Source organism: Petromyzon marinus, chromosome 12 (assembly GCF_048934315.1).
Source record: "Petromyzon marinus isolate PM22_M1 ecotype Great Lakes invasive population chromosome 12, UKy_Petmar_22M1.pri1.0, whole genome shotgun sequence".
Taxonomy (NCBI): domain Eukaryota; kingdom Metazoa; phylum Chordata; class Hyperoartia; order Petromyzontiformes; family Petromyzontidae; genus Petromyzon; species Petromyzon marinus.
In genome coordinates this window covers 3,932,768-4,076,946 of record NC_133678.1, presented here as the reverse complement: position 1 = coordinate 4,076,946, position 144,179 = coordinate 3,932,768, and positions in this window count along the sequence as shown.

Genomic DNA, 144,179 nt, shown 5'->3' with positions numbered 1-144,179 from the left:
TCCAACTAGTGCGGTTGTCTGTGCACGGTGCGAAAGAAGTTCAACGTACACACGCACGTAACGAATGGCGTGCGTGCTGGAGGCAACACCACCAGCAGCAGCCCCGGCTCAGAGACGACGCTGTCCAACACCTGTCAGACAAGTGGCTGCGCCTGCCTCTGCAGGATCGGTCTCAACAGCCACTCGAGAGACCTCCACTGACCTTCAGCAACGTGACACACTTTGTCATCGTCGTTGATGGCGGACTACCATGAGCAAGACGAAGCAGTGGAACGGTGCATCAGTTTGTGGAATACGATTGAGTCTTACAGTGATAATACTAAGTAACACAATTTTGGTTCCTGGGTAGGAAGTGTTATTTCCTAATTGCTTATGTCTAATAAGTATAAAAAATGTCTATTATTCCCCACAAACTTTGCTTTTGTTACCAGGACTTTATATGAAAGAATGACACAAATGCACACCACGTTTTCTCATTGAACATAGGTACATTTCAAAATATCATTGTCCTGCTCACAAAAGTAAAGTTTGTGGGGAATAATAATAACAATAATAGCCATTTTCCGTACTTTTGAGACATAAGCAATTTGAAAACAACACTTACTACCCAGGGACAAAATAAAAAAAAAATTGTTTCACAGTGTTATTAATGGCGTGGATTATTAACTTTGCTTTTGTGTCCTGGTCACAAAAGCAAAGTTTGTGGGGAGTAATAGCTATTGTCTGTACTTTTGAGGTGTAAGAAAATAGGAAATAACACTTAATACCCAGGAAAAATTTAGTTGTTGTTACACAGTGTAATATGTGCATCAAATTGCGTTTGCGATCATTGTGTTTAGATTTGAATGTGTTGCATGTAGTTAGTTTAACGTCAATCATCACGTAGCCACTAGAGGCAGTATGATTTACGGAAAATGAACAAAAAATTCGAAAGGTGTCCGGATGGGTCAGAGTGCTGAGCTACGACTGCTCATAGCCGAAGTTTGAATCAAGGCAGCCGCCTGTGATGAGACTGAGTTTTCAAGTAGATTGAGTCCAGCACTAATCTTGACTGAATTCCAGCTTAGATAATGAAAATGTTGGTTTTAATTTCACGCGACAAAAAAAAATCCATACCCTCATATGCTGAGCGGGTGGGAAAGTGGTGCCCTCTCTACCGTGTTAACCAGTGGTCGCTTGAAAGGGTCTCTCTCATAGCCGCTCCCGTGGGTCATTCTCTAAGACGAAGAGTTGCGTTGCTCTGAGAGAGTTCCAAATGGATTCTTTATCTCGTGACATAAATGTTGAGAGAGTGCGATCACGGTAACTTTGAAGGGAAAAGACAAATAACCCGAATAAAAGCCAATATTTATTCTTGAAATGAATTGTGATCCTGAATCACAAGATTTTATCAATTCACAGGGGAAATAGGACTGAGTCCTGTCTGTGTTTACCTGTGGACGTTCCATTGTAGGAGATCCGCAGAAATTTCTTCAACCTCATTTCCAAACACACAAAGTTTTTTTTATTTTTTGCTCAAAATAAAATAACTTACTTCATTTTGATTTACAGCTTTCGTGACTGCAGGGATTCATATTCTTGGTTCTTTCGGTAAAGTCACGTAGAAGGGAAACAATAAAATAATAAAATAATAAAACACTAAAATTCTCACTACGTTTCGACTGCAATACAAGCAATCACACCTAATGATGCCTGCTTGTGTTGCAGTCGAAACGTCGTGAGAATTTTATTGTTTTATATTTTTATTGTTTCCCTTTCTACGTGGCTTTACCGAAAGAACCAAGAATATGAATCCCTGCAGTCACGAAAGTTTTAAATAAAAAAATAATAATAATATTCATTATTTATACTGCTGGGCTGGGGATTTAAGACACTTGCCCATTAGCCGGTTGGTAGTGGTGGCGCACGTGTGCAATCCATCACTGTGGAGGCAGCGAGGGTTGTTGGATCGCCGCACAAATGTTGTGAAAGTCCCTTCCCGTGGGTGTCAAGGATGTGCCATTTCCAGGATTGCCAGTACAAGGCAGTGCAGCGAATGTGGATCCTCACTTGTTCCGTCTGTATGGGATGGAGTGTTGCCCCCTAACAAACGTGGGTTTTCTCCGGATGCTCTGTGTATGCATGTATGTTGAAATTCTTTCGCACCGTACAAAGCCAATCATTATTACCGGAGGTGCTCTGGTTACCTCCTTTATGTAAACACTCATTAATTAACCAGACCGTGTGACTGCTGCCACCCGAGCCAGACAATTGACCGTATTGCGAACAAGTGCATCAAACCCCCGCTCTCCGGCCGACCGAGCGGTATTGTGGTCGCGATACTCCCGAAGCTGTCGCATGCATCACCGATTTAAACTTGGACGTGTAAGATTTGCACGTACTTGCCATACGCGAAAAGAAGATTAATTGGCCGATATCACCTTCATGTATAGAAGGCAGCAGAGCTTCAGCAATGTTTGGTGCTGGCTCACTGCATGGCTGTCTGCCCACGTGTCCGTGGTTCCTCGAGCCTCTGAGTCGCTCTCTCTCTCTCTCTCTCCGAGAGTGAGTAAATATTGCGCCCGGTGCGAGTAAACAAAATATTAGTTTCTACTGCTGTACCGGAAAAATTTAGCAAATTGGCTACCTCTAAATTACCCTGTGCGGTAACCATTGCAACATGTCAGCAGGTAACACATTCAAACAGTTAATTGATTCATTAGTTTGCAGAGATGATGCTTATTAATAATGCACCAGTGATGAGCTCTCACGCACGAGACCCAATTCTCCCGAGAAGCGACATGGATTTTGCTTTCCCGAATCATTTACCCCTGTCCACAGATGAGGCACGGCATTGCCTGCCTTGTTTTGGCTCACCGTCACAGAATCTGAAGACAAACTTCTCACTGCAACGCTAAACCTCACCGGACTCACTTATAAAACACCTCGCAGCAAAGTGTGGGTGTTGCTTGACAAATTCACTGATAACATGTTTTCTACAACTACGAGCCGCACATTTGTCTTTCACTACCCTATGATTTCTTGCAAGTGGTGGGAATATATTTTTGTATTTAACGTTTTCTTTCATCGGCAATACATTTTATGAGGAATGGACATTTCACAGCAAGTTTTCTTTTATGAGCAGCATGCAGTCATGGCTTTAGATAGACCTGAGTGAACTATTGTGCAATCAGTGGCAGCTGTAAACAAAAGCAGAGCTATGTAAAAGGCTGAGGGCCCCAAGCAGCTCAAGCAGTTGCGAAATCGTGAGAAATAAAAAAAATAGTCCTATGAAATGCAAAAGGCTCACATGAAAACATCCCCAAAAAATCTGACAACTTTATCCTCCATGCATTTTTCTTCTCTCGTCTCATCACATCTATATCGTAGTCTACATTTCTAGAACCTCTTACTACGTCTCCATATCTTGTATCTATCGCTTATTTTTTGTTTTCGGAATTGCAACTCAACGCGAGCCCGGTACAATACGCCGATGACAAAACTGGTGCTAACAGAAACTCCGCGAACGGCAACCCGATATTCAATGCGACAGGGCCGTATGAAGGGGGGGTTGGGGTCAAATTGGGCTCACTGCCAGACCCAAGTGGAGGCCACGTACGTGGGGCATGGATATGTTTATGGGGGGGGGGGAGTGGACGAGAAGGTTACTAACGTACTGGAGGAAGAAAAGGGACAGCCTCCAATGGCCTCACGCCACCGCTGACTGCATTGCGAATGCTCCGGGGCCGACAGTCTCGCACGTCGCGTAGGCCCAGAGGTGGCACCGAAGGTGCCTGACCCCACCGCCTGCCCAGGTTTGTCGCTTCCGATGCGGCAAACTGCGCGGGAGGGCGCCGCTTGCTCGCATCCGACGCACGGCAGTGGCTCTTGCCATGACCGCTCTCCAGCAGTCCGCTCACAATGGGCATGGAATTAAATGTGCTTTCATCAAAACTTAATGCGGCGGCCTGGGTTTACCGATAAGTAGAAGATACAGGAAACCCGTGGCGCGCGTGTGCATCATTATCGACGCTCTGCATGTTTGCCGGAAAGAAAACCACGAGGCAGCGAGCCGAGGGGGCTGCACTTTGTCCATCAGGTCAATGGTCCAATCCCCAGGCCCAACTTACACCCAATCATGAAAAAAGATTTTATCCACGTTCCAACTCTGATAAACAATTATATTTTACGTGAATTTAACATTCATGGGGCCATATCATATAAAGTTGAGATGGCAGGGCGTACTCTGATGTGTTCATTTTTTATTCCCTTACCTTAAAGGTTTGTATAAATTCGGACTACCAGGGTGGAAGTGATTTGTGTTCGGCATTCGCCAGACTGACTTACTGACTCATCGCGTATCAGAACCAGGGTATTTGCGGTCCAATATCGCTCTAGATCTACTGCATGTGTTCTTGAAATGAAATCCATTTATTGATGGCAAAACACATCTGTGATCGCTTTTCTTAATTAACAAGAGCCGCACATAATGGAGCAGAGACATATTCGACAGCTATGAAGCTCAATAATGCAGTGGCAAAGCCATATTCATGTGGGATTGTTGACAGAATGAATATCAACAAGGCATGAATATAGAGCAGCTGCAAAGTATTCCGAATTGATAAATAATTGTATGTTCTTATTGCCATTCCACACACAAACTCATAAAACCAAGGTGCTTGTTGCACATTGAGGGACCCTAAAATATGGTAAGATTAAGAAGACCATAAGTTAGATGAGTGGATCAGGGGTCAGAGCACTGAGCAAGCACAACTGAGATCAGGGTGTTTTGAATTTGGGAGACGACTCCGATTAAACTGGGGTTTCAAGTGTCGAGAGTTGAAGGTCTCAGCCTGGTCACAAATGAACGCACAAAAAAACACTCGTCACATTTCATTCGGTTGTTTTACTTTAATGGGATAAATTCCTGCTACACGGCTTCAACATTATGGTTGTATTGGACGTGCGATTAAACATATTGTCAAGGCACTGAAGGGTGTTTCTATTTTTGTGGATAGAGGTCAATTGAAATTAGTTCAAACATAATTCCGTGACGTCATCTTTAAATTGCCATTCTATTGACACGAGGTGATGCACTGCTATTTGCAGAGTTGCACTGATTGGAAACGTCCTTATCTCATGTGCCACGATGGCTAAAACAAAAGCACAATGTAAGCGGTGTGGGCGGAAACATTGCTATGCTGAATAATTACCTGTAAATTAATCAATTGGAATTAGACATAGCAACATCGCCCCCTACTGCAAAACTAAAAAAAAATGTCTTGAGACTCAGAAAGGCTTTCCTGGATTAACACAGACAATGGAAGTAACAATGTAGGAGTCATGCTATCTATTTACTACTATAATGAGCTAAGAATGTCTGTGTGTCCCGTGCGTGACGTCACTCCACGTCGGCCAGCCCCCCTCATTAATACTCATGAACAGGTGACGTCCTCCACATCGAACAGCCCCCCACATTAATAATCATGAAGAGGTGACGTCTTCCAAATGAACACCCACCCCCTATATTATTCATTAGCGGGTGACGTTACTCCACATGGGGGGGGGGGGGGGGGCGAGGAGCCTCCTCCCCCCTCCTCAGCGTCAACTGACAACCCTCACTACAAAGGCAGAACCCTCACGTCACGTGATCTCCGTAACGCTATTGAGACATCGAAGTAAAAATGATGTCATGATGAATAAGGGATTATAACCTTTAAATGAAATAAGTCTGTGTCACCGCGGCCTTACAAATTGCACACGAATGGATGCAATGAATATGAAGTCGCGGTCTGCTTTTCGCTTGCAAGTTTCAGATTTACTGCAAAACACCCGTCCTTGGACGGGCAAAAGGCTAGTTACATATGAGCCCCCTTGGATCTTAGAACATAAGAACTTGGGGACCCTATACAATGTACAGCCTTTTCAGATTTCTTTTGTGAAAACGTTCACAGCTAAAGCACTGGCAGTTTTACTTTAATATCTCCTTGCGATTAGAAGTAATTTTAAATAATTACACCTCTTCACAAGTACTTCGAAAAACGAATGCCACAACCGTCAATTATGTCCGATGTAATTTGGAGTTGATTTACTTGAAATCTAAAAAATCCATACGAGAATTGTTCTTGCCTGAGCTGCACATTTCGACAACAAAGATTACGCCCAATTCACGAAGCAGGGTTTTTTTGGCTTGATTCTCTATATGCTAAATAGGTAGCGCCCCCAAAAAGCACCCTGCAGCCAATCACTAGCTGAGTGGGGGGGGGGAGAATAGAGGGCATAGGGTGCTGACATCAGTATGATCGCCCAGCTGATGGATCGGTTTGACCAATCATATCACATCGTGACATGGGTATTGGTGAAATTATCTTTTGTGCAGAATCGGCAAAACATATAAAAAATATATTTTTCATGTCATGCAACAATTGTAGCTTAACTTCGTTTTTCCATGAAATGCTTATTTTCATGCAAGACTGTAAACTAATTGACGTTGCATCTCATCTATATCAAATTTCCCATCTCCATTTTTGTCCCCATTCTTCTTTTTCCTTGCGCATCTTTCACACTTGCACGCTGCTCATGGCAATGAGACTGAAGATTGCTCCTGCATCTTTTCTGTACTCTCTTTCATACTAACCCTAACCCATAACCTTGTCAGAAATTCTAGGTCATTTCATGTACATTGTGAGCACAAAATACAATGCTGGACGCATCACATTTTATCAGAACATTCTGAACTGCTGCCAACACAGTCCTTGTTATATTTGTTTGTACATTACATGCTAAGTTGTTTTACTTTTGGGCTTAAAATATGTTTTCAACACTATTGGAGCATTCGCTAATTCTTAATTTGTGATATGTCACTCAATGTGGTCCTACCTGCCTCCAAAATTTACTTAAATAAAAAAAAACACGAGCAAAAATCAACTGTGTCTACCAGATGGACACACATATTTTAGACCATCGTAAAAAAAAATATATATAATGATTTTCTTGGAATAGTTTTTTGTGTATAATGGGTCCCATATTTTATATGTAGTGCTCTTACCAATAACAGCTATGATGAGACTCATATCGAAACCTGTCCAGAGTTTACTCACTTAAACAAATGCTTTTGGATAACATTGGTCAGAAAATCCTAATAGGCCGATGGTCTAAAACGTGTTTCATCTATACGTTAAGATGGGACGAAGTTGCGCTTATATATTTGCTTTCATCCATAATGCTCCATGTCAAAGCATGATGAGTGAATGTTAGAACTAGGATGTATAACATTCAAGTATTGCTCATTTCTCTCTCTCTCTGTTTAACCCCTTTAGTATGAAACACAGTCCATTTGAGCCTGAAGAGTTGAGAGCCCTTCAGACATGACCTGAAACATCTCCATTAAGTTTCCTTAAGTGGTTTGGTTAGGCAATTGCGAGAGTAAATGCTTTTCAACGGCACACGTATAGAGGGTTTAGGTTAATCGCCTGCGTCTAGTATATCTCTCATAAACAGCAATTAAATTAGATGGCCCTTTTTGTCCTCCTCTCCCCAAATTCACCTCGGCTGTTCCCCTGTTTAACAACATGAATCATTTGTATTGGCAGAATTGAAGCCCTGAGCAAAAAGCTCATATAAATCTTCACCACGGACCCCGAGTGCATGATACCCAAGCCACGCCACTGTGGACAATCTGCAGTGAAATGGGCTGTCTTTATACATTTTATGGCCTATTGGTGCGGAGAAGGTCACCACGGTGTTTCAGCCATTAGTTCAGCTGTCACTGGGGCTCGATCATTCCACTCTCATTAGTAACCCCCTTTACCTGCCACAGGCTGAGCACAAGGGTCCTCAAATTAAACTGCCACAAGGCGGCTTTGTTTTACACGTTTCAGCGTATTCTGCAGCAACGCTTGTAACCTTCTGCTGCCATATAATAGGCTTTGAACCTTGGACGCTACAAGGTAATGAATTGGACGCGCAATGTTTCTATGCAATTTTTAACAACATTGTGCAAAAGAAACAAGTTTCATTACACTGTTATTTGGTGAATGATGATTAAATATGTTCATGTTGTATTTGGGGGGGGGGAGGGGGGGGGTAGATATGATCTGCTGGAATTGTTAGCACACTGGAATTGCAACCCAGAGGTCGTCAGTTAAATTCGATTACTCGGTGCGGCAGTTGAAACAATGGGAAGTCTCCTTAAATCCCCCCCCCCCCCGCATCCACTCGCCCAGAATTATAAATGGGTACACCAAAATTAGTTGATTGGCATGTTGTATATGGTGGGGTAAAGTGTGGGTACTCCCACCTCTACCAATATGTTTTCCCCCTTCCACCAGCAGTGGCATGAACAAGGCAATTTTAGGACATCGCCTTCATCTATTGCTGGGTGTGTATTTGATAAGAGGGTTGAGCTAGAAGGAAACATGACATGGTTCTCCTTACTGCCATGCTCAGCCCTGCCACTGTCCGCAGGCAGGCGTCCTCCAAATGTCAGAAACACCACATACAATTTATTTTTTTAGCTTATCTGTTCATTTAAAGTGGCAGTTTGTAACCAAAAAAAATCGTTCCGCTATTTTTTTTCTGAATTTCTGTCTTGCATTAACCGAATGGCTCACAGGGCTATACCATATAATAAATAAATACATAATTGGAACGTTACATTTAAAAAAAAACGTCTGTAATCATTGGCATTACAAATGCCAGTCGCATGACATCAACAGGTTTTCACGTGAGAGTCGTTGCTTGGTGTAAAGCTTCCGGCGCATTGTGTTTGCGCCAGAGGTGAGGAATCAAGGTAAGGTCCCCACGTGTTGTTGCATCGTTCCATACGATTTCTCACCACACAAGGGAAACATGAATCCTCACCGGAAGAAAACAGCGAGGACGCACACCTTGTCGAGACGATTGGTGAAATAAAGAATCGCAGTTTAACACGTAGGAGGCTTTCCCGACCAATATAATCCATAAGAGGTTTTTTGGGGGTTAGATCACGTAAAAATATAAATATGTTGTTATACCCGCATGCGCATAGTGCACGTTGACTCAAGAGCGCAGAAGCTTGGTCACCACATCTACGCCTCAATATAAGGAACAAAACAGGTGGACTTATCCACTAATCTGGCTGTCGCCTGATGAAGTTAGTTGCAATAACGAAACGTCGTACTCAGATTGCAAATGCTGTGGCTTGGCTCACCAACACACCCGTGTGCTGTACTAGTACACTACACTATACACTACACTATACACTACACTACTATACACTAAACTACTACACACTAGTGCTGTACTAGTGACAAATTGCCACGTTCTGTTTACGTGACAACCCTTACTAGTTGGCTGTGTCGGGTGGTGGCGGGTTTAACGACGCAACATTTATATATTTACGCGATCGAACCCCAAAAAAACCTCGACTAAAAAAATTCAGTGTGGATATCAAGGCACCTCAGGCAAGAATTTGCAGTCCTTGTTTTTTTTGTAGGTCTAAAAAAACAACAACAAATGTTATTTTTTAAAAGTTCAACCTGAGATGCCAAGGTCCCGCAGATGGTGTTTCTTTTTAGTGTCTCCAAGCTAAGAGTAAATAAATAAATAAAAACCTAAAACGCTTACACCTCACCCCAGGGTGGAGCAGTAGCGATAGAGCACTACGCCAATTCCTGAGCATGGCTAACATCAGTGGCGAGGGACATCTGGAACCGGTTTAGAGAAATGGCGGGAGAGGATCCGGGCAAATGCGCTGCCAAAGTTTGTGCATTGCCATTCGAATCTAGGCCACGTGCATAACCACTCTGCGTTTTCAGCCGACGATGTGCGGTGTCGAGCTGCCTTTATATCGTACGCAGAAGAAACAGAAACAGGGAGACTTAGAAGAATCGCTGCCCTCAGGGCTGCCAAGGGTATTAAATTCAGGCCTGGCACTCAAACCTTACCAGAAGGATTTGAAGCAATAATACATATATATAAGTCAAAAATCACACTCGCTGATATGATTGGCACAAGCCAGTTTTACTTATCACTATGAGGTTAAATAAAACACAATTTTAACTGATCTTTTCCACACACCTTCACACCCACGTGTGCCTGCCCCACAACACTCGCCAAAGCATCACCCCTCCACCGCGTGTCTCTCCCACTGACAACGTCCACCCCCGTGTGTGGTGAGAGCCCGAAGTGGCACGGTGGTGTTCCTCCATGATGCTGTACCCCTCGCGTTCACTGACCCAACCCTTTCTAACCGTACGCTGTAACGTCCCGTCGTTTTTTTTTTATCCAATAACCCCCCCCCCCCCCCCACACATTTTCAATAGCAATACTTCTGTTGAAAAGTAATACAAGATATTTACCCAGTGGATGCTGCTGCGGTGTAATGGATCGCCCATTTGAGACTCGCAATCTAGAGGTCGCGAGTTAGATTTTTACCTCCCTGTGAGGCAATTGGAGGAATGTCCAACTCGGCAGCATAAATGGGTACTCCATGGTTTGTCGTTCTGCAGGGTTGCGTGTCGGGAGGTAAGGGGTGGGTACACCCACCTCTGGTCACAATAGAAGAGTAGGCCAAATGCAGCTGAGGAGCTATGTAGAGCGCCCTATTGTGGTGGGCCCTTCTGCCAGCAGTGGCGTGAGAAAGCAATTGCAAATCCTGGAACTTCTTCACCTTTATGGCGGTAGAACAACAGTCACGACGGGGTTGCGATGCAGGACAACCTGTTCCAAGGGCTGTGGATTTTGGCTGAGAAGTTGTGTTGGGCAGGATGACAGCGTGCGTCGCAAAGTGTAAATGGAAGAGAGCAAACGTGAGAGGAAGAAACTGAATGTGACCACAAAAAGCGGTGATTGCAGCAGCAGCAAGATTATAATTGGACCTCCAAGCAGCGTTCTTTATTTTTTTCCCACGCATTTTGGACGTGAATGCTACCATCAGAGCATGGTCGTGGGCTGGGAGCAGAATTCGCCATATGGTCTTTGAGCCTTGTTAATATCCCACGCTGCCGTTCGAGTTTTCACTCAATAACTTCCGAGCATTTAAACGCGCGAGGCGATGCTATGGCCGATCCTGGGCACACGTTAAGCTTGGCGGTGACTCTGGCATACAATGACCTTTCTTGTCCTGCACACTGTGGGCGGGAAGCGAACGCCGTCGAGAGTGTGTGGTGCGTCGGGGTTACCATTCGCCATGAGAGAACAGAATTTCCGAGTGTTGCTGTACATATGCACGCGTGCACGTACGTTGAACTTCTTACGCACCGCACGCAGCCCAAGCCGTACGCTCATCGGAGGTACGGGGGAAGGACAACAAACGAACACACAACAAGCAGTTGCTGCATCTTGAGAACAGCACTCTGGCGAGGAGATTCATTTTAATGGGCACCCATTGGTGTCAGTGACTGCTGGACTAACCACTGCCAAAATGACCACCCTATTAAATTCCAAGTGGACACTGCAATATGTTTAGGCGGCGAACACTGCATTGTGTAATGTGTTGGTTATTCATATGGACGCTTTGCTCTAATTAAGCACGCAGGCCTGCTGGTGTCTCCAAATAGAAAGGTAAACTTGACCATAATGTAGTTAACCTGTGAAGTTGCAACAAACAGTTGCTCATTTGAGTCGTAATAACCTGTCACTCACTGTGTGCATTCTTGAAAACGACCGGACAGGCTTAATTAAGGCATCCCTTAACAGCTGGCAAGTAGATCACCGTATGCCTGGATGAATGCAGAGATCACAAATGAGTGGTAAAATAAAGTTTACAAGCACGGTGTTATGGGGATTTAGTTATTGAGGTTTTCAAAGTCAAGCATTCAATGACGTGGGTATATAAATACGAGATTAAAAAAAACGTGCACACACACGTAAACATGGCAAACGTGTGAATGACGTGAGTGAAAATGGATTCTTTGAGGTCACAAAGCATTCTCAAAACACCAGGACATTGGTGCTGGAATCAGAATATGTATATATACTGAAGAAATCCCAAAAACTATGAAGCTCTTTTTTCACAGATGTCCACTACAAGAGAAATGCAGTGACTACATTTGTGCTGATACGCACATAGCTCGCAAGTCAAACGTTCAACGTGATTTCTTACTCAAATGAGCCGAACCCCCTGGGTGAGATCCGCACTCAAAACGTTCTATTTGCAAGACTTGTGCTAAATCCTGTTGTCACCTGGTCAGATTCACGAAACTAGACTTTAGTTTAGTTGCTGTTTCAGTGATCCTGTAAATAAAATAATCGAAACAAAGGCTTGTTATATATTACCACTGAGAGGAAAGGATGATTTTAACATTGTAACCAAATGGCCTTATGAATTAAATCCTGTACTGAGATTTTACGTGACACATAACGACTCTCCCATCTCCTTCTGTTAACCTGAAGTGTGGTCAGATTGTTATGGCACGGGCCTGGATTTGTAGGCCGACATCATTGGCATTAACAATTCACATTCTCCATGGAGAGGCGGCCTGACTCACACAACATCCATCCCTCTGAAAGTGTGCCTTATGCTCCGTTGTATTTAAGTGGCAAGCGAAGAGCGGAGTGTGCGCCTCACTCTACTGCACTCTACAGGGTCCCATGCAGGTGTGAGGTATAGTGAGGGAAAAAAAAGCATTTGATCCCCTGCTGATTTTGTACGTTTGCCCACTGACAAAGAAATGATCAGTCTATAATTTTAAAGGTAGGTTTATTTGAACAGTGAGAGACAGAATAACAACAACAACAAAATCCAGAAAAACGCATGTCAAAAATGTTATAAATTGATTTGCATTTTAATGAGAGAAATAAGTATTTAAACCCTCTCAATCAGAAAGATTTCTGGCTCCCAGGTGTATTTTATACAGGTAACGAGCTGAGATTAGGAGCACACTCTTAAAGGGAGTGCTCCTAATCTCAGCTTGTTACCTGTATAAACGACACCTGTCCACAGAAGCAATCATTCAATCAGATTCCAAACTCTCCACCATGGCCAGAACCAAAGAGATCTCCAAGGATGTCAGGGACAAAATTGTAGACCTACACAAGGCTGGAATGGGCTACAAGACCATTGCCAAGCAGCTTGGTGAGAAGGTGACAACAGTTGGTGCAATTATTCGCAAATGGAAGAAACACAAAAGAATTGTCAATCTCCCTCGGCCTGGGGCTCCATGCAAGATCTTACCTCGTGGAGTTGCAATGATCATGATAACGGTGAGGAATCAGCCCAGAACTACACGGGAGGATCTTGTCAATGATCTCAAGGCAGCTGGGACCATAGTCACCAAGAAAACTATTGGTAACACACTACGTCGTGAAGGACTGAAATCCTGCAGCGCCCGCAAGGTCCCCCTGCTCAAGAAAGCACATATACATGCCCGTCTGAAGTTTGCCAATGAACATCTGAATGATTCAGAGGACAACTGGGTGAAAGTGTTGTGGTCAGATGAGACCAAATGGAGCTCTTTGGCATCAACTCAACTCGCCGTGTTTGGAGGAGGAGGAATGCTGCCTATGACCCCAAGAACACCATCCCCACCGTCAAACATTGAGGTGGAAGCATTATGCTTTGGGGGTGTTTTTCTGCTAAGGGGACAGGACAACTTCACCGCATCAAAGAAGCGATGGATGGGGCCATGTACCGTTAAATTGTGGGTGAGAACCTCCTTCCCTCAGCCAGGGCATTGAAAATGGGTCGTGGATGGGTATTCCAGCATGACAATGACCCAAAACACACGGCCAAGGCAACAAAGGAGTGGCTCAAGAAGAAGCTCATGAAGGTCCTGGAGTGGCCTAGCCAGTCTCCAGACATTAATCCCATAGAAAATCTGTGGAGGGAGCTGAAGGTTCGAGTTTGCCAAACGTCAGCCTCGAAACCCTAATGACTTGGAGAAGATCTGCAGAGGAGTGGGACAAAATCCCTCCTGAGATGTGTGCAAACCTGGTGGCCAACTACAAGAAACGTCTGACCTCTGTGATTGCCAACAAGGGTTTTGCCACCAAGTACTAAGTCATGTTTTGCAGAGGGGTCAAATACTTATTTCCCTCATTAAAATGCAAATCAATTTATAACATTTTTGACATGCGTTTTTCTGGATTTTTGTTGTTGTTATTGTCTCTCACTGTTCAAATAAACCTACCATTAAAATTATAGACTGATCATTTCTTGGTCAGTGGGCAAACGTACAAAATCAGTAGGGGATCAAATACTTTTTTCCCTCACTGTATGAGGTTAATCTTCGTGAACCCTTCCAACTTTCTGCAACTAACCCCCCCCCCCCCGCCAGCAATACTTATATACGTGTATATATATATTACACCGACACGTATATACATATATATGTATACATAATTCAAAAATAATATTAGCAAAGTAATCTTTTTATTCCTGACTAATCTATATTTTCACGATCTAGATATGGGCAAATAAATGATTGACTTATTCTGAAAGAGAAACGAGAAAATAAAATACCGTGATGAATACTTCCTTCGGGAAATATTTATGCTCTGACTATTATATCGGTCTACATTGAAACACTGTTATCCTACCCAAACCGAATACATTTTTCCTGCTAGTACCTAGATAGAATGGGTGTAGACATGGGAATATGCTTCAAGAGGGATTTTAGATGTGCGCGCACGTACGCGCTCACGTGCGCGCACCTTTTGCCGCTCCATCATCGCCAGGCCGTTAGTGATTCTGTCATCAGATCTATCAAGCATTTGCTTTTCAATGCACCGCGCTATTATATTTCATAGCGCGATACATCTGCATAAATCAAAGCTATGCGAAAATGGCATTTGTGACTTCATGCATAATTCAGCATCGGAAAGTTGCTCGCGTGTTAATGTATTATACACTACAAGAGGGCCGCGAGTGTGCGTTCCTCCGGCTTCGCTGCAATATTTAAAGGATAGCTGTAAGCGCACTGCATTTTCATTAGTAAGACTGTTGTGACGTGGTGTCTTTACTGCAGCTGCGCAAAAAATAAATAAAAAAAAACACGAATCATCCAATATCATGCGAACTGCATTGCATCCGTATACTGGGCCAACTTGTATTTCTCATGATTTTCATTATAATTATCGTGACCTTTTGAGTAGCCGCTAGCAACGAGATCATAAAGCAACGGGTTTGTTTACGCGCATTTGCATGCACGTTCGTTTGGGTATATATATGTGTGTGTGTGGAGGAAGACACAAGGTGTGCGGGAGGGAAGGAGTCAACATATTCATTGTGTTAGGGCTTAAGAGATGTGAGATTCCTTACGATTCGGTTAAAAAAAACAGCCCGAGGACAGCCAAAGCAAGGGCATCCTAACGAAACAGAATTCCAAAATGCACATGGTTCACAAACCAAATTCGTAGATAGCTTACCAGACTTTGCATCGGAATAGAGCGTAAACTTCTCACCCACGTTCCTTTCACGTAGATGGAAATGTGCTTCGTGCACGTGTCCATACACACGGGGAATGTAACAATGCATACATGCATGGAGTAAAATCGACTCTTGGGCGCATGATGCATGCATAGAAATAGATTCGTGCGTGTGGGAATAGTATATGTGTGATTCACGCAGCTTGTGTGGAATTCGGTTCACGTCAAATCGTGGCGTGAACGTTGACCGTGCAACGATGCCTCAATTAACAGTGATGCTAATGCATAGGGACTCGTGTGCAACAAATGATTGTTTATAATTTATTGCACGATATGCCAATGTTACATTTTGGCTAATGAAGCAAAACAAAAGTGCAATTGGGACAGAGAGAATGAGAACTTAAAACAATGAAGATGGTAAAACGAGACAATAAACGTAGGAATATTGAGTCGAATACTTAAACAATTTGAGGATTTAATTGTTCTAAGGCTAATATGTACGTACATAATCACGTCTCCTAAATGCCTAAGGATGCGTCAAATCGCACATTAATGTTAATTCTTAAGCTCACTATGCCTGGCTTCGAATCACATGTGCAAGTGTCAATGTTTTTCGATTCATGGACGCCGTACGTAATGGGCTTATGTCACCTCTGCTGCCACTGGAGAATCTATATAATTCACCACAATATTAAAACATTAATTCATTTCTGAACTGCGACCCTGATTCATGGCAATTCATCCAATCGCCGGGGGATATTCATTACTACAACCCCTAATGTACCTATTCTCCTGAAACCAAACTTTGCTTAAGCAGGGGCCTGATAAGACGATAATTTATGTGGGTCCCGCCTTGCATAGTGGTTATGCATAGAGGTAGCAGTCTTCTGGGGATAAAACTGCCTTCATGCTATATAGGGAGTGGAAGGGAAATGGCCTAAATGATGGAACACGTGCACCAGGTAGGCCCTCCCTATCCAAGTAAGGCTCACGATTCCTTCACACTCGTAAAAAAATTAGATTCAGCACACTCCAATTTATAGAATACCATCCCATTGCGGTACCTCCACACCCTATAGCATGACAGCGGTTTTAATGAGCTCCCCACTTTTCTTGCCAGAGGGTGACACCATCAGCTACAGCATTAGGCGGCTTCGATGCCTCAAGCAGCTGAACCGAGGCCAACACACATTCGGTGTCAGCACTGTGGGACACACTTGTTACCGACAGTTCAACTTTCTTCAAAACTCTGCTTTTTCTGCCACTGCAACCACATTTTTCGCACAAATTATTAATTGCGGCAACGCATTTGTCAATACTGCAATGCAATATGAATACATGCGCTTCGAGGTCAGACGCCATGCGTGCCTATTTAATTAGTGTCTGTGTACACGGGGGCGTTAAGGCCACTGTGTTTGAAATAAAATGACCGTATGTCAAAGTTTAACAACCGATGTGTCTTTATTACTGGCTATAAAGTCAAGGCATGGAATACGCCTGAGAGGGTATCCATCGCGTAGATTGAGCTATGAAATCAGCTCGCCTGAGGATGCTGAGTGGATTGTTGAATGTCAGAATCGTGAACGATGGTGATGACGTGGAGAGGCCTCATAAGTTATCCAACACCAATTGGATGGATCATAGATGATGTTTATGATGATGATGATAATATGACGATGACGACGATGATGATATATCTTATTTGGTTCTTTCGGTAAAGTCACGTAGAATGATAATAAAAATAATAAATTGATAAAATAAAATAACACAATACAATTCTCACGACGTTTCGGCCACAACACAAGCGACCTTCATCAGGTGAAGGGACGAGACTGTCTGGAGGACAAAGCCACGCTCAGATCGCGATCTGAGCGTGGCTTTGTTCGCTCCAGCGCTGTCCTCCAGACAGTCTCGTCCCTTCGCCTGATGAAGGCCGCTTGTGTTGTGGCCGAAACGTCGTGAGAATTTTATTGTGTTATTTTATTCTATCAATTTATTATTTTATTCTCATTCTACGTGATTTTACCGAAAGAACCAAAGAAGATGAATCCTTGCAGTCACGAAAGCTTTAAATCGAGATGATGATATACTTTCGTGTTGAAAATTTTGAAGGGATTAGGCCAAGTTGGCCAAGTTGGCCTTGCCCATTGCTATCCGTTATTCCGACGCGTGCCATAATTCTGTGGCCTGAATGTTCCGTACAAAGAAATGAATGGTCTGTTAGCTATTGGCTTCATTATTCTTGAATGATGGTGGGAGCGAGGTCACGTGACGGGTCACCTTTATCGGTAGAGAGCTCGCATGTTTGTGTCGTTTTCTCTGCATTCATGCAGCAGTGGGTTGATTACGTTGAATGATACTCATGATGACTGGCTATAAAAGTGTATACATGAAAAAAGTATATGTTTAAATAGAAAAACACAGTTTATGCATGTGAAAATAATTTAATGGATGGCTGAGAGTTTAACTTGCATAAGTTCTCCAACAGGAATTCTCGGAGTCAAAGGTGTAAAGTGTGGCCCGTGGAGGGAGGAATGAGTGTCTAGGCTAAGTTGCTCATGCATACGAGTACTCGTCTGGCATAGGATTCACATATTATCGTTTCATTCGGCATCTTTTCAACTCTGGGAGGCACACTGAGCAACAGCAAGGGCAGTGCAGGGGGCATCGCTAGGTCGTACAGCATCTTAACTCGGGTGAGGCTTACCGAAGAATGGCACACTCTATTTGGCTGAGGTTCACAACTGCAACACGTGCTTCCGTCTGTCGAGCTCCTGCGCATCAGCTCGTTTCATCGCTCCATCTCCCCAGTGCACGACGTTTATCTGATTGCCGCGCCATCGTTTTTCTGGACCACCTACCATCATCGCTTCTAGTGATGTGCCCTGCACAAGCCCAAACTAAAATAGGAGACTATAAACTCGATATTACTGCGACGGCTGAATACAAAGTTTTTAATCATTGCAAGCGACCAGATATGACGAATGGATCACAGACACAAACAGCGACGACAAAAATGTAACAAAAGCAAAAAAAAATGTGCCAAGCAGCATGGCACTGCACGCTGGGAATCAATCTGAGAGGTAAACACAAAATGGTGGATAAAGGAATAAAGGTACTTAGAAAAACCATAGTGACTGCTAAGGAACTGTGTCTTTGGAGGGATATATCGCGAGAACCGATGGACATTGGTCAAGAGTGGTGATGGAATGACAGCTAAAGGAGAAAATGCGCCTGAGTGTACGACGACCAGAGACATGGAGCAAAATGAGATCAGCTCATGTGCTGGAGTGAGATGGATCGTGACATAGCCAAGACTTCAATCAGCAGTGGAGAACCAATGGCTGCAACTGCCGCTAATGATGCTGGCAATGATGATGTTGTGAGGGGCTGATTTACAATCTTGAGCCATGTCCCTGTGGTGCTGACGAGTCTTACAATAGGAAAATCACATTTAACTTCCCACCGGGTTTTGCTCATCAGTAACCAGGTGGTGGTATTTTTCTAAACCCAAAGGGTTTATGGGGCTGAGTCAACCCTAGAAGGGATACTAACTCATAATCACACAATGAGCCCACATCCATACAAAGTGGGCCATATCCTAGCCATGCAAATCAAACATTAGCCACGTATGCTGCTTCCAAATAACATTTTATCTACATATCTGTTACATGTTGGAGGCAGGAACACGCCATTTCGTTCAATGCTGCTTTGGCTACCAGCTAACAATGGGACGACGATCCCCTAGGGGGAAGACAAAGTCTGTTCCAGATCAAACAGTGTCACTGTTTAAACCCGAACTGCCACATCACTCACTGCGTTATTGACGCACACACAGACACTGTTTTTAAATTAAGTCAGCACCGATGAGGCGCTGTATTACTTTGTTAAAAGCACTGCGTGTGTGTGTGACCAGATTTGTATAACTTAATTGTCACTGGTCACAAAGTCTTATTTTTTGCAGCATCACATTATCTAGAGTAGAGTATATAGTTTACTTGTCTACATTTAACAATAACAAGACAATGATGCGCTTTATATATTTAGGAAAATCAATTGACCCTCAATCATATATTTTTTCAGGAGGGTACTGCGTTGGGATGTTTGACCAATTCCATGAATGAGTTTACGAGTAAACCTTCCACGACCACAAGTGTGTAATATCGGAAGCACCACACAGATGGTTTTCGACTCTGTGTCTCTACTAACATTGCCTCGCCACCACACAGTGCATGCATGCATATTTAAATCCTCTACATTTGAGCATAATGAGCATGTCATAGGTTATCCCTATGCCTTTCATTCGTCAGCAATATTTTTTTGAAAAATAGTTTCTATTGTTTTCTGTAACACCCTTCGTGTGAGTGTATCTCATTTTCGGACTCCTCTTGTGCTTTGTATTTTGTTAAATGATCAGTGTAGCTGGGTTCCATAATTTCAATATTGCGAATTTTTTTTTATGATTGAGGCATAATTTTATGAATGAGGTATTTCACTTTTGTTTAAACATCTTGTAAACAGATCCACAAAATTCCAATCCAACAACTGGTCTCCACTTCTTTTAGAATGTGCATGGTTATTTCATCTGGTCTGGGAGGTTCCCTTTTTAACATCAGCTGCGGTTGGCAAAGAAGTTCAGGGTACTGGGTTCATAGCAGAGCATGCTAATTGCTCAGCCACCATTCTCTCAGGAAATACTATTGTTGGATATTCAACATCAATATTTGACATTATTACACTGTAAAACAAAAACATTATTTTTGTTCCTGGGTAGTAAGTCTTATTTTCTATTTGCTTATTCCTCAAAAGTACACAAAATGGCTATTATTCCCTACAAACTTTAGTTTTGTAACCAGGACATTGATATTTTGAAATGTACCTATTTTCATAATAGCCATTTTCTATATTTTTTAGGCATATTCTTGGGTCTTTCGGTAAAGTCACGTAGATAGTTCAAAGAAAATAACAAAAAATAACATAAGCAATTAGAAAATAACACGTACTACCCAGGAACAAAAATCGTGTTCCATAGTGTTATCATTGTTAACATTTCAATTCTAAACGTACGGGCTAACATTGTTTATTCAATAAAAATAAGGTCCATATCTAGTATAGGAGCCACCTTAGTGGGAGACATTTCAACTAATTGTTTGGTTACTAATGTTCAATTAAACCTAGTGATTACCCTCACATGCCATTAGCAGTGATTTTCTGCTGTTACCTTTGGGCTTGAGGTGATTGATTTTTTTCTAAATTGAAATAGGTCAGGCAGAGAAGCGGTAATTTCTGTTCCAATATTTTTTTCATAAAGTTATAATCAAAAATCAAATTGGCGCAGAACATTACATTTCCACCCCCGTTTGTCATACTGTCAGAATCCCTTTACAATACCACAATTGATTGTAGTTTAGCAATGAATATTTTGAATTTCCACAGCTCTGGAATGAAATGAATGAACAGCCATTGACCAAGGAGGAGACACGTAGTTGCCTGCTCGTGCCACTGCCGGAGGAAGGGCCACCACTAAAGGGAGCTGTAGATTGCCCCCTTTCAGATGGTGTTTTAGCCTCTTCTTCCATGCTGGCAAGACGTCTTAGAAGAAGTAAGAGCACTCATACGTTACCACGACCACACCACAAGCAACCTGTCAGTCGACAAGAGGAAGCGCGGAGGGGGGGGGGATTGAAGAAACCTGCCCATTGTGTCAGCAGATTGAATCGAACTGGAGACCTCTGGATTTCGAGTCCAGTGTGCTAAACATGACAGCAATTGGAACAACATTGTGACATAAATAATCACCATCATCATCATCATTTCCTGCATGCGGTAAGAGCGACCCTCTCGTTTGATACGCAGTTGTTATTCTTTGAATCTCGCAAATGATGCAACCGCACGACCGTAAATTATTTCCCTTTTAAATGACACTCCCATGGGACTGTCAAAGTCATCGCATCAAGTGCAATACTCAGATTACTTACAAGAACACGTCCATAAAAACACACAGAATGTAATAAGAAATCCATTACATGGAGCACTGCGAGAAAATTAATAATGGATGCTTTCGTTTACAAATGAATAATTTAATAAATCACACAACAATGTTGCAATACACCTTGCTCACATAGGCGTGTTAGTGTAAAGGAAGTACGTCGTATATTACACCACTGATACTACGCTTTGGTTCCCTTTACACTTATGGCTATATTTTTTTTTCAGGATTACAACAATTACACGATGGCAAGAAATTGAAAATGTTAATAGATTCTACATCCTTCCAGCTGAGATTAGATTTGTCCTAGGGCTGGCGTCTGAGATTGACAGGCCTAAAATCCCTCCACAAAGTGGGGACCCTGAGGACATTATGCCCTGAACCTTGCTAAAACAAATTATCTGCAGCGAAATACTGAATAGACTCCTACAGATGTAGCTACTAACTTTAAAGTACACATGTTCAAATTCCCTAAATTCTAGGAAACCTCTATAAACAAAAACTTGATTTTTTGTATTAAAATCCTAATCTCTTAAGAGTAAAAAAAACAACCTTCAAGAAGATTAAAATAATAAAGTGAAACATTTAATTTTGTGTCCTTCACGTATAATACCAAGGGTTGCAAAATTGCTAAAAAGGTAACCTCTTTCAGAAATAGAAAATTGTTAAAAGTCAATAAGGTCACGCCACACATTAGGGCTCTCCACACAATTGCAGAGATGTTGATACATGTGAGTTGCTGCAGAAACGGGACGTGTATTGCACAGAAATGGGGCAATCGGCAGAGCCAATACATTCCATCATTGGTATATATAAAAAAAACAATGAGCGCTGATATTTATATGTATATATTTATATGTTTATATGTATATATAAATATCTATCTGGTTAAACATAATCTTCATAAATACCAAAAATAGTTGATATTTGGAATGTTATTTTGACTACATTTCAATGAAAAGTTATTTAAAACCTGCAAAATGACTTATGAATATATATTATTTGGCAAAAATGGTCATATTCACTCCATTAGCTTAAATGCAACATTAACAAATAATTATAATAAGCTCAACACATTTGTTAACCACCAAGTATTTTTTGGTGGGGCACCGCGGTGGTGAGATGTAAGCTCTCTCGCCAGGTACGCAGGAGGTCTTGGGTTCGATTACAACCCTGACGCCCGTATAGTTTTCCTGTTCTGCCCGTGTTTGCGTGGATTATTTTCCGGGTCCTAAGGCTTTTCCCCTCCACATTTACTGTCTAAAACATTCGTTTGCAGTATTTAGCTGCGATACATTTCCATACGATAAGCCACTTCGTTGAGCTGTCATTTTTGGCCAGGTCACCTCTGAAAAGAGCTACATAGCTCAGCGGGCCTTACCTGGTAATATAAAAATAGTAAAGTTGTATTTAAATTAATTTATTTAATTATCATCATCATCATCATCGTAATTTTGATTCCATTGTTAATCCACTGCCGAATGAAAGCCTCCCAATGCCATGTTAGCCCGGGGTTGTGTGACCATACTTCACTACGCTGCTCAATGCATGTTTGCAGGCCAATACCAGTGATGATTATCTGAATCGGTCCTGGGTCTCCCCGAGGTCATCTCGGCCTCGAATAAATACCTGGTGCGATGTATAAACATCGTCTCTGGGGAGACAAAGGCAGCCAGGCGTGTTGATGACCACCCACCTCCTCGTGTGCCTTGCTGGGGGGAGGCGGGGGGTAGGGGTGCCCATGAATGGTTCGGATCTCAATCACCACGAATGTTAGCCAAGCCTGGGAATCGAACCCAGGTCACAGTGTTCATCGTGCATTGTGCTAATTGTTTTCCAATGTATTTAAGCTAGCAGACGGATGCCGACGCTGAGGTAACAAGTATCATTTAGAACAGACATAGCAATTCCAGCAACATTCTTGTAACAGTATTTTATAGTATCTGGAGAAGAACATACATTTCTGGAAATCGAATAAACTCTATTCTGACTTTCTGAATCTTGTCCTGTTGATGCTTGATGCAGTTCCAAGCAAAATGTCGCATATCGAATTGGTACATTTTGTTAGCTCACCGGTGGAGCTGAAACGTTAATAAATTACGATAATGAAGCCGAAAGACCCAAAGAAAATGAATTCCTGCAGTCACGAAAGCTTTAAGTCAAGTGTTTGGTGCTGTCACATTGTGGAAGTTTACACGACACAAATTTGCCTAGATCATTACGTGGTCCAAACGAAAAATCGATTTTGAATCGTAATATTGGTTGAACAAGTCTAGGTACAGTGAGGGAAAAAGTATTTGATCCCCTGCTGATTTTGTACGTTTGCCCACTGACAAAAAAATGATCAGTCTATATTTTTAATGGTAGGTTTATTTGAACAGTGAGAGACAGAATAACAACAAAAAAATCCAGAAAAACGCATGTTAAAATGTTATAAATTGATTTGCATTTTAATGAGGGAAATAAGTATTTGACCCCTCTGCAAAACATGACTTAGTACTTGGTGGCAAAACCCTTGTTGGCAATCACAGAGGTCAGACATTTCTTGTAGTTGGCCACCAGGTTTGCACACATCTCAGGAGGGATTTTGTCCCCACTCCTCTTTGCAGATATTCTCCAAGTCATTAAGGTTTCGAGGCTGACGTTTGGCAACTCAAACCTTCAGCTCCCTCCACAGATTTTCTATGTGATTAAGGTCTGGAGACTGGCTAGGCCAATCTAGGACCTTAATGTGCTTCTTCTTGAGCCACTCCTTTGTTGCCTTGGCCGTGTGTTTTGGATCATTGTCATGCTGGAATACCCATCCACGACCCATTTTCAATGCCCTGGCTGAGGGAAGGAGGTTCTCACACAAGATTTGACGGTACATGGCCGCGTCCATCGTCCCTTTGATGCGGTGAAGTTGTCCTGTCCCCTTAGCAGAAAAACACCCCCAAAGCATAATGTTTCCACCTCCATGTTTGACGGTGGGGATGGTGTTCTTGGGGTCATAGGCAGCATTCCTCCTCTTCCAAACACAGCGAGTTGAGTTGATGCCAAAGAGCTCCATTTTGGTCTCATCTGACCACAACACTTTCACCCAGTTGTACTCTGAATCATTCAGATGTTCATTGGCAAACTTCAGACGAGCATATATATGTGCTTTCTTGAGCAGGGGGACCTTGCGGGCGCTGCTGGATTTCAGTCCTTCACGGCGTAGTGTGTTACAAATTGTTTTCTTGGTGACTATGGTCCCAGCTGCCTTGAGATCATTGACAAGATCCTCCCGTGTAGTTCTGGGCTGATTCCTCACCGTTCACATGATCATTGCAACTCCACGAGGTGAGATCTTGCATGGAGCGCCAGGCCGAGGGAGATTGACAGTTCTTTTGTGTTTCTTCCATTTGCGAATAATTGCACCAACTGTTGTCACCTTCTCACCAAGCTGCTTGGCAATGGTCTTGTAGCCCATTCCAGCCTTGTGTAGGTCTACAATCTTGTCCCTGACATCCTTGGAGAGCTCTTTGGTCTTGGCCATGGTGGAGAGTTTGGAATCTGATTGATTGATTGCTTCTTTGGACAGGTGTCTTTTATACAGGTAACAAGCTGAGATTACGAGCACTACCTTTAAGAGTGTGCTCCTAATCTCAGCTCGTTACCTGTATAAAAGACATCTGGGAGCCAAAAATCTTTCTGATTGAGAGGGGGTCAAATACTTATTTCCCTCATTAAAATGCAAATCAATTTATAACATTTTTGACATGCGTTTTTCTGGAATTTTTTGTTGTTATTCTGTCTCTCACTGTTCAAATAAACCTACCATTAAAATTATAGACTGATAATTTCTTTGTCAGTGGGCAAACGTACAAAATCAGCAGGGGATCAATACTTTTTTTCCCTCACTGTAGATGTTGAGTTACTTGAAGAAGTTTATGATTAATTTTCTTTTCGTGTAAGAAAATGTAGATTTTGTGAGCAGGATAGGCTGCAAATATTTCCCAACTCCTTTGTAAAGTGAGATTTTGTTTGTATTATATTAGCATAAATGAGGTTAATATGGGATTAATCTCTGTTAGACATTCTAATTTCCTGACTTTTAAAGATGATTTATTTTATTTGCAAAATTGATGGAAATGCAATGAATAACCTTGACCATTGTTACGGAGCTATTTTACGACAAAGTACAGCATACAATCCAGGCAAGTTGGTAGACTCCATTACCTTACTTAATAAATAATTCAAATCATGCTTTGAATGGTTCCAACACACTGGAATATTAGGTACATCACCAGATATCCAGCTGTGTATATATATATATAGTACTGGCATATCATGACTAATTTAAGCTATTGAAAAATTCTATATCATATTCTTGGTTCTTTCGGTAAAGTCACGTTGAAGGGAAACAATAAAATAATAAAATATATATAACAATAAAATTCTCACGACGTTTCGACTGCAACACAAGCAGTCATCATCAGGTGTGAAAACCAACGGCAAGAACATTTGAAAGAAGTGGCGGTCCGTATTTATTTATTTATTTATTTTGAAACGCTAGCGCCACGGATAGCGATTTCACAGTTTGTTTAGATGGACGAGTCCATCTATGTTCGGAAAAGAGGAGGGGGGAGACAAAAAATTAATGTATGCTGTCTGAAAGCCACCGTAAGCGTGAACAATCAATTAAGACCTGAAAGGGCTTATCAAATCCTTCCAATGATTGCTAAGCCAGAATCCATCTTCTCGGTTGAAATTGTCTCTGTGTTTGTATATGTGGATAGCCTCATGAACGAATCTCTCATGGTAGCCAGATGGCTTGCAAAGAACCTCTGTCTTGGAGAAGTCAATATCATGTGTGCCTACTGAATTATAACAGTGATCTGCCACGGCCGAGGTGTTGGTCCTACCGTGTTTAAGGTCTGCTTTGTGTTCACGAATGCGGTCCGAGACATGTCGTTTGGTTTCTCCAATGTAACTACTACCACAGAGGCAACTTAGTTTGTAGACACCAGGGTACTGTATGTCCGGAATTACACCTTTTATAGACGGAACCAGATCACGGATTTTATGTAATATGTTGAAACGGACCTGGATCTTGTGTTTATTCAAGAACTGAGAGCACCCCAATGGGCTCCCCCCTATCTCAGGTTATAGCCAACATTTTCATGGAGAAATTTGAGACTGACGCCATCCAGACTGCCACTCTGCACCCAACCTTATGGAATAGGTATGTGGATGACACTTTTGTCATCTGGCCACATGGCCAGCCTCCTCTAGACCAATTCTTCGACCACATCAATTCCATACACCTAGCCATCAGATTTACCATGGAAGTCGAAAAAGATGGCAAGCTACCTTTTTTGGATGTCCTAATAAAAAAGAGACCTGATGGTTCGATGAGCCACTCTGTCTACAGGAAAGCTACCCATACGTATGCTTATCTGAAACCGGATTCCCACCACCATCCATCACAGAAGAATTCTCTCATCAAGACTCTGCACCATAGAGCCCAATGCATATCCGACCAGGAACACATAGGCAGTGAACTCAAGCACGTACACCAAGCTCTTAAGGCTAATGGTTACTCCGACTATACAATCCGCAAAGCTATCACTCAAACCATGAAGGACCCTCTTGAGGAGCCTTTCAAAACCATCACTTTACCCTACATTGCGGGGATCACATAAAAGATCTCCAAAATCTTGAACAAACACAAGATCCAGGTCCGTTTCAACACATTACATAACATCCGTGATCTTGTTCCCTCTGTAAAATATGTGATTCCGGACATACAGTACCCTGGTGTCTACAAACTAAGTTGCCTCTGTGGTAGTAGTTACATTGGAGAAACCAAACGACATGTCTCGGACCGCATTCGTGAACACAAAGCAGACCTTAAACACGGTAGGACCAACACCTCGACCGTGGCAGATCACTGTTATAATTCAGTAAGCTCACATGACATTGACTTCTCCAAGACAGAGGTTCTTTGCAAGCCATCTGGTTACCATGAGAGATTCGTTCATGAGGCTATCCACATATACAAACACAGAGACAATTTCAACCGAGAAGATGGATTCTGGCTTAGCAATCATTGGAAGGATTTGATAAACCATTTCGGGTCTTAATTGATTGTTCACGCTTACGGTGGCTTTCAGACAGCATACATTAATTATTTGATTCCCCCCTCCTCTTTTCCGAACATAGATAGACTCTTTTTTTTATTTAAAGCTTTCGTGACTGCAGTAATTCATATTCTTAGTTTTTTTCGGTAAAGTCACGTTGAAGAGAAACAACAAAATAATAAAAAATATATAAAACAATAAAAAATATAAATTATTTTATTATAAAAATATATAAAACAATAAAAAATATATTTTATTATTTTGTTGTTTCTCTTCAACGTGACTTTACCGAAAAAACTAAGATAATAGATGGACTCGTCCATCTAAACAAACTGTGAAATCGCTATCCGTGGCGCTAACGTTTCAAAATAAATAAATAATTACGGACCACCACCTCTTTCAAATGTTCTTGCCGTTGGTTTTCACACCTGATGATGACTGCTTGTGTTGCAGTCGAAACGTCGTGAGAATTTTATTGTTTTATATATATATTTTTTATTATTTTATTGTTTCCCTTCAACGTGACTTTACCGAAAGAACCAAGAATATGAATCACTGCAGTCACGAAAGCTTTAAATCTAAATATTCTATATCGATAACAAATAATTTACAGCCCTTCGTTATCCATTGGCATGTCAGCCATTGGGTATGTTTGACCATACTTCACCATGCTGGTCAGTGTGAGTTCATGATATCTATACAAATACTTTAGTGCCCTATATGCCGGGGCATCTGAAAGCTCTCTACATCACATCTCATCTCAAACATTATAAGGGGCAACCCCGCATTGGCAGCTGTCCCTGTGGGCACAAGGTGACTCAGCCACCGGCCTGCAAACGGGAATTAGTCTCCCAGCAGGGGGCGATTATTGGTATGCGATGATTTGGTATGTGATGATTGGTATGCGGTGATTGGTATGCAATGATTTGGTATGTGGTGATTTGTATGCGGTGATTGGTGTGCGATGGGGGGGGGGTATGGGTTGCTCAGGACGTGTTCAGGTACCACGAACAATGGCTGTAACATGAACTCAAGTCGGCAGGTTTTGAGAATCTTTAGAACTGCTTTTTTGTGTTTAGTTTGTTGTCGTTCCCCGCTCCTCCGATTAGCACGGTCGGCTACGTATGGTGCGAAAGAAGTTCAACAAACATACGAACATACATATGCACGGTGCGTTAATCACTGCACCAATACTGCCCCCAATTTAGACAAATACATCAGAACACATTATTCCAGATATACACACAGAGGATTGTCTGGTTTATTTTTTAACCTGACATTATAATCTCTGTATATATTATCTTTCAGAAGCACTAATAAATATGTATGCGCACACATAAAATGCAAAGTTCAAGTCATTGTGCATTATATTGTGAATCACCTAACCTCATTCCTTATATTACACATTTCGTGGGCTACCGGTTAGAGTCGGCACGTATTAATCACTGCTTTGTATTCGTGCCATTAGCTTTAAACGTTAGCCTCAAGACTGTTATCCACGTTTCTGTGAAATGGCAGTAATAATTACACACGTGGTCAGGTATGTGTTTGTTCGTTGGTACATCACTGCAAAAGCAGTCACGTCATGTGCACTCGTATTCGAGTTAAAAAAACAACACCTTTTTTAAAATTGGGATTCGGGTCCCTTAAAGTTCGTGTTGTACTGTAAGTACCGTCTGTTGAACTTCTTTCGCGCCGCACGCAGCCAACCGTGCTAATCGGAGGGATCATTGCTTGTGTCGTCGTTTGGAGACAATGGGAGGGGGGGGCAGGGGGGGGCAATGGAAATCTCGCCGCCTCTTTCTGTCTCGCAGCAGCTTCAGGGCCTTCCTTGACTCTTCGCCCTCCTTGTTCGAAATCGTGCGCATCAAAGCGTCACGCCTCTCACTACTCCTCCTCCACGTCCTGTTCTGTGTGCATTGTGTGCGTGCGTAAGAGCGCCACGTTTGGTATTCATCTCGCATCCGTTACGAGACACGTGGCAAAACTACCAGAGTGGCCCTTGGAAGTGTACACAAAACACTGCACGTGAAATTACCCTAATTTCTTTCTTTTTTTCAAATGTGTTCGTGCCGTTTACAATGTCACGTCAATGTGATCGCCGCGCTTTCAGTGTGCACCGAGGAAATGGGTGCTGCCAAGAGCGATTCCTTGCTGTTTTCCGTGTCCAGCAGGTGTCAGATGTACGCTACGGGAGCTTGATCAGTTTCAAGGGGGGGGCAGTGCGTGCAGACACGTACGCTGTGGTACATAGGGACGTGTGTACAGAATTCTAAACGTAGCAATGTCTTAAGAAATCCGGTAGCAGGTTTTTTTCGCTGCCTTTTTTTTGTGGCGCAAACAGTTTATATTTCACGTATATATTTAAAACAAAAAAAATCCCTTGCTCGAGGTTCAGGTTAGAACCTTGATAGACCTTTTCTCCTTTATCATCATCATTATTATTATCAGCCATGATCAAATCACTGCTAGATGGAGGCCTCCAAAGCCAACACCAGCTTTCATAATTTTGCGGTGTGGCAACCCGCATAGCAGCTGCACATAAACTGATTCCATCACTCCATCTCCTCGGTTGATGCCCTCTCTTGCTCCTTTAGTGTATCTTATTCGTTTTTTTAGTGTATTTTGCTTCAACCTTATTTCATTTATTATATGCTGTGAACAGGAACATTGACTCCCACTGACAAGTTACACGATCACTTCTAGATTTTGCCTGTGCCAAAAATAAACAAACAACCATGGACCAGTCAGGTACGGACACGATATGAATTGGCACAGTTGCTGCCATTTATAATCTAATTGCTTTATTTATTTCAATGTTCATAATATAAGTTTTTTTGGGTTAGAGCGTATGGATATGTGTGTCGTTAAACTCGCCACCACCCGATACAGTCAATGAGTAAGGTTTGTCATGTGAACAAAACATGCAAATTAGTGACGACGTGACAACCCTTACTAATCAGCTGTGTTGGGGTTGGTGGCGAGTTTAACGGCACATTGATAATTACGCGATCAAACCCCCCCCATAAAAACCCTGTACTCATCCACGTCCTGCAAGTGGCGGATACAAGTCAATGTCTCCGTCGATGCTAACTGTGGATGGTAATAGAGGGCTATAGCGTGCCCAGACTGCACAGGTGCAGAAACCTTGAATACCCCACGCAGCTCTGTCTTCTTCTGGGGTTACATCTCGGCTTCGTTCTTGACACCTGGAAGTGTTTTTCTTTAAGCTTTGAAAGTGTTTCCAACACATCCTTTCTTAAGAAAATACACGCACACACACACACAACAACAACAACAACCGCCATTCGCCACTAAGTGGCGCTGACGTCACCACGACGCTTGTGCCAGGCCATGTGCACCTTGAGGCCACGTGAAGTGTCGAACGCCCGCGGGCAGGAGGTCACGGGGCAGACCCAAGTGCCACGGGTCGACTGACTGAGATGACTGAGATGACTGGCTGATGCACCACCTGTGCCCCCTACTGTGCCAATCTGCTGTGCTTTAGCCACCCGGCGCTCCGCTCGTTGTTGTGAGTGTCGCTCCTCCGCCCTCCGTTGTTGTTGGAGGGCGACTACCTCAAACTGCCCAGTAGCGTCCTTCACGAGCCTCCTACACAGAGGCCGATCTTGACACCGCTGGTACCAGTCATCGGCCAGTCCACTCAGCTCCACATCCTCCTGTACCACACACACACATTTAAACACAAACCTAAAATCTTTAGGCCTGATTCATCGGCGTGTCTCAAATGTGTCACTTCACAATGTGCAATAGTATTCGTTCGTATATTAGCTATTTTTGTTGTGACAAACCTGCTCGTTGCTTTTTTCTTCCATTTATTCCAACAAGTTTTGTGCACTGACTCTACAGTCCTCTGACTCAGTTGCTTTATACACTGTGCTGCTGCTGCTGCTGTTGCTTCATTGCCAATGGAATAGCTTGGGATTAAACCACAACATTTGTTGGTAACAACACCCAAGCGAAAGCACCGACGCTTGCCCGCTCTTGTTATAGATAACATCGAGGAGATGGAGTGATGAAATCAGCCTCGTGTGCGGACGCCAGGTGGATTGTTACACCGTGGGAGATGGTAACTCTGGCTTGGGCAGGCTTTCATCCATGAGGGGCTTGATCATAGCTCATGAAGATGATGATGAAGATGATGATGACGATTCTTAAAGTGCAACAAAACACTTTTACCAAATTTGTTTTACTTATGCATTCATTTAGCCTAATATATAATGTGTGCACAACGTGACTATGACGCATTGTGTGCACATTAGCGGAAAACAAAAATCGATTTTGTTTCTTCGCGAGTCGCGGGCAGAAGAACACTCCTAAGGATGCTGCTGGGGTGTAGTGGTCGGTACATTGGGCATGAAATCCAGAGGTCGCCGGTTCGATTTCCCAGGGTGGCAGTTGAAACAAATGGTGCAGGTTTGTTTTTAACCCACTCCCCCGCCTACACACCCCCATCTGTCCACGCAGCATTTTAAATGGCTACACCACAGTCAATCAGCAAGATTGCAAGCGGTGGGGTAAAGTGTGGGTATTCTCACATCTCGCAAGACGTCTGCCCGGTGTGGAAAAGTGGGCCAAAAACAAACTCAAGCAGGACTCTCTAGAACTGTGTTTCCAGCAGAGGCTCTTTCACCATCAGTGGCATGAACAAGAAATTTCCGGGCTGTACCTTCAACTTTAATAACTTTCATAAGCTGCCTAGCTACCCAGAATGCAACTGCAAAACTCTGTCACCCCCAGTGCTCTATAGCCTCTTCGAGGTCAGCCTCATCATAGCTAAATCACCATGGACACACGCAATGTAACCCATCATTAAAATGGCTTGCCAACTAAGCATGGATGTGTGTAAAGAGAGGAAACAAGGGGGGCATGAGGGACAACTGCCCTCTGTTAAAAAAAAACTCTTGCCCCCAAGGCCACTGCAAATGTAATGTGCACTTTTTATCATCCCACATAGGCATTTTTAGCCCCCTAACGTTAAGCCCACTCCACGGTCACCCACTAAAATTTGAATTATACAGCCTTTGTATTAAAATAAAATAATATGAGAACATATTAAATTTAAAACGCACTGTGGACATCCCAGGTGGTGCAAATGTTAGAGCGGTGGTGCCGGGGTTAGCGCAATGCACAATAAAGCCAGCAGTTCAATTCACCGCCACGGCGAACATCTCTGGCGTGTGAAAGGTGAACAGCCTCTGGGCACTCCTCCTCCTCCCCCGTCGATCACCAAGCCACAAGAGCAGCAGCGGTGAAGTATGGCTAAACAACCAACATGGCCGACACGGAGGTGAGGGAGGCATCATCCAACAGTTGACTGACAAGACATTTTTTTTTTTATGAAATGGTCGCCAAAGAGGATGACCACACACACAGGAGGACGAGCAGAGGTGAAGAGGTGTGATCAGCTCATGCACATGAGGGAGGTGGATTATTGGCATTTCAGAACCTCTTTGGCACCGTTCGCAGCCAACCGCGGTAATCGGAGGTGCGGGGGAAGGACAGGAAACTAGACACAAAATGCACTTCTCAAGAAAGGAGTTTTCAATCTAGACGATTTAAAAGTGCATATCTACAGTGGCTTCCTAATATCGGAAGGAAGAGAGTTCTATGACGGCCGCAGAGGCAGCGCATCTGAAAGTGGGTGATGCGGTGACGATCTTTATCCAATGGCCAGTCAAACGCCGCTGCTGCGAGGATGATGGTTTATGTTCCTTGACGAGATCAGCACGGTTTTCGTGGTTCATTTGTGGCAAGCACTTTGTGTGAAATGAGTGGATGGAGTTAGTATGGCGAGGCCTTCATCCAGCTATAGTTAGATCAAGGTCTAACAATGTCTAATGTCGAATCTATTACCGCAACCTTAGAAACTGATTTTTTCCCCCCCCCTCAAAACTAGATAAAAGTAATGGTACGTTTGGCATTTGTTGACTTAAGCCTATGCGATTGTAATACTACACACAAAGCAAACAGAGCTTGTCACTTGCATCAAGTGCAATCCCAGGAGGACACAGAGAGCTTCCTCCCGGTTTTTCAAATCGCAACGTCGACCGATGTTTTTACATGTTTGCATTTTTTCTTGACACCGTGGTTGAACAATATAAAACAAACCGGCGAATTTAAACACGAGGTAAAAATCTGGTGGTCAGGCATCACAGGCTTCCTCGAAAACAGATGGAGCATTTCGCCAGCAGGGACAGAATTAGCTCAGCAAACGCATGCCAGTGAAGGCCCAAAGCAGCAGTGGAGACCATACCCATCGTGTGCGACGCCAAGCTAGCTTGTCGCCAACTCGCTCAGCGCCAAGAAACAGGACGTAGATGAACCCCAAGACTTGGAGGAGTCTCCTGGCGTGGTTGTTAAATATTATTATTCGGAGTTCCTGGGAAGGCAGGTCCTTGTGCGCTTCAATAAAGCGAGCTGTGGCGCCTTGTAAGTGAACAGGACTGCCAGTACTGCGCCATGTCGATATCGAGACTGGAATGGGGACTCCCAGACCAACTGCCTCAGCAATTCCACGGTCCATAAAAGCATTGTTGCAGCATGACGCCTGTCAGTTATTGACATTTATGTTTGCGGGGCAATATTTGTCAATGCATTTGTTGAGAACGTTGTGCACGTGCCGAGAGATGCAGCCAGATTCGCACACAAACAAAGACAAAACACAAAGATCCCCCGTATAGCCTGAACAGACTGTTGGGGCAAGTGCTGTTAGTGAGCACCTATAAAGGCCGGCACAGAACACGAGGGGGTGTGTGGACAACACCATGCCCGGCCGCCTTTGTCTCCCCAGTGGTGATGTTTACATACCGCGCCAGGTATTCATTTGAGGCTGAGTCGACCTAGGGGAGGCCCATGACCGGCTGAGATAATTGTCACTGGTGTTAGCCGTGAGCTGGAATCGAACTCGGGTCGCCAGGTTCGTAGCGCAGCGCGCTAACCGCTACAATACCGCTCCCCACACAAACACACAGAACCAGGCCATTCCCAAAATTAAATAGTTAATGAAAAGATGGTTAAAAATAAACATGCATTCAGCTTGTCTATTTGATCCTACACCATACCTTGCACTGGCCTACCTTTTGATCAAGTCATAATCACTTTGTATTCATCACGAAAAGCGTGGTATTTATTGTGTAAATATGAGACCAAATAGGGCACCCACGAAAAAGGGACACCGAATGAGTTTCGAGAAGGTAATGATGTGATGCTACATTTCATTATGAGGAAATGACCTTGAGTGAGTGTGACGAGTGATGGGGCAATAACAGTGAACCACTGAGGCACACACTTCGCATAGCAATCTGCTTTATCCACCAGCAAGACAGCTTAAAATCACAGCATCTCAAGCCCTTTTCATTGAAGCCATAATCTAACATTTTTTTATTATCATCAGATAAGCACATTTATAATGTGGCTTGCCAAAATTAGATGTGCATTATTCATGATGTGTCAAAATTAGCAAATTGCTTGTAACAGTCATGTGATAGCACAGCTGATAGGCAGTGGCTGGGAGGTTACGGCATGCATTTTGATGGATTTGTTTTGTTATTGTTATAAATTGTAATAGATTTGCTTGCACATAAAGCAACACATGTATTACATACTATATAATTTTAACGTTGTACATGTATGTACAGCCCATGTTTGTCAATCATCAGCCGGATGATAGTATTGGCATGCCTCGCAGACCAAGACCACACGTAGTTAATATAATTAATACGTTTTCCAAAATAATGTTAGAATATACTTGACATGTAGAAAATGAAAATACACATAGTTGTTTACATGCAGAAACTTAGAAGCAGTGAATTAGATTTTTTTCCATAGATCTATGACTCATTGCAATTGATTATGCTCTAAATGTTAAAGTTTTTTTTCATAATAAAAACTGTCACCATTAAAAAAAAAATCCAATGTTAAAGTATAAACCTAATTTAGATGCTATAATATATAATGTCCCACAAACTGCTGTGACATTAACAGTATAATTGGATATCTCTATTGCTGGCAATTATTCAATCCACAGGCGTGGCATATCCTACAAATATCTGTATTAAAATTGCCGTATGCATATTATCACACCAACATTTAGCAGGTATTCTTATTAAAAGTTTCATCTTCAATTTTGAAAGCACTTGAGTTTTCGTATTAACATGTGTCAATTGATAGATTGGTCCATGATTTCAATGTAAAATTAGGGGAATCAATGGTGTTGTCATATATACACACCCAGCGTTTTCTACAAATAGTTTATTGTACTACCTGCACGATGCTATCAGGTCAATCGACAATAATAATACGTTGTTCCACAATAGAATGTAATGATGCAATGCTCCCACAGCTCGTGAAGTTATCACTTAACCACATATAAAAGCTATGCGTATTTGGTACACAATATTAGATCATGAGTTAGATATATCTTTGGTTTCTAACATTTATAGTGAATGGCATTCCGAATAATAAAAATAAAGCGTATGCATGGGTAACATTTAAACATGCACTACTCTACACGAGAATGACAAGCGAGCGTACAACAAGTTTATAAACCAGTGAGGGTGCTCAATTCTGGTATGGGTCATCATCAGCAGCAGCAATGCACTCTATCCACTGCTGGATGAAGGTCTTCACGGGTCGTCGCCATCCCTCCTGTTCTCTGCACATGAGCTGTTGTTATTGCCCCCAAATACATATGGTGGATGCCATCTCGAACATGCTTTGGTGATCACTGTCATTAGTCTTAGTTAATGACTTTGTCATTAGTCTAAGTTAATGACAGCTTACAGCCATTCATTCCTTCTTGAGATGTCCTGCCCAAGTCCACTTAATATTCTTTAACATTAAATATGATCTCTCAAGTTTGCAATTGTTCTCTCCATGGTTCTTCCTGTACTTTTCAGCTTTTGTCCTATTTGACTTGTCAGTGTTCATGCTTTGTTATACATACATACTACATTTGACCTCATGCATACTCTCAATCAGATTGTGTGTGGTGGTGGTGCTGTCATACAGCAAATGAATTTATACCAAACACTGCTTTGCCTAACTTTTTTTAATCTTTGGAAATGTATTTGACACTGAAAATGTATGCAGTCATCCCAAACTCTCCAAAACTAAGACCTAAATAAAAAAAACCTATATTTTACAATTACGAAAACAATTTACAAGAATGAAACAGCGACACTGAGATTGCATTGAGAAGGTAACAAAATACAAACCGGTAGGAGAGTAGGGCAAGGAAATACACTCTTGGCAGAGTTATTTGCGCAGAAACATTAGAAGGTGCGTTTTGGATTGGGAAGATGAAGGCATAAAAATACACGAAGAAAGTATTAACCATCTCAGATACACTAACACAATCATCATAACAACCAATGGAAATGCATCACAGGAAAGCTGGGCTCAAGAAAATCACGAGTAAGATGATTTCGCTCAAGAAAATTACATTGGTTGGAGGGATCAAAATGGAAGGCACGTTATTGGCGTGTCGAGCACAATCGTGGCAGTGCTACAAGTGCGAGGCTGGTTTCAAAATAAGGTTCACAACTTCCACGTGTATATTTTATCGGAAGCTTTCATCGTTGCTGAATTCTGCAAAGGCCAGGTTGCCATGGCTTCAGCGAACAGAATCTAAACGTCGCCACGGGGCATCTGGGAAACATTCGTGGCTCGCGCATTGTGTGATCATAACGTCCGACGCTGCGATGGAAAAGTTTTGCTGTTCATTCCATGGTCGGAACAAAGAAGAGTTCGTTCATGTGGATTGATCTCAAGTGCTCATCTGAAATTGCAAGGATCTCAGCACTTCGAAACTCTATGATGCATATTATTAAAACTATTTTTATTTTACCAAGTCAGGCACACTGAGCTATGTGGCCCTTTTTCAGAAGCGACTTGGCCACAAATGAAAGCCCAAGGAAGTGACTTTTCACGTGGAAATGTATCGCAGCTAAATGCGGAGTTTAAAACCGGAGGACCCTGAGAAAAATCCACGCCACCACGGGGAGAGAGAACACGTAAACTCCAAATATACAGCAGGCGTCAGGGTCGGGATCTAGCCCACCAGGCGAGGTAGTTAACATCTCGCCACCGCGGCAGAAACAGCGTGGTCGCAGACCGAACCAACAACACAGGGCTACCTGTCTCGTTAAGACGAGATGTGTGCCCGAACTGCGACGAGAGAGGCTGTCGATCCCGGATCGTCGGCATCATCAGCCATCTTCGCACCCACAGATAAAAAAACCACATTGCTAGCAAACCACCGTCCTTGATGGGTGAGGGGTTTCTGAAGAAGCGGAATACAATTTCAGGCGCATCACGAAGATAAAAGTCGAGTGAGAGCAGGGTGGGAGTGAGTGCTTTCGATAGGAAATTGTACTTGGATAGCAAATGTGTAAATGCACCTTAAGGTGAAAGTTTTCAATCGGTGCATACAACCTGCACTGACATAGTTTGGAAGTGGGGTACCGCTTAGAATAATGGACGGTATATGTATGTATTTTATTAAGCTGAAATGAACAGTAACAAATGCAGCAGATTTATTTTAAGTGTAGAGTAAAACCATATCTACCAACGTAGAGCCAGGGGAATGCGTTCTCCCGTAGGGATAGCTTCAAAGAAATGTTTACCCTCTTTATACAGCTGCATTAATCCTCAGGGAATCATTTGAAACATATCTTATACAGTCTTATACAGTGTATATTTACACCCCCCGGGTACCATTGAAAAGTGCCGGAGAGTTTTTTCTTTCCATCCTCTGCTGTTGCCTGTGGGGAAATACATTATTTTGATGTTTTTAGAATGCTATTCCAAAATGAGATTTATCTGCTGGAAATTGCCACACTGTAAACACGTGATGTTATTTTCTTTCTCTCTCTCAAATGCTCCCAACCCATGCCCACATCATTATTTGCGGGTTGGCGAAGCTTCCAATCGTAACGCAGTGAGTGTTGTAGCCATTGAGCCCTCCACACAAAAATACAATTGACCTATGCAATTGCCCCACCTACCTGCGCGCGACCGTTTGCGAGGTTCACCGAAACGTACCAGCCGTAGAAAATTATTTGCCAATCGACTGTTGGGATGAAGCCTCCCTCACCTCCGTGCTTCTGCTCTGTGTTGCTTGGTGATCGACGAGGGAGGAGGAGGGGTGATGCAGGATCAGCTCGCCTTTCACACGCCGCCGATGTTCCCCATGGCCGGGGATTGAACCGCTGGCTTTATTGTGCATTGCGCTAACCACGGCACCACAATCATTGCTTGAAAACACAACACAAGACACTATGACTGCTGCAATACTTAAATGTTACTTGTAAAGGTACAGGCGAGGGAGGCCCCCCGCAAATGCTCGCTCAATCATTGAAGGTGGCTGGTAGAGCCTCCAACTAGAGGGAGGGTGATATTTGGTCTACTCTTCCACGCTGACCAGAGTACCCACACTTGACTCCATCACCACTACGCGAGACCTGCCGCTCGACTAACTGTGGTGGACACCACTATTGTGTATTGCTGGGTAGGCATTATAGCGGGGGCCTTTTAGGATACTTGCACTATTGCTATAACTGCCATGCCAGAAGACGAAATCGAACTGCCGGCCACTAGATTCACGATGTGTACTGCCCCCTCCATAAATCTAACATTTACGTAGCATATAATTCACATCAACTGTAAACAATCCATTCACACGCACATAATTGTATGCTTGTAGAGTATCCAAATCACTTTTAATTGATGAATCAATGCACCATTATATTCCTGATAGGTAGCATCTCATTCCTCAATAGCGATGCCATGAGATGTTTTGCAATTTACAAACACTTTTCTCGTTTGTTGCTTGCCCATTCCAAATAATGCATTGTAATCAACGCCAGCCATTCCCGATCCACTGCTGGATGAAAGGACAATGCCACAATCCCGAGCCCCTCCCGCAAACGGGGCCCGATGCCATAGCGGCCATCTCGCTCATTGCGCCACGTCTGTGCCGCTTGACAATGGTCCTTGCCCCGGCGGTCGCATCCACGTGACGAGCAAGGTGATGAAGCCTTTCACGATCTCACTGCTGTAACGTGGCTGGCATTGACGCACACTGATGGAGGGGGCGGGAGGGGGTGGTGGTGAAGTCATGCTTGCAGCACCGGAACAACGTAGGTCGTGCCACAGAAGGCCGTTGTCTGCCCTTTCTGACAACTCCGTCAGCAGAACGCGACGCAGAGAACTTGCGCGCAAGCGCTCGCCAAGGACGCGCAACACTGCGGCGGTGATGCAGAGTTCGAGAGGCCGTGTCACGGACGTGTGACCAAGCGGAGATTCGTGCGTGGCCGCAGTGCCGGATTATCGTAGTAGCAAACGTAGCGACGCATGCTACGGGCCCCGCACTTTCAAGGACCCCCCGCGCTAAATGCGTTCAAGCTTATCAATTCCGGTTCAGTGATTCTGCACTTGCTCTGTTACTATAGTACTATACTGCCTTCAACTTTTATGAACGACTGGGTGTTTAAGGTTAGCGATTTATCGTATTATCTGGCTGTATAGCATATGGGAAAAAAATACTTTACAATGCAAGTGAAAAATTTGTTTGAATATTTATGTGTTTTTTATTTTATTTAGGGCCCCTTCATAACATATGCTACAGGCCCAGCACTCGCTTAATCCGGCACTGTGTGGCCGGTGTGGTGTTTCTTTTCATGCTCTTTGCACGTTTCAATCAAGGTTTGTGGGCCATACTTTGCAAATGCGCGAGACTTCATTGGGTTCTTTTGGACACGTGGCTTGATTGGCACATCGACCAAATATGAGCAGACGCAGAAAAACCGTCTGCGTCTCACGTCTCACGATAATCCCTCCTCTCTTCGTGGTCCCCATTTACCTGACTTTTAATTACAGCCCTTTGCCAATCCACTCCGCGATAAAGACTTCCCCGCACCGTGTCGGTTGTGGGGATCTATTTGGCCGTATTTCACCGCACCGATCAGCGTGGGTCGGTGAATGCTGGGCGTATGACCAGTTCAGATATATTGCTCAGCCACTGACGTTTGTCGTGGCCAGGAATCGAACTCAGCGTGTCCGCATTGCGCCCTAACCACTGCGCAATGTTCCACTTGATATGCAACGCAGGAGCACACTTTCAGATACTGCGCTCTCACCCACGTATGCTGGCACACTATGACGTGAAAATGGTCTTGAACGAGCGCAGGTCAGCGTCGGCATACGTTGCCGAACGCGAGCATAACCCAGCACAACGCGCCGGGAATGGCAATGAGTTGCGCGCACAGAAATCAGTGGCAATCAGTCGCGTGCTCCTTTTTGACTCAGAAGTAAGGGCGCAAACCCGGGTGCACTGCTTTTGGAAGGTATCCAAAATACATACCATAACAGTATGCCACTTCTGAACGGGGGGACAAACAGCTAAAAATATACATGGCCTGTTCTTTGGACATGTTGTATTCTCACCCTGAACGCTACTTAACAAACTGAAAACTGCACCGTGCATCTGAAGGTCCAGACCACATGCTGTTCGAAAAAAGACATACAAACAGCGGGCTAAAGGATACGGCCAGGGCGTCAGTGATAGCCTCTGCTCGACAGCTTGCTGGAACCAACAGCACAGCATCACATGGCGGAGGAAAGTCTGCCAATGGCAGCGTTCCACCAAAGTGGCCGTTTTTATTCGGGCGTCCTCTACCGCTGCCCTCGTGGTTTCACTCATTAGCCGTCCCGTCCCCAAAGCCATCTTTGCTTGCCCCAACCTCAACCCCTCAATGCCCGCCACTCCATAATAATAATTTCGTTCACTTGCCATTCTCATAGTGGAAGGTTATCACTAAAATATGTATTTGTTTCAAAGATGGGAATATTTAGCCAGGAGGGGGACGATGTTGCTAAAGTAGTTTATTTTTGTTCCCATTTAAGCAATTTGCAAGTAATTTTCCAAATTTGTGAAATTTGGAGCATCATGCCGGCACACATGGCCTACAGTATCTTTAGCATCCCACTGTGAAGTATATGGTTCTTGCTTTTTATGTTAAGTTAATACATCTGCACTATTAACGTGGGCAGCAGCTGGGTTCGAACATTAAAACCTCTGCATAAAGCGGCACATGCAATGTCATGCGGCCATGTCCCCGCCTCTAAAGCCACCTTCACGTTCGTAGTATATGCATGCACACACATACAAAACTAATTACGACAATTGTAATGATGCATTTATTCTTGCGTTTCACAAAAAGTTTGACAGGCTATATTTTAACAAGTTTAGTTTTGTCTTAAGAATTTTATTAATTGTGAAAATGGGCTTTTCATTTTACATGTCTTTCATTTTAGTTTAACATGATCAGTGTCATAGTTGCCCCGCTGCCTTTCCTTGTGAATTAAACAAATTCAATTATGCAAGATTTTGCCCTCAAATATGAATTTAAAATAAATACTTGATGAACGTGAACATCAGGGTAATGTGACACAACTTCTGCAAGAGGAAAAGACATATAACCCATGAGCATAGGTACACAGTCACATACAGTTGCAACGTTTTATTTGTGCCACATGGATGCAACGTGTCTGCCGTCGCATAAACCCCGCTGACCGAAGATCTTGATTCAAGTATAGATGGGGTTGGGCAGCATTGGCATCTGAAACATGTAGCCATTGGTCTGAGCCGGCACTGTTGAGATGCTTTGTTTGAGATCTGAAGCCCACTGCAGGCATAACAGGCTTAAGAAAATATAATAACCATAGCCTAAGGAGTGATTGGTCCATACATCAAAATGTTATTAATATTGGCTTACAATTGCAGACAGGTACAAAGAATACCGCTATCTCAAATAGCCGAAGATTGCAGTTTAGTATTCATGATAAGATAGACCCTTGAAGATATTTGGCAAAAGACAGCGGGTATCACTTTTGGGTCATTCTCCAATGTGACATATGTCTCTGCTGATGTAAAGGATTTCAGAATTGAAAATGCTTCACTCGGAGCAGAATTGAAAATGCTTTATAACAAATGATGTGGGCTAAATTAGAGTGATATCCGTCACAGAAAAGAATGCCATTAGGCAGAATGTTCTTGTATCTTTCAGTGTCACCCAACCAAAATACATTTGTAGCTTAGTGTCTCCCAAGAGAAATTCTGTAAAGTTTGGAATTGCATTTTATTCTTAACCTTCCTACTTTCTCAATCAACATGCGCATAAACACATGAGTTCGTAATCAGCATATTATATAATGCATTCAAAAGAAAAAATATTCCCCCGTGAGTAAACATTTAATCGGGATATTCATTTGGACAGTAAAACAACTTAGCTAATTCATATGCAAAACAAAGGAACCATCCGAAATACCTTGAGGTCGTTTCTCCCACTCTCTTTAGAATTATAGATAAGTTGCATTCATTTGGCTCTTGGGGACTATGGCATTTACAACGATATGTGAGAATCTTAAACACGGTCAGTTGTGTTCTATGGTTCTTTCGGTAAAGTCACGTAGATAGAAAAACTGAAGAATGAAAATAAAAAATAAATAAAAATATCACGACGTTTCGATCACAACACAAGCGGTCGTCATCAGGAACAGGGAGGTTAGCCCCTGAGGGCAAGCTGTTTATAAAGGTTTAGAGATGGGCGGGGCAGCTAATGTTAATGTTGGAGAAAGCTCCGACACCCGCAGTAGGCCTACACCAATCAAAGCATTACACCTCGCTCCACGCACCCACACTGATGACGGTGGAGGTTTGTTGTGATTTAGGCACATTTCAGCCAACAGCACGTCTTAAATTAATCGTCTGTAAATGTATTTATTTCAATCTGCTTTCATTAACTAATTATTATTATTATTTCTCGTGGATTCTCGCATTGCAGAATCATGAAAGTTGGCACCAGCTTAGCGAGGCCTTACTCCAGCAGTGGATCGACCAAGGCCGACAATGATGATGATGATTACATTCTGTATTTGTGTTGGCATTCACGCGTTTGTGTCTTTAGTGCGTGCACATACTGGGTTCGTGCACATTGCGTAACATCAGAATTGATAATTCGTGGTTTTGTAAAGTCTACACGTTTTGTTATTTGTATGTCTGAATGTCACAGCAAGAGGTCAAGAGCTTCTGTTGCACATTATATATGTAGATAATGTGGGTAGATTATAATCTGTGGGCTTGAGCTGTGGTGCATTGGTAAAATCGAGGAGCTATGAAACTGGCGACCAGACTTCAATTCCTTTGTTTGGCTTATGCCATTTTCAATCGGTCCCACCCTTCAACTCTCCCTCCCCCCCCTTTAATCATCTGGTGGTGAAGTATGGCAAAAAAACATCCTCCATGACCGACAGTAGTGATAGTAAAAGAAAAACGATTTATAATGTGCGCATATTCACAAAATGACAGGTAAATGTCAAAAATTGTGACTTGGAGGCGCGGAGCCAGACCCGGGGTTCCTCGTACTCCCGACAGAATTGTCTCTTGAAAATTTTGGTAAATTGGATGCTCTGAATGTGTAGTGGGATGGAGTTCCAGATGACTAGGGGGTCATCATCATCGTCACGATCAATGGGCAGATAGCCCATAGGTGTCCACTGCATCTGTTGTCTTTTGTTTCTGCTTTCCTCTTTATTGTGCCAATATTCTCAAGTAGTGCCACAGCTTTCTGTGCACCAATCTCTTACGCCGTCGTTAAGCCATTGTCTGTGAGGTCTTCCTCTCTTTACGGTTCCTTCCATTTTGCCGAACGAAGCACTGTTAACTTTCCTGTTGTTGTCCCTCCTACAACGTGTCTAAATAGTTCCAGGTTACTTCTCACCACTGCCTGCATCGTCATCAACAGGTTGTCTTCTTTCTATGTGCAACCTTTTTCTTACTTCTACGTTTGTCACTCTTTTGGGTCCAGCTTAGATGCAGCAGTAAGTAATCCTTCTGTAGCAATACATTTCGAGTGCCATTATCGTATCTCTGTCAGTCAACGGGATGAGACCACGCAAACACGGTGCTATGCTAGTGCGGTCCTGGTTCTGGGAACAGCGAGTCGATTGAACGAAGAGGCCCTGAGTGCCTGGTGATTTTCTGTGGCATGAGCGACATGAGATGTGGAGGTCGTCACCCATTGGTAGATTAAGAATGACTGGAATAGTTTATTTTAATTCTATTTGAATGCGTGGACACAGCAGATAAGGATCTAGACATATATACAATTCCCAATCAAACGTATAAGTATCTCACCGTGGGAGAACATTCAATACAAGCATTGTAAAAAAAGTATACTTTTAACACCATCAGGCTAAATAGAAACTCGAGGTATCATGGGATGGGGTTATCTTCTGGGATCCCTCGTAGTCGAGTATGATTTCCCTCGAGATGTCACTTGTCCGTGTTGGGAGGTGGGCCTGCCTGGCCATGGGTCCGGAGATGGCTGAATATGCCAATCCGTGACCTACAGATCTTGATACAGTGGGGCACGGATGGTCTACCCTGGAGCTCCCCCACTCGTCGTTTTCTCTGTCTCGAGTGTATGTTGCTTTGCGGTGTGCTCTTTTCCTGGCTATCAACTCTCTTCGTTCGTCCTCTAAGTGCTGAGTTCCATTGTTGATTTTGGCCCTTCAAAAGCAACAATGGATGTGGTTATACGAGAGCAAATGCTAACGTTCAAATAACTAATCAAGGAACTGCAACAAAAATATTCCAAGGACTCCATATTCTACAAACTCTTCTTCCTGCCCGCGTTTGTCCTACTCATGCGGAGTCCGCTGTCCTTGCCAAACTTCTCCACACTGCCCTGTCCTGCACCATCTCTCTTTTCCGCTCCTCGGGCCACCATGTCCGATCGCACCACATCGCCACCCACCTCGTTTTCTGCCTTTCTCTTGATCTATTTTCTTCCACTTGTATCACTTGGACCTTCTGCCCCACATTACATTTCTTGCTGTCTCTTCACTTGACCGAACCACACCACATCTTCTCTGTGATTTCTACCACATTGAGTCTTCCTCTCACTTCTTCATTTCTCACCCTGTCCCTCCTTGTTAAACCCAACATCCACCGCAACATACTCATCTCTGTGACTTACATAGCTTGGTCCTCCCTCTTTCTTTTGCCCCAGCACTCGGCCCCATACAGCAGCACCAGTCTCACCACCGTCTTGTCCACTTGTCCCTTCAACCGAACTGGGACCCTCTTATCGCACACCACACCGGTCATCTCTAGCCATTTCAGCTATCCAGCCCTTGTTCTCATCTCTCCTTCTAGTGGTCCATCAGCACCACATCGTTGCACCCAGGTACTTGAACTCGTTTGTATTCATTAACTGGTCACTTCCAATTTGAAATCCTCCTTCTGCATTATTTCCACTGAACATTTCCGCCATATACTCAGTCTTTTTCCGACTGATCCTCAACCAGTTCCCTTCAATATTTTGCACCCAGATCTTCAAATCATCTTCCACTACCCCTCTGCTTTCACTGCATAGCACAATGTCATCTACAAACAGCATACACCAGGGGGGCTCCTTCTGAATATCTCTTAAGTTATTTCGGTAAAGTCACGTAGAATGAGAATAAAATAATAAAATAACACAATATAATTATCACGACGTTTTGCGCTGTGGCCGAATCTTCGTGAGAATTTTATTGTGTTATTTTATTATTTTATTCTCATTATACGTGACTTTACTGAAAGAACCAAAGAAGATTAATCCTTGCAGTCACGAAAGCTTTAAATCGAAATTGATCTCTTAAGTGTTGTTAAAGGAGCTTCTGGAATCTCGCAGGAACATGGTAGGTCTTGAGTGTGGTTTCCACCAGCTTATGGGGTATGGTTCCGTAGGCATTGGTTATATCTATCTACAGTGAGTAAAAAAAGTATTTGATCCTCTGCTGATTTTGTACATTTGCCCACTGACAAATAAATGATCAGTCTATAATTTTAATGATAGGTTTATTTGAACAGTGAGAGACAGAATGACAACAACAAAATCCAGAAAAACGCATGTCAAAAATGTTATAAATTGATTTGCATTTAAATGAGGGAAATTAGTATTTGACCCCTCTGCAAAACATGCCTTAGTACTTGGTGGCAAAACCCTTGTTGGCAATCACAGAGGTCAGATGTTTCTTGTAGTTGGCCTCCAGGTTTGCACACATATCAGGAAGGATTTTGTCCCACTCCTCTTTGCAGATCTTCTCCAAGTCATTAAGGTTTCGAGGCTGACGTTTGGCAACTCCAACCTTCAGCTCCCTCCACAGATTTACTATGGGATTAAGGTCTGGAGACTGGGTAGGCCACTCCAGGACCTTAATGTGCTTCTTCTTGAGTCACTCCTTTGTTGCCTTGGCCGTGTGTTTTGGGTCATTGTCATGCTGGAATACCCATCCACGACCCATTTTCAATGCCCTGGCTGAGGGAAGGAGGTTCTCACCGAAGATATGACGGTACATGGCTCCGTCCATCGTTCCTTTGATGCGGTGAAGTTGTCCTGTCCCCTTAGCAGAAAAACACCCCCAAAGCATAATGTTTCCACCTCCATGTTTGATGGTGGAGATGGTGTTCTTGGGGTCATAGGCAGCATTCCTTCTCCTCCAAACACGGCGAGTTGAGTTGATGCCAAAGAGCTCCATTTTGGTCTCATCTAACTCCACGAGGTGAGATCTTCCATGGAGCCCCAGGCCGAGGGAGATTGACAGTTCTTTTGTGTTTCTTCCATTTGCGAATAATGGCACCAACTGTTGTCACCTTCTCACCAAGCTGCTTGGCAATGGTCTTGTAGCCCATTCCAGCCTTGTGTAGGTCTACAATCTTGTCCCTGACATCCTTGGAGAGCTCTTTGGTCTTCACCATGGTGGAGAGTTTGGAATCTGATTGATTGATTGCTTCTGTGGACAGGTGTCTTTTATACAGGTAACAAGCTGAGATTACGAGCACTCCTTTAAGAGTGTGCTCTTAATCTCAGCTCGTTACCTGTATAAAGACACCTGGGAGCCAGCAATCTTTCTGATTGAGAGGGGGTCAAATACCTATTTCCCTTATTAAAATGCAAATCAATTTATAACATTTTTGACATGCGTTTTTCTGGATTTTCTTGTTGTTATCCTGTCTCTCACTGTTCAAATAAACCTACCATTAAAAGTATAGACTGATCATTTCTTTGTCAGTGGGAAAACGTACAAAATCAGTAGGGGATCGAATACTTGTTTTCCCTCGCTGTATAGGACTGCTAGGTCTCCTTGGTCCCGCTTCGCATCCTCGATGATCTTTGAGGTGAAGCTTGAGTGTTCATGGCAGCCGGACACTCCTGGAACCCAGCCCTTTTGTAAGGAGATGTCAATGTACTTGTTGACCAATGTGAATGTTGTTAGCCTCTTTTGCCAGGATTCCAAAGAAGATTTTCCATTCCACATTGAGGACTGAGATAGTTAGAAATGTCTTGATGTCGGTGGAGTTTTCTTCTTTTGGAATGAAACACTCCTCAGCAACTAGCCAGCCTTCTGCGAGATATGTCTTCCTCCACGCTTCTTTCAGCAGCCTCCTCTCGCAGTATTTGTACACCTTGTATGGAATACCATTAGGTCCTGGCGCAGATGTCCCCCTCGCATTCTTGAGAAAGTCATTCACCTCCCGCCAGCTGGGTTTCGACACCTCCTCGGGCATGGTGGGTTCAACTTGTTTGATACGTTTTGCCATCTCCTCCAGTTCCTCCTCACGTCTGGGGTCACTGTGGACTCTACGAAGGTGCTCCTCCACCTCATCCTTTGTTGCTTTTAACTCTCCTGACCGTTTGTCTCCCAGGAGTTTTGATAAGTGCTGGAAGGGATTCTTTGTGGAGTCCGTCCTTTCCTTCATCCGCCTGCTTCTATCCCTGCAGTGGTACGCAGGTCGACACAGGGTCTTAATGCGATCTCTCAGATTGTCACGAATCTCCTTCAGTGCTGGTTTTTATCCCCCCGCCCCCCCTTGCTTGGTGGCAAAGCCTTCTTCAGCCTCAGTAGGTAGCCTGTGAGGCTGGATATCTCTTTCAGACATCTGCTTTCTCTTGCCTTGATATTTGCCTTGGATTTCCCCTCCTCCTTTCCAAAGCGGTCAGCTCCTCCTGCTCCAGACGATTGTTTACATGGCACGGATTTGGGCCCACGTCTCGATCAAACATCTCCCATTCCATCGCAGCAGCGGCAGCAGCAGCACTGTCCGTGGTGCTAACGTTAAGAAAAAAACCGCCACTTTTTTCAAATTTTCCTACTGTGGTTTTCACACCTGATGATGATTGCTTGTGTTGCAATCAAAACGTCGTGAGAATTTTATAGATTTATTCGTATTATTTTATTATTTCCCTTTTACGTGACTTTACCGAAAGAACCAATAATATTCTCTGATTGTTTAGATGTTAATGTGTTAACGTGCTGGCACATTACTTTTATATACTGTAATGGTAAATCTTGTGCAAAATAATTGGCTCAGTGCAAGCCGCTATGTAATGGAATGTCTGACACACAGACATGCTGCACTACAGGAAGTAAAACCTGAACATTGCAACAATCTTCGTCTGCACTTTTTGTCGGTTCATAGCAACAAAGTCATTTAAAAAACAATGGTATAAATGTAGAATATAGAGTAGTCAATGCGTTTTCTCTGTACTACAAGCACAGACCATGCAAATACAACAAATAGCAGGGAATAATGTGTTGGTCTTAGGATGTGAAGTCCAAAAAAATGTACTCAATGTCTTAATTTGCATGTTTAACGAGACACATGATAAGAAAAATAAGCGTCATTTGAAATGATGTTGGCATTGTGAAAAAATTATAAAATGTAATATATCTCATATCCGAAGCAGTAAAATAAATTGAGAATGATATTGGATAACAAAGGTTTTGAGACAAAATGTCTGAACAATATATAACTCATTCTTATGACATGTCTTTTGTTAAAAATATAGTAACCCCTGACATCACTGCACTTAAATCAACGTGTCTGGCACCAAAAATGATGGGACTAAAAAAAAAACACTTTACAATAATGCGATTTTTTTCTTGAGTATCCTTGCAAGGGACATTTTGTACAACCATTTTCATGAGTTGTCAGATTTATATTTTAGAAAATGGCACTGCATCTTCACGAATAAATAAAATAATCAGTTATGGGATGATGTAAGGTGCAGTGCTGCAAATTGGGATTGAAAGTCCTGGGGGGTAAAGCATTTTCAAAGCTTAACTTTTCAGTTTGAAATGTTCACAACACCGTTACAGGGAGAGGTGATGGGGTGCGTTTAGGAGGGGGGAGGCTTAGCATGGCATGAGTGGAAGTTCAGAGGCACGCGATTGTTTGATCGAGTGCCTCGCGATTTCGCAGCTCCCTGTGTGCCATCAACGAGCCTGAAATACTCAATAATGCAATATTCCTTAATTGCTCAATCAGGCCTATTGTCACATTCAGCGCTCTCAGAGTATCTTTATTGTATGACACTCACACAGTTGGGCGCGACCCCAGTGGTGTGGTGCAATCCGGATAATTGCCTCGGGGCCCCGTGGAATAAGGATCCCTGCCACCTCTATGGGAGCCGCCGGAAAAAGAAAAAAAAGATATGGGCCAGCAGGAGGGCAGACAATGGTGTGAGAGTGCTGCTTCATTTCCCCCTCCGTTTTCCATTAAAATTGCAAGACGACTGCCTCATGCCCCTTCCATCTGACGTTCAGCTTCACCTCGGAGCCTCATTAATGCGTAGGTCCCACGTGGAAGGGGACATCGTGCGCTAAGTACTCAGCAGCAGCCTCGTGGGCTTTTTTTTGTTAGCTTTGCAAAGTGATGTACCCCTCCCCCTCTTCCCACCAATAACCTGTTGCATTGTAAAATGTCATGCAGTGATTTACCAGCTGTCATAAATTTACATTTATAATCATATTTGTGCACTACACCAATTTCACACGGCGAGGATATTTTATTTCTGGGATCCTGCGAGCAGGAAATTATTTTATCTGGGACACATTGTGATTTGCTTAATGCGGTACGTAGCCTTGGAGATGGCTACTCGACGAGAGTTCAGTTTGTGCGTCATCATCAGCAATCACAAAACTGAGTATATATTCGGACAAAAGGGAATCAAAAGCTGACTTGCAGTAGGAAACTAATAACAACAATAATAATAATACAGCTTTTGGTTGATCCAAGCAAAACCTCACTGAGTCGAGCACTGTTGGCTCGTCATTAGGGGCCGGGCGGGTTTGAGCCCCACTCATTCAAAAATAAAAATGAACAAAAATCTGAATAATACGTGTACCTGCTCATTTTAGTTTTAAACTCCCCACCCCTTCCCCCACTCACCCCCCCCCCCCCCACACCGAACACCTCACGGACTTCCATGCCCCAGCGATACATCTGCCCACATGCTGCCACTGATCTCAATACTCTTTTTCAGGATGGGTCTGCACTGGGACGTTTGGCCATTATAGTTTACTTAATTGGGATGGCAACATAACAAGTATCACCCCCACCCCCGCCTACTAGCAAAATAATGCCTGCTTGCAGGGCAGATACCGAGTCACGTTATGCTCACTGGGACAGCTGCCACTGGGGGCGCCCTTTCAAAATTTTAGGTGCCCCGATGTAAGCGCACCATATATATAAAAAAAAAACAAATCATTATCATGAATTCCTGTTTGGCATGTGGAAGGAAATCAGAGTACGTGGAGAAAACCCATGCATGAGAGAGGACAACAATGAAGCTCCACGCAGATGTGTTCTGATGGATCACAGGAAGGAGAGATTAGAACAAAAACAAATGGCTGGATGGCTGAAATGGCGAGACGTGACCGGTGTGGTGTGCGATAAGAGGGGTCCCAGTTTGGTTGAAGGGACAAGTGTACAAGACGGTGGCGAGGCCGGTGCTGTTGTGTGGGGCCGAGTGCTGGGGCACAAAAAAAGAGGATGTTGTGGTGGGTGTTGGGTTTAACAAGGAGGGACAGGGTGAGAAATGAAGTAGTGAGAGGAAATCTCAAGGTGGTAGAAATCACAGAAAAGGTGAGAGAGAAAAGGCTGGTGTGGTTCGGTCATGTTGAGAGACAACAGGACAATTAGATAGGTCAGCAGGTGCAATTATGCAAACGGAAGGAAAGAGATCAAGAGGAAGGCAGAAGCAGAGGTGGGGGGGGGGCGATGTGGTGCGTTCGGACACGGTGGCCCAAGGAGCGGGAAGAGAGATGGCGCAGGAAATGGCAGCGTGGAGAAGGTTGGCAATGACAGCGAATCCCACATGAGTGGGACAGAAGAGTGGAAAAAGAAGAAGAACATGCTTTATTTACCAACTCCTGGCCACTGATTTTGCAAGGCAGTCTCCCCATCCCAGGACTAACCAGGTTCAAGTGCTACTTAGCTTCTGAGATGTTATTAGCCAGGCTCCACGTCTGTTATTAAATTTGTATGGCCTATTATACGAATTAGTTTGTATTCAATATGTTTAATTTAGCATTTTCAAGTGTTCTTGATTTATATTTCAGAATTAGTTAACGTGTTTTCATGTTTACAAAATAGACATCACCGGTGGCCATGTACGTGATGCAATTTTTTGGGTGGGAAAAGCGGGGACGGGACTTTATTTTTTCTGCACCCCCTGAGCTAATAATATAGTTTACTAGCAGTCCCTTCCTCATACCCCAGGCTTTCCTTACCCGCAGTGTGCAGATGTGGCTGCTGAACGGTGGTTGTGTACGTGAAACGCTTATTTTGTGAAAGATGTGCTCCCTGCACCATGGTGTCACAGCAACTCCATTGCCGGCCACCTGCTAACGTTAGCCTCAGGTGGTGAGACACATTTAATTATCTCTGGCAGTTTGTTTATACAAGTGTCAGTTATGCGTTTGGTCACTCAGTAATGGTGTAATAATTGAACACAGAGAACATATATATTTAACGGTTGAGGTTATATTATAAAAAAGGGTAATTTACCCAAAGTCATTCCAAGTGTGCTTGCACTGCTGCAGTCCCTGAACTCTGCATGAATAAAACATTGCAAAGATGTCACCGCTGACCTGGACTTTACTCATTCCACCCGTAAAGCCTGGCAGCTCCTCTGGAACCGAGGTGCCTCAAAGCTAACAGAGCACAGACCACCAAAGATAACACAGTAAATGCTATGGCTTCCGACACGCTCTCTTGTTCAAAGGCACCAATCGACAAGCTCACCAAGCATGCCTTGCGGGAAAGAAAAAAAACACCATCACTTTGAGCCAACTTCCACAAGCAACAGACCTAACAACACCGCGCTGAAGAGGAAGCGACCCTCAGGGCCACAAAATCCAACAAGGCACCGGGATATCATGGACTGTGTCCTGCATGCCTAAAGAACCTGGAACTATTTGGACAACAGTGGCTTGAAAACCTCTTCACCTGTCACACACAGGAGTGGCAAATTCAAGAAAGAATCGCAGCAAGCCAAATTAATCACCATTATTAAACCTGGAAGACCGTAAGACTCTCCCTCCAGCGACAGGGCCAATATCCATCCAAGCTGATGGAACGTGCAACGCTTGCCACACTTTTCCCTATTGTTCACTCCCAACTGCTTCCCGATTAAGCTGGATTAAGATTGTTGCCTTCACCATCCTGACTGAAGCTGGTTTTCCAGCATCAACAAAACCTGGCATGACATTTTTTTCCCTCTCTGCTGCTGCCCATGACACTGTTTTGGCATCACAGTCTGTTCGATCAAAATCATCAGATTCCATCCTGCTGGACACCTAATCGACGCAATTCTCAGCAACCGTACTTTCAGGGTATATGTTGCTGGTAAACACAGCCGCAAAGGAATTATGAACAATGGCCTCCCTCAAGACTCGGTACTAGCACCATCACTAGTCAACATATATGTAAGTGACATGCCATCTACATCATCTCACAAGTTCATAAAGCGCTTGCTGCACAGAGCACAAACCTCCAGTAGATTGCCAATACTCTAACAGCTGATCAAATTTTGTTGGAGGCATATTTCTGTCACTTGAGACTTCAACCATATCCTTCCATAAACCAACAGAAGTGCTTTCCACTTGAACAATTATGCAGCAGATGCCACCCTTTGATGTGTCCTTCCTATGGTAGCCCAGTGTGCTACGACCCCACTCATAGAAATCTAGTCAATTGTCAAGGACAGAACTCTGACCTTCAAGCCACACATAAAATTGATCTGTAAAAATACCAAATCTCCCTGCTACAGAAACTTTCAGGAATGACCAAGGGCACCTCAGCTGATGTGTTGTTAATTGCCGCCCTCCCACTCATCTACTCAGTGGCAGAGTGATGTGCTCCAACCTGTTCAGGGAGCTCGTACACAACACTTCTAGATTTACAATTAAATGACGCAATTCACATCATAACCGGAACACTGAAACTGACACTAATCACCTGGTTCACTGTTCCAGTGAACATTCTGCCATGTAAACTGCAAAGGAGTTTTAACGTTTTTTTTTTACAAACGACAACCTACCCATCAACGAACACCTCTACAATGTACCTCACTGCCGACTCAAGTCCCAATTCCCCTTCTGGATTCGTGCTGTCGCCGTCATAGAATCTCAACAAGATGTGGAAGAACAGTATGGAACAAATGGGACGTCAAGAACAAACACCTAATTCGAGACCCAAACATCGCACCTCCTAGTTTTGACATTACTCGAAGACACTGGGTGTAACCATCAACCGCATTAGAACACCAACATCATGATCCACACATTTCCTTCATGAATGGAAAATTAAAGACAAGCCTCTAAAGTACGACTGTGGCAATGCAACCCAAACTATGGACGATACAGTAAACTACTGTAGTCCGCGCTCCTTCAATGGAGGAATAGCGAAGCAACACACGGATTATCTCCTGAAGGCCCTCTCGTGGCCAGCAGACCTCGACATTGGCATTTAGCTCCTGAACATCTTTCCATTTGCAAGAGCGGACTACAGGTTCCCTCGCTGTGCACGGCAGATGCATTCCAAGAAAAGGGCACACGAAGCGAAACCGGATGAGGGCACAGCTGCCTGCCGATTAGCGCACACAGTACACACACACACGCGCAAATGTTGTCCCACGTCCGACCGCATAGCCGCATCTGAAAGAATTCAAACCACACAGAGCGAAAACTGAGTATAAATAGGTTTGCCGCATACATGAAAAATGGCGCAAACTGAACCCGCAAAGAAGTGAGGGAAACCTGTATTTTAAATCATGTCATCAATTAATAATCCATTTGGAAATCGCGCAGAACATTGCATCCAATGCATCAGGGATGATTGCGGATGAGATTTTTCGCAGTGCTTATTCGTAAAAAAAAATACTTGAAGTTGCCTTTTGATAACTTATACAGTAGGGGGCACACTTTCCCACACGCTCTGCTATGACATTGTTTCATGACAACCAAAGCAAAGTTCTCAATTACCAGGGTATACATTCTCACCAAAATCAAAGTGTGAAACCAAATTTAAAAATGATGCGCAATCATCGGTGACAGCCCCGCTATACTTGGCAACCTCTGTCAATCATGGGGCCATGTTCAAACCCAGGATCTCAGTGATGCTGGTTCCACATTCTGACCTGTGACCTCTGCGCTACCTGGTCACCTATATTTTGAAGGTTGTTTTATAAAGCTGCAACACTTTGACTGCAGAGCAGACGTTCGTAGCCTTGGAGGGGAACGTATGCTGAAGCTGAATACGGTAATGATTTACTCTTAACCCTTCCGCTGTGGAATATGACAACTTTGAGTGGAAATTAACAAAAGTTATTTATCTCAAGGTGAGGGTAGCTTCGTATTTATTCGGGCAAAGTTCAAAAATGTTCATTGTATAAATCAGTCACAACACTCTCAATAGCTAAACAATGACATATTTAACAAAAGGACACAGGCCTCTGTACATTCCATGCTTTCGTTGTTCGTGTCCATCCCATTTAATAGCCAGTTCTGGTGCTTTTCACGGGTGGTACGATTGACAGAAAAGTATAATCAATGTCAAGGGGTCACCGAGGAAAACTATAGCAGTGCAAACGCATCCTCGTGCTCATCAATCTCATGAGCAGGAACCACTCAAACGACGATCCCCTTCTGCTTTATAACAAAGCCACTTTGCTACCCATTCCAATCAGCCCTCGTCGTCAAGACCTCGCTCTACCATCTCTCATTCCAGCAGCGATGCTTCACACATTTGCTGATTCAGCTCTCCACTCATATTTCACCTGCCAAAGTCCACCTCTGTTCCATTTATTCCAGATCTCTCGGGAACACTAAGGCATCTTCGTATTTCTCCTCCCCAAGGCAAGCTGTCTTCCGAGCTCTGTTCATCACGAATCTGGTTTTGTGTTTGGTCGAGTTCATTAAAATATTAATTATTCACATGCATTTTTCACTTACAGTTCTTTGTCAGTCCACAGCTAAATAATTTCCACTCTATAGGAGTATTTGACGATACTTCAGCCGTGTGGGTTGGTGAATGGAGGGGCGTGGCCACAATTAGTTTAGACATTTTTCTAAAACTATAGCCTTTTTTTCTTAACCAGGTAAGGCCCACTGAGCTATATAGCTGTTATTATTCGACACCGATGTTAGCCATGGTCATTAATCTAACCACTGAGGCACCACTCCACTGCCCAACATGTTAATGCTTTAATTAAAACAATGACAATATTCCCAGTGTCTTGCATATTATCTGCTACATTAATGCATTTCCATAATTTGCATAATAGATTAACGAGACAAACTATGCAATAAATGAAAAAAAAAATCCCCATATTGCATTTGTACTCTAAACATTACACTGCGCATTGGGAAGTGAACACGCTTGCACATTTTGCCCCAAGCTATAGCTGCAGTGCATAACATAAAACATTGCATATTATCAAGAGAGTGAGCAGTCGCAGCAGCAATTGTCTTCCACTGCTGGATGAAAAATCTCACTACACCATCGCCATCCCTCATGCTAAAGTGACGCTACGATCCTTTTCAATTCTGGTCAAGTATTAATCTCATCACTACATCTCCGTGATCATCAATCATCCTCTTTAGGTCCGGGTTTTTTTTGTTTGTGTCATTATCTACGTGTGCCATTCGGCCTACTTCTACATCATGATGTTATTTGCAATATCATCGGTCATGCGTTTTAATCACTTGTAATTTTGCGGTGATTTCAGGGCCTCAACGTTCGTTGGGCAATTCCATCTGAAGTACTTTTGAGTCCTCCCAAAACTAATGTTCGTGTCGGAGAGACTAAGAGTCGCACTCATTTGATTACACAGCCTGTCTTCCTGTGGTATAAAATGTTGGCATGACGCGTCGTTAAATGTACGAGTTCTCGCCATACATTTAAAATTGTGATGTCCCTCTCTCCTGAGATTAAGATTGTGAAGGGAAACTCTTCAGAGTGCAGATTTATGGGCTAGATATGAGACGGATCGTGGTTGTTTGCACAGAATAGCGTAAAATAATTAGCTGTAAACACATTTCCCCGTAAAAAAATGTTTTCATTACGACAAATTTGCATTACTATTATAACCCCCGGGCCAATGTTTTATTTATAAAAATCTAAAATTAAGCAAAAAAAAGGTATAATCAAAGAAGCAGTTATTTAAATTAACACTGGTCCCTGCGAAGCTGCTGGCAAAAATAATAATTTAAAGTGCATTCATTAGCATAAAATAATCATAGTGTTTGCATTAACATGCTTATGGATAAGTACCCATTAATAACAATGTGTTCGCAAGGGGTGAAAGCGATTTTAGCCAGCGTCTCTTTACTTGGAACGATCACCGTAAAGCCACTGCAGTGAGAGCGTCAGCAGACTATTTCCATAATTTGCATATCCGTCAACTATCCTGCATTACCATTTTGTGGGCTGGAGGGCCACTTCGTCTACTGCGTAGTTTCTCCCTCGTGAGCTGGCGTCGGAGCGAACATGTTCGTGCCGTGTGTACACATTTCACCTTTGCAAGGTTATAAATGCGTGAATCTAAATAACGTAAATATATCTATACGTACATGCAATGTGGCTGGAAAAGAAATAACTCAGATGAGAGTGTAATCCGCAACATGCATCCAGACTTTTGTGTGACGTGTTTATTCAAGTATGTTTTTATTCTCAAAATAGTTCCAGATTTGCGTAATTATTTGAGTTACACCGCTAGTGCTGTATTGGTGTGCATGACAGAAAAGTTAACTAAAAACATTTAAATCTTGAGGCATTGTGACTTAATTTTTGGGCGAAAACATAGCTAGCACTTTTTTTTACATAATTTGTGAGAGAAGGTAACACCTATTGAATGGATTTAAATGCCCATAAAATGTTAACGCGAAAATTGTAATGTTGTCTTGCCACATGCGTCAGGGTTATGCTACCGACACACACAGGTGACCAGTTATGACCCTGAATTCGTTTAAAACACACTGCAAAGTCCACGATGTTAATAATTGATGCTGAAATGTTCATGGAATTCTGCGAGTAATAAAATAAATGTTCACTCGGTATTTTCATCATATTTTCGGGAAAAAAATAATAATAAAAAGAAATTATAAATAATTAATTCCGGCTGCATCTTAAAGCAAGATATTCCGGTTTCAATTGAATCTTCATCATCACGTGATCGACCCACTGCTGGAGGAAGGCATCTGTGAAGTCATCGCCATCTATTACAGCTCTATGACGGAGAAATACGTCGAGCTCCTGGACGCAATTTTATTTCATCGCTCCATCTCTGTAGGCGACGTTAACCTCTCAGGCGTGCTAACCCCCCGACCGCCTTTGGCTGCCATTCTGTTGTTAGCCCCGACCACTGTGTTCTTCTCCACGTCCACAAGACGGCATCGAACGTTCGTGTGTTCTGTTTAACATAAAGGACGGACCTCTCCGTGTTTCTTTGCACGTTTTGGTTTTTTGATTCATTTTCTCTATCGATGCCCATATCTCTGTTACATATGTCATAGCGAGAGATATATATTTGCGTTAAACTCTTTGTGATAGGCATATTTGGATGACGTTGCCTTTAATTATCATCATGGAATTGTACTTGGTCATGAATATAAAATACTTATACTCATCGGAGTTAACTTTAGATATATAATCTCATGCGGTGTTTGAAGCAAATGAAATGCATTATAAAATAAATTATTATAAACATCTCGTAAGAATGTGTTTTTTGCGCTTTCACTCTGCCTCTCTTTCCCTATCGCTGGCACTATCCTCTCCCCTCAACTGCCTAGAACCGCCCTAACACATCCACTAATCCTCCACCCCTCCTAGCCACGGTCAACTCCCCTCCCTCAGATCTGACCGTCATTCTCTCTGCAAAGCTGAACGGCGATGGCAGTTCTCCTTCCCCATCTCCTCAGACACTGTCATCCTATCAGTCCCCTTTTCACCCACTTTCTTGCCACGCCAGACGTATCCACGCAGGACTACTTCTTTATTCGAATTTCTTCGCTTGCCCCCTCATCCCCGCCAAACTCTCCTCAACCCTTACACACTCGCTCCATCCATCGATCTCAGCCCTGCCTCCCTCTTCCCCCTCCACCTCAGCCCTTGAATTTTCCCACTACTTAAATTGAGACAATTCACTCAACTCTCCTGCAAAGCCATCATCTCCTAGTACCCTCCCCCCAAGACATCCCACCCACGTCCACGTGGTTAACGGCTCTCTTTTTACTGATTTCTCTCCCAAGTTACGATCCAAACTCTCCCCCATCACGTCCAAAGTCCATTCTACCTCCTGTCCCTTGGACCCCGTCCCTGCTTATTTTGTCCCTCCTCTCGCCCCCTCTTACCCTTCTCTACCCCTTGGTCTCCCTGTTCAATTCGTCCCTTGCCTCTGGCGTTTTTTCCTGCCATCTTCAAAGGCAGCTATCATCATCCCCCTTCTAAAAAAGAACTTGTCTCGACACTTCAGTCCTGCCAATAATCGGCCGATCTCTCTCCTCCCTTACTTCTCTAAGCTTGTTGAACATTTTGTCCACTTACTCGCCATGTTTCATTAAATTCTCTTTACCCTCATCTCCAATCTGGATTCCGTCCCTCCCATTGCACTGAAACTGCCCTCCTCAATGTACGGAACCATTTCACAAACTCCGCCCATCCTGGCCTCTCCTCAATCCTCATTCTCCTCGATATCATCTCAGCCATCGACACGGTTGATCACCCCGCAACTCCTTTCCAGTTTCGGTATCCCCAGCACAGCCCTCTCCTGGCTCCCATCTTCTCTCTCTTCACGCACTTCCTCTGTCTCTTTCAACCACTCCACCTTCCTTCCCTGCCTCGTCCCTGTTGGTGTCCCCCTAGGGTCTGTCCTAGGGCCCTTGCTATTCTCCCTCTTTATCTCACCACTGGAAGCTGTCATTTCTTCATTTTACTTTCCCCATCGCTTCTTCACCGGCGACACCGATATTTTATTATCCTTTCCCCTCCTTTACCCGTGACCTCTCCTCTCACTTTCCCGACTGCTTAAAGACTTTCCAATCCCGGATTTGACGCCATTCCATCTCCAACAATCCTTCTCAAACTGAAATCCTTTTCTTCCCCTCTTCCCGCTACTCTCCACCCCGTCCTTCCATCTCATTCCCTCCATTCTCCCTCACTCCTTCTCTGTCGTTTTTTTGCTCGCTACCTCGGGGTCATCTTCAACTTCTCCCTCTCCAACCGCATCTCTGCCAACTCACCGCTGTCGCCTTTCCAACTTTCGCAAAATCCGTGCCCTCATGTCACTCCCCGCTGCTGAGCTCCTGGTCCCCTGCCCTTGTTTTCACTCGCCTGACTCCTGCAACTCTCTCCTTGTCGGCATTCATGCCTACGCCTTCATTGCTCTGCAACCGATACAAACATGCCTCAGCCTCCCGGGACCATTTTTTTTTACTTTCCCCACAATTCCCACACTTGTGCTCTACTTTACAAACCCCACGCTGGGCTCCCTGTCTACTGCCGTTGCCATTTAAATGTCTCACTTTCGTCTACAAATCCCTCCATGGTCCTGCCCCACCATATCTTGCTTCTCTCGTCTCTTAACAACGTGTCCACATCCTGTCCTCTACGCTCCCAATCTCCACTGTCCCTCGCTGTGGCTCCCTCACCCTGCGCCCAGTCTCGCTCTCGTTCCTGTTCCCCTTTGCACTCCCCTTCACTGGAACCAACTTCCACAGCAGCACCGAGAGCAATCAACTTCGCTGACCTGCTTCAATTTCTCCATTAAAACGACCCCCCATCCCTTCTCCCTTGGCCATCTTGCTGCTGCTACTTCCTGCCCCGGCTCCCCAGCTACGACCAGGCCTACCCCAACCCCTGTCACTGCCCCTATCACTACCTCAACCCCTGTCACTACCCCAACCCCTGTCTCTACCCCAACCCCTGTCACTACCCCAACCCTTGTCACTACCCCAACCCCTGTCACTGCCCCTATCACTACCTCAACCCCTGTCACTACCCCTATCACTACCTCAACCCCTGTCACTGCCCCAACCCCTGTCACTACCCCAACCCCTGTCACTACCCCAACCCCTATCACTACCTCAACCCCTGTCACTACCCCAACCCCTATCACTACCCCATCCCCTGTCACTACTACAACCCCTATCAATACCTCAACCCCTGTCACTACCCCAACCCCTGTCACTACCACAACCCCTATCACTACCCCAACCCCTGTCACTACCCCAACCCCTGTCACTACCACAACCCCTGTCACTACCACAACCCCTATCACTACCCCAACCCCTGTCACTATCACAACCCCTGTCACTACCCCAACCCCTGTCACTACCCCAACCCCTGTCACTACCTCAACCCTGTCACTACCCCAACCCCTTTCCCTACCCCTATCACTACCCCAACCCCTGTCACTACCTCAACCCTGTCACTACCCCAACCCCTGTCACTACCCCGATCACTACCCCAAACCCTATCACTACCCCTATCCCAAGCTCTGCTTACCACTCCCACCTCTCCTCCTTACTGTCACCATAGCTGCACCACCACTTTTAATAACAACCCAACTCATTCTTTTTATCACTTTCATCTAACGTACAACTTCATAATTAGTGAATTAGTGTAAAGTACCTCGGACTAAGGCGCTATATACATCTATATGAGACAAAATGAGATTTATTTTACTCCCATATTATTTTCCTGTGACTACTTCCATAAACATGTTCGCGTTTTTAATTCACGTGCACAATAAAATAATCAACATAAAACAAGATAATATACATTTCCAGATTTAGCTCATTCATGAAACAAGGATGAAGATTTCACGTGTTAAAAATACAACCATATGCTCAATTTTAATCTCCAACGAGACTTGAGGTTTTTATTCCATAATTTTCGTGCTTAGGATAAATAAATTAACAAACACACGAATGCCCACCGGGAATTGTTTAGTCGAGTTGCTTGAATATTTTTCCATTCCCAGTTCATTTCTGAAAGGCAGCCCTGTCCCCAGGAGAGGCAATAGACATATTTATGATGACAACCACATCAGGCATTCCTGGGTCTTTCAATTAATGTTTAATGTTATTATAATGCCGTATCCTCATCTTCCTTTGCAAAACACGCCCTTCTACAAGTAGAAAGCCATTTTTTGCGTGTTAATAATTTAACATTCTACTGCCTGTTCAATTGAAGATACTCATGTGGTTCGCATTATTTATTTGCTTATTTACTTCTGCACGCTTATATATGCATTTAAATCCTCCCCCCGCTCTCCTGAAGTCCTGCCCTCCTCTTTTGTTGTTGTATTTGGTTTGTTTTCCTTCCCCCGCATCTCCGATGAACACGGTTGGCTACGTGCGGTGCGAAATAAGTTCAACATACACACATACAACGTTACACAAAGCTTAGCCTTTGAGAGTGGCGATGCGTTACGTTCGCATAGCGTATACGCAAGAGACAGCAGGGAATCAGCTTACGAGCCAAACGTACCAACTGCAGCATTTGATGTTGAATTAGAATCAGAATCTTTATTTAACCCGGAGAAATCCGATGAGCCATGGAGTGGGTACACATGTACAGCTGCAGGCATGTACATCACATTGAATCCCTTGCTTTACATTGAGGTCAGTATACTTTTATTTCGGAAATTAACGTGACAAAAAAATCAAGCAGAGCTGTAAAATAACGGGGCCAAAATAGTTTACTCGCCTTCAAAATGTGACAGATGAGGTAATTAATACAAGTAACACGATTAACAGCATGGCACCACACTCAACATGTCCTGACCAGTGTTGTTGACATTATGAGGCCAAGAATCATGTAATTTGCATGTAGGAATTTAGTGAAGAAATGCTTCAATGTATTTGTATGTTTGCCAGTGGAAGACCACGATCCGGCATCAGCTGCATGCTGGTGTCTTACTTTACCTGTGCACAGGTGTCCACCTCATCAGTGTGGGCGTAACCTTGTGTTGTCTCCATTGTATGATGGTCTCCATTAGTTACGATTTTTTTTATTTCAGGGAAGCTACTTACAGAAGCAATTACTGTGAAACTTTGCACCAATTGCTAGCTATGGCGGTGAGAAATGAATGTGCTTAGATATTTTTTTCCAGGCAGAACTGAACCCATTAAATCAGTCTTCTAATTGTCTGTACGAACTTAACTGCTGCCAAGACTTTATCATGTAAAAGGCCGGTATGACTGTGAGTGGAGTCTGTTAATTTATTGGAGAATGTTATGAACGGTATTGACTGTTGCAGTTGTATTCGACGCAAACCTATATGCTAGTCACAAACGTAAAAATCTACACTATAGCAGATTACATTAAATGTACGTATATTTTTGTCAGATTACAAACAAAAAAAACTTAACTGGAAAAAAAATGTTTTCGTCTTTCCTTCTCAGATAATGGAAAACAAATTATTTGGTTTTAAGTAGATTTTTTATCAAAATAATGCATACTGTATCTAAAACCCTCAGGGTGGAGCGGTGGATCCGTGGTTAGCACACTGTGCGATGAATCAGGTAAATGAGTTTGATTCCTAGCCATGGCTAACATCCGCTGTGAGTAATATCTAAGCCTGTTTTCTTGTATTATTTGGCAGCTAAATAATATTTAATGGGATAGATAACAAAATATTTTTAGTCCCAAAATAAACGTTATTCAGGCATTGCACGATGTAGACACTATATATTAGGTAATCGGACAGGTGAAAATAGTATTGAAATAGATTTTTCATCTTTATTGATGGTCTAAAACGAAATTTAGATTACTTAGTGAACATCTATTGGTGCATGAAAATTATATTAAATCCATATTAATGTTCATTTATATTACTTTTGTTTCACAAACCTCTCTAGCTAGCATAACATATCATCTTTGAGAAGTAATTATACTTCTCAAAGATGATATGTTAAACCTCGGACAATTTTTTCGGAATAATTTCCCTCAATTTCACATTCACCACGCTTAAACATGCATTTTTAAAACACATGCATTAGTTTTCTTATTAATTGAATATTTCACATTCTTTAAGGACGTTGTTTCAACAGTTAAATTTTCACAAGAATCTACGAAAGCTGAAAAGTAATTATCATTTTTTGTTAATCAAACCTAACCATCTGTTAGAATACAAATGTCGAATGCTTAAAACATATGGTGCACATTACTAATTTAACTTTAATAGGTGCATGCAAAGAATTACCTAAAAAAAATGACCTGAAACTTTTTTTGAAGGAACAACAACGTTTGAAAAGACGATTTATTCCGTTGTTGAATCGAGGGTGAAATAGGCATTAGACTGCCGGGTGGGAAATTTTCCTCTAAGCCCTCATTCAGGCCTGGATTAAAGACATGTCTGTACGTGTGCACGCACGCACGCATGCGTTTGTTTGGCAATACTTGCTCGCCTGCAAATATGCTAGCACGATGTGGAGATGTCCATGCTGATACACTCCACGACGTACCCATCCACCCCTAGCTTGCACTGTGTACAATTGAGGAGAGTGACAAAATCACCATGCACGTGCACGATCGTATAACATCTCAGAAGCTAAGTAGTGATAGAGCCCGGTTAGTTCTGGGAGGCTGCCTAAAAATACCAGTTGACGTAGGTATGAGCTTTGAGGTCATCATGATGTGGATGCATCAAAAAGTATTGAGTCTATCTTTGTGGAACTTTGCGTGGTATCTCCTCATATCTTTGGGTTTCTTCCAACAACTCCGCTTTTCCTCCCACAGGAAGCTAAACACTCATTGATAGAATTGGCCAAACATCTCAATTCGAAACCGGAATGAAAATTTTACTTTTCTGGATAAACAAAGTGTATTAAAACTACCCGCGCTATGCACAGGTCCTTTATACCATTGGGTGTTTGTGCCCTTAATCTCTCCATCTACTCTATCATCTCCTTGCCTCGTCACTGTGCCATCTGCCAGTCCGATGCACACGCGTGCACGTCCCGTGAACTTGTGTGCGAAGGTGCACACCATCCGCGCGCTGCTGAATAAATGCACACGCGCTCACAAGCGGATGCGTGTATATGTGCTGTTCGCACCCACGTGACCCTTAGTTATTATTCTACATGTGCCACTAATTTAGCGCAGTGGCAGAGTGTGTGCGTCATTGCGAGTTCAAATTCCGGTCAGGGGTTGACTCAGCCATTCATCCCTCCATGGTCGATAAAATCAGTACAGCTTTGTTGGATATCTCAACAGTGATTGTCCTATGCAAAGGCAGACGCTTACCGCAGGAATGTGGAATTTCATTCACTGTCTCAGGGCTGTAGACAGGAAATGAGCACATCCCCATGGCCTGCTCAGCAGCAAACGACCTCGATATATTTTTTTGTGAATTTGACCTTTTCACTCAGGTCAACATCATCTTCCTACCCATCTCAACTCTCACCTCACTTGTACGTCAATCCATGCTGTTTCCTAGTCCCTGGTGAGGACGGTGGAACCCTTGAATGTATTCTCTCTGCCCAGCCACTGTCAAAAGCTGCGCAACCTCAGGCTAGACGGGACGTAGGCAGTTGATGCCTCGTCACCAATATACATGTTTGCTATCTGGGGATAGTTGAGAATTTGGATGTAATTTTTTTACATACAACTCTAAATGTATTATTTGGGTCTTTCGGTAAAGGCACGTAGAAAATAACAAAAAAATAAGAACAACAAAAATACTTATTTTCTTTGAACATATCTATGTGACTTTACCGAAAGACCCAAAGAATATAAAACGCTTTAAGTCAAGATTTAGCTCTAAATGTGTCGGGATGCTGCAAAGGTGTAAAAGGTGAGTAGAATGAACTTGCAATCCAGAGGTGACTGGTTCCATTAGATCACCTTGCACAAAAAGTCCCTTTTGGGGGACGGTGGGTTTTTATTTTTTAGCGCCATCCACCCAACAATATAAATGGGTACACAACAGTTAATCAGTCAGTCGGTGGCATGTGGTGGGGTAAAGTGTGTTTACGTCAACGTCATTAAAGACATCTGCCCAGCATTGAAAAGTAGACTAAAAACACGCTCTATAGGGGCTCTCCGAATATCCTCTAGTGGAAGCCCTTCCACCAGCAGTGGTTTAAGCAAGTCGTTGCAGGGCTGCACCTTTACCTGAAATGTGTAGCAGAAGCATCATTAATATGGTACAAGTGGTAATTTTTTCTTACTTTTTTGTTGTTGTTGCAAAAATCGTTAAATTCTTTATTGAAAATTATGGTAGGTAATGGTGTTATGTTCAAATAAAAATATATAAACTTCAGTAAGAATAAAACACGCTAATCTGAAAACACTGTGAAATGGAGGTATTTGAAAAGGACGTCTGAAAGTGGCTTTCATCTCCATTTTTCAGATTATAGCTTTTTTACATTATATATCAATCTTCAGACGCCATTTATATACATGTTTAAGTGAAAAAAACAATTACCAGAGGAATGTTCAGCAAATTGCTTTCAAGTGCATATTTGAAGTTAAGTCACCATTTTTTTTTAACCCCAAGCAACTGTTCACCATCGGACGTGAATTTCATCAATGACGCGGTGTGACATAAAATAACTTTCGAGAACATTGCTTCTCGAATAAAAACTTACAAGCACCAATGGATCACACCGTGCGATCGAATGTCATATTAAACATTCGTTCTTTGAGTCTCTGTCGAGTGACATCGGACACATCCCGGCGAATCAAATACATTTTGGATATTCGTGAGAATTCTTGCACGCATTCTATTTGAATCAGGAGTTTAATATGAAATGTAAAATTGAATCACTAAACAGTGGAATGTCATTATGTTGCCGTATAACTGCAAACATTACATTAAGTACGCATTAATTCATCTCGACGTATGCGTCGGGTGGAAAATTCGTAATTAAAATTCCCATTGTCATAAACGCAATGCCAGTCATAAACTGCAAAGATGTGTTTTTATTTAATGTAATTGTGCTCTTGTGAACCAATGATGTATACCTCTTACTATTAAATGAAATAGAATATACATATTTTACACAATAAGAATGTTCTACTGCCATGATCTGTTTAAAACGCCAATATTCACAGCATTTCTGCATTTAGTACATCTTTAATTATGCGCTGGATAACATTTGAGTAAAACTGGTATTATCGTGATAATATGTAACACACACACACATAGAAAACTTGATGCATTATTGTTAGCAATGATACCAGAATGAGCTTTGTATTAATAAATAAAAAAACACATGTTAGCACTTGCCCGCTGACCATCTTTAACAGTGAAAGTTACATCGCTCATAAAAGATCATCATCAGTTATGATCAATCCACTGCTGGATGAAAGCCTATCCAAGCCATCAGATATATGTAAAAAGCCATCCACCAATAGTAATTAGTTTATTTAAAAAAAATACTTTTACAACCAATGAATTAAGACCGATGATTTGCTCATTGCAAATTCCAAAAGCTCCAACAGCCAAACAAATACAACGTATTTAAACCGTTAAGAGTAATGCAAGAAACATCCTTAATTCATTCCATTACTTGGTCGCCACTGCCTTTAGTTGCAAACATTGGCCATCATCCTTTTTGAGTGACGCATCCTGCCAAAGCCCACTTACTATTCTTAACAGTTTTAATTGTGTGCTTTAACCTGCGTCTGTTATGTCATCCATTTGATCCTCATTTTGCCTCATTGCAATGCTTATTTCAGTTTTTGTTCAAGAATTTTCGTGATTAACCGTTTGATCGAAACCATAAATTCAAAGCAGGCAGTGTGCACACATTAACTTTTTTTTCGTGTCTCGAGGTATAGTATTATTAATCGTGGCGTAGTGACTACATTATCAGCAATCGGTCAGGTGGTGCCCCCAATATTTGTTTTGCAAAATTTTGCGGAAAACGTGGAACGTAAATGAAAGGATGCAAACAAAAATGAAATCGCTTTTTAAATGTTTTTGTTCTTTTTACACTGATGTTGAAACCGTATCAGATGGCGATTGCCAAGGGGTCCCCAACTCGTAGTTTTGGCTACCGGGGGAGTTGGGGGGAAAGTCACCCCCTGCACCCCACGCTCGTTACTCTGCTGATTAGTACGTCACTTTTCATTTGCAGGTCCAGCTTTCCAAAATCGTTACAACCTACCCGAGGTCCGTATCCTGTGAGCCGAAATTAAACTACCGTGTACAAGAAAACATATTGCAAGTGCACATTTCATAATTTGGCACGCGGAAAGCGTGTGTACGTCGCCAACCGTGATGATCGGATGTACGGGAGAATAACAACAAACATAACGTTAAAAAGCAGTTCATGTTTCACTGGTGTCGAGGACCCACAGTTGATGTTCAACCCTTACAACGTGCGTGAACTCTTCTCGAGGATTCAATAAATGTGAAACAAAATAATAACACATTCAATGGCTTTCATGAATTAAGCATACAGAAGCATTATAAGTGCATTTCCATGGTTGCTTCTTGCATTCCCTGTAATGACCACATCGCTTAAATTATAATTAAGCCTACATTTGAAGGTATGACGTAAAGCAGTTTATGCATTAAATATTTAACAGGAACAATTTAATACTGAAAATGACATTTTTTTATGACAAGCTATATACTTTCAATATTTACTATCCGAGTGTACTGGATTGTTAACGACTATACGAGGCAATTTAAGTTTTTCAAATTACTGTAGTGAAGTTTTTTTGTTGTTGTTATATATATACCAGCGGTTTACCACACAAAATGGCAGGCCATTTGGCATAATTCAAGAATATTCACTTATGGGGAATGACAAAAATCTTATACATAAAAAAAGTCAAATATCTGATACAAAAAAACAACAACAATATTGTCTTTTCCTCTGGGCTGTGTACGTGGTAAATAAAATTCATGCAGGTGGTTCATCAGCGCTTAATTTATACGGAGCATTTGACTCTTAACCAATCATGCACTTAGGTAAGGTCGCTAAAGTGTATTATCGCCAATGCACTGAATGAAGTACATGAGCTGAAACATTACCAAACCATTTTGGTTAATCACCTGACTCTAAAATTCCTATTACCCTTGATTAAGACATCTGAGTGCAGGAATGTCAAGGGGCAAGGTGTTTCAAGTCGATTGACACAACAGCACAGCCAATGATCATAGATCACCACGCACATTGGTTTACATTGTCACAACTAAATAATAATAGCTAGTATAGTCGTTGAGAATGCTGCACACCTTTATTTCGCATTTTTATTGGGTTTCCCTGCATTTATCGAAGAAGATTAAGACGGTGAAGGAGAAGACGCGGAAGCAGAAGAAGGTAAAAACATAAATTATGTTCCGATTTAAAGCTTTCGTGACTGCAATGATTCATCTTCTTTGGTTCTTTCGGTAAAGTCACGTAGAATGAGAATAAAATAATAAATTGATAAAATAAAAATATTATTGTGTTATTTTATTTTATCAATTTATTATTTTATTCTCATTCTACGTGACTTTACCGAAAGAACCAAAGAAGATAAATTATGTTCATTTTGCAAAATGTAGGATTTTATGATTGTCAATTAATGCCTTACAAGACGGGTACAACATTTGCAAAGGGGAATTCCGACAACAACAACAACAACAACAAAAACATCTACAATACTCAATCTATCTTCCCATCCGTCAAATGTGACAATACAATCTCGCTACGAAGTGGTGGATTATGATGATATATAATGCATCAGCTCCATGTCATGAGTAATATAGTCATTTTACAAGGTCATGAATCCCTAACCTCAAAAACAACGTGTCACACGAATACACATTATAAAGCTGCAAACTGCAATTAAAATAATGGTGTAATGTAATATTGACTTCAGGCAGCATGAAACGTAATACTGATTGAAAGTAAAAGCCAGACATATTAATGCAAACAACATAAATAAAGGGCTGTACTCTTGTTAATAACAACAATTGCCCAAAACCCAACATGTAAAAAAAAAACATGTAATCTTCTGTTGGATAGTTTGTGTGCATAGAAATAGACGAATTTTATTTTTGCTGATTATTTCGTTTGCAAAAGTTAATTACGAGAACAGAAGACCGTGGTGCATGATGATAGGCATCATACCCTTGAGTAACATTTACAAGGTTACTGTACAACATAATTGATGACTGTGCATGGGAAAGTATGATGATGATTAAGCATTTTCTGGATAAAAAGTGACTTTAAAATTAAATAACAAATTGTCAGAATTTCCATCGCTGGCACTGAACGCGGTACAAATTTCGCAAGAGACATTGAACGCCGTTTCATTTGCGTCATTTAAAGTGGCAGCTCAGACGATGCACGAATTCCATTGCGGCCCTGTATGTTCATTGTCGCTGGCACTTTGTCTTTGGAAATGCAAATTTTAGCAAAAACATGCAATTACCGATTTTACTTTACCCATGAAACGGCAAAGTTGACGCACCTATCGAATGACAATTGTGGATAGATGGCAGCAGAAAAGCAATTATATCTCACATTCTTACCTCCAATCTGCTTTCACTCCACTCTCGACTCCACCTGGCAATTTCCACCTGGCGCTTACCAAAGTTAAGGCTGGGGGAGCAGTGGCTCAGTGGTTCGTGACATGGCTTCGATTCCAGTCACAGCTGCCATCAGAGGAGAGTGATATATGAAGTGGATCAGTGCACTCCAACCGGATAACCTTCAAAGACCCACACTTAGCAGCATGGGCGAAGTATGATCAACCAACCCCCATGACGGACATGGCGGTTGTTCATTGAGTGGTGGATTTTCAAAAGGGGCTTATTGATTATTTATTCATTATCATCATCAGCTATGGTTATATCCATTCCTGGAAGAAGGTTTACCTCCACAAGCCGCCAACCATCTCTCAAGATCCTGCGATGTGGTAATCCACCCAGCACCTGTACATGTGCTCCATCTCTTTGGTTTCCGGCCTGACAGATGTGTGCCGTACCTTGGCTACGACCCAATTATTTATTCTTGACCATCAGCCATCATCCCATGATGTGTCCTTCCTTCCCAAGCCCACTTACTTTTCCTAACAATTTGTTCGATGTCAATAACATACGTATGGCTCTCTAATATGCGTGTTCCTCTTTGTGTCCCTCAATAGTAATTCCAAGCATCTGCTTAGGTGCGCACTTTTCCGTTTTTTGTTTCCATTTATTTTCGTTCACGACTGTTACTGCACCAAATTGTGTGTTCCTTAGAATTATGGAAAATCATCTTCGCTTGCGAGAACAGGCCAACGTGTGCTCCTCTCTTGGCCCGGAAGCCAAATTGTCAGCGACTAAATTGTAAAGTGAACCCCCCCCCCCCCATTAGTTGTAGTGGCTTGTGCAAGCTTTTGTGGGCTGCTTGACCCCTCACCCAGTCGGTTGACGTGTGCCTCGAGACGCGTTTACTGTGATAGGCGCGATATAAAAGTGACCGATGGTGATGTGGTACTGGGTGCAGCGGAATGCCCCCATGAGGCTGGCACCATTCACCAGCCTAGGCGAGCCGAGTTGATCACCATGGGACGGTGGTCAAGCGTGTTTATATATAATTGTTTCCATGCCTGTAAACCACCTCAGAAATAGCGGACTTGGCCACCGAAACAGACAATAGTGTACGGCCCACGTGGGAGTAAAAATAAATGACTAAACAATAAAAAATATATAAAGTGTAAAATAAGGCGCGTCCCTGCAATATCCGCATGCCACTGCTGGTGGAAGGGCCTCAAACAGAGGAAGCTAAAGACAGACCCTCCAGAGGGTATTTGGCCTACTCTTCCACACTAGCAAGATGTCTTGGAAGAGCTGAGAGTACCCACAGTTTACCCCAGCACATATGATATGCCGATCGACGGACTGGGTTTTAATAAACTTGCCTCGTTGTGTCAACTGCCATGCAATGGGGATTCAACCGACGACCTCTGGATTGCAACTCCAGTTTGCTAACCAATGTACTAACCATTGCACCCATGGAATAATTGTATGCATATTTAACTGTGCACATATATGAATCATAATTTATTTATTCTGGGTTAGATCTTAAAGGTATAATTTTGTTACCAAAACCAACATTGTGAAACATATTGGCCATGAAAACCTAGGTATAAAATGTGTACATATATAGTATGTGTTGTATGCAGTTTGATCCTGATCCTCTTTCAATAATATCCCTAGCTATATATATATTTCATCCTGTTTTGAACATGGATCAGGAACGGAGAGCAGGATGGAGCACGTTTGGACATTTTTAACTTGATCAATAAAGGGCAGCGTAACGATCTGCCTGAAGAAGAAGACATATGGATCAGAAAAATGAACACTGGGAAAGAAAATAAAGCCAAATCTGAAACGTGTGCGAATAAGCGTGGAGAAGTGCACGCTTGGAATTATACTGAAAGCTAAAAAGTCAAACACATGGATCATGGGACATGTATGGTTCTTAAGTTGAGCGAGTTAAACGTCTCAGCCAGCTAAGCAATGACAGCGAAAAAAACGAATACGTTAAATGCAGTTTTGCACTAAATGTAGATAATTTCCGGTGCAGATAATTTTCAGTGTTAGTTTAACGGTCATGTAATTCACCTTATTCAGTGACAGAGTGGATGGGAAAGTGCTGCTCCCTATGGTGTGGACCGAAGGTCATTGGAAAGGGGATCCCAGAGGTAGACCTTTGATATCCACTTCCCTGGGCCGCTGTTTAACACGAAGGATTGCAGTGCTCTATTTATCTCATGACATGATAAAATCGTGGAAAATTTTGAAAATAAAAATTCTGTGGACATATTTCATGGTAACAACCAAAAAAAACCATTCCACAGATTGTTTTAAGAGTTCACTTGCTTGGGAAACATGAATAAACGGCACGTGCAAACTTTTCGAATGCATTTACACGGCATGATAATTATTTCTGCACGTGCACAGCAGCTGTGTTTTTTTATATCTCCTCCAAATGAGATTCGATAAGAGCGCAGTGAACGGATGCCCTCTCTCTCAGATGTCACAATGCCAAGACGCGTTTGAAGCTCAGTAGAAAAGGTTCCTCTTAGTTGCCTGCTGTGACAATAGAATATCAATAGACACTATGAGCTACACGTTTCGCACCTTGTTATCGAGCAACCAAATGCTTTCAGTTTCCCCATATCCATATTCGTTTTACCGAGTCCAACATGTGCCAGCACATGGCACAGAGATGTCAAGCATCAATAACAAGACAAATATAACCCAATTAATTAGGATAATGTTACGTCTGAGTAAGACATTTTTTCTTAATTTACGTCAAAGAACAATCGTGAACGTCAGAGGATAATGGGCAGGTAGCACTTTGTAAATGACAGCAAGCAACAATGTGGGTACAATTACAGAATCTTTATCAGACTGAGAATCTTAATTCATCCTGGAGAAATCAGATTGCCTGTGAAGCTCTTTTCATCATTTGTTATACTTAAAAAAATACATAAATGTTTTTTTTTGTGGTAAGCACGCAAGCCCTGTACAATGCCCTCATGGTTTCAGGGTAGGGGGATAGAAAAGTGGGGGGGGGTTGAACATTTGGTGCTTCAGAACCTTGCGTAGGTGAGGGGTGGAAGGCTTGATGGCTTGATGCCCCAACCTATGGGGATCTTCCGTCGGGGGGGGGGGGTCTGTACATTTGTCATACTTAAATATTTAAATGAAAACATTAATTTTGATCCCTTTGGTAATTCACTGCTGGATGAAGGACCCCCTCCTTGTGACTCGTTATTGTCACTTTTTTTTTACTCGGAAAATAAACTTTTGATGCTGCGTATGTCGAGAGGGTTTCTTTAACTGCATCTCAACCTCGCTGGACAGGGTAACCCAGGGTTAGTTCAGAGAACACTCGGCACTGTTGTTAGTCATGTCTAGGAATACAACTCAAGTTGTACGGTTCACTCAATGAACTCATTACCCACGTACTATAATTTGCAAGGCTAACATTTATTGTTACGTTGCTCATTTACTAAAAAGACTATCTAACTTGATCCTGAAATTAGCCGTTTCTTTTTTTGTACAATTTCTGGAGATAAGGTGCTGATGTATCCATCACAGGCAATGGGACAACGTGACAAGGCAATGCAATTTGGCCTTTTCGTTCAAATGTAAATCTGGCCCTGTGTGTGTGTATATACATGGAATTACTTTCGTCATTGGTTGGTTTATGTCACCAATAATACAAACGCAACTATATATTCACACATGTTCTGATCTATGCTGAAATACATGACCCCTGCCAAAAACACGTGGCAGCTTAAACAGCATTGATCTTTAAAGGGCCACACTCTGCTGATAAAAACCCAGGAGGTCAAAACCAGTCTAGAATTTGCCTCTGTATTCAAATGAAAGAATAGTCCGAAAGGCCCTTTAGTTGGTGGACTATGATCGTCTATGCATAAAGACAAACATTTTATTACGATGTGCGGCTTCCTTTATCATCAATAAAAATGCAATTGTGATAACAAAAATGACGGTTTAATAAAAATAAAAATGGAGTCCAATCGTGAAAACCTCGTGAGTGGAAAAAAGAAAATGCTTGAGCTGCATACAACACCTAAAGATACGCAAACTTGAGCCGCGGCAAAGTCGATTCGAAGTGTTGCATCTTTGTATTTTGCAGATTATGTTTCCAACAAAAACTGCATATATTTTTGAGGCGCTGCTTGAATACTCAAAAAACACTCCGCTGTACTGTCGGCATTCTGCACATTGGGAGTATCCCTGTGTGAGTCAAAAAATAAGAATAGGCGGTGAAAAAAAACAACATGAATGAACGGAACATTTCAAAAGACACTTTCACAAAGCGGAGAACGATACACTCAACTTCAATGCTTCAGCCAATGAAAGCAACCACCGCCAGCTATCCCTGCAGTAAACCGGCATCCATATTCATGCCAGGAATGATTGATGGTGCTTGGATTCTTAGAGGAAACTATGAGCACTAAATTAAGCATGTGTGTACACATATACAGAGACTCGTATTTTTAGTTAAATTAACAGCAGGAGTGGTATAAATAACAGTTTACTATTGTTCATGTTTAAGAGTATTTTTATTCCATATTACAAAACTAAGTTTTGCTGGCTGTATGTCTGCCTGTATTCCTGTCTGGCGTGCTGTAACATTATAAAATGAATCCGCGATAGATCTAAAGGTCTAAAGAGACGATTTGTGGATCTGAAACGCCCATATCAGGCCGCCCCATGACGCTGATTGGCTTCCTTCTACATTAACGTAATTTATAATTCATTCTGTCGCGGATTAATGTTATCCTACATCATGGGACCTCCTTTGCCAGTACCAAAATATGATTACAGGTTTTTCCTCTTTTTTTATGGCAACAAAACAGGTGTTAAGATGTTTAAACACCAAACTAAAACCTTTTACAAGGAATCATGTCTGCATTAACCACAATGCTTGTGGTCAGAATCCAAACAAAAAACATACTCTGATCATATATGTGGCATTGTCTTTGAAACTGATTGGTCCACACCAGAGACAGCTTTCTTTTGAGCCTCGTCTCAAACGGTGTTAGACCAGAGGACGCCAAAAGGAGTACAGCATATATTATCAGAGTATAAAACTTGATTTGGTGCTTTCGTGACTGCAGGAATAATAAGTTTTTTGTTTGCATTCTGACCACAATGCTTGTGGTTATTGCAGACATGATTCCTTGTCAAAGTTTTCAGTTTGGTGTTTTAATATCAGAACACCTGTTTTGTTGCCATAAAAAAGGGGAAAACCCTATTATCATAATGTTATCCTGTTACAGCGCATCTGAGTGACGGAGTCACCAACATCCCACAGCGTTGAGACAGATTCATGCATCGCGCTGACGTCACCCCGCCCCTGACCCCCCCCCCACTCACCCTCCACCCCGACCATGCATCCCGTGATGAGATAGAGGGAGGTGAGGAGTGAGATATAGGAGGGAGACAGAAGATTGAGACAGGAGGGAGAATGAGATGGAGAGGAACGCAAAGGAGAGGGGGCAGAGAGAAAGTGAATAGGCATCAAATGGAGAGGAAAGAGAAAGATAGATAGAGAGCAAAACGGAAAGAGGAGAGCGAGGGAAAGTGGCAAGCAGTGGCGGGGGATGATTAGGGCGAGGCAAGAGAAATGTAGTTGGCAAAAAGGAGAGGTTGGAATATGCAGAGTGAAGGTGAGAGGTGAGAGAGAAACGGGGAGAGATCGGGAGGAGGTAAGTGGGAAAGATATTGTGCATGGAGGAGAGGAATGTAGATGAATAGAGCAACAGCTGGGAACAAATAGAAACCGATATAAACAAAGTAAGAAATCGAGATGAATTGGGATATATGCATTACAGCAAAGGTAAAAGAAAGGTGGAGGCAGAGAGGGCTAAATATACAATTTAAAGTTTTGCTGGCTGGCCAGGAGGGATAGATGAACGGACCGTCATGTTCAAAGGATTGCTAGTTACACACACACACGCATAACAGATGAGTAACCGAGTGTTGTATTTACAATTTAATAAATCTGAAATGTTAAATGTGCCGCAGAGCATGAAATGTCGAGGCCTCGCGAGAATGGAGCAGAATGTTGCGGCAAATTTAAAACGACTTACAAATGGTAGAATTGTTAAAATTTATTTTACATTTTACAAACACATTCCTCCTCTACGCGGCTATGATTTGAGGAAGCCGGTTTCTCCCCATTGGAGAAACGGAGTTCGCGCCGCTTAAGTGGCCTCCGTTTTAAACGAGCACGGACCACTTTTCAGTTTCTCTCATACTTTTATTTTTTTGAAAGCATGCTACTCCGTGGCATGCAAGCGCTCGATGTGCTAGTATCTGTTTTATCAGTGTATTGCCAAGTCATTCGGTAAACCCAAAAGGATGAGGCACACTCGCACATGATTGGCTGCACATTTCCCATATGAAGCACCGTAAGCCCATTCTTATTAAACGGAACGCGCTATAATTACCTTGTCAATATCACATGCACTATTCTAAAGTGTCTTATCTTACCCTCCCAGATACTTGTGCCCGAGAGCTCACTTCATATACTCTAGTTTATCAGCTATTTTGCAGTTAGACACACCCATAGCAAATGCACTTATAATCTGTGCATTTATTCTACTCCCAAGTAGTTTTATTACCATCACAATGTATTTCATTTCATCAAAATAATTGTTTGGTGGGGTGGAAAAGAAGGTTTATAACCCAACAATGCCACCATTTATTGGGACATTAATAGATGCACAGACATTTGTAGCCGAACTGTATATTCAAGGAAAAACTATCGTAACAGATTAACAGAACAGTAAATAACTGGCCCAGATGTATTATAGTTGCCCTTAATGGATAGCTATATATTTGCATAAGTCCTTGATCTCCTTGCAGAGGCCAGTACCGCCTAGACTGGGTAACACTGAAGCTTTCCATTAATTCATTTGTCAGTTATGAGGGTTTCCTATCACACGTTTTCTTGGCTCTGATTGAGACGCGCACCGTATGATCGTTTAATTAAATTGCACGATTACTTCATGCCTGAGCCTCTTTGTTTTCACCCAGTCACTTCCAGCTGTGTCAATTAACCTTGAGCTTCGAGACAGCTCAACTAGCTCGTCAGTCTGTTTTTTTGGATAAAAAAAAAATCGTGATCATGTAAATTGTTTAATCCATACGGCAAAAAAAAGTAAATTGTTAACGTATACTGCCAATGATCATTGGAAATGCGGTGCGCATTGGTTTTACGTTAAGCCTTTAACAAACACTGCGAATTCGACCATTCTGCATCTGTTCTCAACAATTTAGAGAATGGCGTGGAGAAGGAGATATCACATAACTCCTTCTGAGATCCCTTCAAGTCACTTCTTACCTACACTAAGGGGTGCTGCACTTTGCCATGCACCTAAATGCAGAGATATATTTATCATATGGCAATCAAATTGATATATTTAATTCTCAGATCTGGAACATTCCCGTTTAAGTGAAACATCTAATTTAATATTATAGTTTGTTTGTTCAGTCATTGGTGGCTGGGCTGAGACCATCAACTCACCACACTTGAGAACCGACTGGAATCACGGGCCACTGGAATGGAGATTAATGCTCAGAATCTCAGTGGTGTCTGCTCAGCGCCCAAGACCACACCACAATTTGTACAGAATTAGCAAACATTACATTCGCGATAAGGATATTGAAACTTGTCACGATTATCTGAATGCAACAGCAAAATATATCCGCCGCAAGGTAGATTTGCATTTGTTTTCTCTTGTGTGGCTTTCGCCACTGTGGTATGATTGCTGTGTCCCATAAAGAGTAATGTTATTCGTCTGACGAGCTCTCAATAAATTTACGACAACGCTTCAAACATTTTCCGGGACAGATGGCGGCGAAGAAAATAAAACAATGCCACTGCCGAAAGGGCTGAGGCATTAAGAAACCACTCCCAGGGGCTAAGGGCAATGGAGCACTGCCAGTGCGGGACTGGTGCGGATGACCTTGCGGCAAAGTTTTTCAATGCCCCCCCCCCATTATGCTCTGCAGTGCAGCGACAATCAGGACTTACTCGTCAATGTCCTCGTAGCGGTGCCATTCACCACCAATTTATGTCATTGTAAAATAATGTGCGTAAATGTCACGGTATTCTCTTGTGTTCCCCGCTCATATTCATGTATGCTTTTCGATTGATTTCTGGTGCACTTTTTGTTACCGAGGCTTCATCCTATCACCAGGCCTGCCAATTCTTCAACGGCGAAAACCCACTCCAGCATTCAAAACACTTCTCTATAACCTTTTCTTGTGATCACAATGGATTGAATATACAATAAAAAAAATGTACTGGTTCATAATTGTATTTAGGTCGGAAGCTGCAATTATTAACTGCAACCTTTACCTCAAAGGTTTAAGTTTATTGGAGAGCCGCGTGTACGCTACACGTGAACATGGTGTGGCATGATCCCTTGAAATTCATCAAACAAAAATCTGGCCTTCACTGACAAGCGGTCTTCCCGTACAGGCATAAGGTGTTAAGGGGTGGCATCCAAAAAAGCAGCAAAGTGGTGATTCTAATGAAAAACCACTCAGGTAATTTTTTTACGAGTTATCTAAACCGGTGTTTCTCCACTCCGGTCCTCGTGAGCCGCCGACGTTACAATTTTTCCGTGCTTACCAAAAAAAAAGAAATCGATGATGCCCGCTGCATCGTCTATTGGGTAGAAACAATTACTCGCCACGAGAAGGTGAACCGTGGGACTCCACAACGATTGGAGTTAAGAAACACAGACCTATAAAAAGTATCACATTCAAAAAGGCACAAAACAGAACCACACATGGGATGGCCAGGTCCAGATCAATGCGAGGGCTTTAGCGATTGCATCCCTCTGCCTCATATGTACATATACTGTATATGTGCAAATATAATGATTGCAAGTCAATACCCTAGCACTATGCTAAATACGATAGTTAATTTGGTCATTTGCCATAGCATCAATGTGTATTATTACCAGTTACATAGCAATGTATATGAGAATCAGAATACTTATATATACTAGAGGAATGCATCGAGATATAAAGCTATTGTTCACAGATGTCAAGTGGGGATGGGTGAAAAAGTTACATCAACGAATAAATAAAACAAAAAAACATGATAGGAGTGTAACTTATAGGAACGGTAAGCAAATCACTAAAAATATATATAAGTAAACACATTTTTTTATTTTACCAGGTACAGCTCACTGAGCCATTAACTTATTTTTCAGAAGTGAGCTCAACGAAGCGGCTTATCATGTGGAAACATCTAGCACTAGCCAAATTATCTAAACACTCTAGATATAGTTGATCTATCTTTCCAATTTTTAAATCACATTCAAACTCCATAATGGGGGGGAGGGGGGGGGTGTGGTAAACAATAAATGGAAGAAATTCAACATACAAAGAGGGCCCCCCGCAAAGGCTATAATAATAATATCCCCAGGCCCCCCTCTAATATGCATGCTGGAGGATATGGTCGTGTATGAAATACTGTGAAGAACGATGCAAGTGGGAAGATGAATCACGAAAGCTGCAGACCTGATGTTGCACACAGCTCTTTCTATTGCCAGCGTTTAATTGTTCAGAACTTTAGATTTGCTATCATAACAATCATCATTGTCGTAATCATCACTCGTTTTAATTCAATCAGAACGGCGGAAAATTAAAACTTCGGCTTATTACCTTTTTTGTGTTTCTTTACAGATTAGCTTCAGTCCCATCTGTTCGGTTAGCCGTTGAGGTCGCTCTACGCAGTGGGCGAAAGTTTTGTTGATTAACGGTGGGCCCTACCCATCCTTTTATTGCTAATTCACGAAGATAATTAATTAATTAAACAACCACATAGACCAGGTGTTCCCAGTTCCCAGTGAAATTCACCGTAACTAACTTGCCGTGAGTAACTTACGGTGAATATCTGTTGAAACGCCACGCTCAGCACAAAGTCAACTTGACTTTGTGAAAGTCGGCCTGACCACATTTACATGTTGCGATCATCTCACACCTCGTAATTATGTCATTTGAAATTGGGGAAAAAAAACAAAAACCTTTAAGAAGATTGCTCCCGCTGCATTGTTTTCGACTGTAAATTGTTTCATTCTTTGAAGGCTTTCCAACTCGGGTTGAACATGTTTATGCATGAGTTATGTTGCCTGCAATGGAGGTGAGAGGTTGAGAGGGGGTAGGAGGAATAATAGCTTTCTTACAGATGATTCAATAGAAAGTATTATTTTGTGCAACAATACGTTGCTATTAGAGACTTGCCTTATATAAAACTGGTCAAATGTTTACCACAATACCGTGCTGATTTCGTTATGGAGGATAAACCATCATCCTCACAGCGGCTTTGGCTGGCTATCGAAGAAAGTTGGTGACAGTATTGCACGATCTTCTTTGGTTCTTTCGGTAAAGTCACGTAGAATGAGAATAAAATAATAAATTGATAAAATAAAATAACACAATAATATTCTCACGACGTTTCGGCCACAACACAAGCGGCCTTCATCAGGTGAAGGGACGAGACTGTCTGGTAGGACAGCGCTGGAGTGAAAGAGCCACGTTCAGATCACGACCTTTAAGCTGTGTGAGAGGAAACAAAGCGCCTTGACAAAGGAATTAGCATATAATTTATCATTGAAATGGCTGAGTGATTAGCTTGTGACTGATCACAGAAATAGCTACGTTAAAAGTTAAAGCATACACATCCGCAGAGGCACCCCTTGATAAAGGAATTAGCATAGAATTTAGCATTGAAATAGCTAAGTTAAAGCATACACATCCGCAGAGGCACCCCTTGATAAAGGAATTAGCATAGAATTTAGTATTGCACGATTCCAAATGTGCTTCTGCGGCCGTCTGGAACGCTCTTCCTTTCGACATTAGGAAGCCACTGAGAGCTATGCACTTTGAAATCTAGATTGCAAACTCATCTCTTTTAGAACTGCTTTTTGTGTTTCGTTTGTGTTTTTTCTCCGCGCACCTGTGATTAGCACGGTTGGCTACGTACGTTGCGAAATAAGTTCAACATCACGTACATGCGTACGAATTTGATAATAAAAAAAAGGTCGCCTGTAACTTGGGAGAATCAAACCATGCTGGTCATGCTGGCTGACGCGCGCCTCCATTGTCTCGTCGAAGGCAATGCACGTCGCAAAGCACGACACAATCGACACGTATGCGTGATTTTTCTTCCTTGTTAATTCACTTACCCACGTGCCCGTAGCTAGAGGACCTTCCCGATCGAGATGTGTCGCATGGCTCACAGGGCTATACCCAATGAATGAAACTGTCCGCTGGTAAGGTTTAAGAGTTTACTATGGAACTCAGGCAGGGACTTTTAGGTCTAGGAGGGGATTTATTGTGACTGCTTGAGTCATTTAAAAACGCCGCGGTGTTCTAAATACAGTTCGTTGAAAAATAAATAAAAAGGTGAAGTTAAACGAATACAAATGAATGCAATTACGTGTGATAAGTTACATCTTTTTATCAATCAACGGATGAATGAACACCACGCACGCTGTGATGGTCACGGCTGTTTTTTTGTACCATACTTTACCACACTGGTCAGTCATCATCATCACAATCTATGGGCAGATAGCTCGTAGGTGTCCACTGCACATGTCGTCATTTTTTTTCCACTTGCCAATATGCTCAATTAGTGGGCACATCTTTCTGGCACCCATCTCTCCTGTCGCTGTCACGCCATTCTCTGTTTGGTCTTCCTTTCTTTCCGGTTCCTGCCATTTTTCCAAACAACAACAAGAACAACAACATCAACAACAACACTCTTAATGTTCCTGTTGCTGTACAACCTACACGTGTGTCCAAATAGTTCCAGTTTCCTACTGATCACTGCCTAACCATCTTCTTCTATGTGCAACCTTTTCGTTACATCTACGTTTGTCACTCTTTGGTCAGTGAGGATTTGTAAATAGGGGTAAGGGGGGGAGGCAAGACTGGTTCAGATATCGCGTCCTGTTGATGTTAGCTTCGGCCAGGGTTTACACTCAGGTTAATGATTTCGTAGCGCAGTGTGCTAACCACCGTGCCACCGCTCCACCCCTTCAACCGTACAATGAATCACTATACATTTTCCTGTAACAACAACAAAAAAACAGCACGACACACTACCTTGGATTGTTTCTTTTCTTCGTGGTTTTGGCTGAATAACTCTCGCATGCGGTTTTTTGGGCTGCGCCTCACACGCTGGATGGGCATTACACGAGGCCCAACGCGTTCAGCTCCTGAAGCGCTCAGCCACGTGGAGCTAAAACGTCGGACATCACGGCGTATAGCACCCAGCGGCACAACCTTAATACACATCGGATAGCTGTGTGACAGTCATGATGAGAAATTTCATCAAAGAGCTTCACGGCTCATCGCATTCGTCCAGCGTAAGTAGAATGCCTGTGTATGTTCCAATGCCGTATCTTGTCACGAAAACAATGCCGATATTATTTTATTTGATAAGCCAGACTAGTTGGGTGGCACAGTGGCGCAGCGGTTACTCTTGTGTCTAACATCGACGACCAGGGTGTGTTTCCCGACTAAGATGCCGACCATATGGAGTTTGAATGTTTTCAACCCATTGGTAAATCTATATACGGTAAAACCTCGGTATACGACCGCTTTGGAATACGTCGAATTTGGTACACGTCGTGTTTTGACGAGAAATAAATGTCTTGGGATACGACGTCTTAAATTTCGATTTAAAGCTTTCGTGATTGCAAGGATTCATCTTCTTTGGTTCTTTCGGTAAAGTCACGCAGAATGAGAATAAAATAATAAATTGATAAAATAATACATTTATCAATTTATTATTTTATTCTCTTTTCTAAGTGACTTTACCGAAAGAACCAAAGAAGATACGACGTCTTGGGGTACGACGTCTTGCTTGGGGTACGACGTCTTGGGATACAACGTCTTGCTTGGGGTACGACGTCTTGGGGTACGACGTCTTGGGATACGACATCTTGCTTGGGATACGACGTCTTGGGATACGACGTCTTGGGATACGACGTCTTGGGATACGACGTCTTGGGGTACGACGTCTTGGGATACGACATCTTGCTTGGGGTACGACGTCTTGGGATACGACGTCTTGGGATACGACGTCTTGGGATACGACGTCTTGGGGTACGACGTCTTGGGATACGACATCTTGCTTGGGGTACGACGTCTTGGGATACGACATCTTGCTTGGGGTACGACGTCTTGGGATACGACGTCTTGGGATACGTCTTGGGATACGAAGTCTTGGGATACGACTCGCTTGCTAGAATTTGTCTGGGTCGGGATGAGCCACCGCGTCCCCGCGTAGACCCCGTTCACGACTGAGACAAAGCGCCGCTCCTCAGTCTGCCTGTAGATCTCGTTCAGTGCACAACCCCCTTGCTATAACTCTACGTGAATTTTCACGTGTTTTTTTAATCATTTTAACTCCTCCCAGCAAGGTAAAATGATGTTAAATTGTATTTTTATTTCTATTTATTTTAATTTATTTATGCATTTTAGTAATAAGTAGTGTCTACATTATGTTATACAACCTCATTAAAATATAATTTCTTATACTCTGGAACGGATTATTTCCTTTCCCTTTATTTCTTATGGGAAAAACTCGTTTGGTAGACGTCACTTCCGGTATACGTCCTCCTACCTTCTGGAACGAATTAACGACGTATACCGAGGTACCACTGCACTACTCGTATTGCAAGACCTCGCTCGTTCATCAAATTAATATTTATTTAAAAAATTTGCTCCGTCTTGCAAAACACTCGCAGACCAAGTTACTCGCAATCCAAGGTTTTACTGTGTATATATATACCATGTAACTAGAATCAATAAAAAAAATCCCAAAGCTCAAACATTGCCTGCAAATTTCTCAATTGGATTACACGCCAGCAGCATCCCCCCCCCCCCTATTGAGACAATTTTGCAAGACCCCTCCTAAAAAGTATAATAATAAAAAAAAATTGTATAGATTACGTGGTTCATCTTTCTTACATTGCAAGCTTGCATATACTGTAGATTGACAGGTGAATCAACAACTCCAAACATAGCATAACTGTAAAGTTGCCTAAACAATTTTCGGGCAAGGTTAGATTATTGCCATTAAAATATCTGGTCGTGTCAAATAAGAGATGTAATAATGCATAGCTTCTGAAGCATCCGTATATTATGCTGTTGACAATATACAAATATTTGGAAAACAAAATAATTTGGCAGACAATTTCAATGCAGTTACACCGGAGTACATAACGGTGGCTACTCGAGAATACGACCATTAACGCAATGGCGCTTGTAAAACTTGCGGGTGCATATGGGGGCCAGATTTAGTGTTTTTCAGCACACATTAATTGGCATCTGCTTACGGGGGGCTCTTAATGTCAGAGGAGAAGATAAGGAGGAGGAGGTGGAACAACTAATAAGCAATGACCCCGAGGTAATAAATAAATATACAACTGGTAAATGCATCGACGGCACCACCGATAAGCAAGGGAAGAATGCTTGCTATGCCAAAACACGCTAGTTTCACGACTTCAATGAATGACTGGACAAACGAATAAAAACCCTCGTACGTGGCAATGGGATGGGTTGCGTATCCAGCCAGGGTCCCGCTTACTTTGCTAAGATAGATCTCAATCAGTGTAAGCTGTTTTACTCTTCAATCGCTTCTGCTGTGCGAACAGCGTGTAATGGATGCTGAGCTCTCGCTATCACAAGGCTCTGGGACTTACCTCCCAGCTGGTCTCAGAGGGAGGAGGCATTTAACAGTGTCTTCAACATCCCTTTTTGTCACAGTCAGCGAAGTCGGATTTGTTCACGCCACCGTTTGAGCCAAACTTGTCTGACAACACGCAGGGCATTGGCTTTGATTAAACATTAAGGGATTTGCTTGGCAGGTAATGGGATAAGGGTTGAGATGAGTTGGGGAATAAACGACGACGAGATTGAAATTGGAAAGGCAGCCGTCATCGCTGAGAAGGTTAAAAGGCTATTTTCACGATAAATTGTGCTCTAAACAGAAGGAAAGTGACTTCAGGAGATCCAATGTTTGATTTGGTGGGCAGGCATCGGCATAGGGGTGCAGCAGTGGTGCAGCGGTTCCCGTATTGTACCATGAACCCGTTCACCTGAGTTTGATATCCCTCCGTGGTTAAAGTCAATGGTGAATGATATCTGAATTGGTCATAGGCACCCCCCTTCACCAATTCGCACGGCATGAGCATGGTGAAGTATAGTCAACACAGTGTGCGGAGACCTTCACTCATCCGTGAATCGAAAGGCTGTAAAAAAAAAGACAGGCACAGGTGGCAATACAGGGCACTGACAGAAGAGGCTGCTAATGTGATAGTACTTACGCAATGTTTACGAATTATGGAGATGCTCAGGTTTATTTTTTTAGAGTGAGATCTGAAACCAAGTAAGCAGTCGACGTTCGCAGGGATTGGATGAATTACGTAATAAATGGACTACCCCGTTAAAGTTCAGTGAATGTTATGCGTTCAGCGCTGCCACGTTTTTATTTATGTATTTGATTATAAACTTGTCACAAATCGCATTGTAACATGGCAGACAGTTATTTTATTTTTTCATAAAAGTATTGACATATACAAGAAGCCACCACACACACACACAAAAAACCACACACGTGGATAGGAGGAGCAGCGGCACATTGGTTAGTGCGCTACTCTGCACCTGGAGGTTGATTCCCAACGACGGCCAACATCGTTGGCGAGTACGTTCCGAACCAGTGCCGGCTTCTCCCCTTCAACAACCTGGACTAACCAGTGAAGTGAAGTATGTTCAAACAACCCCTATGGCTGACATTGAGTCAGGTGGCCTTCATCCAGTTGTGAATGGACAAAGGACTGTGAATGATTATTATTATTACTGTTTATAAACATGTATAGAGTACTGTACGTGGAATTCTTTATTTGAAAGCAACTTTAACCCCGTAGTTTCATAACATATCACTTATACGGGGGGGGAGGGGGGGGCTCATATTCTCCATGGTAATGTGGAGGTGTAAATATATGACGTGTGCTATTATCTGCGAGAACTGAATGAAGAGGGCAGATGAAGATATGGGTTTTGTTTTGCATACCCAACGGTTCCCACTGATAATTATTTGAGTCATTTGGGTAATAGTGGCGCAGATATGAGGCGTTCTCCTCGACTCCCACGCCAATGCAAATGCACTCACCGGCAGAGTCACCACTCCACCACGTGCAATCTCCAGGCCACATCGGAATCACGATTATGGCCCCCTCAGGTGACTTAATTTACATTAAAGTGGGCCTTTCCAAAGCAGGGTCAAAGGCAAGAGAAGCCAAATGGGATACAATTGCGATGACATTCCTTCTTCATCAATTAACCTACGATAAGCAAAAACGATATCCCCACACTGAGATTGTGTGAGCAACCAGTCCAATGAGTGGACTTCTCGTTGGAACTCATTGGTATGTATTGATTTATACTAGTTATTTTGTATTTATTATCTTATCAACTTTGGCTGCACGTGAGCCAATATGTACGTCCCTACATTTGTGTAGAACAATTTACTCTTCACAAATGTAATCCTGTGTTCGCAAATGTACGTGCTGCCACACTTTTTTATCATTTCACTGCGTTCAACCCAACTGCAAATAAAGATTGTCAACTGTTGTAAAAGAATTACTGAAGAAAGTTTATATTAAGATCTAGTGCTGTGTACGACAAATAGCATCCTTCGAAAAAAAGTATTTTTACTGATAAAATAGTTTCAGATGAAATTAGACAAATTGAATTAAACAATTTTAAGCCACAACTACACTCTCAATTTAAATATGCAACAATGTTACTCAAGGTAATGCAATGTAATTTATCTCTGCTTCAATGATGTGTAGCAACACTAATCTTTGGAATGAAATATAACCAGTCATTTTAGTCACGTTCATTTTTTTTATAAGCATTTCACTATATCCAATGACTTGGGCAATGAAACAATTCCCCCCTTCATTTTGCACGAGTGGGGGTTTAGTGTTCTTAATGATCCACCAAGGGGAAATTACCATGCACCTTATACTGTACAAGTCATTAATATTTCACACTTGCAAAAAAATCCATAGGCAATTTCTAGGGCAGCTTGCGCTGGCTTAGAGAATATTGATAGGAAGGGGGGGGGGAGAGAGATCTGTGTGGCATGCTAATACACAAAGGACGTCTCTAGCGGGCATTTTTTCCACTTGAAAGACAACGAAGTCCTTGCTTTTAAAGGGGAGGAGGTTAGATGCAAGCCTCAGGGCAAAATGTGCATTATGCTGTCACAGTGGTCTAAGTCAGGTATACCAGCAAAGCATGGCATAGTTTCGTTTACAATGGGACTTTTGGCCTCAGCTGATGGATGGCATTAGAATTTCATCCTTTTCTACACAAAAAAAAATGTACATGGCCTTCACATACATGCTTTGACATTAGTCTAAAAAATGGTTTACTTTTTTAAATACAAAAATGCCATATACAACTGGATGGTATGCCTAATATTATAGAAAAATATGTACACATTGTAAAATTGCACTAAGTGTATAATGTGTATCCATTGAACCAGAGCTCTATAATTAATATGCGGCGCATCATATTCAAACATGAAAGATAAAGCTTCCTCTAATGGAAGGTAGATTACATTATTTTATACAAAGACTACAGTAATTAATCCTGACCTTTCAATTAGGAACATCGTTTTGCTTTCATGATCAAGACAAATCAAGTCTTCAAAGAGGAATCCATTTTTGATGCCATATGTTTCAGATGGGGCACATCAGTTATTCAATTAGTCATATTGTATGTGCTCAGTTCTCCAAATGAAGAATGGAATTTATTACACAAAAATGCTATCAGCTGCTTTTTGGTGGCAAGCAATGCATTCTTGTGCCATTTGTGGACGCTATCCAAAAATGATTGTGTGCATTAATTACATATAAAATAGGCAGGCAGTCAACTGACATGCTTCAACCAAACACAATATTATACAACATTTTTTCCATCCAGAGAATCACACTTTTTTACCACTTGATACATTCCACAATATAACTTAAAATATTAACTGAAAAGTTACGTTTTTTTGTATAAATCTATCTTTCTGAATTTGAAGTGGAATTTAATTTAACTAATTGATCTCTTATTGGTAGTACGTTTCAAAACATATGCAACAATTAGTTTCAGCTATCCTCTCTAAGTTCTTGCAATCCAACCACTTAAACAGAGCATCTTCTGTAATAAAGAAAAAAACTTGATGCTTGGTTTCTTTCGTGATGAATTTTTACGTGAAGGTGGGGACGTGAAATGTAATTATGCTGTCAGCATCTTTTCATCTTTACATTTAATAGACGTTACTTATTTTAATACAAAACACGATTACAAACTTTACCTCAAAATGGGACATTTTAAAGGCTGTAGAAGATTTGGGATTACATTATTATCTGAGTGTTATGTTAAATAGTATACGTCATAGGAATTGAGAAAATTCATGGAGTTTACTCATGGGTTTAAACAGTACCGATTTTCTAAATGGTTAGCCCATGGTCACAGTCCACAATCAAAAATTAACAAATTCAACTCCCATTTATAAGTCTAATATACTCTTTATTCATCTCTTTCATCGATAGCATCAGTACCACTGTATGGGACATCAATATTGGATGTCCCATGGGTAAATCCACATGCTGTAGGAATGTGGAATTCCCACTACTGGCTCATGATTGTGCTTGCTGGAACGTGAAACCACGTTGCCTTGTTTATGTGTTAGCTACAACAGATACACCACAATTCATGGTAAAATAATATAAATAACATTGCACGTGTGTTTTGCAAATCTTACTTTAAACACATTTTTAAAATTACCAAAATATGCTGGTCCTTGTAATATTTATTTGCCACACAGAATGCGACGAGAGTATCTTCATTACAGGGTGATCCATTCACAGATACCCCGCTGATTTCTTATGATCCTTCTTACTTCTCAACAGGCGAATTAATATTGTGCAAGCGATGGCATCGTTATTGCACGGAGAAGAGTGTTGAAATGGTTGAACAAGTGCAATGAATTTGGTGGGAGACACATACAGGCTTTCATAGCACAGTTCTTTCCTATTAATGTTATTTATAAATAAAATAAAAACATTTTCAATATATGGTACATTCCAACAATGGCCATGTGGTCTGACATTGCAGCTCACGTTCGTCTTTATTTACAGAGCTTATTGTCGGGATTTTATTGGGTTGGCCAAACTTCCTACCAATGTTTTTTTATGGGGTGGCTATAAATGGATCACCACACATTCCGGGCGTGGAATATCCCCCATTACATTGCATAGACACAAATACATGCAGCATTTGCTTCCAGAAAATGCGGGCGCATTCTTTTGTTAACGCTGTAATTAGTAAGGCCTGCATTCTGGACATTCATTAATACTTGGTTTCCTAGGCAAAGCATTTTCACAGAAATGAATGGCATTCTTCTAATACGGCACTTTCTTCATTTGACCGAAATGAACAATTTACTTCCAAAGAAAATTGTATGCCAAATTATGGGAGCATTATGCCCGTGAGGGGAAAAATAGACAAAGGAGATTTAATGATTCAGCACGTACAAAAGGATATTTTAAAAAGGTTAATTATATAGCAGGCGTGCGGTCCAAATACTCGAGCAGATTTATCAAATGAGAGCACTTGAAATTGGAGCAGGAGAAAGAGAGTGTTGATATTATCCACTTTGAAGGTGACTAAAATGTTGTGGTGTTTTAATTCTGTGGTGTCGTCGAAGATGGGCAATATGCAAACGCTGAGCCATCCTGTTGTTGTTTAATGCTTGCAAAAGGAAGGAAATAAAACATGAGACAATGTGAAGAGACAAGCGTGGCATTCTAGCGATGAGTGCTGCCCAGCTAATAGACAGGCATGACAGCCACGTGCCATCATATCTCGAACACGAACAGTGTGATTTGCGAAATGAAAAGCATCAGCAATTTTTCAATACGTCCTGGTAAAAAAAAAATGCGTGTATATAAGTAACATTGCTTGCAAATGGGGAAAAACACGACGAAAATATGACAGATTTACCAATCTTTTTTCACGCTTATGTTGCATGCTCTGAAAACACAGCTTTTTCTGTTTGAATATGGCTATCTTGCAGCGGACGTATGTGCTGTGTGCTCTGTGTTTCTGCAACATAAACAATAGCTCACTGCACATTATGACTTTCATCTTTCATTTAACGCTCGAGATTATTTTTACTTATTGTAAAGTTATTTTTATAACAGTTGAAACTATGGTGTTGTCGTGAAATAGCAACACTTAAAAAAAAACATAAAGTCAGCACTAATTACAACAATTTTTAAATCGGGATAATACATCATTGAAATCCTTTCAATCTTTACTTTCAAGCAATAAGCTATTGTGGTGTTGTTATTTGTATGAAAACTCGCGTGAATAAAAAAAAACCACTGCTTTAAAATAATATATACAAAAGGATTTTTTTTAGGCAAAGAGCCGGTCCTGCTATGAGTCTTCCCTGCTATGGAGGAGTCAATGTGTTGAAGTTGTGTTACTTGGCCACTACAGCAAATGCAAGTATCACGTACACACACACAAAATTGAAGAGCTGTTTAAGGGCAATGATTCATTGGATGTATATACCTCCGGTGAAGCATCCCTACCTGCTAAAGGGCTGCCGGATGTGACCTTCGGAGCGAGTGGCATCGATACGGCAGATGCCGGGGCGCGTCTTTACCATGGCAAGAGCAGCGATTTGCAGCCGCAAATGGGTCACATTGTTCTTGAGCTGCGTGGGCGAAACATGCGAACTCAATGCCATTTCTCCCGCTCATCATAATCGGGGTGTGTTGTTGTTGCTGTGTCCTTCTGCAGGGGACGCCCACGGTGCTCGTTCCAGCAACCCATCAGCTTCTCAGCATGCACACGCTCCTAGTGAGAGCATCTTGAAGGACTCGTGGAACTGCGAGCACGCAGCCACCTCTGGGTAAAATCATCCTCCACCACATACGGCGCTCACGTCACTTTCATGGCCTCTGAGAGATGCATTATTTGTCCGCTCGGCTTCATCACCGCTTCTGTGATTTTATGGAAGGGCAAAACAAATGCCAAAAGAGCCGCGAAAGCAGAAGCAACGTATTTACACAGACCGGCTAAGGTTAAGTAGAACAGATATATGGAAGATTTGTCGAAATCAATGTTAAAGCTTTCTCGAGGCAAAATATATTTAAGGTAAGGTGTTGACAGAGACAAACATCCCCCGGTTCGCCTGAACAGACTGTTGGGTCAAGCGTTGTTAGCGAGCACCTATGAAGGCCGGCACGGCACACGAGGGGGTGGGTGGCCAGCACCACGCCCGGCCGCCTTCGTCTCCCCAGTGGCGATCTTTACACACCGCACCAGGTACTCATTTAAGGCTGAGTCGACCTAGGGGAGGCCCAGGACCGGTTCAAATAATCGTCACTGGTGTTGCCCGTGAGTAGGAATCGAAGTTGGGCTCTCGAGGTCAGGCGCAGCGTGCTACCCGCTGGACTACCCGCTCCACTACGACCGCTCTCAAGGTGTTGAACAAAGACAAAGATCCCCGAATAACTTCAGCAAATTGTTGGGGCAAGTGCAGTTAGCGAGGAGCTATGAAGGCCACACACACACACTACACTTAATGCTGTCACCCACGAAATAAACGCACGTGAAAAACAAAATGAATCAAATAATTGTCTTTGCGTTGTCTTCATAAGTCATAGATGGCTAAATCACATGGTACAGTTTTTTTTCTGGGTAAAAGGTTTTCACCATTTCAGAATAAAATGTGTTAAATAGCCAACCCATTTCCTTGTTTCCCAATATGATGTGCCTATGGAGTTAAATGTTCATTGCATGGCATGCTACCAAAATCATAATTACTCCTCTTATTGAATGTACCTCACGTGGCAGTTATGTAAAAGTAATGGTGGACTACTTTTTCATTCACAGCATGGAGCAGTGTAATGTTTGTGAATTTAACACACCGTGTCAGGGCAGCACAGTGGTAACGCTTGTGCCTCCACAGCAAGAAGGACCTGGGTTTTATTCGTGACTAGGGTGACTTTGTGAAAGTGTCTATGTTCTCCCCCTGTTCAGCATGGGTTTCCTCTGGGTTCCACACATTTCTGCCACAGCTAAACACATGGAATGTCATCGGTGCTGGCCAAATATCCCAAGGCAGGACCCTCCTAAAAAAAGTCTTCGAACTTGGTGTGGCTTTTCCTGAGAAAGTAAGTCATAATTCCTATTATTCTTTTCTCTTCAAACGCAAATATCTGCATTATCCATGGCCTTGCTCATGCTTATTTCAGCATTCTATCTCAACTCTAGTCACTCTACCTGAGCAAACACTGTTCGCTCTCACAATCCCATATTGTTCTCCACATGTTGGGAGTTAATTTTCATCTCATGTGCTGCTGCTCCTCCTAATGTTTGTAAGATAAAAATGTATGATCTGGTTTGCAAAATATTCTAATACCATGATTATTGTTGCCCACTTGACTATCAAAACATTTATTATCTTGGGAATATATTTCTTAAATAATAATACAATGCATTACAGCTCACATTCATATTTACCGTTGTAAAAATATATCACACGTTAAATCTGTGTTTTGTAAAATGTTTCTGGATAAAAAAAATTTGATTGTAAAGTTTCAATGAATAGAAGACTCATGGCAGGCTTATGTCCATGTCAACTTCGGCTCAGTAACAAAAAAAAATCTTTACTTGTACATCAAAGCTCGAAAATAACACTTTAAAATCTGCAAATTGTTGCTCAGTAAAGGGATAACGATTTCACGATAATCGTCATATCATTACGTTGAATGGCATGCCATTAAACATGATATTGCGGGCAATCCTCACAAATAGCCTCCCCTCTAATGTTGCGTCTCATGTCAAAGAAACCAAGCATTTTAATGGCAGTGCTGGAAGAAGCAACAGTGAAGTAATGAGATTGTGGATTTGTCCAATCATTGGTGAGATCTGACAAACTTATTTTAGTGGCTAAGTTTCTTCATCCACCGTTGTCGTTTCTGTCTCAGCGGTGGTCAAATGGACAGATTGCATGAATTAGATTGTCTTTCGTGGAGTAATATGTATTTACGTATGTTGAACTTATTTTGGCACTGATTCAGCACGTACTAATCAGAGGTGCGGGGGAAGGACAACATGCTAAAACAAAAAGCAATTCTTAAATTTAGATGATTTAAAAGTATATAGCTCTAGTGGCTTCCTAATATCGAACATAACCCTACATCGTTTATTCTGCCCAAGTGTGGAAGAGCAGGCGAATATCATTTAACTTACGTTAGCAAGAGCTGCCTGTACTGCCACAGACGTCCGAAGCACCCTTTCCTCCGGCCATCTATGCTGTTGACCCCATGTTCAAGTCCAGGCTCAATACCTGCCCATTTGTCTTCTCTCTGCCTGTGACTTACAGCCTCTCCAAACAAACACGTACGCTCTCTGTTACTGTGCAGGATCTCGATGGCGGTTGCATTTAAATGCTATGCAAATCAACATTGCATTGTGTCGCAAATTGTACTTGTGTTTTCCTCTATTCGAACCAGGTGGGGATATCAATGCAACCAAACGTGTCCAATTCAAGGGGAGAGCTGGCTTCCCAAATGACAGAGGGAACATGTAAACAGGCCATCAAGACATTTACTATAATGACATGTCTGCCAAGTGTGATCACATCTCCACTTCTGTATATTTTATGGTATAAATCCTGCCATCCACCAACTTTCTGCTTTAACAACTATTTTGTTATAATTTGTGCTCATATTTATTGTGCGGCAGAAAGACATTAATAACTTCACTAATTGGTTATACGAACTTCAAATTAAAATAACAATAGTATTTTACGTCCATTTTTACATTCCAATGATGGATAAAAGCCATGCCACGCTCGGTCAGTCATGGGAATCAAACTGGGGTAAGGTTCACAGCACAGTGTGCAAACCACTGCACCACCGCTGATTCCCATTGTTAGCCGACACGTTATACTCACTGTAGAGCATGCCGATTAAGGTTTCATAATTATAAAACCGTTTTCAATGTACAACACTGGAAAAAAATCCTGATAAATCTTTGAATTATGCGCTGTATTACACTAAATTCCGTTGAATTCCATGAACACACAGAAACGTTTCTTATCTCGAGTGAGAATGTGTGGACTGGTGCTTTAAAAACTTAAGAGTGGTGGAAAATATGCACAACTATGCAATTACATTTAAATAATGTTTAAAAAGTAGTGCAGTGATGTACGCATTATCTTTTTTTTTACAGACGATGAATATAAGTTCACATCTCATACACATAATGCTCATTCCACTGGAAGTGAAGAGTCTATTTTTTATGGCAATTTGTTTCACATGATTAAACAGCAGTGACACTTCACATTCTCAAAGACATCGAAAGACAACTGTGCAAATAAACCACACATTATACGCAGGCAAACGCAAAGAAATTCAAAAGAAATGTGAAAAAATAAAAAATATATATACGTTGAATACGATTTGAAAGCAATGAATGCTTACCTATACTTTGTCTTACCGGAAAACCATCTCTTCCATTGGGATTAGCGAATTTTGTCCATTTTGCTGTCACTATTATCGTGGTTGGCTACGTACGGTGCGAAAGAAGTTCAACATACAATAACGGAGGACAAGGACATTTTCTCAGTGCAGAATATTAATGGTGTAAGCCCAGTTACCTATTACTAGAGAAAAAAAGATATGAAGCTTTGATGTTCACTTCCTGTGACCAATTTCAGCTCCGATAAGTCAACACTAAGTTGTAATTGCCACGTGGCAAAACAGTCTTTGCAAGGTTTCGTGTGTCTAAAGATAAACTAAACATTTTTGGTATTTTACAAGGTAAGGCCCACTGAGCTATATAGCCCTTTTTCAGAAGCGATCTGGCCGTAAATGATAGCTCAACAAAGTGGCTTATCATGTGGAAATTCATAGTAGCCAAATACTGCAAACGCATGTTTCTAAATGTGGAGGGGAAAACCGGGGACCCGGAGAGAAATCCAAGTGACCACGGGGAGAACATGCAAACTCCAAATATACAGCAGGAGTCAGGGTTGGAATCGAACTCACGACCTCCTGTGTAGCAGGTGAGGCAGTCAACATCTCGCCACCACGGTGAGATGCCCATTGTGACCGACTTCAGGTGCAACGTCCTCTATCACGGCCATTTTAGGGCATGTTGTAGTGTTCAGCTCGCTGAACAGCACAATGACACCAATAGCACAATTACAATATAACTGGGAGAAATGTTTTTTTTTTAACATAAACGTTTCCCAATGTTTCAACCACCTCCATGGAACATTTATATAGGTCATGAAACAAAACTTATTGTACAGCCAAGCAGATAAGATTATACAGTAACTCTTCACGACAGAATATTGCCTGTGGTGGCTCAACACAGAGACACCCTGCAGTCAATGTCATTATGAACGCACAAAAAAACCTGCCACCCATGGTCAAATCCTGCAGCACCCATGGGCCCCTCAACCCACCCCATTTAAACAACCAACCTTTCTCCATCCTGAGGGGTGCCCCAGATAGTGGCAGTATTTTCCCAGTGGGGAATCTTACACGAGTGCCCCAGCCCACGCTGTCTGGGCAGGGAATGGTGGTGACATTTTACGGAACACATTAATGCCAACGCACATTGGCATGTGTGCCCATTTCAGCTGCAATTGGTCTTGCTCTTTTCTTAACCTGCAAAAGTCTAATTGTGCAGTTGTTATTTAACGTTCCTTTTTTTTCACCCATAGTTCACTTGATTAATTAAAAAGTGGTAAAGGTGCAGGCCTGCAATTTTTTGCACACACCACTGCTACCAAAAGGGCCCAAACTATTTATTTTTTATCCGTGGCCGTGAATGGAACTCAGATCGTGGGATTCAGAGCACACTGTGCTAACCACTGGCCCACCACTCATCCCCCTGCCTCCCAGTTCATTTTTTGTTAAGTTATGCAAACACAATAATGCAATGTGGTCCTCAGTAATGCAATATATTTAAGGATCACACAATCCTTGATATGATAATTGATGCTAATCCATGGCATCGACAATTATAAAATGAATGTTAGAGCACGTTTAATGTCATCCTCATCCATGTATAAATCAGCGGTCGGAAGAATGTCTCCCCACGTTATCACCTTCCCTCATGGAATTTGCGAGCCCCGATTCATCTCAACTGCTGCACAACTGCTCTCATCGCTCCATCTCTCTGGTGGTCTTCCCCTTGGGTCCATTCCCTCCATTGGTTGCTATTCCATCACAAATCTTGGACATGGGTCACCGTCCCTTATAGACATGCATCCTGCCCAAGGCCACTTACTCTTCTCCTCAGACCATATGATGCCTCAAATTTCCATTTTGTTCTCGAATTCACATTTTGCGAACATGTTTTTCGCAGTGTAACTGACGAAATGCATATTTCCATGTTTTTATTTTGCCCACTTAAGCTCATGTTCCGTACTCTTTGTCAAAGTCTTTGTGTCTGACTTCAATGCACAAGTAGGTAACGTGCAGAGATGAGAAGATGATTGGAACATTTGGCATCAGAGTAAGAAACAAGATGATAGAACATCAATTATAATTCACAACTAACAGGGACATGCAGAGAATGGAAACTTGTTTTAATGAGTCTGTACATGGACAATCCCAACATTGAGAAATTAGAAATTAAATTAACTTGATACCTCTCAAACAAAGCCCGCATCGCCAGAGATGACCCCGTCCTCGACACATTTCACAGAAGGTAATAATTACAAGTTTTGCTGCGATGCGAGTTGCCTTATCAATATACAAAACTCACGTCGTGAAAACAAACCAGACGTATTGTGGACAACCGAAATGTGTATCAAGTTACAATGAGAACACTAGCGATATGGATGGCATATAAATACCATGCATACATCACGTCAGGTTTGTGGGGGTGTTTTGATATATTAAGTCTTTGATAAAAAATAACATATACATCACACTGAACCAACATTACTATTAGCATTATCCTTTCCTTCAAAGCCCTCCTATGACCATAGATCGATATATATACGGGGGAAGAGGAGGATTCACTGAGTCTGAACAACCCCCACCAACCTGGAAAGTTAAATGCAATAAGTGGAGAGGACATCAAAACAGGGGCTTTCCTGCATTGGTAGGAAATGTTGTTATAATGTTACAAGCATCGCTCCTGCCACCACCGCTACTCTCCAGCCTCCCGTACTTACCAATGTATTTGCAATTTTTAACAACAACAAAAGTAAGGGCACCAGGACTGTCGCCTTGGCGCATTACGTGTGCGGGGCTATGAACTTCTGAGCAGATAATGACCGAAGGGGAGGTTCCAGTGCAGCAAGCCAGCCAGCCCCCGAGCGAGGCTTACCGCTTCGTCTATATGCAGTCCGTGAACGCGAGCCCGAATCCCTGCATTTAATTTATAATTGAAGAGGCGAATGTCGCATATTGACTGCAATGATTCATTACCGTTCAAGCCAGATATAAGCTCCGCATCACATCCATTTATTTTCGAGGAAGCGGCGGGGTTGACAGAATCCATAAATAAGGATTAGGCGTGCAGTGTGCTCATACACTGTAAATTCTCGTTCAATTACTGTGGGGATACAGACATGCTTTTGTAACTGTATGAAGCATTTTAACAGAATCAATAACACACACAAAGGGTGTAAGAGTAATTAAACACCAAAAATATTGGATTAATTTAAATTATATTTCGCGGAATACATTTAGCATGTAAAATGTGTTACAAGTTAATTTAATAAATTATGCCAGGTTTTTTTTTTTGAAAGCCTAAGAAGAAATGTTGTCAGGAATGTTGACAATAAATTCTAACATAATGAAGCACACTGAATAGCATGAGTACATTCTTATCATACACTTCAATTATCAGCTACTGATGAGAGGACACCAATGTGAACCGTGCCCGCTGATTTCCCATGCAGTAGGTCTAGCGAGAGCTCACGTTAAAATGTTAACAGAGCAAACACTAAAAACATTTACAAATTGTAGCCATAAAATAAAGGTTGATGCGATATATTTTTTTGTTTCAAATGACATTTATTTGTTTTATAGCAAAGCCAATAAGTAACCTGACATGATATATATTACAAAAATTGTTTCTAAAATTTCACTTTTTATTTCACCTCACTGGTATAACGCGAAGGACAAGCCCCCATTTTTATATATTTTTTATTGATTTGAAAAGAAAAAAGCCTATCTTTGTTTTACTCAGCCTTTGTTGAACACAGTTGATCCAAGGTTTTAAAGAGTTTGGGGGACTGCATTGTAATTTGACTGCATCCGACGTCGCCTAAGGCTGGCAGGAGCTGGGTTGTGCATCATAAAAGCTGCCTAACACATCCACATGTTGTGCACACGTCTGCAGAATACAGCACCCTGCCGAGGGGTGGTCATACAGCCCATAGCAAGCGATTGTCTTAAAGGTGGTTTCATAAAAAAAGGCCCTTGTCAATACTGACGATTTCCTTTCAGAACTCTGAATTAAAGGTTTTATTTGAAATGTATTATGACCCCAACTCAAGGAAGCGATGAGTCTCGGATCCCCGTCCTCACCACTTGGGGACTCTGAGACCACCGGAGCACAGTCAGCAAGAACTTTCCAGGGGGGCTTTAGGAGAGGCATGCGAAAAGCTCCCGGCCACCCAGCATCTGGTCCAAGATCTGTGGCAGCCCATAGGCCCCCAGTCGTAGAACAATGATAATGTCACGAATCAAAACTCTTCACTCTTAGTATTTTCAGACAACCCATGTAAATGTTTTGTTGTTGTTGTTGTAAAGAATTATAAAAGAGTTAACAAATTACTTTTGCTCTGTGAGGCTCAGATCAAATGCAAGAAAGTGTTAACACATTTCAGGTTTGAAATTGGACCTCCGATTAGCAAGGTTGGCTACGTATGGTGCGAAAAAAGTTTAACATACATACATATGACTAAAACCTGTGGTCGTATCTGAGTGTTTGTCAGTTGTTCATATGGGGAATTTGAAGGTTTATTGGAAATATTGGGCTCTATTTAATATAAAAACAAAGACAAACATCCCCCAAAAGACTACCTAGGCATATTGGGGCAGGTGCTCTTAGCGAGCACCTATGAAAGCCGGTGTGGCACATGCGTGCATGATGTGGCTCACAGAACGCAAGGTCACCTTTGTCTCCCCAGTACTGATGTTTACACACCACACCAGGTATTTTTTTTATGAATGAATATACCTAGGGGAAGCCCAGGACCAGTTCACAATCATCACTGATGTTAGCCATTGCCGAAAAATGTACTTGAGAGGCAAAGTTTTGTAGCGCAGTGTGCTCACTACTACCCTGCTGCTCCCTACATACTATACACGTGTATATATGTATAAACACACACATATATTTATGAAAAAGAGAATACACCTTTTACATTGTCCAATTTAGCATGCAGCAACGACCTGGCAATGGATTTCAAAATGCTGCAAACTATTTTAAAATCCCACAACTCTGATTAGCATGGTCGGCAATGGCGTGTGAAATAATTTCAACATCATCATCACGATACATGAGCAGATAGCTCGTAGGTGTCCCACTGCACATTTCGTCATTTGTTTAAAGTTTCCTTTATGTACATACGCTATGACCTCCGAGACGAATGTCTGAAATGAGAAATTATATTTCGTTCGCTGTAATTGGCCCCAACATCGACCGAAGATTTCTCGTAGATAAACTCGAAATGAGGATCTGACCTGGCATTTCTCCAGCATGGCAGGGAATGTAAGCCATGGGTTATGCCTGTCATCTGCCAGTGATGTTTGAAAAATTATTGTTATCAAGGGAACACTAATGGCTCTGATCACCTGACAGTCACCTAAAATAGACGTGGGGAGGTTTAACCTTCAGAAACAACTCACTCATATTTTAACGGCTCTTTTAATGTACAGTAAGTTGCACTAAATTTTGCATGCGGATGTATTTGTTATGAGAACGTAAGTTAAATGTTTAAAAATATTTCAGGAAATCAGCATACGAGTATGGGAATCCCTCCAGTCATAGGTGTATACCAATGTATTAAATATTAACTCGTTTTCACCATTATAACCCTACCGCTGACCCCACGAACTCCAGCCGTTATCTTGACCATAATCTTCCCCCCAACGGATGGCAATTCCATCGGTCCTGTCTCCACTTTAGTCGCACTCTCGTGCATGCTTCTTTTCGGGTCATTTTTGTCACTAATTCTGTCAATGAATCATCAACCCCCAAGGTGAAATATCTGATAAACTCACGTTTTTCTATGATCGTTTGGGGTGTCCTGGATATTAGTTGACAAATAATAGGTTCTACATCATGGGACCTCCTTTGCCAGTACCAAAATATGAGAATAGGTTTTCCCCTTTAATCCTGCAACAAAACAGGTGTTAAGATTTTGATTTAAAGCTTTCGTGACTGCAGTAATTCATATTCTTAGTTTTTTCGGTAAAGTCACGTTGAAGGGAAACAACAAAATAATAAAATATATAAGATGTTAAAACACCAAACTGAAACCTTTTACACCGGGGTACTGTAAGTCAGGAATAACATCCTTTACTGATGGGATCAGTTCACGTATTTTGTGCACTGTGTTGAACCGGACCTGGATCTTGTGTTTGTTTAGAATTTTGGAAATCTTTTTAGTAACGCCTGCTATGTATGGTAACGTGATGATTTTGATCAGAGTGTCAAGTGCTTGTTTCTGTATGGTGGGAGAAACAGCTTGGCGGATGGTACGGTCAGAATAACCGTTCATCTTGAGGGGCAGATGTACATGTTTTAATTCACTGGTCAGGTGGTGTTTGTCAGAAATTCAATGAGCCCTATGGATTAACGTTTTGATGAGAGAGTTCTTCTGAGTCGGGTGGTGGTGGGAATCAGGTTTCAAGTAGGAGTCTGTGTGGGTGGGCTTCCTGTAAACAGAATGTCCCAAAGAGCCATCAGGCCTTCTCTCAAACAGGGCATCCAAGAATGGTAGCTTGCCATCTTTCTCCACTTCCATGGTGAATTTGATGGAAGGGTGTCTGGAATTGATGTGGTCTAGGAAAAGGTTCAAAGCTGGGAGGCCATGTGGCCAAATGACGAAAGTGTCATCCACATATCTCTTCCACAGGGAAGGGCTGAGGTTATTATCAGAGATTTGTCCACGAGGCTATCCAGATTTGCAAACACAGACACAACTTCAACCGAGAGGATGGTTTCAAATTGAGCAATCACTGGAAAGATGTTTTAAATCAAGTCAAACGTTAGATGCCTTTCATTTTTTTGGTACAGCCATTTCCTTTTCTTAGTAGTTGTATATCAAACTTTAACTACCTTATAATTAAACAGCCTTTTGCCGCCGCTTTCAAAAACTGGAGATGTACACATGCAACATGTCTCTCCCTCCCCCCGACCCCCCACGCAGCATAACAAAAGGTGGGTTTTACCCACTCTCGTGCAGTGCGAAGTAGTTGTTGCCCCAGCAGTCTATCAGAATCAGAAATCAGAAAGGGTTTTATTCGCCATGTAAGTTCACACCGACACGGAATTTACTTTGGCAGGATGGTGCATACATTCAACATATAGGAATCTAAAATCTTAAATAAGTTTTAAACAAGTCTTACTATAATACGGGTTAAAAGTCTAACACTAAGGGGCTGAAGTATATAAAATTAAATAAATATCGAATATAAAATAGCTTTAAGATATAATTTAAAAATACAAATAGGGAAACATAGTTAATATCAGCAACGTGTCGTTATGTAGATCAAATGTTAAAAACAGTGTTAGCCCTTGGCCTTGTTTAACAGGCCAGCAGCAGATGGGAAGAAACTGTTTTTATGGCGTGAGGTTTTGGTCCTGATGGACCGAAGCCTTCTGCCGGAGGGGAGTAGCTGAAACAGAGAGTGTCCAGGGTGGGAGAAATCGGCCATAATCTTCCTCGCTCGCCTCATAGACCTTGTCGTGTGCAGGTCCTCGAGGGTCGGTAGATTGCAGGCAATTACCTTCTCAGCAGTGTGGATGATACGCTGCAGTCTGCTCTTGTCCTTGGCAGTGGCAGCAGCGTACCAGACGGTTATGGAGGAGGTGAGGATGGATTCAATGATCGCTGTATAGAATTGCACCATCATTGTCTTTGGCAGGTTGAATTTCTTCAGCTGCCGTAGAAAGTACATCCTCTGTTGAGCTTTCTTGGTGAGGGAGCTGATGTTCAATTCCCACTTGAGGTCCCGGGAGAGAATAGTGCCCAGGAAGCGGAAGGACTCTACAATTTTGACTGGGGAGTCTAACAGGGTGATGGGGGTGAGTGGTGCTGTATTCTTCCTGAAGTCCACAACCATCTCAACTGTCTTTAGAGCATTTAGCTCTAAGTTGTTCTGGCTACACCAGGTCACCAGATTGTCAGCTTCCCACCTATAGTCAGACTCATCCCCACCAGAGATCAGCCCAATGAGGGTGGTGTCATCCGCAAACTTCAATAGTTTGACGGACAGATAATTGGAGGTGCAGCTGTTGGTATACAGGGAGAAGAGCAGAGGGGAAAGGACGCAGCCCTGAGGAGTTCCGGTGCTGATGGACCTGGAGCCAGAGACTTGTGTTCCCAGCTTAACGCACTGCTTCCTGTCAGACAGGAAGTCTGTGATCCATTTACAGGTGGTGTATGGCACGTTCATCTGGAAGAGCTTGTCCTGAAGCAGGGCAGGGATGATGGTGTTGAAGGCAGAGCTGAAGTCCACAAACAGGATCCTGGCGTAGGATGCTGGGGCGTCCAGATGCTGTAGGGTGAAGTGGAGGGCCATGTTAATTGCATCGTCCACAGACCTGTTGGCTCTGTAGGCAAACTGAAGGGGGTCCAGGAGAGGGTCTGTGATGGCTTTGAGGTGTGCCAGGACCAGGCGCTCAAAAGACTTCATTACCACAGATGTAAGGGCGACCGGTCTGTAATCATTTAGTCCTGTTGGCCTTAGCTTTTTGGGCACAGGGATGATGGTGGAGGACTTGAGACAGGCTGGTACATGGCATGTCTCCAGGGAGGTGTTAAAGATGTTGGTGAACACCGGAGACAGCTGGTCAGCGCAGTGCCTGAGGGTGGCTGGAGAGACAGAGTCCGGCCCGGCTGCTTTGCGTGGATTCTGCCTCTTGAAAAGTCTATTAACTTCTCCCTCCTGAAAGGAGATAGTCGTCTCTGTAGTATTGGTGGGGGATGGGGCCTCTTGGGTTGGAAGGGGTGGTTCAGGACAGTCCAATTGTCTTTCAAATCTACAGTAGAACTCGTTCAGGTCGTTGGCTAGGCGGGAGTCGTTAGTGGTGTGGGGGGCTCTGGGTTTGTAGTTGGTGATCTGCCTGAGCCCTCTCCAGACAGAAGCAGCGTCGTTTGTAGAGAACTGGTGTTTTAGTCTCTCTGAGTACAGTCGTTTAGCCTCTCTCACCGCTTTGCTAAACCTGTTCTTCGACTCCTTGAATCTGTCTCTATCTCCACTCCTAAACGCTTCCTCCTTCTCCAACCTCAACCTTCTGAGCTTTGCTGAGAACCAGGGCTTATTGTTGTTAAAGTTCACCCTGGTACGTGTTGGGATACAGCAGTCCTCACAGAAGCTGATGTAGGACGTCACAGCCTCTGTGAGTTCATCCAGACTATTGGTAGCAGTCGTGAACATATCCCAGTCAGTACAGTCTAAGCACGCCCGCAAATCTTCCACAGCCTCGCTGGTCCACTGTTTAGATGTCCTCACAGCAGGTTTGCAGAGTTTTAGTTTATGCCTGTATGCAGGAATCAGGTGGACCATGGCATGGTCAGAGTGTCCTAGTGCTGCTCGGGGGACGGCGTGGTAGGCTCTACTGACTGTAGTGTAGCAGTGATCCAGAGTGTTCCCTTCTCTGGTTGGGCATTTAATGAATTGTATGTATTTGGGGAGTTCGTGGCTGAGATTACCTTTGTTAAAGTCGCCAAGTACGATAACCAACGAATCTGGATTTGCTCGCTCCACGCTCAGAATCTGATCGGCGAGCATGCGTTGGGCCTCTTTAACCTGAGGACAAGGCGGCAAATAAACTCCGACCAAAATGAGCGACGCGAACTCGCGAGGCGAGTAAAACGGTTTACAGGTTATAAAAATTGATTCAAGGAGTGGAGAACAATGTTGCAGAATCACTGTGACATCTACACACCAGCCACTGTTAATGTAAAAACAAATACCACCGCCTTTCGTCTTGCCGGAGAGTGCTATGTCACGATCCGATCTTACAAGATGGAATCCTGCTAGTTGTAGCGAAGTGTCCGGAATCAAATCACACAGCCATGTTTCCGTGAAGCACAATGCAGAAGCTGAAAGAAAGTCTTTGTTTTTTACCATCAGTAGCTGAAGTTCATCCATTTTGTTGTACAGTGAACGTACGTTGGAGAGGAAAAAGCTCGGAAGCACTGTTCGGATCCCGCGTCTGCGTAGCCGTACTAGAGCCCCCGACCGTTTACCCCTTGGGCGGCGTTTCGTTGCTTGAGCAAAGCCTAGCGCGGCATTGACTAGAATGCCTACTAATTCTGCCACTGGAAGCAGAAAAGTAGGAATTAAATCCACAGGAGTTGTTTCCCTGATATTTAAAAGTTCGTCTCTTGTTAGAGAACTCCGAAAATCTTGGCAAAACACTGAATTGACAGACAAAACAAGACAAAACAGGGCGCACCGACCGGCTGAGGCTACCATCATCAGCGCCATCTCCGCACCAGCACGGGTGTGCTGAACAGCAGGACTCTCTCACCAGCACTGGTGTGTTGAACAGTAGGTCCCTCTCACCAGCATGGGAGTGGTGAACAGCAGGCCCCTCTCACCAACACGGGTGTGATGAACAGTAGGCCTCTCTCACCAGCATGGGAGTGAACAGCAGGCCCCTCTCACCAACACGGGGGCGATGAACAGCACGCCCCTCACACCAGCACGGGTGTGATGAATAGTAGGCCTCTCTCACCAGCACGGGTGTGATGAACAGCAGGCCCCTCTCACCAGCACGGGTGTGTTGAACAGCAGGCCCCTCTCACCAGCACGGGCGCGCTGAACAGCAGGCCCCTCCCACCAGCACGGGTGTGTTGAACAGCAGGCCCCTCTCACCAGCACGGGTGTGCTGAACAGTAGGCCCCTCAACACGGGTGTGCTGAACAGCAGGCCTCTCTCACCAACACGGGTGTGCTGAACAGTAGGCCCCTCAACAGCAGGCCCCTCTCACCAGCACGGGCGCGCCGAACAGCAGGCCCCCCAACACGGGTGTGCCGAACAGCAGGCCTCTCTCACCAGCACCGGTGTGCTGAACAGCAGGCCCCTCTCACCAGCACGGGTGTGCTGAACAGCAGGCCCCTCAACACGTGTGAGCTGAACAGCAGGCCTCTCTCACCAGCACGGGTGTGCTGAACAGCAGGCCCCTCTCACCAGCACGGGTGTGCTGAAAAGCAGGCCCCTCTCACCAGCACGGGTGTGTTGAACAGCAGGCCTCTCTCACCAGCACGGGTGTGTTGAACAGTAGGCCCCTCTCACCAGCATGGGAGTGGTGAACAGCAGGCCCCTCTCACCAACACGGGTGTGATGAACAGTAGGCCTCTCTCACCAGCATGGGAGTGAACAGCAGGCCCCTCTCACCAACACGGGGGTGATGAACAGCACGCCCCTCACACCAGCACGGGTGTGATGAATAGTAGGCCTCTCTCACCAGCACGGGTGTGATGAACAGCAGGCCCCTCTCACCAGCACGGGTGTGTTGAACAGCAGGCCCCTCTCACCAGCACGGGTGTGTTGAACAGCAGGCCCCTCTCACCAGCACGGGTGTGTTGAACAGCAGGCCCCTCTCACCAGCACGGGTGTGCTGAACAGTAGGCCCCTCTCACCAGCACGGGTCTGTTGAACAGCAGGCCCCTCTCACCAGCACGGGTGTGCTGAACAGTAGGCCCCTCAACACGGGTGTGCTGAACAGCAGGCCTCTCTCACCAACACGGGTGTGCTGAACAGTAGGCCCCTCAACAGCAGGCCCCTCTCACCAGCACGGGTGTGCTGAACAGCAGGCCCCTCAACACGGGTGTGCTGAACAGCAGGCCTCTCTCACCAGCACCGGTGTGCTGAACAGCAGGCCCCTCTCACCAACACGGATGTGATGAACAGCAGGCCCCTCTCACCAGCACGGGTGTGCTGAACAGCAGGCCCCTCAACACGTGTGAGCTGAACAGCAGGCCTCTCTCACCAGCACGGGTGTGCTGAACAGCAGGCCCCTCTCACCAGCACGGGTGTGCTGAAAAGCAGGCCCCTCTCACCAGCACGGGTGTGTTGAACAGCAGGCCTCTCTCACCAGCAAGGGTGTGCTGAACAGCAGGCCCCTCAACACGGGTGTACTGAACAGCAGGCCTCTCTCACCAGCACGGGTGTGATGAACAGCAGGCCCCAAAACAGCAGGCCTCTCTCACCAGCACGGGTGTGATGAACAGCAGGCCTCTCTCACCAGCACGAGTGTGTTGAACAGCAAGCCCCTCTCAAGACAAAACAAGACAAAACTGGACAAAACAGGGCGCACCAACCGGCCGAGGCTGCCATCATCGGCGCCACGTCACGTGCTGCTTAACCCAGCCCTCCCACCCACCCAAGCCCCCTTACTGACTCCTCACCCCCCCCCCCCCTTAACCTGTATATAATCCCGGTCGTTTATGAACTGTGCTCCTGACACAGATATTCTGCGTTGACTATTCCACCTGAAGAAGGAAGCTTGTGTTGCCTCCGAAACGTCGTGATTTAATTGTTTCTTTTATTTTGTTTTATTTTATCTGCGTGACTTTGCAGTCACGAAAGCTTCAAATCTAGAATCAGCCAAGATGTATCCACGGCTGGATGAAAACCTCCCCAAGTCATCACCACCCCTGGTGGTCCGGAGATGGAACAAATCATGCATCTCCTGCGCGCGTTCTGATTCCATTCCTCCATCTCCGCGGTGGACATCCTCTAAGGTGTCCTCCTTCCATTGACTGCCAATCCAATTTTCGTCTCAACCACCTACCATTATACTTACTAGCAACCTCACCTGCCTAAGCATGCTTAAAATTTTCTCTAATGCTTACAGTCAATACAGTATGGTGTCTCAAACTTGAGTGCTTTTTTTAATTATCCAATTCACGTGTTCCTCTGTCAGTCTACATGATAATCACTTCTAGATTTGAAGCTTCCGTGACTGCAAGGATCCATACTCTTTGGTTCTATTCGGTAAAGTCACGTGACTTTACCGAATAGAACCAAAGAGTATGATAATCACTGCGCACATCTCCATAATTATTTAATAATATATATCGCTGTGTGATCCTAAATTGTGGATATGCACATGACAGGAGTAGTGGTCAGTAGATGGGGTTGTTAAAATGCAAACATTAATCAATAATTTAGGATTCTTATGTACTGTACCTTGCATGTAATGATCCACATGACCCCTGTTGCCACGAGGTAAAACGTATGGGCCCTGAAATTTATTGCTCAGTCCACTGCTGTTAGAAGGACTTTCACTAAATATAATCTAGAGAACCCCCACCCCCCGAGAAGGTATTTGGTCTACTCTTCCACCCTGGCCAGACATCTTGGAAGAGGTGGGAGTGCCCAAACTGCACCCCACCACACGCGGCATGGCGATTGACTCAGAGTGGTGTGAAGGTTTCTGCTGCTGGGTGGACAGTGGCAGAGGGGAATTGTAGAGCCCCTGCACCGTTGTTTCAGCACCTCGGAGATTTAACGAGTGACCTCTGGATTGCAAGTGCAGCGTGCTAAATATCGAACACTGACAGCGTCGCTGCCACCAGAGGCCGGATATGTTCACCACAATAGAAAAAAAATACTCCTGAATTGAATAATATATATTCTTGGTTCTTTCGGTAAAGTCACGTAGAAGGGAAACAATAAAATAATGTAAAAATACATAAACAATAAAATTCTCACGACGTTTCGACTGCAACACAAGCATAATATATGTTTGTATGTTGAAATTATTTCGCACCGTACGTAGCCAAACGTGATAATCGGAGGTACGGGGGAAGGACAACAAACTAAACACGAAAAGCAGCTTTAAATAAATTATTTTTTTAATCTGGATTTAAAAGTACATCGTTCCAGTGGCTTGCTAATATCAGAAGGAAGAGCGTTCCAGACGGCCTGAACGTGCGATGCGGTGACCGTCTTTGTTCGATTCCCAGCCAAAAGCCAACTCCAAATCGTGCCAATGCATGGAATCGTGAGAAGGAAGGAAAAAGGCGGTGAAAGGTGCGAGGTTGAATTATGACAGGCGTAGTGACCAGGACCAAACCGAACTGCTTCTATCATGTTATCAGTGATACTTGCAGCACTTGATCCCAAACCTGGCCCCCTGCCACTTAAGCACTCCCCCCCCCCCCCCCCCAATCAGACACCGGTGTCCCCAGTGTCTCAAGGCTATGCCAACATGGACGACTGAAATGCCCTTCTCGCTTGCTGCTTGTCTCAAGCAACGGAAGCTCGGTCTTCAATAACAACTGGAGTCAAAGGTAGGTTATTTGAATTGAATGTATTAAAGGGATTGCGGTGCACTCGCCGCAGATTCGCGTTCGTATATATATACATAATGCATGCGTCAACCTTAAAAGGTAACCATGGTGGCCTGCTCTGCAATATCATTACTCAAGATTAATTTCAACATTGCCGTGTGCCTCTGTGTGCGCATAACTGCGCGCGTGGACTTGAGCTGTGTGCAGTGACACAAGAACAGCGTTCACACACACGACACCCTCCCTGTTACTGGAGACCCTTCTTTTATAGTTCCGCCAGAGTATTATGGAGTATAATAACCCAGGGAAAAGTAGCGAGAGCGTATTCAAGTTAGGCTCCTTTCACGCTTCAAAGTGTCCAATTTGCACAGCAAAAAAGAAAAAAACGTGAAACGCAAAGCGTCAGGTGCAAAAAAGAGCGGCAGCATTACATTTGGTGTAATATTCCATGCATAATAAAACAAAAATCACAGCTGGCTAATTGTCAGATTACTTTTTAAGCCGAGGCTACTCTTGATTAAATACTTACTGTATGTATTTCTGTATATTCGGATGCTGAGTTTTGTTTTGTCGCTGTATATGAATGCATCTATAAGAGGGGGGTTGGGTCAGATCACGTAAATATAAATGTGTCGTTAATTCTGCCACCACCCGACACAGCCAATTAGTAAGGGTTGTCACGTAAGCAAAGCATGCCAAATGCGCTGCTAGTTCATCCCACCGGTGTGTTGGAGAGCAAACCCACAACAATTACAAATTCGAGTAAATGTTGTGGATAATATTGATCGCGAAAGCCGACGTGTTAAGTTAATGCATCTATAGTAATTATCGTACAACATTGTAACAATGTCAAAAAATGCACGTGTTTGGGTCGCTCGTAAACACGTGACTCATTAGACTAATTTGCTTGCGATTAAGTTGACACATCCAGCTAAATGTGTGTATTTAGTTTGTACACACATGCAAGCCAAAGATAAATGTCCACCGTATAGCCTACTAAAACTGCGAGGGCAAGTGCTCTTAGCAAGCACTTACGATGTACAAGGGAGTTAGTACGACCAGCACCAAGCCTGACCGCCTTTGTCTCCCTCGTTGAAGCACAGCGCACTAACCGCTACGTCGAAGCATGTGTCCACTTTTTCAGGCTCGCTTGAACACATTTCGTAAAATTCAATTCAAAGAGCAATTACATTTATAGTTCAAGCACACGCCGTGACAACCAAACATTGCCCACGCTGCAAAAGGAAAGCAAGCATGTCCTTAAGCAGCACCCACTCTGACCACCCAACCAAAACAAATATAAAACCAGATCTCTTGTTTTCCACGAATCGAGGTCAAGATGTCATCATGGCCAAAGCTGCTGATGCCACCACCGCACCTCGCCAGCACTTCCCACCCTCCGCCAGATCCTGCAGCTGTTGCAGAGTGGACACGTGACCTCTAAGGATCTGCCCTGACAGTCCCTACCCCCAGCCCCAAACTGGCCTTGGGTCTTTCCTTTGGTCGGCGGACTCGTGAAGACCACTTCGACGTCCTTCTCTGCAATCGGCCCTCGCCAAGTTTTGCGGATAAGTCCCCAGGCTGTTGCAATCGCTCTTGCCTAATTGCACTTGACAACCCGTCCTTACACATGCCCACGTTGTCTTCCGCAGATTCCATAAACAGCTGGGAAGAAGTGATGGAGTAAAAATGCCTATTTGCAGACATGTGAGCATGCGGTTTATTTCATAGCAGCTATTAGTTACAGATTTTTTTTTGGTTGGAATCAAAGGCAGCCACCAAGGTCACACAAAAGTTTATTGTGTCCAGCTGCTAGAGAATATTGGCTACGCTGCCGGCTTCAAACACACGACGTTGCCAAACTCAAGTTCACAACGTAGATAAAATCAAGCCTGCTGATAAAATCAGACAAATAAAGTCTGCTTTGGGGATATCCCTAACGTATAATTTAGTACTGTAAAGCATATAAAACTCAGATTCTTCAATAGCACTGCCTTAAAAGGAAACATACTTTTATTTAAATAGGTGACGTTTCGGGCAATCGTTATTCATAGCACATTTTATGCGCATTTTATTTACTATGAAGACGAGCTGTTGCTCAAATCGTCGCCTATCAGATTTTTTTGTTTTACTTTTAAAGCCACGCTGTAATTGACGAATGTGTTGCGTTTGTTGTTATTTGTACTTGTGCACCACTTCCAATGCAGCAGCATCACCAAATAATGCGTGTAAGTTCCTGTACAATTAGTAGGTGGTTTCTCACAACTATGCCACTCTTGATGCCGACTTTATACGAGTCTCCAGCAATAACATTTTACCGTAAAATTGTTAAGGGTGCCATAATCTGACACTGTGAGCCTCTGTTAATAATATTGCAATATTAGAATCCTAAAGGCTCCTTATTCTGGTTCTGTGAGCCTGAGGCATGAACACTAAACCCTTTTAATATTTAAGGTACATTGGATTCGTTTAGGCTGGGCCAATAACACTGATTCCCGATTCTGAGTTTCTTTCATAACATCACGGAATATTTAATGTCCGGTGCATATTTTTTTGGGTTAATACCCCCACACCGTATTTACCAGGGTGGTCGCTGGTTCTTGAAATTCCAACTTCGGCAACAAGCAACACGCCACTTCTTGGCCATGAATCACGCCTCAATACAGTTCGGTGAGCCTTGTGCGTCTCAATGTCTTGCCCATGTATAATCAAAACTTGAATACAACATCGGAATATATTTCGAGTGTAATTATATCTGTGATTTCACAATGTCCCATGTTATCGTTTGTCTGGAGACGGACTCAGCTTATGAATACCGATGCGACTGAAGCGAAATACATTTATTAAAATGGCATTATTGTTCATTATAAGTGCTAACTGCATTTAGAAAAAATAAACTAAGAAATATACTAAAGATAACGAGAGTCTATGTACAGAGCCAATCATGCATCTCCGATTAGCACGGTTGGCTACATAAGGTGTGAAAAAAGTTCAACATACATTCTCAAATCAAATGACACACTTGCTTTTACCCCATGTCATCACTCTAAAAATAATTAATTTCATACATGTACAGCCATTTCACCCAGAGACTACTGGACGAGGGCCTCTCCATACTGTGCGGGTCATCGGAGTTCTTTGACCATACTTCACCACGCTGGTCAGTGCAGGTTTGTGAAAGTGGTGGGGGAGCATGCATGCCAGAGGTATGCCGCAGTAGAATAATTGATGCTTTTTGTTTTCCTGCACAGCAGCTGACAACGCCTGCTTCGTGCGCAGTGGTGGCCATCCAAGAACAATCCAGCTTCAACTCTGCTTTGCTTCACAGAGCCAACGAGATCAGCCATATACCGCACGATTTGAGACCATAGGCTGTAATTCATTCGAACGTTTCTTAATACCTGATTGTCGTAATTGTACTTCCGTGCACATTATGTAAATGTTGATAAGACTGGTGTGTAAATGTATATTTATATATATATCACACTGCGAGTGTGTGAAATCAGAGTTGATAACATCATACCCACCTAATTTTCTGACAAATATTGTGGAAGCGTTGGGAGCATGCAAATGGCAACGTCTAACTCATTAGCTGCGGTTTGTTCAGCCCCACTTTTTGGAAATTAACAATGCAATGAACACAGCTTTGAAAGTGTATTGCGCAATTAGCCAATAAGAATTACACAGAGTGCACGTCCATTACTCTTGTAATGCAACACTTCCGAGTCGGAGCTAAAGGCTCCAGCACAATTGTTTAATAGAAAAACACTGGTCAACCATTAAACAGAATACACATTTACTGTAATAAATCTTCACGTTAATGGAGAGTATTTTTTTTTAAAACAGTGTCTCCAATGTGTAATTGCAAAAGTTAACTTTTGCAAATAAAACATTTTCAGCTTTTTTTTCTTCTTCTTTGGTTCTTTCGGTAAAGTCACGCAGAATGAGAATAAAATAATAAAATAACACAATGAAATTCTCACGACGTTTCGGCCACAACGCAAGCGGCCGTCTTCAGGTGAAAAGACGGCCGCTTGCCTTGTGGCCGAAACGTCGTGAGAATTTTATTGTGTTATTTTATTATTTTATTCTCATTCTGCGTGACTTTACCGAAAGAACCAAAGAAGATGAATCCTTGCAGTCACGAAAGCTTTAAATCGAAATGTTCAGCTTTGTTTGTTCCACGACAATGAAAGAACCCCTCCCCCACCCCTTCCCTTATCCATCTCAATTTAAATGCGTGGCAAAAAAACGTTTTTCAGAACTTCGCAAAAAAATAAAACCATAACTCTCAGCACGACTGCTAAAACAGATATTGCACACCAAGTGTCAAAACTTCCATCACGGCTGCCGAAGCAGAAAAAACGAAGAGAGAGAGAGAGACAGGACAGGAGTTGTTAGCAGGCGGCGTGTGGCTGTGCATTTTCCGCGTACGCAAAAGTGACACGCAGAATCTGAGACTGCTCAAGACGCCACGGCAGAGAGGGACACGGAACCTAATCTACCGCCAGGAGCTTTTGCAGGCAACAAAGCAGACTAAATTGGGCTGTCGGTCCACATCACACACACACAGGCCTGCCCGCTCCACCACAGACGGTGGCTAAAGGCTAATGGAGGGAAGCGTCAACTCACGCCGGCTGACAGGTGGCTTGGATACTCCGGGTGGATGCCATCAGATGGGAAACAACAACAACAGAGCAAAGGAGCAGGTGGCCAGGGGCTTCACGGCCGCAGTATGCAAGCACAGCCCTCACTTACCAATGCACTCGCTTGCTTAGAAGTTTGTTTTCTTGTTGATGCACGTTTTTCGTCGTGCGGCATGTATTTCCACCACGACACACGCTGCGCCAGAGACCGGCTTTTGCGGAAGGAATGGAGAGCAACATCAGCTTTGCAAACCAGTTCCTTGTCATGGATCCTACAATGAGTCTGTCCACGTGGGCCTTCCTGAACAGGTTGTGGGCAGGGTCTCTCTGTGCAGCCAACCTCCACCGCAGGGCTCTTCGTGATGACTCACACCACAAGCTGTGACACCATACAGGGTGGTCCAGATCTCGCGTGAGCCTCAATTGAATTGACCCCCTTTGCATATTAATTTCTGTTTTAAATCAACCTTACTTAAAAAAATGAAGTTTTAGAGACGTTAATGGGGGAGGGGGGGGGGACAAGATATCTGGACCCTCCCTGTACAAACAATATCGCATATTGTTGATGGCAATCCACTTACTCATTTCAGTGGAGGTCTACAAGAGCCGCACATGGCCACGAGGCTGATGTCGCATGACTTGGCTATTACGCACACCCTAAATGAATTGAGGCTTTCGACGCATTGCAGGGGATTAGAATATGTAATCACGCGCGGGGTGAATGTATGTTGAACTTCTTTCGCGCCGTACGTAGCCGTTGGTATAGGCGGACGGCACAGTGGCAAGGAGTGTGCCACGCGTGAATCAGCAGGTTGAGAGTTCAAATCCCGGTCACAGGGTCAACTCAGTTCTTTATCCCTCTTGGGTCTATTCAATTACTTGGCTTTGTAGAAAGTCAATAGAGGCTGCTCCATGAATGTTGTATGAGTAACAGTTCAAATGCAGATGTATTCTTTTACCGTTTGTCTATACGTATACATTCAGTGTATACGTACCAGCACCATGTGAAATATAGCAACGGCATGCTTTGTTGCATCTTTAATTTGACAGCATTGTGAGGAAAACTCTGCATTAAAAAAATATACAATAGAGGTTACCCAGTTCAATCGTAAGCACACACATTAACAATGTGACCAAATTATAAAGAAACTTAATTGCATGCCATATAAATGATGCAAGAGATATTCATTACAATGCGATCTCATCCATTTGGGGAAAATAAAATTGCTTCACAGCTAACACTAGTTATATCCGTTCATTCAAATCTTACTTGCAGAAGTGGATCAGATAATTGCACTGGGACTCCATGTAATTAACTGACAATGTTTGAGCTGCAGCTATGGCATACCCTAGAGCAATTGGCGTCAATATCAAAGCTGTTGATATACATTGCAGAAATGTCACCTCTTACCTATAAGAAAATAGGCCAATTAATTGCAAATCAGATGCAATCTATAGTTTCATGAGCATTAAAGCACACTTCTCTGTTGGTGACAATATGGGACGAGGTTTTAAATTTAGGGACTGTGAAAAATATTTGTTTTGTATTCAGCATAGATGTACTCAATATGACGTCCATAAATGTGCTATGCTTGAATGAAATAATCATTATTATTGTTCTGTGCACGATCTAATCGAATACCTTCTTCATATAATATTTATCTTCCAATAATTTCTTTATCTTATGAAATAAGACAATCTGCAACATTTTTACAATAATTCTGGGTTCTAAAAAGAAAAAGCTCTCCCAAGATATATGCATGGCCAATACACATCTATGTAAGATATTACTCTGTGTGTGGAGCAATGGCACCGGCGGTAAGCAAAATGCACAATGAACCCAGTGGCTGAGGCTCATAAGATCAGTAGCAAATTGTATTTGAACTGGGTCTGGATCGCCCTCTTTACCAACTCACACTGACTATACATATGTGGTGGTGAAGAATGTTCAATCAACCGCGGGGAGTAACATGGTGTGGAGAGTTCCTCACCCGGCTATGGATTGAACAAATTGGCCTTACATTTTACAAATGCCTCACGATGACTTTGTGTAATTTCACGTGAATCTGCATATGCAAAACAAAACAAAAAACACACACGTGATTTTGGGGCATGACATGTGACGGTGTGAATTCGGAATTATAATGCATCGCAGGACTACAATGTAAATGTTTGCAGTGACAGTTTGCTCAGACAAGTGGGAAGCACGACAAGCAGCCTAAGTAAGCATTATGCTATCAAATAAAAAAAATTGCAGGCTTCAAAATTCACCCGGGAGGCACCAACCTTCAACAGTCATTGACAATTTTACGTGAAGTCATCACAAAAGTGTGCACGTTTGCTGATTATACATTTACTGATATTGGTGATTAACGCTAACATGTATTCACCCAGGAAAACGTCCTGGGGTTCTCAATACTCATTTTTTAGGGTCCTGCTAAGTTTCGTATGGAGGGGGGTATTTTCGCTATGCGTTTTCCCCAATAAAATCATTTGTGGGTACATAGAGCAGATCATCGATTATCCAGCGGCTTCGGGGGGGGGGGTGGGGGGTGGGGGAAGGGGTCGCCGGATTTTCAAAGACGCTGGATAATCACTAATTATTACTTTAAATAGCTTCTTTTTACGCATTCTTGTAGGCGTGTATATGTTTTTTTAGTGTTTTAAATATGTTTACATTATGAAATTGGCATAAATAAACATACACATGGACGAAAACATATCCTACTGCAAAAAAGTTACTGTGTTTACTGTACCGTGCTTACCACTCTAATCTCGAAGACTGTAATAAAAAGTGATGTATGGACTACGCTCTTGTTTCAGCAACATGTGTTTGACGATCGCCGGACTGGTTACAGCCTGTGGAGCGGTTTTGCCGGTGTCGCCGGATCGGCCTGGGACTGCCTATAATGTTGGAAGCTGGATAATCGGGTAGCCGGATAATCGATGATCAACTGTATATATATAAAAAAAAAACTTGCCACGCTTGTACCAAAATGCTGCCACGCATGACCTACTCATATTCAAATATCAGGGGAACTTTAATTTCTGCCACAAAAGCAGATGGTGAGTCGTTTTTTGTTTTTCAGGTTAAATACATACTCAGCATTAACCAGGGCGGCCGTGAATGTCCGAACCACCAAGCGTTGAAACAAGTGGAAAAATGCACAATCACTCGAGAATGTCACACCGTTTCTTATTGTGTTTTTTCCCCTTCTACCCGTGAATCAGTATGACATCCGTACTTTGGCTTCTTTTTGTTGTTGTTGTTGTAATTTATTGGTGTTTCCTTTGGAAGCTAATGTCCCAAAGTCCTTCAGTGCGTTTGCTTTTTGCACCATAAAGTACGAACATAAAAGGCCACAACAATGTGACCACGACGCCAATTCCTGTGGTCAGCAAACAAGGTCTCGGACATAACCAAACCATGAGTTATATCTATATTGCAACTGGCTATGCTGGCGGTTGACAGTCATGTGAGGTCATACAGATTTAAGAAAGTTACAAGCACAACCCACTAATGGAAGCTCCCTTTATTAAAACGACAATGATTTAAGTCTTGCTTGAAGCGCTTGTGCACGCACCGACCACATAATAGATGAGCATGCGAATGCACGTCAATCATGGACCAGTATACTTTTTTTTAATTAGCAACTGGAAAACATTTATCTACAGCCATCTTCATAACATATCTCAGACAGACATTTAAAACAGTGTGAGTTGGCGTAAAAGAATTGCTTCTGATGGAGTATGTCCGCGTTTAATGCCAACATTTTCCATCTCGACGTGGTGGAGTCAAACCTGCAGTCAACTTTAATGACTGCAGTGTTTCTAGATATTCCACAGGGATGCACTTTAACATCTATCTGGAGACGCCTCCAAAGCATAATTGAATGAACGATGACCGGTAGATGAACCTGAATGGTCGCTATAGAGTCCACATATGTAGTGCACTGATATCCATTCATGTTTGCTATTTTGCTGCAACGAATTTAAATGTAATCGCTAGTCATTAACATATCGCGGGTTAACAAAATCAACACTGAACCCTGGAAATAATTAAACATAGTTATAGGAAACAATGTAAAATTTATTATTATTTTAAAGATAAACATGCCGGGTGACAAGTGCCTCGAGGGTGCGTGTGCTTACTGAAGTAAAGCAGTAATAATTAAACACTTCACTTCCCTGTCTTATCATGGAAGCCTCAGACATTTGCTATCAGCAGCTGTGGCTTTTTTTATTTTAGAAGCTCTTTTTGTCACTGCGAATAATCAAACCTATCTTAATGACGCAATGATAAAAGTGATGGGATATCTCTTTTTCTAAGGTACTTTATTGCAGGGCCATGCAATGGGATGTGCAATTTATCTCAAGTGCTTTGGAGGATTACCAGAATAATTGAAATACATGTATGCCATTGTGCTACACTAAAGGTTGCATGTGCTATACAGCAATTCACGTGACAGCTTGTGGTGGTTCTGATTTACTACAGAACTTAAATGTTTAAAAATATCATCAGCCACTGTTTATCAACTGCTGGATGAAGGCCTCTCCATGCTGTACACAGCAGTCGTGGCTAAAAACAATACTGTATGCTATAATACATCTGAAAAAATAATTTCAAAAACATGTAAACACCAAAATTGGTTTATACAATTAGATCTCTGGTTTTTGCTACATTATACTGCATCAACTTGACTTCCTTGAAAATATTTTTAAAATGTGGAATTATATTCCTCCTACAATTAATATATAATAACTTTGTTCACTGCCATCTACCGTTAACTATGTTTGAATTCATACAACCGAGGATGGCCCGATTAATGTAGATAGTGGCTATCATTCCACCACTTTTTTACTCGAAATAAGATTAAAGGTATCCTGCAATTATGCACAAAAAGGCATCTGCCTAACCACTACCCACACACACTTATTGAACGCCCTAACGAGGCGGTATCATTGATGCATCAACAATAGTGAGAAATATGAGTTGGATAACACCTGGATACACAAATAAACCCACCTACTCACTCGCCTTTTCTAAACAGCTGTGAATCTTCACGAAAGTTATGATGCTAACACTGGATTGAAAAGGAGCGTGAATTCTGCTACAGTTCAACTTTTAACATTGGTCTTTGTTATGTGAGCATATGACATCATCTGTCTAGGAGTAATAAATCATATGCATTGCTTTCAGTTACGTTTATGTTGCAGAATAAGTGCTTAAACGTTAGAGTACACCGTGTCGTGGCAGCACACAATGACTACTTTAGTAATCGAACCACGCACAGGTACATTGCAAAGTCAGATTAAATATGACAGGATTCTTTATCAGTAGTTTATCGCAGATAATTCTACTTGGTGAGGTTCCTGTAAAATCTGGCCTAATTCGAGAGAGAGAGAGAGAGAGGAATTATGTTTCGATCATCACCACCGTCAGCCATGATCCATCCAGGAGTGGATGAAGGCCTCCCCAACAATCCACCTAGGATCTGCACACACGCTCATTTCATCGGTGAGTCTCCTCGGTCAGTGCTCCATCAAACACATTCCATTCCTCGGGTAGCACTCGACATTAGCCTTGACCAGCGGCCATCATACCTTGAAGCAACGTATTTTGCCAAAGCCTGCTTTTCTAAAAAAAAAAGAAATGATGATGCCATGAACCTGCCTACGTCCTACCATCTGCGTTTCCCACTATTCGTCTCAAGGTCATTTTGAGCACGCATGTCTCCATATTTCTTTGCACATTTTTCAGACGTGTTCCATTTTCTTCGTTAATTACCACGTCTCTAATCAATGTACACATTGATGAAATAAAATAAAAACTTTCTATTGCAGGCACATTGGTATGTTACTTGAGAAGACACGAACAACATCATCCGTGCAAATATCGCGTTTGAAATGCGGCATTTGAGTTTTGGGGACATCACTACGAGAGGCCTCCATTTGTCTTACAGTGGTGATCAATTGTCAAGTCCATAAAATGTACAACTTACACGTTCATTTCAAAAGTAAATAACCAGTTACTTGTTAAATCCAGAGACCAAAGCAGGATCATACAATTATTCTGGGTGCAGATGGAAAGCATGTCATGTTTACTTACTGCTGCCCTACTATACTGCTTGCACCACTGCTGGTACAACATGATCGCACACTGATAGCCCTTTGTTTATGTGCACAGTATCCCGTCAATATTTAATGGTGCTCTTTGACCTTATTGGCATGCTATGTGTAAATGGTTTTCACTTTCAAACCCGAGGTAGATATGTCCTTCAAAAGGGGACTGGCTTCGTTTTTATTTCGCTTTCTGGAATTCTTTTTTTTGCGTGCGTCAAGCAACAGCTTTATTTATTAAGTTGATGTGAACCAGACCTGTGCAGATGTAAATCGCTTACCTTTAATTGGAGCTATTTCCACACCAACCCAACGTCAAACATGGGATTAGCACATTATTTTTTGTATTAAGAAATTTGAAACTACTCTTTGGTTCTATTCGGTAAAGTCACGTAGGAAATAGAATAAAACAACAAAAATCACGACGTTTTGGCCACAACACAAGTGGCCTTCATCAGGTGAAGGGACCAGACTGTCCAGAGGACAGCGTTGGAGTGAAGACAGCCAAGCACAGGTCGCCTCCTTTAAGCTGTGAAGGGGTAAAGAGAAAACGCCTTGACAAAGGAATTATCATAAAATGTACTACTGTTGATGTACTACTGTGAAAGTTTGGGATGCCACTACTTGAATAAATATACTGTACCATTGAAAATTAGTTTAATGTTTGGTTCGATTTAGAACATCTTTCCAATGATTGCTTACTTTGAAACCATCCTCTCGGTTGAAATTGTGTCTGTGTTTGTAAATCTGAATTGCCTCGTGGACAAATCTCTGAAAAAAACCCGTGGGTTTGCAGAGAACCTTGGTATCGGAGAAAACTATATCGTGATCACCCACAGCGTTGTAACAGTGATCAGCTACGGCAGAAAAATTCGTTCTGCCCTGTTTCAAATCTGATTTGTGCTCGCGAATTCGGTCAGAGACATGTCGTTTCGTCTCCCCGATATAGCAGTCACCACAGGTGCAGATCAATTTGTATAGTCATCCTCTCAGCCGACAAAGGCAACACTACTGTAATTATGGATAAAGATTCATACAACAACAAAATCTAGAACCTGCACAACGATGGAAGTTACTCAAAAATTCAAAATGACCCTACTAATAATCTTTGGGGTTTTTTCGGTAAAGTCACGTAGAAATAAGAAAAAATAAAATTACATAATACGTGACTTTACCGAAAAAAACAAAGATTAATTCCTGCAGTCACGAAAGCACCAAATCGAGTTTGACCCTACTAATAGCCTAACGATAAAAACCAACAAGATCATCACAAGTTCGACCTCCCTAATCGAACCAACTAAACGTTCCTTCCAATTCTTGAGTGACAATCCTTGCCACAACAATTGCAAGTGAATGCGGTGGCAGCTCCAGAGGTGTTTGTTGCCTTTTCTTTACGTCGCTCCCTCTTGGTCTGCCAAGCGGTGTGTCTGCCTGTTTTTACAGCCTGCTGACAGCTGAGTCGGTCACCGGCAGTTTTCTCCCAGTCATTTGGGTTGATGTCGCAGCTCTTCATGTCCCGTTTACAGACATCTTTGAAGCGCAGGACTGGGCGACCAGTGACCCGTGTGCCTGATGCCAGCTCGCCGTACAAGACATCCTTGGGTATACTGCCATCCTGCATGCGGCGCACGTGTCCAAGCCATCTCAGGCGCCTATGACTGATTAGAGAGTACATGCTGGGAATGTTGGCCAAGTTGAGGACTGAGATGTTGGGAATGCGATCTTGCCATCTGATACCGAGGATGCGCCTGAGACATCGGAGGTGGAATGTGTTTAGTCAATGTTCATGATGGGCATATGTTGTCCAGGGCTCAGACCCTGCATGTACTGCTGATACACGTGAAGGTAAAGGTGCAACCCTGCAATTACTTACTCACACCACTGCTGGCGGAACAGCCTACACGAGTGAGAGCGCCTTTGAGCTCCCCTCGAGAGTATTTGGCCTGATCTCGCAAGCTGGCCAGATACATTTGAAGGTGGGATTAATCCACACCTCACCCCACCACATGCGCTCTGCTGATCAATTTCAGTGAACCCATTTATACTACAGGGTTACAAACCTGATGACGATTGCTTTTGTTGCAGTCGAAACGTCGTGAGAATTTTATTGTTTAATATTTGTATTATTTTATTGTTTCCCTTCTATGTGACTTTACCGAAAGAACCAGGAATATGAATCCCTGCAGTCACGAAAGCTTTAAATCAAAACTAAATTAAAGCTAAACTTTTTTTTATTTTACCAGGTCAGGCCCACTGAGCTAATCGCTCTTTTTTTAAGTTACCTGGGCACAAATGATAACTCAACAAAGTGGCTTATCGAGTGGAAATTGATATCAGCCAAATCCTCTAAATACACATTGATTCAAAATGTAGAGGGAAAAAACTGTAGAAAAATCCACGCGACCATGGGGAGAGAGACAAGCAAACTCCAAATATACAACCACCGTCAGAGTCGGGATCAAACCCACGACCTCTTGTATACCAGGCGAGGTAGTAAACATCTCCTAGCCACCATCATGATGATGGTGATGAGAGAGACACGCAAACTCCAAATACACAGCAGGCATCGTCAGGGTCGGGGTCGAAGCCACGACCTCCTGTACACCAGGCGAGGTAGTTAACATCTCGCCACCGCGGTTCCCAAAGGAAACGTGCCCCTATGTTTATCCTGCAGCGCTGAGAGATGGAATTGAACCGGCGACCTCTGGATTTGCAAGTAAGGTGTACTAATCATTAAACCGCGGCAGCTCTCACTTACGCACTTATCACTTTTTATATTCGTGTTTGTCCAATACGATACATCGTCCAGCAATTAATCGATTGCACACATCAGTGTCCAATCTGTTGATGTGTAACAATAACATGTGGAGCCACACGTGGACACAGGCCAGCAAACTGTCAATGACAATTTAATTCATAAATGCCCTGATTTTATCGTGAAATGATAAGGCAGGTACGTAAGTATAATGCCGTTATCACATATGTGCAACATGTCCATGTATGCAGGAGCCGAAAAAATATATTTTTAGAGTTTTAAACATTGGGTCAGTAACTATCCACTCCTTGAGTCGCCTGTTTTTTTATTCAAATTGTCTAGTAACTGGTTGGAGCTGTTCAAAAGTGATATAATAATATTCGAAAGCCAACTGAGACCCCCCCCTCCCCGTTACTGCAGGTGTGGGTCAAGAACAGCTCAGCTGCTCTAGAACATCGAAGTGCAACATTAAAAAGGCAGGGAGGAAGCATCAGAATCATAAATATATTGTATTCGCCATGAACGCTCGCACAGACAAGGAATTTACTTTGGCAGGAAGGTGCATACATTCAACATATAGGAATCTTAAATCTTAAGTAAGTGGTATACAAGTCTAACTATACTAAAGGTACAAAGTCTAACTAACACTAAGAGGGTAAAGTATCTTCTTTGGTTCTTTCGGTAAAGTCACGTAGAATGAGAATAAAATATAAATTGATAAAATAAAATAACACAATAAAAATTATCACGACGTTTCGGCCACAACACAAGCGGCCTTCATCAGGTGAAGGGACGAGACTGTCTGGAGGACAGCGCTGGAGCGAACACAGCCAAGCTCAGACCGCGACCTTGGCTGTGTTCGCTCCAGCGCTGTCCTCCAGACAGTCTCGTCCCTTCACCTGATGAAGGCTGCTTGTGTTGTGGCCGAAATGTCGTGAGAATTTTTATTGTGTTATTTTATTTTGTCAATTTATTATTTTATTCTCATTCTACGTGACTTTACCGAAAGAACCAAAGAAGATGAATCCTTGCAGTCAAGCTTTAAATCGAAGGCTAAAGAATGTAAAATTTTGAATAAATATTGAATATAAAGTAGCTATAAGAAACAATCTAAAAATACAAAAAATACAAATAGGGTAACATAGTGTAAATATGGCAAGGTGTCATTTTGTAGATAAAATGTTAAAGTCAGTGTAAGCCCTTCGCATTTTTGAAGAGGCCAGCAGCGGTGGGAAGAAATTGTTTTTGTGCCATGAGGTTTTGGTCCTGATGGACCGCAGCCTTCTGCTGGAGGAGAGTAGCTGGAACAGAGAGTGTCCAGGATGGGAGGAATCGGCCACAATCTTCCTCGCTCGCCTCATGGTCCTCGAGGTGTGCAGGTCCTCGAGGGTTGGTAGATTGCAGGCAATCACCTTCTCAGGAGTGTGGATGATACGCTGCAGTCTGCTCTTGTCCTTGGCAGTGGCAACAGCGTACCAGACGGTTATGGAGGAGGTGAGGATGGATTCAATGATTGCTGTATAGAAGTGCACCATCATTGTCTTTGGCAGGTTGAATTTCTTCAGCTGCTGTAGGAAGTACATCCTCTGTTGAGCTCTCTTGGTCAGGGAGCTGATCTTCAGTTCCCACTTGAGGTCCCGGGAGAGAATAGTGCCCAGGAAGCGGAAGGACTCTACAGTATTGAGTGGGGAGTCGCACAGGGTGATGGGGGTGAGTGGGGCTGTATTCTTCCTGAAGTCCACAACCATCTCAACTGTCTTTAGAGCATTTAGCTCTAAGTTGTTCTGGCTACAGCAGGTCACCAGGTTGTCAGCTTCCCACCTATAGTCAGACTCATCCCCATCAGAGATTAGCCCAATGAGGGTGCTGTCGTCCACAAACTTCAAGAGTTTGACGGACAGATGATTGGAGGTGCAGCTGTTGGTGTACAGGGAGAAGATCAGTGGGGAAAGGACGCAGCCCTGAGGAGTTCCGGTGCTGATGGACCTGGAGTCAGAGACTTGTGTTCCCAGCTTAACGCACTGCTTCCTGTCAGACAGGAAGTCTGTGATCCACCTGCAGGTGGAGTCGGGCACGTTCAGCTGGAAGACCTTGTCCTGAAGCAGGGCAGAGATGATGGTGTTGAAGGCAGAGCTGAAGTCCACAAACAGGATCCTTGCGTAGGATGCTGGGGAGTCCAGATGCTGTAGGGTGAAGTGGCGGGTCATGTTAACTGCGTCGTCCACAGACCTGTTGGCTCTGTAGGCAAACTGAAGGGGGTCCAGGAGAGGGTCTGTGATGGCTTTGAGGTTTGCCAGGACCAGGCGCTCAAAAGACTTCATTACCACAGAGGTAAGGGCGACCGGTCTATAATAATTTAGTCCTGTTGGCCTTAGCTTTTTGGGCACAGGGATGATGGTGGAGGACTTGAGACAGGCTTGTACATGGCATGCCTCCAGGGAGGTGTTAAAGATGTTGGTGAACACTGGAGACAGCTGGTCAGCGCAGTGCCTGAGGGTGGCTGGAGAGACAGAGTTCGGCCCAGCTGCTTTGCGTGGATTCTGCCTCTTGAAAAGTCTATTAACTTCTCCCTCCTGAAAGGAGAGAGTCGTCTCTGTAGTAGGGGTGGGGGGTGGGGCCTCTTGGGTGAGAAGGGGTAGTTCAGGACAGTCCAATTGTCTTTCAAATCTGCAGTAGAACTCGTTCAGGTCGTTGGCCAGGCGGGAGTCGTTAGTGGTGTGGTGGGCTCTGGGTTTGTAGTTGGTGATCTGCCTGAGCTCTCTCTAGACAGAAGCAGAGTAGTTAGCAGAGAACTGGTGTTTTAGTCTCTCTGAGTACAGTTGTTTAGCCTCTCTCACCGCCTTGCTAAACCTGTTCTTCGACTCCTTGAATCTGTCTCTATCCCCACTCCTAAACGCTTCCTCCTTCTCCAACCTCAACCTTCTGAGCTTTGCTGCGAACCAGGGCTTGTTGTTGTTGAAGCTCACCCTGGTACGTGTTGGAATAAAGCAGTCCTCACAGAAGCTGATGTACGACGTCACAGCCTCTGAGTTCATCCAGACTATTGGTAGCAGTCGTGAACATAATCCAGTCAGTACAGTCCAAGCACGCCCGCAAATCCTCCACAGCCTCACTGGTCCACTGTTTAGATGTCCTCACAGCAGGTTTACAGAGCTTTAGTTTCTGCCTGTATGCAGGAACCAGGTGGACCATGGCATGGCCAGAGTGTCCCAGTGCTGCTCGGGGGATGGCGTGGTAGGCTCCACTGATTGTAGTGTAGCAGTGATCCAGAGTGTTCCCTTCTCTGGTAGGGCATTTAATGAATTGTGTGCATATCACCAAACTTGGAACAATACAATTTTCAAAATTGTACTTAATATTCAGAACACTTGAGAGCTGAACATTCCCAGTTGACAGCTGAAATTGCCATGTGGTATAAATACTTTTTACACCTTTTTCAAATCAAGCACGATCAAAGGTATCAGCTTAGTAGTGGGCATTATGGACAACGTAAAGAGTCGAAAAAATTGCCACTTCTGCCAGTCTAAATCACACTGAGCTTCGAGCTCGACCCTCGGGACTAAACAGCAGAACATTGCTAACTGGCCCAGCCTGGAGCCGCACCCTGAGGAGATGAGCCGAAGAATTTGAATCGAGTACGAGAAAGTCTCAACGTGGATTATTTTAAACGTTTGAATGGTCGTAAATGAAAATAACCTAATGTTTCCGCTGTAGACGTTGCTACTTTGTTGACACACGTTGGCGATGGTTAAAATAAACTGTAGATATTAAAAACAAGTTGGTGGACAAAAAAAGTCTACCTCAATGTATTACGTAATGCTTTCCCAACATGCGTTTGTCTTCATAAGTCATGAGCAGTATCGGTATGGAAGCCAATGGGAATGTTGTCTGGGCAAATACATTTGCGTACTTTGAAGGCAGTCCAAATTCTACTAGGGTCGTGCCTCCAAGTTGTGGGTAACGGTAACAATCGATTTTGCCGGTTCTCAATCAAGTGAGTTCCGAATTGGCAACACAACCTGAAATTTCAGGTTTGAGCCAATGTGTGAAATGTATGAACCTTACGTTGTTAAGCGTTTTAATGTTGTTTTTACAAAATAGTGATCCTGATATTCTTGGTTCTGTCGGTAAAGTCACGTAGAAGGGAAACAATAAAACCACACCTGATGATGATTGCTTGTGTTGCAGTCGAAACGTCGTGATAATTTTATTGTTTTATATTTTTTATTATTTTATTGTTTCCCTTCTACGTGGTGACTTTACCGAAAGAACCAAGAACATGTATCCCTGCAGTCACGAAAGCTTCAAATCAAAAGTGATCCTGATGTGAATGTTTCGGCTTTTATTTTATTGAACTGAGAAGTTACGCACTGCAATTCCATTTTTAAACACCTCAGTCATAGGCAATGGGTTCCCAGAGCAACAATGCTGTGCAATGCTTAAGGCATCAAACAATAACATTGGTTTAATGGAAGAGTGCATAGTAAAAGGCAAGAGTCATTGGGCCTAAACTTGAAAATGATTCTTGCATTTCAGTCATACCATACATATTTTTTTCTCTCCTTATATATATTCCTTTCTTGTTTGTTTATGCAATAAGGCAAAGTATCCATTCAATGATGCCATTTCCTTTGCAGGAAAACACTGTTAACATTGTTGTTGTTGAACTTCTTTCGCACCGTACATAGCACGGTTGGCTAATCGAAGGTGCAAACATAGCCACATTATACAACTATTTAATTGTAAGTACTCTGTGTTTGGTGTGAAGGAGTGGTCACAGAATGTTAAGCGAGCTGCGCTATGAATCCACAAGCTCAGCAACCTGGCCATGACTGACAGTCTGTAAGGTTAGGATCAAACAACCCTATGTCTGACACCATATGAGAAGGCCTTCATCCAGCAGTGGATTGACAAAGGACTGCACGTGAAATGTTTTTCATGTTGGTCACCTATCCATTTAACTTATGACGCATTGTTGACACTTAACTGCACCAAAGGCCAATCGAGACTTAACAAGACACTCACAAAGGCATTATAAACTCAATATTTTACCGGTGCACCCTATCCCAAGACATGTTAATGGATGCTCTCAATAAAAGCCAACACTAATTTATCACAAGAGAACACGGGGTTGTATAAGGATGCGCTGCAATGCGTGTAAATATGTTTTTAAATGTGCATTGCTGGCGAGCGCATTAATATTGTATTCGTACATACACGGATGTAAATGTGCACCCATGTGTGACGTGGTGCACGTGGGACAGTTGTGCCTGTGTGTGGCGAGGGGGGGAGAAGGTGAAGGCACAGTGATTTTTCCCCACTGCGCTATCCTTGCAGCCCAAAGGGATTCGATTCTTCGTTGTGCACATGAGTGGCACGTGACATCTGGGCCTTCTCTTGTGTGTAACCTATGCACTGGGGGGAGACAAAGACAGCATGGCGTGGCGTTCGCAAAATGCCATGCCCTTCTGCACCTCCGATTAGCACGGTTGGCTACATACGGTGTGAAAGAACGTTAACATGCATGCATGCAATAGGTGCTCCCTAACAGCACTTGCCCCAAAAGTCGATAAGGATAATTAAATGTTTTCGTCAAGGGGGGGGTCTATACTGTGACCTTTGGCAGTAAAAGCCTTTGCCAAGTCACATGGCCTCAAAGTGCACGTATGTTAGCACAAGCACTGTCGTTACATCAGCACCGCTTTGAGTGGTTGCAGGGCTGCTGTTGTTGGATGTGTAATGACAGTGCGAAGCGATAGCGGGACAGTCTGGATCCCTGGGGTCATGGTTACTAATGGACAAGCTGATGAGGATTCATGAGACGGGATCCAATGGCGGGGAAGTTTGAGAAGGGCAGTGAGTGACAGGGCCAAGTGCGGTGAGGAGGAGGATTGAGGAATATGGCTGTGGCCATGGCCGGACCGGGCGAGGATAGATAGCAGCGTGAGCGGAGGCTTGGGGCTTCTTGGTGTGGGGGGAACTGCCATCGTCACTGCCTGGGATCGAGTCGTCCCTCCGTCGTCTGCAAGTTGTCTTGAGACTGGAAGCTGTGCTGTCTCAGAAGAGAGTGGTGTCAATACCCAAGTGTACGGGAGTCACTCGCGGCTACGTGTTGAGCTGTCATTGAACTTTACTCTTAATAAATATAGAGAAGACAAAATGGCGTCTCTGAGAGCTACACTACAGATGCGTGATTGTTCTACAAGGGCTTCCGGGCATGTTGGAGCTACTCAGCCCAGATACTGTAACATCATGGGGGCAGGGGAGAGCTGATTCTTGCAAAAGTTGCAAAAGCCTCGAGGTTTGACAAGAGTGGCCACCCCCCCCCCCCCCCCCCCCGAGTGGTCGGTTGATGTGCCCTCTGCTGAGGAGGTCTAATGTGCAATCCGGAGCTGGAGATCAAGGGAAGCGTCGGACAGGGATGATTTCCCGAGTGAACTGCTGAAGGAGGGTGGCAATTGTGCGCAGGATATTTCACGTGACACTGCAACTGCTTGAACCACAGCTTGGGGTGTCCATCGGTTGAAAGGATGTCCTGGTGGCTCACTTTTATGAGGTAGGCTGCACCAACTGTGACAACTACTGGAGCATCGTCCACCTCAGCTTTCTGGCAAAGGTCAAATCAAGAATTATTAAACATCATTGAGCCAGGCACACTCAGAAGAATTGAGTGAAGGCAGATGCAGTCCTGTATTAAATATAAAATTATCTGTCTGCTACAGAAGTATAGTACTTTCAACAGCACGAATGCTTTTTCTTGATTGACCTGCTGAAGTCGTATGCACCCATTAAGATACCCTCTGCTCACGATCATTGAGGACCTTCATCAGGATAAGCAAGCCAGCGTGCCCAAAGTCGGAGTAATTTCCTGCTCACCTTAGGGTCTGATAAAGTTGTCCTCAGGCTCCAACACTATTTACCATATTTTTGACCATATCGTTGAAAAATCCTTCCTCAGCTGTACCACGGAAATTTCCATCTGGTATAGATACAAAAGTTGGCTGATGTCCAGGAATGGTAAAGGGATGACTCCTTCCTGGTCAGTCATGATGATGACATGGTCATTAATCAGTTTAACACGTAGGCTTTCGTGACCAATATTATTAAAAATAAAGGTTTTTGGGTTAGATCGCGTTATTTATAAATGTGTAGTGTTTGACTTTACGCGGACAACTTCTGTCTTTCTTCAAACACCGCTTTATTTACATCATTCAACATGTCCTCCACACTCCACAGTATCCTGGTCACCACGGCTCGCTCGCCGTGCTCCGACCGTCTCGCTCACCACCTTTTGTCTCCCCACTATCACTTCACTTCTCCGCACACAGCATCTTCGCACACAGCGAGTCTCCGTTCAGCAACTCACACACAGCGTCTTCGCTCCGCTATTGCTACGCTCTCTCCACTGCTAACTACTTCGTCTTGCTTCAGCTTCACTAACGCTATTCCAACTCCGTTTCTTACTCTGTCTCTAACTCTGTTCCAAACTCTCTTTCTACTCTGTTTCCAAACTCTGTTTCCAAACTCTGTTTCTAGACTCTGTTTCTAGACTCTGCTTCTACTCCGTTCCTAACTCTGCGTCTTCATCGTCCAGCTCCCAACTCCAACCAACCTCTCAACCCCCGCCAGTTGACTCCGACTCCCGCTCTTATACTCGCTCTCATTACACCCCCAATTAATTAGCCCGCTTCTCAACCGACGCTCCGCGTGACCATAGCACCTGTTTCTCGCCAGCAACAGTACCAACCAATCACCGCCGTTGCTGATCCTCTGTCTTAATTGGCCCAACCGTTACTTCATCATTTCAGCCTTTGCACCTGGCTGTCCTAAGACGACCCACACTGTTTACGCCTTCTCCTAGGCTGACCCACACTGTCCGTGTGATCATGCAATCGCGCAGTTTCCACAACACACCTTCATACTCCACTACAAATGTGTCGTAACCCTCCACCACCGGACACGGCCAATCAGCAAAAAATTATATAATTACAATACCCCCCTTCCGCCCCAAATCACTGCACCTGAAATGCGTTAAATAATGATGTCACCCTGCTGCTCTATTTAAGACCGAGAGTAAGTGAGGGCTTTACCATTCTGGCGAATTGCCCGATGATGCTGGAGTAATTACCAGCGAAACGCGTTCCTGTTCCTGTTCTTCCTAACGCACTACTGCAGCGCTCGTCGGTGTCTCGTGGGTTCTCCAGCCACCCCGGGGTGAGCGAGGGCCCCAGGCCGGGTGGTCTGGGGTGGCCTTGCTGCCGGAGGGTGGGGGAGCCACAGGCGCCGCGGGAGGAGTGACCCCGCTGCAGCGGCCACGTGGAGATGGCGGGGATGGAGACGGAGTCGCGGTGCACGTCGCGGACCAAGGAAGGCGCCCGGGGTGCTGCGAGCGACCGGAGGAGCGGCGCGAGCCCGTCTGGTGCGGGGGTGATGTTGGGTGAGGCGCAACGAGGGAAGAGAGTGGAGGGGGTGGATGGGCTGGAGAATGCGGGGAGGGAGGAGCGGGGAGAACGAGGGGGAGCACCGGGAGGATGGGGTGGGAGTGCCCCCGACCAGAATGGGGAGGAAGGGGCAGGAGAGGCGCCTGCAGCCCAGGGGCCGGGGGAGGGGCAGTGGAGGGAGAAGACCGTGGGCGCTGGCCCGGTGGGTGCGGGGAGGCCCGGCGGAGGAGCGGGGAGGTGGCGCAGCGGAGCTGGGGCGGGCCTGACCCCGATGCAGGCCAGGAGGCACAACTGCGTGCGAGTCGAATTCAAGGAAGATGTGGAAGAGGGAGTGACCCTGGACAGGACGACCTTCTTGAGGTCGGTGGTGATTGGGATGCTGCGGGTGGAGGTGGAGGACCTCTATTGCTTGATTGCTCTGCAATCAAGAGTCTAGAAACAGGGGGTAGGGCGTTTGATGTGAGCTTCAACTCCAACATTCAGCTGCAAAATTTCCTTGCCCGTTTCGAGGAGAAGGCAGGGGAGAAGCCGCTAACCTCCATGAGGACGCGGTTACTGTCGGACCTGGAGACAAAGGTTGTGACCGTGTTCCTTTATAATGAAGCATTGTATGATCAGGACGTGGAGGTGTGGCTGAGGCAGCATTGTGTGGTGCTGTCGGGTTGCAAGAGGGTGCTGGATGCGGCGGGGATATGGACGGGGGCCAGAAAATGGAGGGTGCGTCTGAAGACGGAGGGGGGGGGGGGCACTGAGGCACGTCCCGAGCGCATTGAACATTGGGGGGAACAGGGGCTATGTTGTCTATGCGGGACAGCGCAAACTGTGTAGGAGGTGTGGGGGAGGGGGGCACCTGGCGGCAGCGTGCGTGGCACGCGTTTGTTACAGGTGCAGGGCGCTGGACCACACGGTGGAGGAATGTGGGGAGCCGGCCCTTTGCAACCTGTGCGGCAGCAGAGGGCATCTGTATAGGACCTGCCCAGAGTCCTATGCTAACAGGGTGCGGGCATGTCGGAGTGGACAGGTAGAGGAGGCGGCAGAGGAGGTGGCCGGACGGGAAGCGGGCCGGATGCATGGAGGGGAAGGGAAAGGGGAGGTGGAGGAACCACGACCCCCTGGGGAGGGTGAGGGGGGGGGATCTGTGGGGGAGGGAGCACCACCACCGCTGGAGGGGGAGGGGGGGGGGAGGAGGGGAGGGGAGATGGAGAAGAGGACTCGGAAACCCCAGTGGGGGACTGGGCAGAGGTGATGGGCGAGGAGGAGGGCGAGGAGGGGCAGTGGGTGGAGGAAGAAGCAGATGACGCATGGGAGGAATCGGGGGGGAGAAAACGGAAGCTGGATAGAGTTCTGAAAGAAGCTAGTCCCCAGCAAGATGCGAGCCTTTCAGGATCCTCGCCGGATTCGGGGGAATCTGGGTGGAGGTGGGCGGAAGGGGGGGGACGTTTGAACCGGGGGAAGCCCCGGAGGTTGAAGGGTAGAAAAAAGGTGAAGGAGAAGGCGGACAAAGGCAGACGGGGGGAGCGCGCACCGGAGTCCGACACGGAATAATGCACGCCTCGGCATGGACATATCTGTAGCATCTGTTAATGTGAGAGGAATGAAGGGGAAGGGAAGGAGAGGGGCAATCATGCAGTGGCTGCAGATCACCAGACGTGACGTAATTTTCCTCCAAGAATGTCACCTACCCTATACCCTAGGGTCGGAGGCTCTGCTGGACGAATGGAAGGGACACTACATTTGGTCTGGCAGCAACGGGAACGGATGTACAGGCGTGGTTACCCTCCTAGAAAGGAGGGGAATGAGAGTGGAAGAGACCCAGGAAATAATACCGGGTCGGCTCCTTTGTGTAGATGCATCTTACCAGGGTGTGGAGCTACGGCTGATAAATGTGTATGCCCCGGTACGATGTATGGACAGGACGGAGGTGTGGGAGAGCCTGGCGGGCCTACTGGCCACCAGGAGGCAGGTCATTGTGGGGGGCGATTTTAACTGCCCGTTGTGTCTGGCGGATCTGGTGTCAATAAAGGGGAGGAGGAAGTTAGATTCGTCTTCCAGGAAACTGAGGGAGTTGATGGAGGACTTTGGGATGGTGGATACGTTCAGGAGGGTGCATGGCACGCGGCCAGGGTTCACGTGGGCGGATAAGAGTGGGGGCACACAGTCACGTATCGACTTTATTTTCGTCTCCGACAAGGTGAATGTGGGAAGTGCGGGGGTGGAATCTTTTCCTCTCTCGGATCACAGAATGGTGGTGGCGGGGCTTGTGATCCCAGGTGGGGTGAAGAGGGGGAAGGGTGTGTGGAAGATGAATGTGGGCTTGCTGGTGGATCAGGAGGTGGCGGAGGATTTCACGCAAGCGTATACCAGCTGGAGGACGCTGCAGGTGTGCTTCCCCACGAGGGTGGAGTGGTGGGGGCAGATAAAGGGTAGGATAAGAACGTTCTTTCAGCGTTATAGTAGGTGGAAGGGGGTGGGTAGGGAATTGAGACAGTGGAACGCTAGGTTAGAAAGGCTGTATAGACTGCTAGAGCTAGGGTTCCCGGTGGGAGAAAGGATAGAGGAGTTGAAAGGGAGGGTAGCCTCAGTCCTGGAAAAGAGGACTAGGCAATTAGTGTATAGGGCGAGGGTCAGGGCAACAGAGGATAGGGAACAGTGTACAAGATTCTTCTTTAAGGCGGGTAGGGAGGGAGACAATGAAATGAGGGAGCTGGTTAGTCCTACTAGGGGTAGACAGGTGACGACGGAAGGGATGATTAGTGTAGCGGAAGACTTTTATGGGGATTTGTATAAGAGGAAAGGGATAGATGGGGGGCGTCGGGAGGAGCTGCTGGGGGCATTGGGGAAGAGGGTTGAGAACCCGGAGGCGCTAGAGGAGAGAATTCGATGGGAAGAAGTGGAAGGGGCGGTGAAGGGGCTGAACAAGAACAGGACCCCAGGTCCGGATGGGATCCCAGCAGACTTCTATATAAAATTTTGGGAACTCCTGAAAGAGGATTTTATGCAAATTTGTAGGGAAACTCTGGAGGAGGGGCGGGTGCCGGACGACATGCAGGAGGGCCTGGTCACATTGATTTATAAAGGGAAGGGAGACCGTAGGGACCTGGGAAGTTGGAGGCCAATAACCCTCCTGAATGCGGACTACAAGATCTTGGCAAGGGTAGTCGCGGGGCGACTGGGGAAGGTGGTGGGTGAGGTGGTGGGGCCGGACCAGACGTGTGCGGTCCCGGGGAGGAGGATCGCGGACACTTTGGTGGTTTTGAGGGAGGCGATTGAAGGCGAGAGAGAAAGAGGGGGTGCCCGTTGGGGATCCTAAGTCTGGACCTGGACAAGGCCTTCGACCGCCTCTCTCATGAATTCATGCTAGCGGTGATGGAGAGGATGGGGGTGTGTGGGCCCCTGGTGGAGTGGGTGGAGCGACTTTATGGGGGGCTCAGAGCTAGGCTCCTGATAAATGGGGAACGCTCTGGGATCATTCCAGTGGGTTCTGGGGTGCGGCAGGGATGCCCCAGTACTATTTGTCATGTGCATGGAGCCTCTGGCGCAGATGATACGGAATGACCAGAGGATTAGGGGGTGGTAATACCGGGGAGTAAGGAGCAAGGAAAGGTGACCCTGTACATGGACGATGTGGCCGTGCTATGCAGGGACGTAGCATCGGTATGGAGGGCAATGGAGGGGATGGGGAGGTTCTGCGCGGCCTCCAGATTGAAGGTTAGTGTGGGGAAAAGTGAGCTGATGGTTTATGGAGACTCAAGGCTTTTCGAGGGTCGGCCGCCAGAATTGAGTCTACAAACAGAGGGGATAAAGGTACTGGGGTGTTCTTCTGTGGGGATAGGATGGGGGAAAATAACTGGGAGAAGGGGGTGAGGGAGGCAAAGGGCTGTCTGGGTAAGTGTGCTGGGAGGCGGCTCACGATGGCCGGTAGGATTATGGTGGTAAAGACAGAAATATTACCATCCCTAAACTACTTGGCGCAGGTTTTCCCGCCAGGTGGGAGGGAGGCTAAGGCCTTGACCTCGGCGATTTTCAGGTTTATCTGGGGGAGAGGGATGGAGAGGGTGAGGAGGGCTGCGGTGTGTCTGCAGGTCGGGAATGGGGGGAGGGGTGCCCCAAATGTGGGGTATACCCTTCAATCGACTTTTGTCTGCAACGCGCTGCGGCTGTTTTTCTCTGCGGAGCCGCGGGGCAAGGCAGCGTGCTCTATGAGGTATCGGCTGACGTGGCGGTTGCAGGGGCTTGGGATGACTGAGGTAGGAAGGAGCTCTCCTTTGGACTGGCCGGGGGGCTGGGTCAGCGACGTGGTGGGGAGCTACGTCGGGCAGCACGGCCTGAACCGGTGGGGGGGGGGGGGCGGTGGGCTCCCAGGGAGGTGCGAGCTGCGGCGGAGAAGGAGGAGGCCTGTGACGAAGTGGCCGGTGCGAGGAGGGAGATGCACGGGAAGATTTGGAGGAATGTGTTGTCGGCAGCGCTCACGAAGGAGCAGAGGGACCTGTCATGGCTGGCTGTCCGGGACAAGTTGGAGACGCGGGGTTTCTTGTACAGCCGCCAAATGGCGCATACCCCCAAGTGTCCGAGGGGCTGCAACGCGGACGAAACTGCATCGCACGTGATGGTGGCGTGCCCTTTTGCCCAGGAGGTCTGGAGGAGGAGTAAGCCGTTGCTGGCCCGCTTCGCGCTGTCGAGGGTGACGGCACGGGACGTCGTGTGGGGAGAGCTGTGGGGGGTGCGGAGGGAGGACAGGGACCAGGTGTGGGCTGTAATAGGAGTGACGAAGGAGGCGCTGTGGAAAGCGCGAAAGAAGGAGCTGGAGGGGTCCCCGATGTCCCCGTTGGAGACATGTTATGTTGCGAGGAGATTGTTGGAAAGGTTGGTGGAGGTGGACCGGGTGAAAATGGGGCGCGATGCCGCAAGGGAAAGATGGAAGTGGCCGCTGCCCAGGGTGGGCTAGGGCGGCGGGGGGGCCTCGCCGGCGTCCGGGGGTGAAGGTGTGCGTGACTGGAAGGGGAGGCTGCCCCTCCAGTGCTGTGGCAGGGGTGACTCCGGTCCAGAGGATGGGTCTGCTGATTGGCCGTGTCGGGTGGTGGAGGGTTATGACACATTTATAAATAACGCGATCTAACCCAAAAAACCTTTATTATGAATGGTCATTAATATTCATTCTGAACTTTGAATTTGTGCTAAACAACTGGATATGTATACCTTTAGGCCCACTAAACACAATTAAACACCTGCCTAGGCACATTGCATCGTTTTTAACTCTACCAACCACTATCTGCACGAGTAATCAGGTGGTTGTGGAGTGGGTTTGGGAGTTCCCACTCCAAATTAGTTGAGGAACAGGAAACGTAGTTTTTTTTTGTTATTCTCTTTGAACCTATCTACGTGACTTTACCGAGAGACCCAAAGAATCTGCAATTTAATTTGAAAGTTGCCTGTCATTCGCCTCTGCCACAATCATGCCCTTATTGCTTTACGGTTGTGATGCATGGACCCCCTGATAGAATTACCTGCTGTAGCTCAAACAGAATGGCTGATCACCCATTTTGGGTTTATTCAGGCTGGATTGTTTGAGCAGCTCAAAAATACATTTTGTGTTCCTGGTTCTTTCGGTAAAGTCACGTAAATAGAAAATAAAAAATAAAACATTCTTTCGTATTTATTGTTTTCTATTTACGTGACTTTACCGAAAGAACCAAGAATATAAATTCCTGCAGTCACGAAAGTTTTAAGTCAAAATACCTTACGTGGACACGGCCTCAATAATCAGACTGATAAACGACATTGCTTGCGGTTGGCGGAAGTCGCTCTCCAGCTACAGTCAAAGAGCAATACTCACAACAATGAGCAGCGCCCGGTGGATAAAACACAGCGAGTTGGCAGAGTGCGGAGAACAGATGACACATTTACCAGTAGTCACTACAACCAGTTAACCTACAACAGCTAGATCCATCCTTTGACACCCTGCCCACAAGCTTTTATCACTTCATATGACCTCAAAGTGCACCTTGCCTTGCACTAGCACCATGGGTAATTGCTGTCAAATGGCGGCTGTTGTCGTGGACGTGATTATAGGCACTCGTTAACAGCCTCAATAACCTGCAGATGATATATGGGAGATCTTCATTATTGTTTTGTGTTTATGTGCGTGCGGGATGTTCAAAATGGGCTGCTCACACTTTCACAATTAACTTCACTGCCCTCAGAGAAAAAAGTGCAATGGTGCCAATGCACTGTGGTAGACGCAATAGAATAATATGATCAATCGATCGATCTTCCTTGAGGAGCCGCATTTATTGAGAAGCAATAGGTTTTTTTTTTCTTTTAAGAAATGCACACCCAGCGATTTTAAGCCTCGTCCCAGAATTTCTTACGCAACATTTAGATTTCACTGAAGCGCAACTTCCTGCAAAAAAAAATACGCGAAACCTCACTGCCAAAAGTGAGTACGATTAACTCTGAGATATTCATTTTTTCATGTGCATGCATGACACATTTGCACTGCACACTGACAAGCGAGGGACAGAGTAGAGATTAAAATTAGCCACGCCTCGCGTTTTAATGCGAATTAATGTATGTGGGCATATCGTGAATTGTCAAGGGGTGTCAGAGGTTCCCAGACAGCGGATAACTCGTGACGAGACTGACCTGCAAAAATCCTACGCACCTTCACAGCTGAGAAGATGCGGTTATCATCCAGCTGTGAAGGCACACAAAGCATGAGGGAGGGAAAAATAACACACTCAGCAGCTCCTGGTTTATGATTCAAATGTTTCTAAGATGGTTTACATGATGTAGGACAATAGGCAGATCATCAGGTGAGAGTCCAAAGCAGTACAAAGCTATTGATTTAAAAAAATAAACGGTAGCAAAAAAAACTTTGCCTGCTGATTTAAATACGCAATGTGAAGTCACAGTGGAAGGGATTTACGGTGTTGAAACGCCATTATCTGAAGTGGAAATTATTGTAATGCATGTCAGAAAGTCATCACAATCCAATGGATAAGTTGCACATTTTATATATATAAATAAAAAGAGATTGAAGACGGCATCAGATTAATTTGAAACTTAAAAGTCACTAAGCAGGTCTTAGAGATGTGTGCACTTAAACAGATGAAACTGCAATTGTTTCAAACAACATTTGTGGACAAATATTTATCAACATGTCAAAAGGACGCTTCAAATATTCCTTCGAAGGGTATTCTCTCCTTAAGTGGTTTGCTTTCTTGACCAGTAAACCATTACATAATGTATTCATGATGTCATATTATACAGGCTATACAAACAATATAATATACAAACAACATAACACCCACACACGTTTAATGTCATGATCGACAATTCTTGGTTGCCATCACGTGTGTTCATCACTCTGAGGAGTAATCATATGGTGCAAATAGTGAATTACTTTCTAAATGCAATGCAACATTGTGAGGGAAACTGTAGATGCCGTACAGTACATGGAGTTTGACAAATCAATACCTTTTTTCAAACCCAGACGCTCGTATTGTACAATGCAGAGGCGGTGAATCAGAAATTATATCCGGCTTCGTATACAAGGGGAAGAACAGCTTCAGTTGAGTGTGCAGTCCGGCTAACGGACTCTGGTCAATTGCACTGACAAAACATGACATCTTGTCAAATGGAGCTTTGCAATAAAATTAGGCTACCATCACATGATTAGCCACCCCTATACTTCTGCATTATTTCACTCTGCCCTTCTTGTTCTTTAAGTAAGAGGTTTTTTTTTTTTAAAGAACGCGAATTTAAATTCTCAGGCCAGATTATAAATGCTAATTTGTCTAATTGCGTCCACATGGATAGCAGTGAAATGTTAAATGCTAATGCCTGGAGGCAGGACACTGCTGAAAAAGGACAGATGATAACAGATGATAATTATCTGTGCGGTCGGTAGCCACTCGCTCGTACTCGATATCTAAGTTTGAGCCTATGAAACGTTAATTAAGAAACTGCTCTTCAAGCAGAATGAATATTTGCACGGGGTAAAAATGTTCATTACTTTAAAATGTGGTGGGGTAAAAACAATCTTACATATTCTTTTTTAAAGGACAGCCATGGGTTATTTATTTTCCCCCAGTCCTAGTCAAACGAATGTTCCCGAAGTCAAGGTGTATTTTTGTCCCTCGAGAAAATGGAAAGTGGCACTGATGTTTGGTAATTCGCCCTAAGATCGTGAGCGCTATCTCGGTATGCCACTCCAATTTAAATATGCCTTGCTTTATAAATTTGAAATGGAAAGATCCCCACGTATCTGTCCCTAAGGATATGTAATACCCGGCCTTGGGCTCAGAGGAATGGTGGAGAGCTGAAATGCCAAAAGGAGTGACCCTATGACAAGTGAAGCCCTGCGATTCACAGCGGGATTAAATGTGCTCCAGAATCCAGGCTAACATTCTCACGGCGCCGAGGGATTGTATAATGTGAGCGAAATAAGGCATTCATTCGGCTCTTTTAAATAATTATTACACAATTATGCACGGGCACAACACATTCATGTTTAAAATGCTGTAAGGGAAACAATGCGGACTACGGTAAGCATGGGTACAGTGTAGTGCAACACATTCTTGTGCGGTTAGAATGCTAAGGCACTTTAAGACGCTGCAGAAAGTTAGGACTAATGCGTTCTGAGAACGAGGTAAGAGATAAGCAGCTGCACATGCACGTACGAACATTCAACGACAAAGGAAGTGAGATGGGGGAGTGAACGTTCAAATGAATGAATACTACGCAAAAATAATGCACTCATTACATGCAACTTCATGTGAATAATGCATATCAACAGTTACACTGTTTACGTATGTAATACAATTATGTTAATAAATACAAGGTAAAACGCGATAGCAAATTTGTGTTTTGTGACACACGCATCACACTCAGCATATAAAGTTGCAAGAACACACGTTTTTGACAGCTTGCCCCCCTGAGTCTTAACAAACATAGCAGTCCACCCCACTGCTAGAGATGCGGTAAGAGACAATTTGGCACAAAAAATGCAATTCATATGGATCTAACATATATGCTTATACTTCATTTATCAGTGTGGTATTGCCATTGGTATTCTTAGCTATTGGAAGAATATCAATCATCATTTAGTCTATATAGCACACTTTACATCATTAAATGTGCCTCAGAATGTAAAAAAAAATCAAACTCATATGAATCATCATTTAGCCAGTGTCTATTCACTACTGGATGAAGGCTTCTACATGCTGTTGCCAATCCCTCGCAGTCTTCAAATGCCACTCTCCATCTCGCTCTCACATATGAGCCAATTTGAACCTCCCAGGGATATTCCCTCCTTTGGCTGCCATTCCATCACCAGTCTCATCCATAGGCTGGCCGTGTTTGGTGCTTTGTAAAATCAAATATCATAAATGTGGTTGGCCTACACCCGATCCTATCCTAATTTAAACAATGATTCCGCTTAGTGTCAATCTAAGTCCCAAGCCAAATGAGGATAGGTTGGAGAATTGCCACTCAATACTGTGGTGGTGGTAGTGGCGACGATGGTCGTGGTAGTGATGGTCGTGGTGGTCGTGGTGTTGGTGGTGATGTGGCCTAATTGTCATCACGGCCACCTTGGCCTGCTGCCCACCTCTTTCCCCTTGTGCCCGCTGGATTTTTTTGTGCGGGGCAGGGTCATCTGCCCGGTGCATCCGTGGGGATCACGATCAGCCCTCAGGAAATTGTGCCACCCTTTCATGAGGATCAATAGCTCTGAGCAGCCAGCATAAACTTAGGCGATTATGGTAATTCCCTCCTTAATAAAAAAAAGCTAACCATTACCACCACCATCAATAGTGCACTGAATATGTGCGTCCGTCACTAACAACCGCCGCATTTGTGAACGAACCAGGGCCACGCAGTGTGACATTTTTTCTTAAGTCACGAATATAAAAAGCTACGAAATGACATAAAGCAACATGCTGTTTCGGAGCACAGTAAAAATGTGTCCTTACTGCTGAGTGACAGAAAAATAATTACTAGGTGATGGCACGGCGCAGTTATCGTGAGATTGTAACATCTACGCCGGCGTGCTGCTCCAGTCTCGGGGTATCTTTTCAAATCAGAGGCCAGCTCACAATAAGATTTTCTAGGAACTTGTTTGTCGTGAGCCACACCCGCTCTTGACGTGGAATAATAAATGTTCGCTTTTATTTTCCAACCGTGCCCGATGCGCTGCTCGCACTTACGTAGCCAGTGTGAACATTTAGCGAATATCTCTTGCCTCGTGGTTATCAAAATGTGTTGGCACCAGTGCAGCGAACCTTCTTAACATGAGGTCACCATTGACCAGGGCCATTGCTAGGGGCTTGGTGGTCTATGACTGCTCTGGTGCCCTCTCCCCCGCATACATTACAGCTCTACGACCCCTCTGCCCCACCTCGCCATCCAACAAGAGCGGAAGCCGTACCTGCCACTAACGTTACAACGGTAGTGTGAGGTGTTCACTTATTATTGACCAGGCCTAGATTGATACGATTAACATTCTAGGAAGTTTTTTTTGTCTAAATCTATTCTCAAAATCATGTTGTGTATGGTCGTGTAGTTATGTAAATGCACTCACTTCGTCTATTATTCTCTGGGCCAAATTCCACTCGTAACATTACTTAACTTGGGGCATTACTTGATCTCCGTCTTCTGCCTGAGCAACAGCCAAGCCACGAAAACGTTGAATATCAACTTCTGTGATGGAACATCGCCAACGCATGATCACCACCCCCGGTACCTAGGAGTTACCCTCGACCGGACACTCACCCACCACCACCACCACCACCTCGAACAAGCCAAAAGGAAAAACAAAAACACGAGGAAACAGACACTTTCAAAAACAAAATAGAGAAGCGATGCCTGTACATTCAGGATATCGATGCAAGCTCTGATCTATTCTAATGCGGAGTACTGCGCTCCAGTGTGGAGTGCCAGCTCCCACACAAACATCGTCAATACCGAAATCAACACTGCACCTCAAACCATCATCATCAGCGGCGGCCTGAGGTGCACTCCAGTCCCGCGGCTTCCTGCGCTGGTGAACATCTCCCCAGCCAACGTCCCCACACGCAACACCACGACGACCCGGGAGCACCACAATATGATGGACAACGTCGCTCCGCCGCCCCGACGAGACCTGAAAGAAGCCCCACGCCATCGGCCAAAGTCCAGGGAAACCTTTCTGGATGTGCGCCTCCGCTCTAGCAGCCCCCCCAAAAAAAGAAAAATCAGCACTCGGTGGTTTGAATCGTGAGCGGCTATGTACGTGGCAATGAACATGAACCTCTCCATTGAAAACTAATTTCTTCAGAACAGCTTTTCGTGTTTGGTTTGTTGTCCTTCCACCGCACCTCCGATTAGTACAATTGGCTACGTACGGTGCAACAGAAGTTCAACATACGTACACACATTAAAAACCCGACAGCAACTCTGGGGCTCACTAAACCGCGCTCGGACGCAGCGTGGGAGATGCGCGGACACCTTCCGCAAAACGGAGGATCAAAGAATCGCCGAACGGCGACAGTCGTGACGTTGAAACCATCAAACGCTTCACCGACGACGAACACGCCATCCGTGTAACATCCTGGCGGTGCCGCTGCGACCCACAGAGCGTCCTACGGCTGCCTCCTGGGATTGGTTGGGAAAAAAATGCATTCAACTCGAACACGTTTCAAAGCTTATGCTTCTCTATCCTGCCATATGAAAGAGGAATAATTGTGGCTGGTTTAACATTTTCAGGGCTCTTGACCCCCACCCCCTTTTCACAAACCAACCGCCTATTGTCTGTTACTTCACCTACCGAACCGTAACATTCATAACACGCCACATTATGTTACAGTCCCTATATAATCACGTAACTGAGAGTTTGGTGGTCATTACCTTTCATCGTGTGCGTTAAGCAATCGCGTGTCGAACCAGATGATACCTCAAGAGGGAAGCACAGTCTGATTTGCAAGCATGACCTGCGTCACCCATCTTGTAAACCCAGCCTTGCAGGAAATAATTGAAAGAAAAAAACTTCAAATGGATGGTTGCAGAGATTACTTCAATATAAGTGAGCAACACAAAAAACCGCATGCAACAGTTTTGCAAAACAAATGCCATTGCTCAAAGTATAACTGGAGAGCACAAAAGAACATGCGTAGTGGGTTCCATGGAGGCACACACTTGAACTTGGAGGCAACGCATTTATTTTTCGACCCCAACAGGGCAACTACATAAACCACAACGGGTTATAACTAGCCCACAATGGGGTAACTACATAACCGGGTCAGTCAGTTAACACACTGCCCGACCCACGAGGCTGAACGTGACGATCGAAGACCGAAGAGCGAAGAGGTGCAGCACGGCGGGTCCCATTCCTGCAGACGGCCCCTCTCGGCTCTCAGGACCCCCTTTTTATACCCTGAGCGTGGCCTGGCTCCGCCCTCGGCCTCGCCCCCTTCTGGATCTTCCCAGAAGGTTCTGGGCCCCATACCACCTGTCCCTCTCGGGTTCAACCACTTGTCACATCCTCACTGCCCCCTCTCTAATGGTCACCAGAACTACGCCCCCTAGGGCCTCCTTTCCATGCCGTAACATACCCTGGTGCCAGCGAGAGGCTCTGATACTCGCAGCTCCACTCTTTTATCAGCAGCTGGTGCTAAACGCCGTAGTGAACCAATATACGTTACTACACATGTACACCTATGGCAATAACCAAAGGCATATCAGGATCAAATTATTAAATAAACAGATGAAGAGAAGCAGGATGCAGTGCTTATAGAAAACATAACTTATTCTTAGTTTTTTCGGTAAAGTCACGTTGAAGAGAAACAACAAAATAACAAAATATATATAAAACAATAAAAAAATTCTCACGACGTTTCGACCATAACTCAAACGGTCATCATCAGGTGTGTCGGTTTGCATAAATTTATTTTGAAAACGGCATATTTATTTATTTATTTATATATAAAATTACGTTTGCGTCACGCGCAACGATTGGCAGTTTGCCCAGGACTAGTCCATCTATTTTTTGAAAAGAGGAGGGGGGAGACGAAATTTGTTTTTATGTATGCTGTCTGAAAGCCACTGTAAGCGTGAACAATCAATCAAGAACTGAAATGATTTATCAAATCTTTCCAATGATTGCTAAGATAGAATCCATCTTCTCGGTTGAAATTGTCTCTGTGCTTGTATATGTGGATAGCCTCATGAACGAATCTCTCATGGAAGCCAGATGGCTTACAAAGAACCTCCGTCTTGGAAAAG